Source organism: Sphaerodactylus townsendi, linkage group LG02, assembly GCF_021028975.2.
Source record: "Sphaerodactylus townsendi isolate TG3544 linkage group LG02, MPM_Stown_v2.3, whole genome shotgun sequence".
Taxonomy (NCBI): domain Eukaryota; kingdom Metazoa; phylum Chordata; class Lepidosauria; order Squamata; family Sphaerodactylidae; genus Sphaerodactylus; species Sphaerodactylus townsendi.
The window spans coordinates 116875484-117003187 of NC_059426.1; the positions used below are offsets into that span (position 1 = coordinate 116875484).

General features: G+C 42.2%; 6 protein-coding genes across 14 annotated transcripts in view; 2 read left to right on the forward strand and 4 right to left on the reverse strand.

Moving 5' to 3' along the window:
- Nucleotides 1–5888, reverse strand: part of PSMC3 (proteasome 26S subunit, ATPase 3) — a 9613-nt gene extending 3725 nt beyond the window's left edge. The window contains exons 1-7 of the mRNA XM_048484367.1: nt 5582–5888; nt 5311–5391; nt 4537–4662; nt 3767–3871; nt 3157–3219; nt 597–734; nt 290–433 (exon numbers count right to left, since the gene is read on the reverse strand). Of these exons, the coding sequence (XP_048340324.1) occupies nt 290–433; nt 597–734; nt 3157–3219; nt 3767–3871; nt 4537–4662; nt 5311–5391; nt 5582–5608 (684 nt within the window). The 5' untranslated portion in view covers nt 5609–5888. The remainder of the gene's footprint in view (nt 1–289; nt 434–596; nt 735–3156; nt 3220–3766; nt 3872–4536; nt 4663–5310; nt 5392–5581) is intronic.
- Nucleotides 5889–11975: 6087 nt separating this feature from the next.
- RAPSN (receptor associated protein of the synapse) lies at nt 11976–38492 on the reverse strand. 2 transcript variants are annotated; one of them, XM_048483210.1, is made up of 8 exons: nt 38006–38492; nt 26097–26435; nt 24133–24291; nt 23743–23841; nt 23505–23627; nt 21596–21649; nt 19941–20140; nt 11976–13079 (listed from the first exon to the last, which is right to left on the reverse strand). In XM_048483210.1, exons 1-8 carry the CDS (start codon nt 38219–38221, stop codon nt 13007–13009), a joined length of 1263 nt encoding a protein of 420 aa, XP_048339167.1. In that variant the 5' UTR covers nt 38222–38492; the 3' UTR covers nt 11976–13006. The 2 variants fall into 2 exon arrangements, with proteins under 2 accessions (XP_048339167.1, XP_048339168.1); XM_048483211.1 differs by having other exon boundaries at nt 19891–20140.
- Nucleotides 38493–43691: 5199 nt separating this feature from the next.
- On the reverse strand, nt 43692–94732 carry CELF1 (CUGBP Elav-like family member 1). 7 transcript variants are annotated; one of them, XM_048483916.1, is made up of 15 exons: nt 94581–94725; nt 91716–91860; nt 70495–70682; nt 69009–69091; nt 68707–68755; nt 66653–66787; nt 66417–66496; nt 65906–66067; nt 65318–65399; nt 59759–59887; nt 58011–58124; nt 57678–57863; nt 56572–56715; nt 51211–51379; nt 43692–46554 (listed from the first exon to the last, which is right to left on the reverse strand). In XM_048483916.1, exons 2-14 carry the CDS (start codon nt 91721–91723, stop codon nt 51252–51254), a joined length of 1488 nt encoding a protein of 495 aa, XP_048339873.1. In that variant the 5' UTR covers nt 91724–91860; nt 94581–94725; the 3' UTR covers nt 43692–46554; nt 51211–51251. The 7 variants fall into 7 exon arrangements, with proteins under 7 accessions (XP_048339873.1, XP_048339874.1, XP_048339868.1 ...); XM_048483917.1 differs by lacking the exon at nt 91716–91860 and having other exon boundaries at nt 94581–94732; XM_048483911.1 differs by lacking the exons at nt 91716–91860; nt 94581–94725 and adding an exon at nt 78493–78717 and having other exon boundaries at nt 43692–51111.
- Nucleotides 94733–94844: 112 nt separating this feature from the next.
- Nucleotides 94845–97803, forward strand: PTPMT1 (protein tyrosine phosphatase mitochondrial 1). 2 transcript variants are annotated; one of them, XM_048483919.1, is made up of 4 exons: nt 94849–95189; nt 96509–96589; nt 96869–97060; nt 97484–97803. In XM_048483919.1, exons 1-4 carry the CDS (start codon nt 95022–95024, stop codon nt 97601–97603), a joined length of 561 nt encoding a protein of 186 aa, XP_048339876.1. In that variant the 5' UTR covers nt 94849–95021; the 3' UTR covers nt 97604–97803. The 2 variants fall into 2 exon arrangements, with proteins under 2 accessions (XP_048339877.1, XP_048339876.1); XM_048483920.1 differs by lacking the exon at nt 96509–96589 and having other exon boundaries at nt 94845–95189.
- A 152-nt stretch (nt 97804–97955) lies between these two features.
- Nucleotides 97956–106599, reverse strand: KBTBD4 (kelch repeat and BTB domain containing 4). The gene is made up of 4 exons (XM_048483909.1): nt 106476–106599; nt 103458–104099; nt 99850–99956; nt 97956–99499 (listed from the first exon to the last, which is right to left on the reverse strand). The coding sequence occupies exons 1-4, from the start codon at nt 106492–106494 to the stop codon at nt 98639–98641; spliced, it is 1629 nt and encodes a 542-aa protein (XP_048339866.1). The 5' UTR covers nt 106495–106599; the 3' UTR covers nt 97956–98638.
- Nucleotides 106600–106691: 92 nt separating this feature from the next.
- On the forward strand, nt 106692–119185 carry NDUFS3 (NADH:ubiquinone oxidoreductase core subunit S3). The gene is made up of 7 exons (XM_048483918.1): nt 106692–106859; nt 109122–109187; nt 111350–111447; nt 111713–111862; nt 113998–114123; nt 116892–117011; nt 118929–119185. Exons 1-7 carry the CDS (start codon nt 106817–106819, stop codon nt 119094–119096), a joined length of 771 nt encoding a protein of 256 aa, XP_048339875.1. The 5' UTR covers nt 106692–106816; the 3' UTR covers nt 119097–119185.
- The last annotated feature ends 8519 nt before the right edge of the window (nt 119186–127704 follow it).

Below are 127704 nucleotides of genomic sequence, written 5' to 3' on the forward strand. Positions count from 1 at the left end.
TGTCCATCAGTGGCAAGTGCAATCACTGCGTGTGGTGCTCTCTCTGCTCTAGGTCCTGCCACAAGAGAAGGATACCTACCTACTACCTTTGCCACCTTTGGTAGCAGCTGGGGGAAAAACTTTCTTTTGGAATTAAAAATACGCAGATGGGAGTATTCAAGAATTTAGATTTTTACACAGAGTACTCAACTATGAAATAACTATGCACACCTCTACCCAACCTTGCCTTTCTTCTCTATAATTGAAGTGGAGGGCAGATCCTTTAGGGAGCTGATGGGAAACAAATTACCTTTGTCTGTGCAGCACATGCTCTTGCTAAGAGGGTCTTTCCTGTTCCTGGAGGTCCATACATGAGTACCCCCTTAGGAGGCTGGATACCAAGGTTTTCAAATTTCTCTTTGTGATTCATTGGCAGGACAATGGCTTCCACCAGCTGTTAAAATCAGAGAGAGAATTAAATCTGCCCTCAGTGCTTTCCCCTGAAGCACTGAATTCCCTGTCAGCAAAAAAACCAAAACAACCCACACCTCAAAGCCCATACTCCACTTCATATAAGGCTTAATATTCTTCGCATGCAGTGGCCTCTTGGTTCTCACCTCTTGGATCTGCTTATCTAATCCCCCGATGTCACTGTACTGTTCTGTGGGCCTCTCATCCACCTCCATGGCTTTCACCCTTGAGTCATACTCTGTGGGCAAGGTCTCTAGAATCAGGTAAGAGTCTTTGTTGACACCCTGTGAGTAAAAAGGCAAGATTTATCTTTCTTTATTCCTGTTAGCCAGGCCTTCTTTTGATATCCATATTTGTTATGGCAAGAACCCCTGCAACAATTTGTGATCTGCAAGGCACAACATACTGCGCAACAATGAAAGGATATGAGGGGGTGGGGTCAGAATCCAAGTTCCCAGTGGTTTGGGAGAAACAGAGCAGTGTAAATATGTAGAAATATTATTCCAGGATATTAAAAGGTTTTAGCAAACATTGGTGCCTTGTGTTCATTTTGGGTCCGGGGTTGGTATTTTGAATGATATTTTTGTTATTTAAAAGGCAAACAGTTACAAAATGGGGAAATCGACACAACAGTCACTGATTGCCATGAAAGGAATAGAGCATTCAACTAAACCAGTGGTGGCGAACCTATGGCACGGGTGCCAGAGGTGGCACTCAGAGCCCTCTCTGTGTGCACATGCAAACAGTTGCCTCCCCCCCAGACACACATCTAGGCTGGCCTGGGCCACTGGGCTCGGTTATTAGCATTAAACCTTAGACCTAGTTTTGGGGAAACAGTGTAGGTTATCCTGTTAAGTGCTGTTAAACCCCACTGATTTTCATGAGAAGAACTAAAGCGTGATCCTTTACCTGGGAGTAAGCTTGGTTGCTGGCAGCGGGGCTTGCTTCTGAGTAAACCATCCTAGGGTTGTGATTCAACCGTTCGAAGAGTTGCACGGTTGCTTCAAAGCAAAGCCACCAACTACCACCAAACTTACTCCCAAGTAACGCACGCCTCTGGGCCAACTGTTTTTTTCTAAACTAAAACCTCAGCATTCAGGTTAAATTGCCGTGTTGGCACTTTGCAATAAATAAGTGGGTTTTGGGGTTGTAGTTTGGGCACTCGGTCTCAAAAAGGTTCGCTATCACTGAACTAAACTATAAGAATTATTAGTGTAAGGCATGAACTTACTGATTTACCATTCTTACTGATTTACCATTTGAAGACTAAAAGAGTTCTATTACAGCAATCCTTCGACCAACACTAAGCAGCTATTTTGTGAAGTAAACTCAATGTATACATTTTTTTCAATATTTCAGTCAGAACGGAACAGTTATTGCAAGGTATTATTATTATTGTTGTTGTTGTTATTATTAAATTTAATAATCCACTCTTCGTGGCAAAGCAGGTTCAGATAACAATATAGATAAAATACAATTTATAAAAATCATAAAATTTTCTCATATAAAGATGATTAAACAAATCAGGTTAGTTGGTTCTGGTAGGTTTTCTGGGCTGTGTGGTTGTGGTCTGGTGGATCTTGTTCCTAAAGTTCCACCTGCATCTGTGGCTGGCATCTTCAGAGGTGTACCACAGGGGGAAGTCTGTTACACACTGTGTAACAGACTTCCCTCTGTGGTACGCCTCTGAAGATACCAGCCACAGATACAGGTGAAACATTAGGAACAAGATCCACCAGACCACAGTCAAACAGCCTGGAAAACCCACCAGAACCAGTTGAATCTGGCCATGAAAGCCTTCGACAAATCAGGTTAGGCTAATATACCACCACCCCCTGATTTGAAGATAGAAAAAGGGGGTGGCAAGAAGGAGGGAGGCAAGCTAGCTAGACATCTCAACTCAATTGCCATCCTCAACTCTAGCCGTGGTGAATAGCTCTGTCTCACAGGCCTTGCAGAACTGGGATAACGTGAAAGGCACTGGCCTCAGTTGAAAGAGCATTCTATCAGGCTGAGACCAAGGCCAAGAAAGCCCTGACCCTAACTTAAGACAGCAGGAGACGCCTCGGGCAAGGCACCTCCAGCAAGTGTTTACTGACAGAGCTAAGAGCTCTCTGGGGGACATATCAGGAGAATCAAGCTTTAAATATTAAAACTAGGACGGTGAAACAGATCTGGTATTCTACCTAGAGCCAATTCAGCTCATAGAGGTCTGGCTGCATATGGCCTCCCCACAATTTACTGGTAAGGACCTGCGTGACCACATTTTGGACCATTTGAGCTTCTGGATAAGGATCAAGAGCAGCTCTGCATACAGCAAGTTACAGCAATCAGTTCTGGAGGTGACCATTATGTGGAACACTGTAGCCAAGTCAGGGCAGCACAGATAAGGCACCAGTTGCCTGACCTGGGAAAGATGGGAAAATGCCAGTTGGGTCACATCCCTGTACAGCTTTCACACATCCCTTGGTTGAACTTACTAAGGATTTGATAAAACAGTTGATAGATGCTTGAGGAACATAAATGTTACTTGGGTACCAATAAGAATATTAAGGTGCCATGTGAAGGCTCTACCAGTTACCGTGTGGCACACCTTTCATGGGGAAACTGTCCCCAAAGGCATCTGATGACTTGTGTTATTTATTAGAAAACAAACCCAGTAAATACATGTGGCTGCTCAGCTGATGTACAATAGAAAGTGCTTACCACTAGATCTCCAGGCTTCAGTTTCTCAGCATCAACTAATCCAATCACAGGCAGAAAGTAGGTCTGTTGGAAAAAAACAAGGAAAAAAATGTAAAAACTGGACCTGCCTCATAAAGGCTCTTCACCTGCGTGTCATTTTGATCTAGGAGTATGATTCAAAATTGAGATTTTGCACCGGGCTCCATTTTCCCTAGCTACGCCTCTGGTCAGTTATAATAATCTCAAGGCAGCATGTACTCTGAAGAATTGCTGCTAGCTTGGAGTAGACAATGCTAAACCAGATAACCAAAGGTCTTTACTCATCACAAGGCAGAATCACTTATTTTCATGTGTATGACAGAGGGTTAAAACTAAAGTTTATTTGCTGCCATAAGATTTCTTCTGCTTACAGGAATGCCAGCTCATGTGCACATGAAACATTTTTTCACTGACTCTACCCTCCCACTTCAGACACACAAATCCAGTCAGAAGATTCTGAGGGTTTTCTTACCTCCCCCCAGGATGGCAGGGAATGGGGAGCAGCTGTGTAAGGAAAGGGGGAAAATTTCTGCGAGCAGAGCTCTACTTGCAGTACTTCCAACTCAATACTGTTTCTACAGGTTGCTCTCACCTGACGAGTAGAGGTTTTGATAACAGCACATTTGCCCTTCCTTTGAGAATCAAGGTCAATGTTTGCTCCATCTTCTTCTTGGTCATTGGGATCAACATCCAGCAGCTAGAAAAGTAAAGGAACTGTCAAAAGGTTCTTGATTTGATGCATATAGCATTTGCAGAGATTGCAAAGAAATTAAGAGAGTAGGTAAATAAAGATATCCATGGCACAGGAACAGCTAAATTATATGGTACATATGCCATATCAGACAGACAATATTGACATCCCAATAATTTCATGATTCCAAAAAGCTTCAAGTAAAATATATGACCAGATTATACATCTACTTGTATGTGTGTATGCATCAAGTACTGTCATTTGCAGCCAATTTATGGTGACCCCATAGATAGGATATTCAAGGCAAGAGACGTTTAGAGGTGCTTTGCCATTGCCCGACTTTGTGTGGGTTGAGAGAGTTCCAAGAGGACTGTGACTGGCCCAAGTTCACCCAAGCAGGCTTCATCTGGAAAAGTAGGAAATCAAACCTGGTTCTCCAGTTTGCAGTCTGCTGCTCTTACCACTACACCACGCTGGCTCATATAGCTCTCTTTAGGTTTAGCAAAGCTGTATCACACATCTTGCAGCTAGGCAACATATTTTTAGGATGTTGATTATCTCATTTTATATACACAGTTGCTGACCATTTGACACTATTTAACAACCACTAGTCCTTTTCACAAAGCCGTTAATGGTAATAGCTTAAATTTTACTTGCATTAAAAAACTCACCTCTATGACATTAGAAACAAGGTAAGGCAAGGTTTTATTCACTTTGATCTTCTCACTATTTTCTTTGATCTTATCTTTCATGGCTTGTAGCTCATGGGTCACTCTCAGCACCTCACTCTTCATGATCTGTAAAGAAGCCCACACCATAATTTAAGTAAAGACTTAACTGTTTGCTTTAATAATGTTAAAGGATGATCAAGTCAAGAAAAAAGGAAGCAGACCAACTGAGAAGAAAGCAGAGCAGCAAAACAATTTGTTTCTAAAGTAAATAAACTAACCTAGCCCCTAAAATATAAATAAAGGAATATACTAGGAAATATGGTTTACAAATTACAAATAAGCACACTTTTAAAAGTGTGGGCTTTTAAAAGTTCATTCAGAGTGCTTTTCAGAGAGTAAGGACGTTTGCAATCCTACTCTTATTTTGGGGGAGGCTGTGGCTCAGTAGCACAGTATCTGCTTTACATACATTCATGTGTACATATTAGATGTGAAACTCCACTTCAAATGAATGGCGGCATATAAAAAGCTAGACATGATCAAGTCTGAGAAGGGCATTAGATTGTCCCAAGAACTAGACTAGAAGCCGGATCAGGAGACAAGATACATGTATGTAGTCCGTGACAATAACATGTACATCCAGACTGAGGTTGTGGAAGCAACGAGAACCGGAAAGGCCTGTCGAGAGAACAGTACTTTACGACACAAAGCTTATAGGAAAGGAGAGATGTGAGATGACGGCATTCAGGCTATACCAGCCCTCCAACACTGCACCTTAATCTCACTGTCCAGCAGACGGGTGCGCTGCACGATCTCTTCCGTGGACATCTTCAACACCTCCTCGCCAATTCCATCCTATGGAGAAATAAACACACTGTCATGGCACAAGGCAGCGCCGAGTTCTTCTGAGTCCGCCTTCTAACCCACTGGGACCTTTATGCGGACCCATCATGCAGGATGCTGGTGGTGGTGGGATGCAGAAAACCTGTTACCAGGAAGGGCAGTTTAAACCCCACGGACCCCCCCGTTCCCCCCTTTTTCTTACCTCCGCCTCATCCCACACCGACGCCATTTTCCCCCTAGTAAAATAAGGAGGCTGCGTGTTCGAAGCAGCCGATTCCACACCCGCGAGAGACCTCTCTCCAGTCTGTGTTCTAGACGTCGCTCCGTACGAAGTTCTCCCTCGAACTTAGTCGCCACCTTTCTTTTCCGTTTTTCTCATCAGCCCGGTGAACAATGCAGAGTTGAAATTAGTGAGACGAAACTCACTCCTTTTTGTGTGTGTGCTGTGTAGAGTCATGTGACCATGGTAAAATACGCTGAATAATAGCCAGGGCTCGACGGTGAAGGTCCGACCGCCATCTTAGAGTGGGGCAACGGCGGAAAGCGCGGAAGGTTGACAAACCATAGAGATGAAATAACGAGACAGTCAGCGCCTCCTACAGCCTCCGGTTTAAGTTGCATTTTCGCTTTTACAGGGTTAGAGTGGCAAATATACGGCGTGTTTGCATGTAAGCGAAAGCAACAATGCGTTGTGGCGTTATAACTAGAGTTGGCTTTCCCGCAACCATGTGAAGTTCATTCTGTACTGGCATGGTTGTGACACACGGACTCTGTTAGCAATTAACAGTAGTTGCATATCGTTTAATTGTTCTCTTAAAATGCTTTCCATTTTACAGGTGATTTACATTTATAAAAATCTCAGATTCAAATTTTCTTCTGAGTGGCGCAAGATCATACTCTTCTGGGGCCGTGAGGCACATTGTCTCTAGGGTTTCTGGCTCCGGCTTGGGTAATAGCTGGAGATTTTGGCCGTACGACTTGAGGAGGGCAGGATTTGGGGAGGGATTTCAATGAGGTGTAACACCATAGCGGCCGCCTTTCAAAGGTGACATTTTCACTCTTGATGAGAATAGCGCGAGATCTCTAGTCATCCCCTGGAGGATGGCAACTGCAGATAGCCTCCTATGAGCTCTTGTTGACATTCTTAAAAGTCGAAGAACGACCAATATGGTATTCTGTTACGTTTAAGATTCTTTCTCTAAAACATGGAAGGCTCCCGAGACCCGTATTTTTAATAGCTGTTTGATCAATTAGCCAGGGTTGCTAACCTTCAAATTAAACCAGGGAATCTCCCAGAATTACAACTGATATCCTGACTACATAGATCAGTTTCCCTGGAGAAAATAGCTGCTCTGAAAGGTGGCCTGACCTTTTACCACTCACTTCCTTGCTCTGTTTCAAGCTGTTAAAAAAATTTCTGAGTCTTTTTGAAGCTTGCACCTTCTTTCCAGACTGCCAGGGAAGCTGTTAATCCCCATAACCTTCAAATGGGTCTTGCCTGGCCTCAGCATGGTATTCACCTTGCTCTTGCAAAAATATCAATGGCGTTACTTGGGAATGGACATTGGCAGTTGCGGAGCTACAAGGGGGTGGGAGGAGTGCGTGTTTGCACTGGGTGTGTGCCTGGAGTGTGCGGAACCACCTCCCCCTCGCCAGGCCTGGTTCCGCCCCACCAGCATAGCTCGTTTTCAGCTGGCTGGAAAAGGTAAGTGGGGGCCGCAGAGTTGGGGTGGGGTGAAAAACAAGGAGTGTGCCCTGCCCAGCTACAACCCTGCACATTGGCCTTATGTATAAATACATCTTGCACTCCTGTTTACTGCATGGGAGTGCTCTCAGGTCCCTATGATTATGCCGAAAGCTGCCTCCTTGGTCTTTCTGAATAGAGAACTGAGTGGGTCACCATTTTTTTCAACTGTACTCTGATCCCACACACTGGAGTTGTAGTCTCTAATGCATGTTATGGTGGCATAGAAATAAAAATGAAGAAAAAGCTAAAACCAAAGACAATGTAATTGCATAGGTCTAAAGCCAGAGTTGGAGGTACTGTCTAAATGTAAGGATGTGTCACTGGTGACCAAGATCAATTTAATTCATGCCGTAGCATTCACTATTACTATGTATGAGTGTGAAAGCTGAACAGTGAAGAAAACTGACAGGAAGAAAGTTGATTCCTTTGAAATGTGGTTTGGGAAGAGAATTTTATGGATACCATGGACCATCAATGAGAAAGCAGTGGGTTTTAGAGCAAATCAAGCCTGAAGTCCCCTTAGAAGCTAAAATGATTAAACTGAGGCTGTCATACTTTGATTACATTATGACAAGAGTCACTGGCAAAGACAATAATACTAGGAAAAGTTGAAGGCAGCAAGAAAAGAGGAGGACCCATCATGAGATGGATGGACTCAACAAAAGAAGCCATCCCATTAGTTTGCAAGACCTACTCAAAACTGTTAACAAAAGGACATTTGGGAGGTCATAATTCATAGGGTCTGCCATGAGTTGGAGGCAACTTGACAGCACTTAACACACATGCACAGCTGTAGTTAAACTTTTCTAATCTTTCATAATATCTGAAAATCGGGTTATTTACTTTGCAGATGTTGCCTGGATGGATCTCTAAAATCTAAATGGGTTACTTGCATAATTTTCAGTCAAATATGCATGCATCCCTGCTCCTTCCAAGCAGCAATGGAACCACTGAATGTATTTGTCAAAGTATCTGTAATAGTAATTAAAAATAGCGGGGCCTTAGCAACCCAGCGGAAGTGAAATGCAAGCTCCTGCCTTGCTTAGCAAAGAAGTTTCTCTGTAATGATACTCAATGAGGAAGTAGTATTAATGACTAGTATAGCCTATTTACCACAACTTTCTCTTCCTTTTAGGTATGAGATAGCCTGCTCAGAAAATGCAATAATCCCTGGTTTAAATTGCTAGTGCTTCCATTTTACAAAAAAAACATAATTTCATATTTCATAGAAATAAATTCAATTATTAAATGCAGAGAATACAAGTAGTATCCACTTCAAAAGGGTTACATACTCTACTGCTAGCAACTATGTGCCTATTGGGGAATTTACTGTCAGTGCAGTTACTTGCATATTGCTTTAGCATTTGTTTAAGATTTGTGATAGTTAAAAAAACAATTAAAATTTTAAAGATAATGGGAGATTTTCCTGAAGAGTGTTACTTTCCTGTTGTATAGTTAGCACAGACAATATGTTAAAGATCAGATACGAGTTATCAGTGTGTACATTATCATGTGTAAGCCTTTTAAACAGTGTCTTCATAAATTTCAACACACAAGATGGGAAATGGAATCCCCACCCATTTTGCACTTTAAAAATTGGAGGTGGCAGCAGGCAAGTAGCAGAGTATGTATTGCTGCAGTAAGAAAGCTTAGCTGAATGTGTAGAGCACACAGACACATTCAGATCCATTCAGACTCCTCTCACTTGCTCGGCCAGACTGGCAGGTGTTCAAGCATGCCTAGTAATGAAACATCTGTTGAAGAGCTGTAAAGCACAGATAAGAAGTTAGCCTGGTATGCTTCTCTAGGCATGGTTCAAGCCATTGATGTGGTATCATTCCAGTGTTCACTGATGAACAACAGGCCCTTGCCTTTAAAAATAGATTTAGGCAAGGATGTTATCCAGTTACGAACTTTTGTAAGCCTGTAAAAAAGTACCTAAGCCTATAAGAATGTGTAGAATCCAGAACAGTCTTTCCCCCACCCCTTCCTTTCTCAAACACCCTATCACAGCGCAAGCAGAAGTGCTACTCATGATTGAAGCGGTCCAGAGCAAGAACTGATCTCAATTTGGTGGCAAAGTTCCATTTCCTAGTCCCTATAAGAGGGATGGGTCCTTATTCTCAAAAACAGTTAAGGGTATGTAAACACTGTTGTATGGTGTGAATTTTTCAATATTATTCCTTCCCGTAGTGCAACTGCATCAGAACAATTAGAGCAGTGATGGCAAACCTTTTTGAGACCGAGTGCCCAAACTGCAACCCAAAACCCACTTATTTATCGCAAAGTGCCAATCCAGGAATTTAACTTGAATACTCAGGTTTCAGTTTAGAAAAAAACGGTTGACTGAGGTGTGCTTTACTCTGGAGTAAGCTTGGTGAAGCAACCATGCAACGCTTCGAATGGGTGAATCACGACTAGGAGGGTTTACTCAGAAGCAAGCCCCATAGCCAGCAACCGAGCTTACTCCCAGGTAAAGGATCGTGCCCAGGCCAGCCTAGATATGTGTGTGGGGGGGTGATTTTCCACACACCCCGCATGATGAACGCTGGGTGTGCGTGCCCACAGAGAGGGCTCTGAGTGCCACCTCTGGCACCCGTGCCATAGGTTCACCACCACTGAATTAGAGTATCATAGCTTTGGCAGGACCGTTGTCAAGGGGAAGGGTTAAAGTGTAGTATCAGCATAGTGCAGTGGTTGGATTAGCATTTGGGAGATCCAGGTTTGAATCCTTGCTCTACTATGTAAGCTTGCTAAGTGACCTTGGGGCCTTCACACACTCAGGCTGACCTGATTCCACAGGGCTGTTGTAAGGATAAAATGAAGAAGAGAAGAGAAAGTAAAGTGCTTTGATTGAAGAGAGTCAGAACTCTAGAGAATGCTTTACAACTATTTAAAATCACACTAATGCAAGTGCCCTAACTTGGATATTTTATTTTACTATATGTGTACACCATCCTATCCCAGCCAAGGTCAGCCTGGGATAACTAATCTCATTGGATCTCAGAAGCTAAGCAGGGTAGAGACTTGCAGGGAAATGGCACTTTACTCCAGTTGAGCCATTGAGTGCTCTTGACCATTCTTTCTGAAAGAAGCAATTTTGCTGGCTTGAGAGCTCTCACCTCCTCAGGTACTGGGGACTTTAAATTCGATAGCTGAACTAGAAAGGTCTTGATTTAGACCCACTAGTTCTGAGAAAACCTAGGATCAACAAGTCTGTGTGAGCCGTGAGCTTCCAGAAGTAGACTTCCCCTCCCTCCCTCCTTTTTTAAATAAAATAAAATATAAAATCTTTTTCCTATTCTATATTTGCATTTTTTGTTTTTTAACCTTCCTTTCCTTTTTCTGTAACTTTTAGTTGATTAAAAAAATGAAAAGAAGCTAAGCAGGGTTGACTCTGGCAAGTATTTGGGCAGGAAACCCCCCAGGAATGCCAAGGTCACTACAAAGAGGCAGGCAACAACAAACCAGTTTTGAATGTCTCTTGCCTTGAAAACCCCACCAGGGGTCACCATAAATCAGATGTGACTTGACAGCAAATAAATTCTTTTTAAAAAGAACTGCAGATAGAATGCATTTTACAGGTTCTATCTGCAAGGCTAAAAGAAAGTCAAGAAAGTAATAAAAAGTAAAAAGGTGTCTTTTAAAAAGTAGAAAGTCTGCCTTGTCAAAGTGAACTTCACATACATGCTACAGGGGTCAGTGCTATCAGTCACAGACCAGGAAAGGGATTTGGGCGTCTTAGTTGATAGTTCCATGGGAATGTCAACTCAATGCATGGCAGCTGTGAAAAAGGCAAACTCTATGCTGGGGATAATTAGGAAAGGAGTTGGTAATAAAACTGCAAAGATTGTCATGCCCTTATATAAAGCAGTGGTTCGACCGCACTTGGAGTACTGTGTTCAGTTCTGGTTGCCACATCTCAAAAAGGATATCAAAGAGATAGAAAAAGTGCAGAGAAGGGCAATGAGGATGATTGAAGGATTGGAGCACCATCCTTATGAGGAGAGGCTACAGCGTTTGGGACTCTTTAGTTTGGAGAGGAGACGTCTGAGGGGGGGATATGATTGAAGTCTATAAAATTATGCATGGGCTAGAAAATGTTGACAGAGAGAAATTTTTCTCTCTTACAATACTAGAACCAGGGGGCATTCATTGAAAATGCTGGGGGAAGAATAAGGACTAATAAAAGGAAACATTTCTTCACACAACATGTGATTGGTGTTTGGAATATGCTGCCACAGGAGATGGTGATGGCCGCTAACCTGGATAGCTTTAAAAGGGGCTTGGATAGATTTATGGAGGAGAAGTCGATCTATGGCTACCAATCTTGATCCTCCTTGATCTCAGATTGCAAATGCCTTAGCAGACCAGGTGCTTGGGAGCAGCAGCAGCAGAAGGCCATTGCTTTCACATCCTGCATGTGAGCTCCCAAAGGTACCTAGTGGGCCCCTGCGAGTAGCAGAGTGCTGGACTAGATGGACTCTGGTTTGATCCAGTAGGCTCTTTTTTATGTTCTTATGAACAGAAGGGAGCACAGCATTTGGCAAAAGAATTGTAAGGTGGGCATGTGAAAAAAGAATCTGAGGAATGGATTGCTAAAAGCGTCAAGACAAACAATACACATTTTTTTACAAAATATTCAGAGCAAAAAATCAGCCAGAGAAGCAGTTGGGCCTTTGAATAGCAATGGCAGTAGCAATACTGCTAGTTCTATGGTGAAATGCAAACAGAATGGTGTCAGCTTGGATTCATTCAAATACTATTTTATATCTGTGCAAGTTAACTTGTTCAAATATAACATACTGTTTCTCTGTTGTTTTTTTGGTAAGCTAATTTGAAGACATTGTGGACTAATTGGATTTTATTAATTCCAGTAGAAATTGTTTACAGAAAGTATAAATATACTGCTGACAATGCCATAAGCACATCGCTGTATCTACCTATATAACATCACATTACATGGCAAAGGAAGAAACACAAGAAGTCTTTCCCAAGGTCTGCCCTGCTTAAACTTCAGAGAGACTGTCCCTCTGCAATCCTATCCAGCTAATGAATGTTCTAAGGGAGCAGAACTGATAGAACAGCTGTCAAATCAAGTGAACTCCTTTCTCTGGGAAGGGTCCTCAAAAGACAACTACACATCGAAAGCACAGGCATACATGCAGAGACGTTCAGTGCCAAATGACAGATGGGCACAATGCGCACCTGAACATCCTGGGATAAGGGGAACTTACAAATGATAAGCTCGGCCAGCCTATTAAAGAACCCAATTTTATATCACGTATACCTTGCCAGTTTTCCAGAGCATGGGCAAGGAACTGCTGCTAAGAAGGAGACCACATGTCAAGGCTGAACAAGTATCCTACAGCAGAAAAAGATGGCTGCCTATCTACAACTACAAAAAGCAGTGCTGTGTCATCCTAGAAACAGCGCCATGCTGTCATGGTAATTGTGTTTTTCTATGAGGAATGAATTTTTTAAAAACAGGGTGTGTGAGGTGTGAGCACATATGAGAGTTGGCCCTGGTGGAAGCTACTAGAAGCAGCTGTTCACTAGAATGAGATAACTGAGATTGTGGGAGTCTCTGCTAAACAACCTCTTGAAGGGGGGGAAAAGGGGACACATGGGTTGTGGTAACTGGCTTTGAGGGAGGAGGTGCCAGAGAACTCCATGCTGACATCCACAACTTAGATGTGTGATAACACCAGATGGCAGGGCTAGGTCCACGTACTGCATCCATTCTGTAGGGAGAGCCTCCCCTTAAATGGTGGGTCCCCCTGTTTCTATGGTGTGTGCCAGAAATGCTCCGTTGGCCTGCTTTTTTGGCTCTTTGGTGCTTAACAAAACGAACTCTCTTCAATCTTGAATTTCCACAGATCACACAAATCCGGGTTTGACTGATGCACGGCGGCAATTAGGGCAACCACGGGTCCCGTTGGTTTGAAGACACCTGCAATGAACAAACAAGAGAGCATACCTGAAGTGGAAGTACAAGGAAGGATTGAATTTACACAGCTAGTTCTTATTGAGGGGGAAATATGGAATTCTCCCCCAGGGTATGTAGTGATGGCCACAGGCATGGGCAGCTTTAAAAGGGGATTAAGGGGCACAGAGGGCTGCAATTCACATTCTTGTGTGATGACATCACTTCTGGCACAGTGTGAAAGCACCAGCATAGCACCTGGGAAGCACTGTAGCATTAGCCTCCCTGGAACAATGCTGGCACTTCCACATCATGCTGGCCATTATTACACAGGGACACCGATTCCCTTCCCCACTTTGGCAAGCTTGTTTCCACCTGCCGAACAGGTGAATGTTGGCAGGCAGAAGGAAGCACTGGGAGACTGCCCACCATTGGTGCACACCTGGAAATCCTAGCTGTCAGTGGCTACTAGCCATAATGACTAAAGGGAAGCTCCATGTTGAGATGCAGTCAACCTCTGAATCCCAGGGCCAGAAGTCAACATCAGGGGAAGGTCTCGGCCTCTATATTCCCTGGTGTTGGCTCTTCTTATGTCTAATTCTGCCTGTAATCATGGATTTAACTTTTAAGATGTCTCAGCAATTGAATGCATACAGAAAATTATTCAAAAGGTATGTTTTTAAACATTCAGGATTATTACAATATTCAGGATTATTTATATATATAAATAATCAAAGTATGCAATAAAAGTTTTTTTCAATGTCAATTCCAAAATGGAGAGAACTCAAACAGTGGTAAATGCAATCTGTTGAAACAATGAAATGTTTTAGCACTTGACTATATATTTTATGAAATGTTTTAACAATTAGCTATCTAAATAATTGTTTTATGACTGCTGTTAAACTATGTATGTCAGCCACCCTGAGCCTAGCCTGGTCTGGGGAGCATGAGGTATTAAATCAAATAAAACAATAAAAAAAGGAAAACAAAAGATAAGGCAAATGGCAACCTGAGGACTGAGATTAAAATAGACCCTGAAATAATAGAATTGACACTCCTGCAATTCTATTACACCTGTAAGCAAACAGTAGTTATTTACTTCATAGGAATCTGAACAGGTTATTATGCATCAAACAGTTTGAAGAACTGAAAACTTTCCAAAAGGAAGAGCCAACTGTCTAATTTGGCAAGAGATCTTCCTGCTATGCAATCCAGACTGCAGCACAATATCAAAGGACAAGTTGCTCACAGAGCAAATAACTCTAGATTATACAAGCCAACAATACACCAGGACACAACAAACAGGACAAAACATCTTCAGAGGAAATCAGGTCAGGGGGGAACATGCAGTTTTAAAAAGCTGGACAGGTTTTGCTTATGCTCTGAATTGATTAGATAAATTCTCCCAAGGGAAATATTTAGGAATGTAGATCCATGCCAATGTAATATCCTGTCTCTCCTGCTAGCAGTTCCTGAAGCCACAGAAGGAAAACTGACATGTACAAGAGGGATTTTATTATTATCTCACTGAGCTACAACTGAAGTCTCAAAATAGACATCACAATATATAAAACATCCGACTCTCATTTCAAACTAATGAGTATCTTTGCTTTCATAATTGCTTTTCTATATTGGGACTGTAATGTCTGATTGAGATTTTTATTACAGCTGAAAAGCAAACAGATTGGAGCTGCTTCAAGAGATGGCAGGTATAGTTATGCAATGCACAGCTGTTAGAAATAGACAATTATCTGGGACCTGCAAGGAATTGCAGTGGGGAAAGAATAATTTGGAAATGCCACATCAGGCCCCCAACTCTCAGGAGCTTGGGCAACTGTCCCCACTCTGCCAGTGGCCTTTTTGTTTAACCGATACATGCTGCCCTGAGCATTCCATCTCTTCTGGATTATATTTAGTCCTCATCAGGGCTGTTTTTGAAGGCTTTTCCCTTTTTGGTTAATTCACAGAGGTACTGATGGCTCACTCAGGCTCCCTTACTGCAAATTAATGCTTGCCTCAACCTGGTTGGATGTTTGGACCCAGTTCCCCAGCCAGTGGTAGGATCCAAAAATCCCATGGTGGTGGGATTCAAACAGTGGCGTAGCGCCAATGGGGCTGAACGGGGCATTCCTGGGGCGTGGCCGGGCATTCCGGGGGCAGGGCATTCCTGGGAGGGGCTGTGGCAAGAATGCAGGGCACGCACACCCCAGGTGCAGTTCGCTTTAAGGAGTCTCCAAACAGCTAACAAACACCCCCCCTTTCCTCTCCCCACAACAAATACCTTGTGGGGCAGCAGGTGGGGCAGAGAAAGTGGGGAATCAAACTCACCTCTCCAGATTACAGCCCAGCCCCACAGCAAAAGTTAAGAAGCCAGGTGCTTCATGTCCCCCCCCCCCCCCGCCCCATCCTCCCCATCAAGGCCATTCACAATTGCAAACAAGATTTTAGGGATAGAAGTGCAGTTTGGATTTGCACAGTACCTTTAAGAAGTCTCCAAACAGCTAACAAACGCGCGCTCCCCTTTCCTCTCCCCACAACAGACACCTTGCAGGTGGGGCACAGATTGCCCCCAAAGCCGGCCTATGGACTTCTCCTGTGCTGGCGAGGCCGATCTACCCCTAAGAGGGAGAAGGCTTGAGACTGAGAGCAATGCTTAACGACTTAATGGAGAATAGGGCACTGCACTCTGGGTGAGAGGGAGGCGAGGCGGAGCTCCCCAGTCCTTATCCTGGGAACACAGTGGTATTTCTCCCCCGCCCTCTGGACACTCAGGGCCACCGTAGAGAGTGGGCGGGGCTATGTAAGGCTTCCTTAATTCTTGCAGCAGCTGGCTTCCTCAATTCTGGGCTTGCTGGGGCTTGCAAAATCAGTCTGTGTGGGGGGACATTTTGGCACCCCCCCACGTGACTGCAATGGATGCACCCGGATACATGGGGTACCTCTTGTCCCTAGGCAAATATGCCACTGCCTTTGAGCGGACCCAATTAGTAACCCCCTCTCAGCACACACAAATAATTAGTAACCCACTCTTGGGAACCTGTGAGAACCGGCTGGATCCCACCTCTGTCCCCAGCCCTGCGTTGCATGACTGAACAACCAACTCACTATCTCTCTGCATGAAATATACTGAAACCATTTCCCTAACTGTAAGGGTTCTTACCTTTCAGCAGATTAATGTTGCTGTTTAAATTCATGTGTTGGTGATGGGGGTGAAGAATAGCAGTTTGCATTAAGATAATTTTAGAGGGTAGCCGTATCGGTCTGCGGTAAAATACTTAAAATTCAAGCTCCTGATTCAGCACCTTTGTGATTTTTGGGGTGTGAGCTTTCAAGAGTCAAAGCTCCCTCAATAATCTGACAAAAACCTTGTCTCTAAGGGGATACTCTGCATTTTGCTTGCCAGATTATTCAGCCATTTTAAGACCTCTCCGCCATGCTGAATTAGGAGTTGCTGCAGCTCCCTGCCTTGTTTCAGTTTGCTGTTCTCATTTTCCAAATCTGACACAAGGGATGCTTTTTTTCCAATGAAAAAGAAACAGGCAGCATTTGTTACTCTGTGGTCCATTATACATTATCCACTTACCCCACGGCTGTTTGCTTGGGAGTGGGGTTTTCCTGCAGCTCTCTGCTTTCTCATAGATCACCCTGCTGTGACTCATCCAGAGCAGAGCTGATCTGCTGCCTTTTGGCTGCCTCAGGCTGCCTCTCATTCTCCCAAGCAACTCCCTATTTTTGTGCCTTTTTTAAAATGGAGGAACTACTGCCCAACCGCCACTCCCTTGATTCTGTTGCCTGCCATTTTCTTTTTCTGCGTTCTGTTGAACATTACCTTGTTACTTATTTTGAAAGCAAAATGTGGGTCATTTGTGGAAAGAAGAGAGCTGGGGGAACCGGGGGGGGGGGGGGGGGCTGCTGTTCCAAGAAGAAGCCAGCGTTCAATCAAATCAGCAAAGTTAGATTTGAAAAGACACTGCCTGTCTCAATCCTTGGGAAGGGAGTTCCACAGTTAGATGGCTTTTTCTTGGAAGAGCAGTTACCCACCCCCTTCCCCCAACTCTCCTCTTTCCACAAATGACCCACATTCTGCTCTCAGGCGCTGTTTTTCCAATCCCCAAAAGTCTCCTAGAAAAAGCCCTTTGATTGCTCTGGAACTCAGATGGGGGAAGGTGGGGAAGAGCAAGAAAATCTGAAGTGAGTGTAACACAGTGTCATCTCCTCTGTTTTTTCTTCAAAGCCACAGAAAAAAGTTGAGCTTTGCCTGCTCTTCAGAACTGGGGCTTTCTGGGATCTGTGGTGCCATGCGGGGGCATAGCAAGGTTCTAAAGTTAGAGAGAACGAGCACATTAAAAAAGGCACCATGGCACATATCCAGGGGCAGGGCGGGATATAAATTCAATTAAAAAAATAAGGAGTGGCACTGTTCTCCAAAGAGTTGAGTGGGGATGATCGCATGGCTGAGGGACACCTGTGGCCCATATGGGTGTGTGAGTATGCAACTGAGGCCCTGAATGCAATGGTTTTTCTGAGAGGACCTAATGGGGTGATGACACTCCTACCCCAGATTGTGGGTCTGAGGGTACATTGAGCTGCCTGCCAAATGGTATGAAGTTGAAGAGGAACCTCAGAAGCCAAACTGTCCGAGCTGATGGCTTTCCCGCCTAGAGCAAAGGGTCAGTGACATTGTGCTGAGCACCAGCCTAGCCTCCCTTCGCCCTTCTCACCAGTGGGGTGCCCTGTAGCATTGGGGGCCACCAACGTCTGCTCCAATGGGGCAGAAGGAGGTGCCTCTAAAAAGCCAGCCAGGCACTCAGCCTCCCTAAAAGCACCAGCAAGGCAGAGAAGGTCCTTCCTGCACTCAGTTGCAGGTTCCAAGTGGAGCTTACTGTGGGGCAGCTGGATTTCAGGCTCAGGCAGGTCCTACTCTGGCACTGTTGCTGCTGGTGTGATGGTGACACCGTCTCCCACACCCAGCCCTTTGGTCGCTCAATGCTTGCCCAGCACTGCAGCAAGAGGCCAAGCAGACAAGGCTCTCTGAGAGGAAGCCGGGGGGTGGGGGCAGCCTGTGGATGCATGAGTGGGCATGGGGAGGGGGCAGGGAGAGAGTGTGTGAAGAAGCAGCAGCAGCAGCAGCAGCAGCAGCAGCAGCAGCAGCAGCAGCAGCAGCAGCAGCAGCAGCAGCAGCAGCAGCAGCAGCCCTTTCCCTCCTAACAGGTTGCTCCTCTTGAACACACCCGCCCAGGCCCCCTTCAGTGTTCAATTGTGCTTTGGTGGGAAAGGCTTGTGTAAAGCCCCAGATGGTAACACAAGAAAGAATTGTTAGGCAGCCCCACTTTTGAAGGGCAAAAGCTCCAGACGCACCCTTCTGGCTGTAGTGGGGGAAAGTGCACATGGCAAGTGTAGCCACTGATCCCATGCCAGCTCCCCAGAGCCCCTCCCAAAATAAACTCTATGAAATCCATTATGGGTTCCTGGGTGCTTCTTTTTGAAAAGGTGCCACTTTTCAAAAATGACCTCTAGGGGAGCAGTTGCTTCCCTTGCGCCCCCATTAGCTACGACACTGGTGTGGGAGCAGGGAAAACCTGTGCACAACTGGAAATGTGCTCCAAAGGATATGTCTGCTCATGGTGGGGCAGACCACATGTACATAACAGGCTGATGTGTTTTTATAAGCTCACATTACTGAACCACTAACCTGCCCACAGAACTGTTTTCATTTCATAAATATTTGCTCTGTTTACTACATGCTAAAGTTAGCCATATCAGTTAAGGGTTGCCAAGATCACTTATCCATGAGCTCATCTGATATTTTCTTTCCAGTGCTGGCATCCAAACCCTCTTTGTATATGATCACACATCTATGCTACTGTCTTAGTTTTAATCCAGGCTTCTACAAAACATGGAGATGCGTCACCCACACGTGTCTCATTAGCTCTATTTGCAAGTTATAGTGGATGAGTGTACAATCTGTGTCCAGCAACACTTGATTTTTCTTTCAACATGCAGTGAGTGATTCTCACGTTACAGTCAACATATGTACAGCTGAACATGTGACTGAAACCTCACATTTACCCAGGTACTATTTCCTAGTTCCATCTGTAAAGATAACACATCTTGGGTTTTTTTAATAAGCAGATATACTCGCATAGAGGCAGGATGTACATGCATTCACTATAACATGTGAATAGGGCCTTTGTCTCAGTTCCCATCACTCCCTATCACGCACGTGAGATCATGTAACTTTGAATCTCAGACTGTGTCCACTCCAAATGTATTTGTAAGGAATTTTAGGCTTCAGAGCACGTATGATTATAAGTTTATGATCATTCTCAAGTATAAGCAAGCAGATATAACAGATTGCTTACCTGTAACTGATGTCCTTCAAGTGGCCATCTGTGTGGCCACACTCTGCATGTGCTCAAGGTACCATCAGTGTGATGCACAGAGCCCATGAAGAAGAATACCCATACAAGTAACTGAGAACCCATCATATAGACTGATACACAAAGGTACTGTAAGCCAGACAAGAATTTATGATCATGAAATATTCTTTGTAAGGGGCTAAGAAGTGGATTTGAAATCAATTTGAGGTAAGTAATCATAATTGCTATGTGGAAAATCTTAGAACTGCAGGTAGAAAACTTTCTGGAATGATTTGCAGGAGAAAAGAAACAAAGATTTTTAAATTACTAATATTGCTTCAGAACCTCCTCTGTGCCCTAGTCGGTTTCAATACTTTCTGTCTCCATTATCTTCCCAAAGGGGATATACTTTCTTCCTTTCCTTTTCAGACCTTTGCTTTACCTTGTTCCCTTAATGTATCAGTCTGTGTGTACAGTACCTTTGTGTATCAGTCTATATGATGGGATCTCAATCCCATCTGGTCCTTACTTCAAATGGAAGACATGGGAACAGGGCAATGCCTGGAGCTGATGGTTCTTGTCTCCAATGGATTCTCCACACATGCCGCAGTAAAGCTCCATTTCCTCAACGCATTCATGAAACTTCACCACATGGTTACGAAGCTCCCGCTGCTGTCCCTTTGTGCGATAGATCCCTTCACAGAGACAGTGAATCTTCAGCAGGCCAAGCTATGCAGAGAGGAAAGTCAAAGGAAGATTCAATAGAAAAGAAACTAACAGAAGACTATTCAGGTTCTCTCTAGATCCACAACAGTCTAGGATCCCAAAACCAAATTCCCACTTGTTCTAAAACTTGTTGGGCAACACTGAGCCACTAATGCCATTCAGCCTAACCTAGCTTTGAGGGTTGTTGTGAGGATAAAATGGAGGAGTGGGAAGCCATGCACCACTGTTGTGAGCTCACTGGAAGAGTAGTGCGTTTAAAAAATGACTAAATAAATAGATATTTCTCTGAAATTATCAAGATATAACAAATATATAACAAATTATGTACAAAGATAGGAATTTGAAAAATACAGTGCATTCCTAAAGCCCTGAAGTGGTGTCTTAAAAATAAGTTCAATGAGAAGGATACTAGTGATACCTATGATGGATTGTATGAATTTCTATTTCTTTTCCATGCTGAGTGAATCCTTTTGATGAGGATGAGAGTGAATTTCATAAAATGGGATTTACTATGCAACACTTCAGTCATGCAGGTCATCATAAATTGGAAGCGACTTGGTGGCACTTCACACACATACACAAGCGCACACACACACATTCATTCTCTTTACACACACACAAACAGATTTTTTTTAACAGAAAGCAACATTTTAGAGCACAATATACAAGAAAGGGAATCAGCCAAATCCCCCCGGGATGGAGAAAAAGCTAGCACAAGATTAGGGCAGAATTTTGTACAATTCTCCTTCTTGGGTCAGTTTCTTGCACCACCTGGAATACTGTTTACAAGTGTCACCCACTCCTTCAGCGGCAGCTGTTTGGGGGAAAGAGGAAGCAGCAAAGATTACTTTTGCAAACTTACTCCATTTGTAAAAGCTTTGGAGTAATTCAGCAACCCTGTGCTGACCAATGCCTCCCTGCTTCTACGCTATCCAAATGTGCTGCAGATCTATTACTGACTTAATAAGTTGCTGAATTTGTGCTTAGTAACTATTCCATGTGGGATTTCTCCTTGGATACTTGTTGGCCTCCTTTTTTCAAATTGTTTTGCTCTACCCCTCCTTCTTTCAGGTATTTCAGAATGATGCAGCAATCTGGAAGAATTTGTTCCATAGCTGCTGACTAATACCTGAATGATAAATTCAGGTACAACTTACACCATATGCTTTGGAATTTTTACATTCTGTAAGACCCGTGGAGAATTAGGATAGCAGTAATAAGGACTAAGTATGCTCCAGAAGGACAGCACATTGAAAGCAACTGAGCATTAGTTAAAAGAAGAAGTGGAAGACAGGAGACACACACCCCCCTTCAGGCCCCTCAGAACATCCCAAATGGTAGATTTTGGGAGGAATATGATTTTCAGATTGTTGCCTCCCCCTCCCCAACACCACTCTGCTTCCCTGTGAACTCTCATCTTACAGTCAGCACAAGGAGAATATACATGAGAGAAAGTACCTTGTTTCCCAGTCCTTCAGCCAGCTCATGGGCTTTTTCAATGCTTTCCAGTGCCTGGGGAAAATGAAGCACACCTCATATAATACCACTGCATATTACTGTGATAAAAAGACATACAAATCACTTCATGTCATTGCCGAGTGCTTTCATCTTCCATGCCAATTACACATCGGAACAAGAGGCTTCAGCTTTTGCCTGCAATGTGTATTAAAAATACTCAGCCTCCATTAGTTGTTTATTAGGATTGCTTCACATGATGCAGCTATCACGTGAAGGCTGATTGAAAAATGTGCCTGTTTGGTGGCTGCTCTGAATGTAATGCCATTTCACTAATACCAGCTCAATGTGTGGATCAGCCCCCGAGTTTGTGGACTGTAGACTGTGGCTCAGTAGTGGAGTACCTCCTTTGCATGCAGAAAGTTATGTGTTCAATCTATAGCATCACTACTTAAAGGCTGTTAGGTAGACGATGTCAATGCCAACTGTCTGCTTCTTGCGTGGGGATCTTACACTCATATTATCAAGAGTCTGGTGAGGTTTTCGCCAGAACTTTCTTTCTATGTTCCTGACATGTGTTCAATAAAAACCTTGAACCAATCAAGTGATTAACTGTCAGAATGGGGAATTTGACACTAACAAGCAGGCCCCGCCTGAAAACAAAACAGTCAGAGACAGATGGCAGTTTGAGGGAGGGAGGAAGCAGTCTTTGGAGTGAGGATCCCACATCCCACCCAGAAGAGAGGGCAGGATCAGGCCAGAACTGGCCAGATCATGATAGTAAAATCAATTGTTTATAGTTTTTTTCCCAGGAGGAAGAGGGATACTGTGAACATTCTACAATTTATTCTCTTTTTAATGTCCTACATGTATCTTCATGCGTAGAAAACCAGCCTCTGTTCAAGGGATTGCCTCAAGCAAATCTTTGGAAAGGGAGCACATAAATATTCTAAATTTAAAAAAATCTCAGGATTTTACAAAAGCAAATTTATTAACTATGTGTTCATGTAACTAAGCTGGGCATGAGTCACAGTCCCTCTTTACGTGTATACTGCAGTACACTGTAGCGTAATGCAGAAAGCCTAGAGTGTGTTCCTATACTGGAAAGAAATCTATATATTTTGCTATGACTAGCATAAAGTGTATTGATTAGAAAAAGAAAAGAAAAAGACACAACCATGTTTTATGTTGAATACATGAACCTGCCTCATACTAGTCTTGTTCACATGTGACAGTGAATGTATATAAACCCTGTATGTGTATGTATACACACACACTCACAAACATGCCTGTTTGAGAGAATCAGCCAATGTGTATTCATTTTACAATGCACCTGGGGACCAGTATCGGGATAAATGTAGGGTTTCAATCACATGTTCAGCTGTACATGTGTAGAATGTAATGTGAGAATTTCTCAACATATGTATGAAGAACAAGCAAATGTACATTGTGTGTGGTTTGTAGATGCATTCAATGTAAATTCTGAATGGGGCTCTAGAGTCAGAGCATTACTTTGTAAAGGTCAGTATTGTCTACTGTGACTGACAGAGGGTCTCCAGGCTGAGGTCTTTCACATCACCTACTACCTGATCCTTTGAACTGGAGACTGAAACTGAGAGCTTCTTCAGGCAAACCAGATACTCTACAATTGAGCCATTCTCAGGCAAATCAACGGATTACCTAAGGAAAGCACCTTCCTACCAATTATCTTTTCATGGCATAGATGTCTCAGGGCACTTTTTATTTTACATATTCTGGGGAATGAAAATCGGACCATAGGATCAGGCTGATAGAGGGAGGTTTTACTGTTGTTAAAAGGCTGCTATGGCAAAATTATTTTGGCTACGGAGACAGAATTCAAGTTGGAGAGCAGGATAGCCTACTGAATGTCTTTGAACACTGACTCACTAACCTTGTCTGGTTCTTTCTGAATCACCCAACACTTGGCCACCCCTAGCAGCACCTGAATCTGTCCCAGACGATTTCCAATCTCTGTCATGATACTCATTGAGGAATCATAGCGGGGGAAAGCTGTCTGTAATATTTAAAAAAAAAGTTGTCAGTTGATTTCCAAGTCTTATAATCATGTCTTCAGAGCACTTCAGGAATTTTAATCCCCTTTCATAATGTTGGTGCTTGAGTGTTCATACCTGTACATCCATACGGCTGCGATGGATATCAGCAAAGCAGAGCAGACACTGTGCCTGCAAAGGACGATCTCCATGCTGAAGAGCAATCTTCATCGTCTCCTAGCAAGGAAGACCTGCAGTCAGAATTAGAACCTTTCCCATCACACCCTAGACCCTGGCTGCTCCTGCTGGTTGTAGCAGAAAGAAAGCTCAACGTTCCTTGTTCTCAACTTCTGTTTGAACAAAGCACCCTAATTCCCCTGAATGCTCATATGGGCTGTTCTATCTAACAACCAACAGACTTACAGTGATAAGCATCAGCTGGAACGTATTTACGTGGGCTACAGGTACCCTTCTCTCTTGCTTTTATGCAGAGGCATAACCTCTGTCCATTTCCACCACCGCTTGTACCTCACAGCATTCCATAGCATCTGCCAAGTGTCCCAGCTTCCGATAGGCTACAGCCATGTAGTACTGGCTCATTGCACGATACTTGAGACTCCAGCCCTTTCCATAATCATTCACCAATTCAGCTGCCTTGCATGGAAAGAACAGGGCTTTCTCATAGTCCTTGAAAAGACAGGAGATAAAAGCAGAGAATGGGATAATGCAACAAAAATGCTTGTGTGGCTGCAAAAAGCTTGTCAAGGGAGTTGTGAGCATATAGCTATGACTGCAAGCAAATTGAATACTGGGTTCTGCCAGCAGAATCCCCCAATTGGCCCAGATTGTACACTGCTTGCATAGTGGACACAACTGTTGAGAATAAATGGGATTGTCTCAAAATTGAGTGCACAATCCTCACATTTAAATGACTGTGCATTTGCTTAAGTTTCCCCCAAAGTAGCAAAAAATTTCAAGTCTCAGGGAAAATGTGAAAGGTTGTTGAAGTTTACACTTAATGAGAGTGTTAAGAACCCTGAGTATGAATCTGTTGGGTTTTCTTAATGCAGGATATGTCTTCCTCAAAAATTCTGAGCAAACTATTTTTCTTCAAAGCAGGAAAGCAAGAGTCCTAGTACTTTGGGATTCATTCACAGAATTAATTGTGCTGCTAAGATTAACCAATACTTGTTTTGATAACCTTGCATCATTTAGAGGAAGGCATAGAACTATGAGCTTTCTACAGCTTATTTATTATTGACAATGATTATGATGGTGTCTTACAGTTATTCTGCCTTGTTTTCACTTTGTGAGCTGCCTTATATAGGTCTCTGGATGTACAAGTTCCTAGTTGAGGCCCTGAAAGGGCTGGCTACCAGAAAGCCATGAAAGGAGTCCTGGGCACAGTTGAGTTTTCCCGATAACGAAGTCAATGTCAATTAGGAACAGATTAAAAGATGTACTTTGTTGAAAGAATGATTAACTACAGAATTTACAGCCATAGTCATGACCACCAGTTAACTTGGCTCTAAAAAGTGATTAAACAAATTAATGGAACATTGATTGATCAATGGTTATTGACTACAGTCATGTATTGGAACCTCCCCATTCAGAAACACCAACCCATTCAGACAGCTGTGCGGGGCATGGGAGGGAATAGCAGATGCTTTGAACTCCACAGGCATTTGCGTGAGAAGTTGAACCGCAAGTCTTATTCAATATGCTTGCCTTAAGTTCTTATGGTAAGTACAGCATTCACTTGCTAAGAAACCTCTACCCATGTCTGACACATCTAATCACAGAAAACACCACCACGCAGCCAAGCCATTAAGTTGTAATTACAGTTATGTGATGAAAATAGCTGAGTAAATCAATTCCTGAAAATAAACATCCGATTTGGTTTCCGATGTGAGAGCAATGACTCATAACAAATATTTATCATGATTGTTCAATGTCCCTCTGAAAGGGACAACAAAACTATCCCCCACATTTAGCATCTGAAGTAGAACAGACATTAAGATAACATCCCTTCCACCCTGTATGCATCAAATTTTAGTTGCAGTTTTCACTGCAGGACACTAATGCATCTATCTCCAATGGGAGATAATGTCCATGCAGAAAAATGATACTTTATGGAGCTTCTCCCAGTTTTAACCAGAGAACTCTACCTTCAATGGTGCTATTTCACCATTTCCAGCTTCTGTAGTATGGACATATGGTATCCAACATCCACTGGCCCATACCAAGATTTTATAGGGATTTGGGAAGTTTATGCAGTTTGCATGATTGGCTTTGTAGACTCATTGTGAAGGTGTCCAGTCACTCAAGCTGAAAAGGTACAGTGCCAACACAGCAATACACTATTTGTATGGGACCTAAGACATTCGCTACAAACAATTAAAAGCACACAAACAAAACATTTCCCCCCCCCCCCACCCTACAGGGTTTCTACCTTATGAACTGCATCCTTTCTCCATCAGAGCATTGCCCACCTTGAGGTGTGTGTAGAAATTTCCTAAGCTGCAACAGACGCGACACTCAAGCATCTTGTCGTCATTGTTGTGTGCATAACGCAAGGCTTTTTCAAAACACTCCAGCGCCTTTTGGAAGATACTGAGGCCAAGGTAGGCATTTCCCATGCTGAGGCTGACCTGGCCATTCAGCTGCAGGCTCACTGTGGTGCCTTGCATGTTCAAGCAGGTCTTACAATAGGAGATGGTTTTTTGGAATTCACAGAGCTTCTCATTGCTCCGTGCCAGATTCAGGTAGCTCTCTGTAAGGTAGTCAGGATCTTCCAGCTCCCGGGCTGTGTCAATCTGTACAACTGCAAACTTTCAGAAGAGCACAGAACATCTATGAGACATTATCTCTGTTGCTAGAAAACACACTATGATGCATTCAAAGTCAAGCAAACCATATGCACCTGATATATTACAAGCCTTGGAGTAAGGATACAGAGGTTTTGAGCCTTAGGCTCCACTGGTAAAGAAAGCACAGACAACATTGTTATAGGCTGGACATAGAGAAGCTTTCTAATTCAAAAGTGGCTGGAAAAAACTTCCAAAATGGCTACAGTAAAATCACAAAAGATTGGGAAGTAACACCATATTGCATTCCCCCTCCTGAAAGACATACTATGCATATACTATGAGCCCTTCAGGGAAGGGCAGTCTATAAATTTAATAAAATGAAAATGAATATAGTATACACATTCAAACAGTTTGTGATTTATAGTCAGTTTCTCTTCTACTCAAGAGCTCCTCTCAGGGTATTGACTGGAAAGGACCTTTAGGAAAGATCCCCGAATGCCTGCTGTTAATCTTTCAGTGGCGACCATACTGCTCTCTGGTCTTCCAACAGCGTGACTGCAGATTTCCTATCAATCCAGCTACCGCTGCTGCCCTTTACATTCCCAAATGTATCTCCTCCGAGAATTCAACCACCATGACAGCAATTCATGCTTAATCATTTAGAGCAGGGGTAGGGAACCTGCGGCTCTCCAGATGTTCAGGAACTACAATTCCCATCAGCCGCTACCAGCATGGCCAATTGGACATGCTGACAGAGGCTTATGGGAATTGTAGTTCCTGAACATCTGGAGAGCCGCAGGTTCCCTACCCCTGATTTAGAGAGTAAGTTGTTTTGGATTTTCCCCTCTAAATGAAATGGCCTTTAATTAATTAAATAGCTGTCTTTCTTGTCAAACTACTATTAGAGGCTACAATTTGTAGATTTCAACCACCAAAGGGTTCTGGGTGCCTGCTTGGAGACGAAAAATGTCACTGGATTTGTTATGGTAGTGTTTGTTTGCTTTTAAAAAATATTTAATTGAGGGAATAAGTGATGATGGAAGTGGGAGGCTACAAGTGGCTGAAAAAACAGAAGAAGAGGAGGAGGAAAAGGAGTTTGAATTTATACCCCACTTTCTCTCCTATATGGAGACTCAAGGTGGCTTACAAGCTCCTCTCCCTTCCTCTCCTGGTGAGGTAGGTGGGGCTGAGAGAATTCTGAAGAACTGTGACTAGCCCAAGGTCACCCACCAGGATTGTAGGAGTGTGGGAACACATCAGGATTGTAGGAGTGTGGGAACACAGATTAGCCTCTGCCACTCAGGTGGAGGAGTGGGGAATCAAACCCTTTTTCTTCAGATTAGAATCCACCTGCTCTTAACCGCTACACCATGCTGGAGAAGGCTCTTCTAATGAGAAGTAGGGGAGTAGAAATGGATGGATGTTTTGGCAAGGGACACCACAGAGTAAAATCCCAAATAAAATATACAGAAAGCAAAACAAACCGCCCCCCGTGTAATGGCTTCTCTATTTTACCTCCTTACTGTGGGCTGCCTCATTTGCAAACAGGAAATTTTATCTCATAAAAAGTTGTCCCTGTGACTCATTCCCTTCTGCACATCATTAAGAAAGAGATTCTCTACAACTTGGAGGCTGGTCCCTGGAATCTCACTCTCCTTGTTCCTCATCCTGATCTTTTAGCCTGTGGGTCCTTTCTTCAAGCAGATGCAATACTGCTGTGTCCAAGCCAGTCAGAATTAAAATCCGTGCCAGATTTAAGGACACAGATGAGAGGGTGTTCTGAAAGTCAGAATTTGCCTAGCAAAGCAATTTCCGTTTATAAACTGTTTATTTCATAAGATTCTCCAAACTTAGTACAGACCTCTTTATTTAGACTCTGAAGTATTTAAGACAAGACACATCTCATTTTAGCATCTTGAAAAACATATATTATAGCTGAAGTAATTTTCCCTATATATTAATTCTTTTGCAGACTATCATCTTTCTTTTCTCAAGAGTTAATATAAGCTCATTTCAAGCCTGATGACTCATTCCATTTTTCTAAATTCTGAGCATGCAGCTTCAGCAACTGCCTTTAACACATGCGGCTGAATTAAGTGTTACAATTTTTGGGAGGGTTCTTTTCTACTTTAAATATGGCTATTTTTCCAGTCTCCACAGATCTGAAGCTCCTCTTGTTTCATTCAAGGACTTTAGTTCTTTCCCAGTCTGACTAGTACAGACTTTCTGCCTTATGGAATTGTATAGTCCATCTCTTGTTTTTTGAGACAGAGTATTTATTGAGGACATTTTTATTGGACTATATAAACAAGAAATCATTGTATATTATATAATACTATATTATATAATACTGCATTGGCATGTATGTTTAAGTGGTGAAAAATTGACATAGGCTGTAATGGTTAAGAGCAGGTGTACTCTAATCTGGGGAACTGGGTTTGATTGTTTGCTCTGCCTCTTGAGCTGTGGAGGCTTATCTGGTAAACTAGATTAGCTTGTGCACTCCAACACATGCCAGCTGGGTGACCTTGGGCTAGTCACAGTTCTTCTGAGCTCTCTCAGCCCCACCCACCTCACAGAGTGTTTGTTGTGAGGGGGGAAGGGAAAGGAGTTTGTAAGCCCCTTTGAGTCTCCTTACAGAAGGGAAAGGGGGGATATAAATCCAACTCCTCCTCCTCCTCTTCTTCTTCTAGCCATATGTTTTGTATAGGGTTGCTTTAAAATATGAGAGTCACACATCTCTAAAGTATCTTCACTGTTGAATCATTAAATATTATATAATATTAAAATTGTTGGAGGGTTCTGTATTGATCTGATCATTGTGAACATGTTAGCCTGGTTACATTTGGATTTTTTGTAGTTGAGATACTTTGTAACCCCACATTTTTGCTGCTATAGCATAGGTTTTCTGCCATATGAAATCATACAGCTTATCCCTTGTCTTATGAGACAGAATATTTATTTAGGATATTTTTATCTGATCTTTTTTTTAAAAGTGCCTGACGAACCTTCCTTGATATCTGCAACAGAGGGTTCCATTATTTACTCGAGTGGCCTTTTCATTGCTTGACAGCTCTTATTAGCACATATATTTGTTTCTGGACCCAATTAAGGTGCTGGTATTGACCTTTAAAAGCTTGTAAGGTTTGAGGCCAGCATACTGTAAGGACCATCTTCTCTCATATGAACCTATCAGTCCGTTCTGATCATATTTGGAAATCGTCAGTCTGGTGCCCTTGCTATCTGAGACTAGATGAATGGCAACCAAGATGAGCCTTCTTGGTTGTAGCATCACATTTTGGAACATCTTCCCCAGGGAGATTCACCTGTTTCCCTCTACTGTTGTTTTCTGCCAGCGGTTGAAGACTTTTTTGTTTGGTTTGATATTCCTGCAATAACTGTTATTGCTTTCCTTCCTGTTCTTGGTGTTATAGGCGTTTATATATTTTATTGAAGTACCCTCTCTATATTCTTTATTTTATATGTTTCAGTGTTGACACATTTTAATTGATGTTTGTTGGCCTTTTTCCGTGCCCCTGTTTAGTCACCCAACCTCCCCTTCAGTCATTTTCTCCTTCCCCTCCTCCTTCATTTTTGAAAGAAACTTTTATAATTATTTTCTCTATTGCACTAGTGATATAACTTAAGGGCACAGACACAAGCCATATCAATTGTATCATTGTCAATTTCATCCCAAAGGAGTGATGCCACATAAAGGCAAACATACAATGTGTCAGCAGTTAGGTCAAGTGAAATTGACAAGGGAAGTTGCTTCTGAGAGGATACTGACAAGAAAACATTGTTACTGTAGCAGTCCCTTTTCAGCTTCCTCCTGCAAAAGCAACTTACCTTGTCAATTTCACACACTCCTAACAGCTGACACACAGTATCTTTGCCTTAACCTTACACTCTTGCAAGGTGAAATTGACAAAGATGATACAATCAATCTGTATTGTGCCTGTCCCCTTACATTACATCACTAATGTGATAGAGAAAAAAATTAAAATTCTTTTAGAAAATGGAGGACAAGGAAGAGGAGCAAGTGACTGAAGGGAGGGCTGATCATGGATGACATCCCACCACCATTAGGAATAATTCAGCAGTGGTGTGTAGAATAAATACAACTGATGAGACAAGGGGAAAAAACAATGGGGGGAATGGAGGAGTGCAGAATGATTTCACAGAAGATGTTTCCAAAACACAAGTTTTGACCACAAGGAAATCTGGGGTAAGCTGTGCATGCGAAAAAGGCCTTAAAGAAATAAAAATAAATATTAATTTTTAAGACAAAAATGATCAACTTCTGTTCCTGGGTTTAAAAGTCAGACAGCTTTTTTATTAAGTCGGCTTCACACAGGAAGTCACACCATTTGAAAACCTACTCATAATTATGACTTACCATGAACAAACCACACATTGCCTCAATTTACAGGGCCTGAATTCAAAGGTAGCTTCACAAATGAAGCTGGTTTTAGAACTGAACACTCTTTTCTCATGACTACCACTTCAGACTGCATATGGAGAAACTGCATGCTTGAATATTTCCTTTTAAACACAAAGGCCCTGCATATAGAAAATCAGTAGGTCAAGGAGAAGACTGGGCTAGAATAACCTTTGGCTGCTCACCTGTAAGAGGTCCTTCCTCTAAGCGACGAAAGGACATCTTGTAGGTGATTCCCACCATCCTGTCGGGGGAGGCAGGAAATATTTTCTTTCCTCTTCCAGTTGGTGAGATCATCCCCTGGCTCCTCAGTTCAGGTTTCTCAAAGAGCATCTAACATACACTTACAGAACTAGTAGAAAGCATTAGAATGAGAAAAGGTATGCACATGCCAAGGGCAAAATTTGTGCAAAGGTTTACAGGAAGAAGACACATAAACACATATACAAGAACATAATAATGAGAAACAGGTTGCCTACATCATTATCTTTTGCTTACTAGGACAATGGAATGGGAGGGCCAAGATGTCATTACTCAGAGGAAGAGGACCTCTCATGGGTGAGTAGCCAAAGGTCATTTTCCCTCTGAGCTTTGAGAACATCTTGTGGGACCTCACTGAGCAGTGTCCCTCCTTTACTTGGATGGGCCATCATCTTGGAAGGATTCCATATGCTATAGAGCCATGCATCCAAATGCAGTATCTGATGAGCTGGACAGATTAATTTTGCAATGTCTAATGAAGGTTGAGTTCGTAGACCAACAGACCGCCCTGCAGGCCTCATCCACTTGAAGTGTTCTTTGCAAAGGCTGCATCTGCTACGGTTCCCCTGACAGAGTGGGCTGTGATGCCTGGAGGTTCCATGTTTTGCGCGTAATATACTTCAGTGATGCAGGACTTGAGGCATCTGCTAATCAGAGTGCTAGAGACTGCCCTGTCTAGGTTCAGTGGTGAAAAGGTGATAAAAATGGACATTGTCTTTCGGAAGGGCTCAGCACGAATAATATATGCTTTAAGAGCTTGTCTCACGTCTAAGCAGTTCCAGAGTACTTCGCTAGGGTGCTTTGCTTAGGAGCAAATGTGGGAAGATATATTTCTTGAGATCGATGGAATCTGGAGTTGGCCTTGGGATGGAAAGCTGGATCTGGTCGTAGGACGACCTTCTCCTTATGGAAGCTACATAGGTTTGGATTAGTGGACAGTGCTGAGAGCTCTGACATGTGTTGGGTTGATGTTATTGCCACTAGAAAGACTGTTTTCATCCTCAGGAACTTGAGGGGGATCTGGCTGATAAGCATAAATGGTGGTTTCATGAGACCGTTGAGAACCTTGTTTAATTTCCAGTTGGGAAATGGTGCAGTTGAGGTTTATCTTAAAACTTCGGCCCCCTGGAGGAATGTAGATATGAATTGATACTTTGTGGTCTTCCAGATGCAGGAACATTGTGGCCTGTCATCTAAAGGTAGAGGAGCAGAGGCCTAATTCAAACTCTCCTGCAGGAAACTTAGAATTGATGAGACTTGTGGAATCAGGGGGTCTACCTTTTTACTTCTGGCCCACCTGACAAAGGCTTTCCATGTCATGTTGTATATAAGGTTTGTGGACTGTTGTCTGGAGGATAGAATAGTCTGGACCACCTTTTCTGACAGTCCAGCAGTTAGAAGTGTGTCCCTTTCAGATCTTCTCTAGGGACTTGCCAAAGCGTTTGTCCCCATGGAAGGGAAAGGCTGCGGCAACTGTCTTGGTCTGATAGTCCACAGACCAAACATGTAGCCAAAGCAGGCAGCGGGTAGCTGTAGTAGAGGAGAAGTAAGAATGTCAAGGATGGCATCCACTGAAAAAGCTCTGGCTTTAAGGAGGTGAGAAGCCCCCTCCTGGAGAAGACAGCTGACCTCTGGCAACAGCTGGCATCTTGCGAGTCCAAACAATTGAAGCCCTGGACATGACCAAGGTGGTGGCAGAGGCTCTGATCACCATGGCAATGGCCTCATGTGTTCTTCTGGACATTGAATTGGCATGCCTGACCAGGGTGCCTTTGATGTGACCCTCACAATCTTCAGCTAGCAGACCTGCAGTCTGCAAGTTGGCCGCTGGGGTGTCAACCAGGGATACCTGTAGGATGACCTCTACATAACGAGGTTTTTGACAAAGTTGGGGAATTATCCAATAGTTATAGGCTTCTCCCATTCCGTCTTTAGTTAGGCCTCAAAGAGTGGGGAATGAGAAAAACCTGATTTGGTGTACCCTGAGAATTCCTCACCCCCCTTGTGGTTAGACCTAATATCAGGTTTGGGCTGTTCTTCACACTCACCCCCTCCCCGAGGGTCCTTCAAACATAAGGTAGTCATGCATTTTGATAATAGGAACTGATCATTGTCATCTCTGAAGAAGCTTGATCTCCTCAGGGTCCTTTTCACTCTCCTCCCTGGGTTCAGGAAGGCGGGCCCATTGAGTTCAAGTTTAGTCTCAGGTGAGTCTGGGAGCCCTCTATGGGGGCTAACGTATGGCCACTTTTTTGATGTCTTTGTTAACAAGGGTTCTCTTTTGTCCACTTGACCAGCACGTTTGGGGCTAATCCCCCAATGTGGAGAGGAGGAAGAGGCACAGCTGGAGTACGGGACTCCAATTCTGGAATCCCGTCTGATAAGGGATTTAACTTCCTCCCTTAAACTCTCTCTTACAAATGAGTAAAAATCAGGAGGAAAGGGGAGCAGGTTGTAACTACATTACCCACCTGGGTTTTGTCGGTGTCTACTTGAGAGGAGGTATAAGTGCCTCTGCAATTGACCTCCCAGTCATGGTGCCCAGACAGCTGCTGGAGTCCTCGGTGCCTCAGGAACAGCAGTCTTCTTGTGGGGCAGCCATTTTGTTTTTAATATTGGTTTTGGCATACCACAGTTGTGGCCACCACAGTTGTGACCGTGGCTAAGGCTGCCTGAGAAGATGGGCCCATCGGGTCTTTGCCTGCCTCACAGGCAGTAGAAGTCTCCTTGACATCCCCAGACATGAAGTCTGACTCACTCTTTCTCCTCTGCGTGCTGATTGGAGAGATAAGGTTACCAAGGAGCAGGAACTACAAAGTGTCGGTAGCCCTCCTCTTCTCCATCAATGGGAAACAGCTAGACCTCCAAACAATAGCAAGAGAGAAGGAGCGGGAAGGCTGAGGGACTTAAGAATGTGCAAAAGGGTAGAGATAGAATATTACAAAAGGCAAAGAACAATAGTGCAGGCAACCTAGCTAACTGCTTCTCCCAGAGGAAGAAAAAGAACTGAGGAGCCATGGGGCAATCCCAACAACAGGAAGTGGAAAGAAAATATTTCCTGTCTCTCTGATAGGATGGTGGGAATCACCCATAAGATGTCCTCGAAGCTCAGAGGGAAAACTGTTGTGCTATTCTTTTCCATGGAGTTTCCTATGACATGACACGGTCCACTGGTCCTTTTACATTTCCTGGCAAAGCTGCTTTCTCAAAACCAACTTCCCCTTGTCAAACTTAATTGTGCTTTACTTTCTCACAAATTGCAATTAGCATTTCAGCAGCTTTGAATCCTCTTATGGCTTATAATTAAGGCAATCTAGTGCTAAACTTAAAAAAACCCTGCTGAGCTGTTTTCTATGATGAATTAATAACTGCCAATATGAAGTAGGCCTATTTTGGGACGTGCAATTTTCCTTCCCATTTTCCATTTTAAGAATTAATTTTCACTTGTATCATTATTACATAGGAACCCCCCCTCCCCCCAATTTCATTTTGTTATATTACCTCTGAAATGAGTGCAAATGTCTTCTGGACCTGTTCCTCTCCCCTTAACAACACTTATAAGTCTGCTACGGCAGCACCAGGCTCTTGCTGGCCAACAAACAGGTGCACAGAAAGAAAAACTTCTTTTCCCTCCAGGCCTCAAATGTGGTTTCTGATGTAGCAGTACCACACCTACTGCACCATGGGTAATACAATCCACAGGATGCTCAATAATTGAAAGCACATACCCTGCAGACTATATTGCAGCAGGTGTGGCACATCAGATACACAGGAGGCACTGCTTGTTGGCTATCTGCCCGTTTGCCTGGCCTGAGGCTACCACAGTGGAAGCCTCAGTTGCCCAACAAGGGCTATTAGAGAGTTGGGGAAGGAGGGAAAAGGAAGAAGGTTAGGTTTCATTAATGCAACCAGCGAACAAAATTGTTCATTCTTCATTATTTCCCTGAAAAGTCCCAAATAAATAAATTGTTCTTTTCAGTTCATTTTTTTGTTTAGGAATGAATACACTTCCTGAGCTCTATGCACTACTGCTTTGTGTCAGCACAGAATTTAGCACTCAAAGCTTCTTAGGAATCCTGAAATTGAGATCATGCATATTCTTCCTTCAGGAATTTTCATAGTTTTGCCCCAGCTAAACTGACTGCTTTGTGTTGAAGTTCTTGAAAACTCAGCTGAATATATCCAGCCATTTTCAGAACTTCCATGCAGCTGGAGTGCTGTCTGGTTTCCGGGCTGTATGGCCGTGTTCTAGCAGCATTCTCTCCTGACGTTTCGCCTGCATCTGTGGCTGGCATCTTCAGAGGATCTGATGAAGATGCCAGCCACAGATGCAGGTGAAATGTCAGGAGAGAATGCTGCTAGGCCATACAGCCCGGAAACCACACAGCACTCCAGTGATTCCGGCTGTGAAACCCTTCGACAATACATCCATACAACTTTTTATGTCAAATCAAATCTGAATCTTCTGACCTTTAGGGGTCTAAGGGCACCCTTTTAACATTTCCATTCAATCCACAGCATACTTTTTGCACCCTGCATAGCTCACATGTTTTTTCCTATACCAGGAAGTTCTTATCTTTTCCACCCAGTTCACATAAAATAGGCATCAATCCTCTCAAATGAACTGAAATATGTGCAAGATCTTTAGCTGGTTAAACTGTGCTAAATAAACAATTTTAATTTGCAATCAGGAATGCTCCTAGCTGCTGTGTGTGGGTCCGAGGGATTAAGCTCCCCCTCTTCCAAGTACAGCTTGGCCTTCATTCTCACCTGATTTAGGTGGGAGTTCTACAGATGAAGGACATCATTCATGTGCTTGCCAGAGGCAAATGTGTTTTTGCGTATGTCTATGACAGGGGTCTGCAACCTGCGGCTCTCCAGATGTTCATGAACTACAATTCCCATCAGCCCCTGTCAGCATGGCCAGTTGGCCATGTTGGCAGGGGCTGATGGGAATTGTAGTTCATGAACATCTGGAGAGTTGCAGGTTGTAGACCCTGGGTCTATGAAAAATAGTTCTTCTAAACCTCTCTACTTTGCATTGATTAGACCTCACCTGGGGATATTCAATTCAAGAAGGATATTGACAAGCTGGAATGGGTCCAGAGGAGGGCAACAAAAATGGTAAAAAGTCTGGAGTCCATGTCCTATAAAGAACTGGGGATGTTTAGTCTGGAGAAGTGAAGGTTAAGGCGGGACATGATAGCTATGTTTAAATATTTGAAGGGATGCCATGTCAAAGAGGGAGAAAGCTTGTTTTCTGCTGCCTCAGAGACTAGGACACAGAGTAATGGATCCAAGGTGAAGGAAAAGAGATTCCACCTAAACATTAGGAAGAACTTCCTGGCCATCAGGGCTGTTTGACAGTGGAATTCACTGCCTCGGAAAGTGGTGGAGTCTCCTTCTTTGGAGGTTTTTAAACAAAGGCTGGATCAGCATATGTCGGGAGTGCTTTGATTGGGAGTTCCTGCATTGCAAGGGGTTGGACTTGATGGCCCTTGGGGTCTCTTCCAGCTCTATGATTCTATGAAACACCTTGATGTTTTATTGTTTGTTTCTCATCAGTCTGTTTGAATTTGTATACATGCCTATTTAGAGAGTGAACTCTTCAAACTAGGGTTAACATCTAGCTCACACATATCAATTCAGGCTCCAGTTTGAAAATAGCTTGGTATTTGGTGTCTGAACTCCAAGTAAAAATACACACACTTGCAACTGCTACTACTGAACTCTAAGAAGAAACACATTTTTCAGATATTTTACTGAGTGGACTCCACTAGTGGAAATGGATCTTTCCCACCTGTCAATAGGCAGACCCAGAGGCACGTTAGGTTCCAAGATATTAGCATCACTTACATTCAGTACTGCATTAATGAAAGTTGATTTCATACAGGTAACTAAGAGACTGGTGGAGAGCATGGAAGACCCTTGTTCAAATCTGACGTCACTGGATGGTCTAGCACCATGGTGGCAAACCTATGGCACTCCAGATGTTCATGGACTGCAATTCCCATCAGCCCCTGCCAGCATGGCCAATTGGGAATTGTAGTTCATGAACATCTGAAGTGCCATAGGTTCACCACCACTGGCCTAGCACAAGGCATTCTCTCTCAGCTTAAGGCTACTCCATCCACATATTAGCAAAATGGAGATACGTAATAGTCTATGGATTGTTGTAAGGACTGATGAAATAACAGATGTTAAACAACTTGCATAATTAGTTCTATGATAATACTAAGCAACCTAATGATGACCCACCATTGGGGTGTTTATTCCATCACTAACTGATGGTTGGCAATAAAGCATAAAAGTTGGTAAATAATAACCATACTAGAAACAGGCAATTGCTACATCACACTGCTCAGCCAAGGACAGCTGCACAAGCTAATGTCTCCCAACCTGTTTCAATAATGCACAGCAAAATTGAACAACCTGCATGGGAATAGGCTATGGCTAAGACCACACTTTCCCTGACAATCAATACTGCAAATGGGCAACATAAGAATGTCTAGGGATGATTTCTGAAGCATGAATCAATTTACAAACAAATTATTGGCTATATTTCATATCTGTATTTCTAAACAGCAGCTAGGGAAGGGAAGGCAGTATGGCATAGCCTGAACTCATCTGATCTCAAGAGCTAAGCAGAGTCATTATTTGGAAGGGAGATCTCAAAGGAAGATTCTGCAGAGGAAGGCAAAGGCAAACCACCTCTCTGCTTTTCACTTGCCTTGAAAGCCCTTTGATGGGTCGCCAGATGTCAGCTGTGATTTGACAGCATTTTATACACACAAATAGCAGCTCAGTATATGCAAAGCTCCACTTTTTCACCCTCACTCCCATCCTCTCTATAGCCAAAATAAGCACATTCAGTCTGAGATTACATTACCTTTAGCATATCTCTGTACCGGCCCATCTCAGAGTGAGCAGTGATGAGACATCCCAGAACTCGGAACCTGCCTGAAGCATCCGTGGTCTTTTCCAAAACTCTCAGCCAGACTTGCAGCGCCTTTTCTGTCTGGTTAGACTGGTACAGTTGGAGTCCTTTTTCTATTTGTTGCTTTGTCTGATCCTGACCCATTTCTCTAATGATCAAGACCTTCATATACCAACCTACCGGGACAGCAGACACGGGTGTGTCCGTCCAAAATACACAATAAAATCTGCGTTAAAACAGGAAAATTGATTGCATGGTTAGGAAGTTGAGCGATGGGAGTCTCCAAAACTCCAGATAGTAGGAATGTTATTTGGAGATGGCAAATAGGAACCACCAAGATCTTAGGTCAGCCATCCTAATCTACCAGGGTCACCATCTTGTCTGCTGCTGCCCCATCAGAGCTTTCAACAGCCTAAATCCATGAACAAAGGAGCGGAAGAGGAGTGGAAGGGCAGTTAAGAAAGAAAGAAAAAAATCCTAAGTGGCTGGAGTGAAATTCAATCGGAATGGCCACTCCCGTGTCCCTCCCCTCCACTGGTGACAGCTGTGCCCGCCAATCTTGATCACATGACTCTGCTGGAATGTTAGTCTTAGTAACTTCCAAGGTCAGAAAGTAAATCAGAGCCAGCCGTTGTCCTTTTGTGTATACTGCTTTTATAAATACACCAGATAGAGCATCGTCTATTGCTGTGACCATTATAAAATCTTTCTTATTTCCGTGGAACACTGAATACACCAACAGCACCCATGATGCACGAATGGATTCCAGTAAAACAAATGGAATTTAAGCAAAACAGGACCGAACTCTGCACATCTCTAGGATATCGAGTGCACATCTTAGAAGCCAGCTTAGTCTGGCTGAAAGATTTAACACTTAGAATAATTTTACACATGATTCAAAGGTGAGCTTGCTAAGTAGGCATGGAACAGGGAACTGCAGCCAATCAGTTCCCTGAGAAATTAACTTCTATGATATATAATTACATTACACCAGTGTGTCGTACTTTGATATATATTTTATGCTGATTTGTGGGGATCTTAAAACGTAATGTGTGAAGTGACCCTAAAACATCTATAGCATCAGCTGCTAAATGTGCCATTCGCCAAAGTAGGTTCTATATCGCAAAAGGACACGCAACAGTAGATGTGTCAGCCTTAAAGGAGCCTCAAGTCACTGATTTTGGCTGTTGTAAAGTGATATGATACTCCTCTGAAATTTGTTGTGCAAATTTATGCACAGAGATAAAACTTGTACTGTAGTTTAGACACTTGTCATTATATTTTGATATACCCAGGTCCACCTTCACAGACATGTTTTAAAAAGCAAAAACAGTACGGTCATGTTTTTTTGGCCAAATACACACGGGAGACCCCAATTTGTGTACCAACTACTCAAAGCATGCTTCAAGGAAAGATTCACTTGGAAGATAAATTTCACTTACATGATATATAATACTTTGATGATAACAACTATGTCTCTTTTCAGATTGAAGATTGGCACATTCATCAACAACTGATGGTGACTAATTAGCTGGCAAAAATACAGTAACAGAAGGAGCCAGCCATTAAAAAACATTATCCTGTATGGTAGTTCAGCTCAATCAATGAACTTCACACTCATGTTAAGGGGTTCTGCTCTGCTGAGGGCTTAGAACAGGGTTTCCAACTCTGGCACTTCAGATGTTCATGGACTACAATTCCCATCAGCCTCTGAATTGTAGTCCATGACCATTTGAAGCACCAGAGTTGGACACCCCAGGCTTAGAACTATGGGAACAGGGATTTACACATTTAAAGAATGCATTCCCTTCTTTTTAGAATAATCCCTCCAAGAGATGAAGTAAACAGCTTGTTTTATAGAGATGTAGTCTTTTAAATGGAGGAAAAAATGAAAGCCACACCATATCCTTATATTTCTGTGCCTATTTTTTGTCGATTATGTAGCCCCCCCCCCCCCCCTTGTTCATGTAGATTTCAAAACCCACTAGTTTAGAAAGACATCCTTTTGTGTAGGTCTGAAACACAGGGAAACAAAATGTTGGAATTATTGAACACCAGATTTTAAGTAGATTTTAAAAGCACTTTGGTTTGCCTGCTAATAGCTTGCATTCAGACGGAATCATAATTTTTTCTTTTGAATGTATGGCATCATTTCTAGATAGACACTAGGACTGGCAGATGGGACTGCTTCCACATCACTGAACAATCAGGCAGTCTCCTACAAAGAACTTAAGGTACAGCTTGTGAACTGCTACAGCTAATTCTGCAACTTGTTGGCTCAAAGCTGCTCCTCTTTTGTCAGCACTACCCAAACTCCACAGGGTCCACCTCTTCATGGGGTATCGTTATACAAATTATACATACATGTAAAAAAATGAATACTCAGTGAAATCTCAAAAGATATGCCCTGTAGGGCTAGGCAAGCCCCAGTACTGATGGTGGCAACCCAGACCATTTTGCTTGGTCTAAATCTCTCAAGCAACCAAGTAACTGGCAGAACTGTGAGATAAGGCAACAGACATGGCTACGGCCCATCACTGCCACTTAGTTCTGCTCAGCCACCAGCAAAGTCCAAGGTGATTTTCTGATGTGAAGGCAGTGCCACTGGGTCTTCACTTGCTCCAAGAATGCCTGGCCAAGTACAACCCCTGCTCCCCTCATCTTCACAAGCAGACATTGCATGTTTATCCCCCAGTGCTTGGGCTAAAAAGAGAGCCCTCTGTGAGCTACAACCAGAAGTGTTACAGGCTAGAGCAGGGGTAGGGAACCTGCGGCTCTCCAGATGTTCAGGAACTACAATTCCCATCAGCCCCTACCAGCATGGCCAATTGGCCATGCTGACAGAGGCTGATGGGAATTGTAGTTCCTGAACATCTGGAGAGCCACAGGTTCCCTACCCCTGGGCTAGAGGGAGGGAAGGGAGACCTCTGCGAGCTACAACAAGACAGAGCTGCAGAAACTATAGACTAATAAAATCCAAAACTGGAAAACAGGGAAGAACACACATTTGAAGGATGACAAATGAACAAATCTATTGAAAGCAAGAGGCAGGGCAGTTTTCCAATGTCAGGTGTTTTTTTAAAAAAATGTAAGCATAAGCTGGGATTCTGATACCCTTTACTTGTTTACTAATGATCATTATACTTTTAGTCAAATAAGTGTGTCATAAATGCACGGGTGCTAAATTCCAATTTTTTTTCAGCAGAATCAATCATATTAGGATGTTGTAGGTTTTCCAGGTTGTATGGCCATGTTCGCCTGCATCTGTGGCTGGCATCTTCAGAGGATCTGGTAGCAGTACAGCAAGTGGAACACATATACCTGTGAAAGACCCAGGGTGGGAGAAAGAATCATTTGCAATTGTTAAAAGTGTTAAAGGTACAGTTTGCAAGTATGATTTGCATGTGTTGTGGAATTCCCCCATTTAACACTTTTAACAATTGCAAATGGATCTTCCTCCCACCCTGGGTATTTCACAGATTTATATAATTCATACACTCGTCTTCTACCAGATCCTCTGAAGATGCCAGCCACAGATGGTGAAACATCAGGAGAAAATACTACTGGAACACGGCCCTACAACCCGGAAAACCCACAACATCCTAGTGATTCTGGCCCTGAAAGGCTTTGACAATACGTCAATCATATTATTAGGCCTGGTGCCCAGCTGAGGAAAAAAACCCATTCTCTCTCCCCACTGCAGAACAAAGGAAGAGAATTCAGTCAGTGCAGGTGCAGCAGTCAGATTTACAATGATTCTCACCTCGGTGCCCACAAAGAGGTGGAAAGACCACAGGTAAAACCACCACACACACAATATGACTGTTTCATGGTTACTTACATTTTCCTTGAAACATTGAGAAAGACACACTATTAGAAGACAACATAGAAATGAAGACTTCATGAAATGCTTCTCTGATTCACAGATGCCACTGATTTCTGTACCTGATCAGATGTTGTTATCCTCCAGAGAGCTAACAGTATGTGTGTGTATGAGAGAGAAGATATAATTCTATCTAACTCTGTTTTGAACAAAAAAAATTCTTATGTTCTTATGAATCGTAAGCCTGAGCAGGCCCAGCAGATGTGTGAATGTATCTACAGTTTACAGAGAATTGCTTAAAGATGCAAATACAACACAGGCCTCATTTATTACAAGATCGTGCGTTGATGCCTTTCTGCTACAAGCAATATGGATTTTGCTATTAATCTGCCAAGGGAATAATTATATTGTGTTACAATAATCTCTTGCAGATGAACAATTTTGTCATCCGGTTTTCTTCTCCACATTCCACTTGCTCGTCTTATGAGGACTGGATTTAAAAACAGTTGTTCATTTATCCACTCAGCTTTATGCACCACACAACAGGTGATACAAAACCCTGCTTTGAGCCCATCAGACAGCATTGAATGGAATGCAAGACTGAACATTAATGTACTGTATTGCATTCAATCTCAGTATCATTAAAATAACATGGCTTTAATTTTTTCTGGATCTATCAAAAGAGGTTAACTCATTAGAAGGATAAATTATTAATATCAAACAAAATATCATGCCGCTTAAATCTCAGCTGTAATCATAGTCCTTCGGTTGCCTTTTAAATACACTCTGATTAATATTCCACTGATCATTTTGTTCCATTTTGCTTCAAAATAAAACTCTCAGAACTTCACAAGTCATTTTTGTAAGGCAGCAGCTGTTCTAATATCCATGTCCAGTAAAATGAGAGCAGTATAGTAATTAGAACATCAGGTACAATAAATAATCAGTGGAATAAAATTGCAGGAGGGCTCTCAATTTGGCAAATTCATTCCGAAACAGAGTTGATCACCTGCAAGTGTAGAAGATTATTATAATGGATAGTTCTATTTATAATAAATACACTCTGATGGGTTTGGCATTTCTTATAAAGACTTCATAAAAATGTGGGTTATAGTTGGTAGCAGGATTTTGTATGCTACAGCAGAGAACTAGGCATATGTACATTATTTAAGGTCAAAACCAAAAGAGCAAGCGTCGTTGGTTACCACTGTGTTTACAGGCATTTTGAGACTACTGTGAAGGGTGATGAATAAATCAAAATAACAACAACAACAACAACAACAACAACAATCCTTGTGCATTACAGATCACGCAGAAGTATCTGCATGTTTCATTTACTTATAAATTCTATTCTAGCATTGGAGTCCTGTTTGAATACAGAACGCTACTGTATGGATCACCAGACTCAAGTAACTGGGCACTGCTTGCACATGTGTGAGCATGTACACATATGCACTTATCTTCACAGAAGTGACTTCTGTCTGAATGTATTAAATTACCCAATAAACCAATTTAATTGTGAAACTTCATGTGATACACAAGTATTCTGGTTAAGCTGTTGGTCATAACCCATCCCTAGATGGGTTATGAATTTAGAATAGAAAATAAAGGGCAAACCTTAAACAGACAGAAAGAGCATACAACAATATTAGTGTACTAGCAGGAAAAAATAATAAGTGATCCAGCGACAATGTATGATCAACACTGGGATTCTCCTTTTGGCTAGAGAGATTTCTTATCACTATTGCTAATTGGCCAAACCCGCTCCCCCATTTATTAGTGTGTGTATAAGGAAGAACAAAAATGACACAGAGATTCTTCTCAAACAGTTTAATAGCAAATAAACAAAGGGAGGTACCACACTTGGCATATACAAAATGACTTCTTGTCGGTGTGTCTGTGCAATTAAAACAGCTTTAAGTTCCCCAGTGGGACAAAAAGAAATCACACACAAAGGAAAAAAATTCCTTAATACATACTCGCTCGTTCCAAACTTGTAACAAAACTTTCATTTTTAAATCCACTACACAAATTCCGTGATCAGAAAAGCAACATATGCTTCTGTTATTTTAAACCATTAAAGTAAAATCCATAATTTTTCTACAGAGTACAACACAATTTCACACAAAAAAGACATTTTCGTTTGCAAATTAAACAAGAAAAAGGAACAATTCAAACAAGGTAAAGAAAAGCTTTGCTACAACAGAATCACGACTGAGTTGATTAAATCCTGTCACTGCAGAACAGACTCTACATTTGGTCATAGTGGCAATTTGTTTTCTTGTCACATTTGTGAATCACTTTACATTGTTTTCTAGTAGAAAAGGCAAAAAACTGTACAAAACCCCTAGTGTTAAATATGTTTGTACCAATAAAAAAGCCCACAGGTTTCCAAAATGTAAATTTTCTTTTTTTAAATTATTCACAAAAAGCAGCCAGAAATAAAAGGCAGCTGCTGCTTTACTGTCTCAAATCCATTAAAACCACCACAGAATAATTAAAACAACCAAAGTAAGAAAGGAAAGAAGAAAGAAAAGGAACATCCAATGTTTGGCATTTTGATTTTCTCCAGAGTTTTTTTTCCCCACAGGTTTCCCCGCAGCTCCTTATGGAACTGAATGCGCATTGTAAAGAAATGTATTGGCAAAATTATTCAATATATTGCAGGGCCTGGACGTCCCCTGCCATATGACATCCCTGTGCATTGCGACTTGAGCCTGAGAGCAACCATCTCACAGCTGTACCCCCAGATAATGCAGCCATAACCTTTTCAAGCAACTCATTCTCAAAAAGGTGATGATTACAAGACTGAGCTAACTATGCATATTCATCTCACAAGCATGGAGAAATTATTTTCACCAGCATAGGGCAGAGAATTGTGTCCAAACCAGTGGAACAAATTAGCCCTCCACCTGGCCTAGAGATAGGTCTCCCATACAGTCCTACTCACCAAAAAAATTCTTCATGCTCTTTCCTTCTGCCAAAGCTTCTTCCTAGTTCCTCACACTCCTTTGCCCTGTTGTGTGATGAGGCACCTACCACAGCATTTTCTTGCAAGTGCTGCAAAACCTCAGTACTAAGTCTCAGATTCTATAATAGGTTTATGTGCGCTAAGGCTAAAGCATGCTTCCCAGAGAAGGAAGATCTGCCCTATTTTTTCCTCATGTCAGAAAGAGGATGACCCCCCCCTGCATGACTCCTTACCCAACTTAAGAACAAAAATCAAACAAAAATATCTCCAGAGAGAGATTCCCCAGCTAAGGCCTGTGAGAAAAGGAGCTGGGGTTGGTACCCTGTTCAGGTAACAGCTAGTAGGCTGTTATATTGTGCTTGTCACTTGGGGAAAGAGCCAGCAGTTTTGTGCCTAGGCTTACAGATCCCTTCTATGGGATACACAGAACATGCTACTTGTGTGAAGACAGGAGAACCAATCAATCTTCCATCTCCTTAGATATGATGGTATTAAACCTCACACAGCAAGCCACCTATTAAACAAGAGGTACAAATTAAGGCTACCCCAAAAGAGCTTCAGCTCCAATGGATCTTAGAAGCAACATTACTGTGAACATCCCACCCCTCCAGCCAATCTTCTATCCCTGCCACCTCCATTACCACCAAAACAGTGCATGAAGCACCTACCCTGAGACCTTTCCATAGATGTGATGACACAGCAAGGTACAGCTACTGTGTAAAGCAGTCCAAATGCACAGGAGATGCCCTTACGTGACACATGACCACAAGTCTGGCATCCAAAAATGGATAGCTCTGAAACCTATTAAATTGCTCAGTTTTTGCACAAACTATAGAAAACAGAGGTGAAGGGTGTATATATTACGAGATTGTGAAGAACACAGCAGGAAACATGCAAAACGTTTAGAAGGGCATATTTGAGTTTGTAAAAAAACAAAACAAAAAAAAACAAAACCCAAAATCTCACAGTTTGCTGAGGAGATTGTAGTTACAAAAACTAAGCATGCTAAGGCTTAACAAAATACAACATCAACTTTGATTAAACTTTCACTGCAGACAGAGGCTGATAATCACACAGGAAGGAAAAAACAGTAAGTGCCAGGGCAAAAATGCAGCTACAATCAGGAGAAAGTGTAGTTCAAGTGTTTTCTGCTGAGGCTACTCAAGTCAAAGAATACATGCCGTCTCCTCAAGCACAAAAAGTAGATTCAGCAAAATGTGACTAGAAGCCTCCTGAAAGTTTTAAGTTGCATCTTTTTACTTTTTCCTTCAAAGATCTGTTTTAAAACTAAGCACACAGAAAAAACTAAGCCTAGAAGTGATTGGCTGTATGATCACAGAAATACAAATACTCCACGAGGTATGCTAGCAAGGCTGCTCTGAAGACAATTACAAAGAATCAGAATCACAAAATCAAGTGGTTATCTTACGAAGTTCTAGAAAAATAGAATTCTTTTATATTCAAATGCAAGTTTAAATATTCCCCTTCAGCAGTCTTTCTAGCAAAACCAATTTGGCAGCACAAAAAAAGGAAAGAAACAAAAAGAAAACAAACATAATAAAAATACACGTCAGCATCAAAAGTCAACACAAGGTCAAAAGGTGAGAGTTCAAGCATCAGAGAAGCTGAAGAGACAAGGATTTGGACGATGTACTTGAACGCCACATCGACATGCTTTAGGCACAACGATGAACAAACGGCAGGAATCTAGAAAAAAACAAACCAGAAAGAAGGAGACCCACTGAGTTACACAGAGCAGTACATCCAAACAGAGAGAGAGAAAGAACAGGAATGGGCACTGTACAATGAGACCTCTCGGGGAGGGGAATTGACAGGGAAGGGCAGCACATGCCAACAATGAACAAGTAAAAGTTGAAGTGCATTAAGACACCAAATAAATGTTACACTGTCAGATACCAAATGAAAGCAGCGGTCTGAGATTTCCTTGAGACACTGGCTATAGATTGGATTATGACTGGCACCCAGGTGGCTGTGCATTTGCTACTACCCCAATCTTGTGCTCCTGCTTGAGGAAGATACCACTGCAAATTCCTGCTGGTAAAACCACTCTCCATAAAATATGGACCCCACACTCACACCCATTCAGGGAGATTAAGAAACAGGAGACACAGAAGGATTCTTTGGGGAAAGGGGTTCAATTTTTGAGACACTTTCTTCTTTCCTGTTACAGGATGTGCTTCTGCAGCAGCAGGTCCAAAAATCCATCCTACATGTTTCAAGCTGTTATGTAGAAAATACAGATGCTGGTTGTTGATTTTTAGCATCAAGAAAAAGATCACATACAGGAACTGAAACGCCTATAAAATAGGAGGGAATTAAGACTTGATTGCAAGCTAAGACTTGCCCCAGCTTGAGCCCTTTTATACTATGAAACTTGAAAGAAAATGTTTTCAATTCTTTCAATAAATAAATCCTGCTCCCTGACTTTGAGAGAAAGAATTCTGGACTCTCAAAAACTGTACAGTCACTATTGTCAATATGAGCGGGAGGAATTTTGTCTGCAGAGATTTTCAGAGCTGGGACCACTTGCAAGTGTAAATTTACTCAGGATCGTCAGAAGGCATTAAACAGAGATTCTACAGACTAATTACAGTCAAAGGCATATTACACCATCCTGAACTAAACAGACGCTTGGTGTTACAGCTCATTAACTAAAAACAGTCTTCTATTTTTATGTGTAAATTCTTAAAGGATTTTGACCGATCTGTTCACAAGGACTAAGACATAATAGGGTAGATAATTTTAGCATCATCTTGGCTGAGTGAAAAAAGCAATATGTTTCATAAGAGAATATAGTGAGGCTTAACTGTGCAGGCTGAATATAGTCTTTAAGACTTTTTTTGTTCATAACATGTGAGACACCAAGCAGAAGAAGAAAAGTGGATTGTATCCTGCAGATCCTTGTAAATATGTGCATGACTACATAAAAACACACTTGGGTTAAAAAGAAAACTTTATATGGCTAACTCAATCATAGCTGTCCACATGGAATTAATTATTTATTTTCTATGAAAATAAGATAGCTCTTTGGGAAGAGATTCTTTCAGTATTTCTCCCATGAATGTCTGCCCCCAAATAACATATTTTACTTTAATGTCATCCTTTATTTGCTGCAGTTTCACACTCATATTAGCAAACACCATCAATTTCTTCAAAGGATTTAAAATATGTCTAAAATTTTCTTCAAAGTTAAATTCAGGACTTGAAAAAAATCAAGCAACTAAAATAGGTGCACTTTTAAATTTGATCTGTTTGTTGTACAGGCCAAAACACAGATGACTGATATAATTTGCCTCAGAGTACCAGCCAATAAGATAACATCCAGGCTGCCTGCCAAAGGATCTGTTCAATTCTGAAAAAGGGAAAGTAAGGGGTGGAGGGAGACACTGGGGTGGGGGGGGGGAGGACGAGTCATGGCATGACAAACTGGATCAAACTTACTCTGTGAAGAACTCTATTCCAAACACTTTTTTTTTTTTGCAAAGCATGCATAGCAAGATCAACTAAGCGAATGAAACTGAGAAGAAAGGCATATTTGGGTTCAAGTTTTCTAATTAAAGTAATTCAGAGAAGTACCACTGAAGGCACAAGGACTTGTCAATATATATCAAACTTCTGATTCTTCAGATCTATTATTTATTTGGCTTTTATCCCGCTCTTTTCCAACAAAGTCAGCCTCAGGGCGACTAATTTTGAAAGATTTGTTTTTGCATCAGTATCATTCAGGATGAGAACACGAATACAGATCACAATGCCTTACAGGAAAAATTACATACAAATACTATAATCTAAATTTAACCAGAGGCATTTGCCTCTATGGCCATGATGAATGCATCTAAACAGCACATGAAAATTATAGATATTACACAAAAGGATTACTGAGCAGATAGTTTATGGAAAAGCTATCATGGATGGACGAAAGAAAAGCAAAGGCAGGGATTCAGAAGTGGCAAGGGAAAGAGAAGATTCTGGAAGGAGTGACTATAAAGAAACTTGAGCACAGTTTTCCTCCTTCACTGGTTCACAGCATTAATTATTTTCCTATTTAGCAGTTTGTCCAGCTGCAAACAGGCCACTGAAAATCAGTAGTTTTATTTATGCACACTGTTGTACATATGTGTAAAACAATCATATTCAGGATTATGCAAATCCTGGCCTTTCCAGTGAAATAATTTAGATAATAAATATCTCCACCCTGGAGCAGTATAAAACTTCTATAAAAATAGAAACAACATTCTTGGTTATATCAGGTTGCAACTGGAGCAGCTGCTCCCAACCATGACCTTTTTTTTTCCTGAAACGAATATTATTTATAAAAAAAATCCCATGACAACTCTGGAAGTCTCAACACTCCAACAATTTTTTTCTCAGAATATCAGGACACACTTTTTCTAGTGCACAAAATTCAAATGTATACAGTTCATCTAAGCATATGCATATACTTCTGAATAGACCCAAATAATTAACACAAAAGGGTACCACATGCCAGCATAAATGGGAAATTTGGCAATCTGACCATTCAACCTCTGCCACCCCTATGTACACTTTATAATACTGACAGTTGAATTTTTACCATCAGTCCAACAAGGTTACAGAACAGTATTCACCAACAATACTTCCAGATTTACTAGAAAAAAAATAACTTGGACCTGAGATGGATGGCCTTATACCAGGGGACCCAGTCCCTGGTTATGCCCAGTCCTAGTAGCGAGCCACACAGTGCCTGACACATTTTAACAATGCATTTCAGGCTTGATGGGCCTTTAGGCTCCTCCTGATGGGAGTGGGCAGGAAGCCATTTTTAAAATCTGCTCTCTTCTCCTCACAGGCAAATCTTCTCAACATCTGATTCCCGAGAGTTACAGGATTGGTTGGTGCACTGTGAAAAAACACACTCACCAAATGCGAGCACATAGAAGAGAATAATTGAGGAAGAAGGAGCAAACTAAATCTATACAAAACACCGTAAACTTTCCCACTGAAAAGGGTGGATTTTTGTGGCTCCAGGGATAAGTGCGATAGTGACTTCCTACCATGGCTCAGGCCAGAATGTCAAAGTTCCCTTTAGTCCCAATTCATCATTGTGTACAAAAACACACACAAACACTTTAACACTTTGGCAAATCCACAAGTGTGTGGAATAGTAGGTGTGAATTAGAGGGGAAAGAATTTTGACTGAGTTGTGTATGTATTGGGCTGCAAACACTGTAAGAAAGGAAGGTCATCAAGATTCTGTGCGAACTCAGCATTCATGTGTAGCCCTTTCAGTTGTATATTAGCACCTATACTCAAAGGAGAACTGCAGATCAATAATGGTATATGAAAATAAATTAAACATTGACCTTTGGGACAATTAGATTTAGGACATCTCAGCTTTCAGATGCAGCAAGAAGAATGTCAGCAATCAGAGCAACAAGACTTCTAAAAGACATCTGCCAGTTCAGTTCTAAGGGGGTTGTAAATTGTGCTTTTGAATACTGATTCTACGATCATTTTGTATGTACAAGCTGTGAAACTCGGGTGGAAATAAAGTAGAAATTTGATTACAACATTCAAAATGTGAAGCAGTAAATGAATTAAAGCCAGGAGTTCCTCACTTACAAAGCTTTATGTCTCTGCATTAAACTCTCTTGAGTCAAGCCTAGTTTTCATCAAACAAGGCATAACAGTGAGAAATTGGCTATAAATTTTAATTTTCGCTGGATGGTAAACATCTGATAAAAGGACATCACTGGATCATTCTGTAAGCTACCACCATACCCACTGGCCTATACAAACATGACAGTATTATAGTTACTGCAGTTTTCCTTGAACATGTGAATATTTTTGCCCAACTACTTTTCTCCCTTTCCAGAGACTGTCAGAATGAACCCCTTCCATAAGGCATCGGGGAAACTAAGAGCCTGCAAAGACTCCGGTGGATGGAGAGGGAAGATGGCCTGTTTCCTAACCACCAAGTATTGTGGATCCCTCCTCAACCCATTTAATCAATGTTACTTGGGGACCTTTCTCTTTGTGTCAGAGTCATGCAGTGTCAGTTCAGAATGCATCTACTACCTTCCCTTCTGTACCCCCTGCCCCAGTGGCTGGCATTGGTCCTTCTCAACACACACTGGTTACAACACGGCAAACTTAAAAAGATCACCAATATGGCACCTAAACTCCAAAGTAAAACACTGGAAACAAAAGCACAAACTTGTCCTCCATCCGAAGAAGAATTCCCAGTAGAGGCTGTAGCTGAGTCTTCAGGAGAAGATACAATGCAACGTATCAGTTTCCATGACTGTAAAAATACAGCCCTAAGAGTTTGTGAATCACCAAGCGCACTCCTCCCCAACTTACCAGAAGATCCTTCTCACTCCAGTTCCAGAGGGGAGGGGTGCTCAGTATGGCTTGCTGTCATTCTTAGAGCGCTTGAGCTGTACTTTCAGTCGTTTCATGCCAATTTGAAATCCATTCATTGACTGGATGGCAGCCTGTGCAGAGACTGGATTGTCATAACTTACAAAGCCTGAGAAAAGGAAGGCAGTACATGAGAAAACATGTTGGAAAAAGCTATGACGATTGCAAACTGATAATCTGCTTACAAAATTCAGGTATGTAAAAAATGGGATTTTAAACAGTCATAAATGAGGCTAGTTTCCCTACAAGATGGCTCAAAGAGAAGAAGGATGCTGCTCTGACTTTCTCCCCTTGTTAAAATAAGGAAGTCCAAAAATAAATATAGGGGTCTGGCCCTATTCCCCAGAGTTAGGAGCATCAAGTCTGAAAAAAAAATGGCACTAAATTGGAAAGTTTGGCCTCCATTGCACATAAACAAAAGATCACTCACTCCCTCAACTGGTAGGCAGTCTGGTAAATCTACAACATTGGTGGAAGTATCTGAACTCCTTAAAACAAATGTTACAAGTAAAATTATTTTGCAATATTGAGGAACTATGAACATTCATTAGGAATAGCATTACATTCAGTAGAATTAAGGAAAGAAGTGCTGCAGCAATACTGAAATGAGCGACGCAGACAACCAGAAGTTGCAAGAGTAAATAAATGAATCCCTTGGGTGTCTACCAAATGCCTTCCTAATAAATAAATGGAGCATATTTGGCGCTACAGCAGGAGGGGGGAGACAAGGAAGTCCTGTTCACAGCTGCAGATCCTTTCAATTTGCAAAAGATGTTCAAAATGTCATTAAGACACATAGAATGTTCTTTACTCCTGTTATCTGAAGAAATGAGCTGCAACTCATGAAAGCTCATACCCTGCCAGAAATTTTATTTGTTTTTAAGGTGCTACTGACTCTTGCTCTTTTGTACCTTTACTCCTGTGTTGGCTAAACAGGATTGCACTTGGCTGTAACTGCTGTTCATTGAGTGGTCACCTGTGCAGCTAATACAGGTAATGTCCATGCAAAGAAGTGTGGAGAACTACCCTGGTATCACATATTTTCAGAAAGGAATGGTTCTGTCTTAGTGCCTTTAGCTCACTGACATGTCTGGCTGGTGTTTGTTTATTTAATTGGTTTGGTATGCCGCTCAAGACAGCTTCCAGCAAATATAAAATACAACATTAACAAATCTAAAATCACGAATCGAAGTTTAAACAATTAAAACCAGATCTAAAATCCTGATAGCAATTATGTTCATCAGAGTCACTCTACTGGAAGAAAAAAAAAGAGAAGGAAGGAAAGCAGGAGACCAAGCTGATGGAAACCATAGCTGCCTCAACCATAACCCTGGTGGAACAGCTCTGTCTTACAGGTTCTGTGGAACTACATGGAATCCCACAAGGCCAGGGCCCACTGGACAGAACGTTTCACTAGGTTGGCGCGAGTGCCGAGAAAGCCCTGGTCCTGGTCAAGGTCAGCTGGATATCTATCAGGCCAGGGATCACCAGAAGATTTTCATTTGCTGAACAGTGATCTTTGGGGGACATACCAGAAGAGATAGTCCCATAAATATGCTAACCCCTGACCATTTAGGGCTTTGAAAGTAAGAACCAGAACCTTGAACTTGATCCAGTATTCTACCTAGAGCCAATGCAGCTGGTGGATCACTGGTTGAACCTCCACGGGGTCCCTGTAAGTATGCTGCTGCATTCTCCATCAGTTGGAGCTTCTGAAGCAAGCCCAAGGGCAGCTCTGCATAGAGTGAGTTGCAACAGTCGAATCTAAAGGCGACCATTGTGTAGATCATGGGGCAGGTAAGGCACCAACTGTCTCACCTGTTGGAGATGATAAAATGTCGGGCGAGTTACAAGCATAACGTGAGCCTCCATAGTCAAGGAGGTATCAAAGTACATTTCCCAACTCTTGATAGTTGGTGCAGAATGTAGCTGAACTCCACCAAGAGTCAGTAGGGGTGGGTAGCGTGGTGGCCAAGTTTGCAGATGATACCAAATTATGTAGGGTGGTGAGAACCACAAAGGATTGCGAAGAGCTCCAAGCGGACCTTGATAAATTAAGTGAGTGGGCTCAGAATTGGCAAATGCAGTTCAATGTAGCAAAATGTAAAGTGATGCACATAGGGGCAAAAAATCCAAACTTCACATACACGCTACAGGGGTCAGTGCTATCAGTCACAGACCAGGAAAGGGATTTAGGCGTCTTAGTTGATAGTTCCATGGGAATGTCAACTCAATGCATGGCAGCTGTGAAAAAGGCAAACTCTATGCTGGGGATCATTAGAAAGAATTGATAATAAAACTGCAAAGATTGTCATGCCCTTATATAAAGCAGTGAATGCTGACGCTTGGAGTACTGTGTCCAGTTCTGGTCGCTGCATCTCAAAAGGATATTGAGGAGATAGAAAAAAGTGCAGAGAAGGGCAGCTGTGAGGATGATTGAGGGACTGCGGAGCACCTTCCTATGAGGAGGAAGCTGCAGCGTTTGCAGGACTCTTTTGAGGTTTAGGAGAGGAGAGCGGACTGAGGGGATATACGATTTGGAGAGTCTACAAGAAATTATGCATGGGGTAGAAAATGTTGACAGAGAGAAATTGTTCTCTCTTTCTCACAATACTAGAACCAGGGGGCATACATTGAAAATGCTGGGGGGAAGAATTAGGACTAATAAAAGGAAACACTTCTTCCACTGCTAGCGTGTGATTGGTGTTTGGAATATGCTGCCACAGGAGGTGGTGATGGCCACTAACCTGGATGAAAAGCTTTAAAAGGGCCCGGACTTAGACAGATTTATGGAGGAGAAGTGGGTTTATGGCTACCAATCTTGATCCTCTTTGATCTGAGAATTACCTGCAAATGCCTTACCAACAAGACCAGGTGATGGGAAGGGCAACAGCCATGAGAAGGCCATTGCGTTCACATCCTACATGTGAGCTCCCAAAGGCACCTGGTGGGCCACTGCGAGTAGCAGAGAGCTGGACTAGATGGACTTTGGTCTGATCCAGCTGGCTTGTTCTTATGTTCTTATGTTCTTAACTGCCATGTTATTGCTACTAGATAATTTTTATAGTGAGTAAGCAGGAGGGACAAGGGGCCACTGGTTTGAATGATTAGCCCATAAGTTGAGTGAGCACCAGTGAGAGGCGCCACTGAGGAACTGAAGGTTGAACTGGAGAAAATTGGTTCAGTAACCCTTTGAAGAACTATTTTGAGTCCCTCTTGTATTAGCAGAGACCTTTTGTCAACCTGAAAATGGAAACATGCTACAGTCACTATTGAATTCTGACGGATGCAAGACTTTGACTAGGTTTAGGACATGTTTGAGAACCTTCTCTATTGGGCAGTGGACTGTGTCCCAACCCTGATCAGTGGCCCATGGACTCAACTGTTCCCAAATGGGTGAATTTGAGAACCGTGGAAGGTTTTCCGGCACTGAGCAGCATGTCCTTGGAAGGTTCAGTGAATTATCTTGGTTACTGAATAAGCCATGCTGTTAAATGCAGACTGCCAAGATTCAGATGGAGGAAGGCTGTGCTCCTGTGGGAGAGGAATGTAACTGCTATGGGACATTGCCAGTAGTGCTGGGAACCGTGATTGTCTGGGCCTGAGGGGACCCATCAGGATAGCAAATGTGTGTTGTCTCATTTGGTAGAGGACCCTGGAAATTAGAGATAACAGAGGAGAGGAGACATATAGCAGATTGGAAGGTGTCTCTTAGGGAGTGTGATTCTCATGCAAACAGGGAGCACACGGATTTGCATTTCCTGTTCTAATGGCAAAAATGTCTATGGTGGGAGCTCCCCTAGAGTGGAAAATTATGCCTAGAAAAACCCAGTTGAGCTCCCATTCATTTGATGTAGTAGGATACAACTGAGGTCATCCCCTAGTCAGCTGCTGACCCCTGCTATATGAACGGCCTGAATGGAAGCCTTGCATGCAGCACCACCGATGAAGGCCATTAACCCTAGTAATCTTTGGATTAAGATGGCAGGTTGAAAATGTGTCTTTTGGCATTACTCAGGGAGGTAGGGACCAAGCCCACAGATTTTTCCACGGGCTTATTTGGATCTGGAGTGGTCAATTTCAGTCTCGGAACTGGTGGACCTGCGGTTGCTCAGATTCTTCTATCAATAAAGGAAAGTGGTGTAGTGCTCGGATATTTCTCCTGAGCACTGCCAGATAGAAGCTTCTTTCCAAAGGAGGAAAGCTCTGTCACGACTTGCCTTTGGAGTGAACTGGTGACAGACCAGAGGCGTAGCTAGACCAGAGTGCACCCAGTGCACTCTGGCTTTTGCACCCCTCCCCCCCCAGTGCTCTCCCCTCTGCGCACCCCACCCCACCCCACCCCACCCCACCCCACCCCACCCCACCCCACCCCACTTATTTTTAGGAAAGGAGCAGGCTGGAGAAGAAAGCCGGAAGCCTGCCTGCGTTGCCTGGGCCTGGTGGAAACTACATTTCCCAGGAGCCCCTGGGAATGTAGCTCCCATGAGGCCCAGAGAACGCTGAGCAGGCATTTTCGGCCTGTCTCCACCTGAAAGAAATGCAATGAGAATGGGATGGTGCACCTAGCCAGGGGTGGTCTTTCTGCAAGGATTTCCCCCCAATGTGATGACTAGAGAATGAATTAGCCAGGGTGTGTGGAGTACACCCTCCAGCCCCCTGGTGGCTTTGCCACTGTGACAGACAGAACAGCATGATATGTCGTGCTCTTTGCCAAGCCATAGTAGGCATTGTTCATGGTCATATGAGTGGGGGATTTTTTAACCTCAAGACCTGCATTTCTTTAATAATGCTTTTTGTGCCATTCTGTAGGCTACAGACTCTTCTTAGGTTGAGGAAGTAAATTGATCAGCAGTGATTGCTGGTGAAACAGTGGTAGCAAAAATAGAACTGAGGGAAGAGCATTCTGCCCACTTAAGCCATGCTGAAAAAGGTGGGAAGCAGTGTGGGCTTGAGGAACAGAGCACCCCTAGGCACTTTGAGCTTCAAAATCCTCTCAGCAGCAGACGTGCACATGTGCAGTACCCATGTGCACAAGAAAATGAACTTTCTAAGATGTTTATACATAAATGTTATTATGTCTATTATTACACTTTCATTCTCAAGGACAAGTCACTTTCAGGTTAATTCCTTCCAGGAAAAAAGAGGTAACATGTTTCTGTATGGTATTAAATTATTGTACCTCTTTCACTATTCAAGACTCTCATATTCAAGGTATTCCCTCCCTAACTAGTTGGTTTTTCTATAATCTCCCCTTCTTCAATAACAAACAAAACACACACACAACTTGACCCAACATACCAAAGCACTTGCTCAGATTGGTCTGCTTGTCAATGAAAACCTTGGCAGAGACAACATTTCCAAATGGCATGAACATCTGAAGCAGGTCTTGGTCCCCAAACTCCTGGGGGAGGTGGTAGATGAAAAGATTGGCTCCCTCTGGACCTTCAACACATTCATTTAGAAACAAGCTCAACAAAAACATAATTCCTTTGGCTTTCACCAATTCATAACATTGCCCATACTTGAATCTTAAAACAACTCTGTGCTGGATTCTAGAGACCACTAAGACTTACTCAATTCAAATTCTGCTAGAGAAAAGGCAGGCAATTTCCAGTCCTAACACAACACTAAACCACATGCCTTGATTGATATGAATCAAAATGTGGCTTTTCCTTGACTGCTTCTCCAATTATTTTCCAATGAAATCATCACTGGTTCATTATAACTGTTGCTAACTGGAGAATATGAGATACAGAAACAAAGCTTAATGTACTGGCAAAGGCAATACTGGTGTCTAAGTAGGAAAAAGTCGTATATGAAAATAAAGGTGAAAGGATGCGTGCAATATCAGTTCCTGTGCTTCAAATCACCTCAAGTCAATCAGTGCTGCATTCATCACCAGGTCTCGATGCTTAGTACATAAGTTTGTTTACGTTCTTTGTAATAGCAAATATCTGATAAAAACTAATAGAATTAACCGGTTCTGGTGGGTTTTCCGGGCTGTGTGGCCGTGGTCTGGTGGATCTTGTTCCTAACGTTTTGCCTGCATCTGTGGCTGGCAACTTCAGAGGTGTATCACAGAGGGAAGTCTGTTACACACTGTGTGTAACAATACATTAAGTCTTCAACAATACATTAATAGAATTAATCTAAGCTAAGAAGCTATAGCTACCTCAACCACAAAATTACTAAGTGGCCTTAGGTAAGCTGCTATTGCTCTCAACCTTAAGACCGCACCCCACCAAGGATAACACTGGCCTTGTCACAAGGGTTGTCACAAGGGTTATGAAGAATGTGCATGACATGCTTTACACACCTCTGTGAAAAATTGTGCTCAAGAAAATGCTCTGTGGACTGCACAATGTGTAAAGGATACCCACATACCACCACTACTTCCCACCTACCTTCCTTTTGACTTCCTGCTGCACCAATACTCTGCTGTGTTAACAGACTCTGGTTATAGAGTGTGGGCAATGCAGCAGCAGCATACTGCTGAATCCCAGAGTAGGCCTGAGATAGGGCCTCCATTGTGCTGCCTGTGCCATTTGAAAGGCCACTACTGCCCAGTCCACCATTTAAGGCTGCCATTCCTATGCATGAAAACAGAACAGGAATTAATACATAATTGACTTAAACAGTTTTTGCTGAAATCTTTGTTATTGAAGAGACATCTTGGAGAATCCCCCCAAAATGGCTCATGCTAAAAACATTTTCTCTTCCATTCATCTTAAACTAACCTGCTAAAGAGCCAACGTTGAGACCTGCAGTAGCCCCTGCTAGTGTTTGCAGTGCTCCAAGCGAAGCCATTGGGTTAACAGATGAACTGCTATTGGAACTGGGGGATGAACCTGCTATTAAAATGGAAGAGTTAAACACCACAAACAGCTTCCAACAGTAATGATACTCTTTAATAACCTTCAATGAAAGCAACAGGAATTCTTCCCACTCCTGCTGCTCCAAGTGGTTTGGACAACTATGCCAAGAATTCTTCTAACCTACATTACAGGACTGTTGTAATGATAAAATTGGGAGCACATATAACAACTAGAGCTCCTTGGAGGACAGGTGGGTTTAAAATAAAACAGAATATGTATATTTGGAATCTGTATTAACTCAGAATATTCTAATTACAATCTACTTCATTATATACTACTCAATTTGAGTTCATTGGTGCCAGTTATTTGTCTGAATGCCAGTGTGCAAGTAATAATTGCTTCTATATTTATGGATCAAAAGCAACTATTTTATATTGCAGGAGAATTGCTTCAAATGAATAAAAGGTTTTTCCTCACCAAGTTAGCAGTGGCATAAAAACAAAATTTCTTCTAATAATAAGAGTTTCCCCAACATGCAATTCCTATTGTAAGAGCCAAAGTGAGGAGAACTCTCTTGAGTTGACAGGATTCAACACCCTGTCTCATTAGGGTTTTACTCTTAGACACAAGGAAGTTGATTTGACAAGAATTTGTACCAGGCTACAGTATTCTTTTGACATTCACATTATCTACTCATATTTTCTCACTGAAGAAACATTCTTAATTATAATCCTAACAGGAATTTAGTTTGAAACAAGACCAGTCTGCTCCCATTTTAGTGACAAAGTGTAATTTAGCAGCCACAGAAAATGTCTGAATATATATTGTCTCCCCAACATAGCCTCCAATTATGTAAATCCCAACCATAGCCTCCAATTATGCAAATCAAGTGGGAAAGCAGGAAGAAGATTCTCAAAGGCTCAAAATATCATTACATATGGGAAAAAACATGAAAAACAATGTTCTTCTGCTGAAATCTAGCGTCACACTTTGGCATGTAAAAAAGACCTTTTGATGGCCCTAATTAAGTTTATTTATTTAAAACATTTTATGCCACTTTTCCAACCAATCAAGGCCTTGACGGCAGCAAGCATAAAAACATGAGAATCATTAAAAACATTTAAAATTTAAAAATAAATAATTTAATAATGGTGGAAGACACAGACAGAGGAAGACAGACAAATTTTCCTATGGAGGCAGTCCCTACGTTTTGGTTTTGTGACCAAGAAAGTCCCTTCTTGTGGTCCCACCTTCACCAGCCTTGGAGGGGGCAACCAAAGCAGGGCCCCCAAAAATGAACAAAGTGTATAGATAGGTTCATATGGGTTAAGGTGGTTCTTCAGGTATGTTGGTTTCTGCCCATACAGGGCTTTATTATTATTATTTATTATATTTCATAGACTGCCCAATCCCCGGAGGGCTCTGGGCGGTGTACAACAACAACACAATAATCAACAAAACCGAAGATTGGGGGTGGAGGGGGCAGATAAAGGTAGGATATCAGGTGAGTGGGAAGGAGAGAAGGAAGTTGGGAAATGGGAGAGGCTATGAGAGCTGCCAGGCAAAAGAAAGAGGAAAGGAGAGGAGAGGGGAAAATGAGATGCCCCCTGCAAGTTTTTGCAGGCCTTCTGCTTGTTCAGTACTATTATCCTGAAAAATGTCTCTTTTACCTGAACTGGTGAGTACACTGAGAGGACTGTTGGAAGAATTGAGTGCAGTGGTACCACTGGGCGTATTCTGAGCAGCAGTTGCTGCAGCTGCAAGTGCTGCTAGGTTCTGTAACTGCATCGCATTCAGTCCTGTAAGACATAATACAAATTGGACTGAAGTCTTAATACAAATTGGACTGAAATGTGAAATGGCTATTACGGAAGATTTCATATGTCTTCACAATATACCGGCAGAGGCAGCTAGGACCCCGGGGGAACCCTGGATTACAATTCCTGGTAGGAGGTTGAGACGAAGGCGGGATAGAAGGAGGAAGAGAGGGCGCCGGGCTGGTGTTTTTACTAAGCTGGGAAGGTGTAGTTTCAAGTCTGCACTTCCAAGCATTTTTCTTACTAATGCACGATCTCTTAGCAACAAAATGGATGAATTAAGGCTACAAATTGTGAAGAGCAGATTTGGCAAGAACAGCTGTGTTTTATTAATTACAGAAACCTGGCTTCACTCACACATTCCCGATTCAGCAGTTGAACTATCTGGTTTCACTTCTTTCCGGCAGGACAGAAGTAGTAAAGATTCTGGGAAGCATAAAGGAGGGGGTTTAAATCTCTATGTGAACAAAAGCTGGTGCACTAATGCAAGCATCACAGGGGTCACTGCTCAAGGGATTTGGAAAGTATGACTATTAGATGCAGACCCATATATCTGCCACGGGAGTTTAGTGTGGTTATCATCATTGCAGTATACATTCCACCTGATGCTAATGCTGCCATAGCTTTGAGCTCTCTGTATAACATTGTTGAAAACCAGCAGAAAAAGCATCCTGATGCTGTGCTCATTATAGGAGGAGACTTTAATCATACTAATTTAAAACAGTGCTCCCTAAACTCTACCAGCATGTCAGGTGCCCCACTAGAGGAGCCAATACATTGGATAAAGTGTATACCATCATCAAGGATGCCTTACAAGGTGATACAGTTACCACACTTGGAGTCAGTCAGACCATTTATCACTGTTTCTGGCACCAGCATATATTCCACTTGGGAGGTGAGGGTGTTGCCTGTAATAAAGACTGTAAAATCCTGGCCTGATGATGCCTCTAAACTACTTCAAGATTGTTTTTGAGACAACAAATTGGGATGTTTTCTACCACACCCAGATCTGGAGGAGTATACCACTGCTGTTCTGAGTTATATCACCCACTGCACAGACACTCTTACTGTGTATAAGCGCATCCGATTTACTCCAACCATAAAACCCTGGATGACAAAGGGAGGTTCAGCGACTTTTGCCTGACAGGAATATTGCTTTCAGAGCTGGTGATGAGGCAACGTAGAGTGCGGCGAGAGCCAGTCTCAAGAGAGGCATTACGACAAGCCAAGATGAGTTATAAGAGAAAAATTGAAGATTATTTTAATAATAACAACATGAGGCAGGTGTGGCAGGGAATTCAACAAATTACCAACCATAAACCAAACAATGACATTTCTGTGGATGGGGATTCTTCTCTGGCGGAGGAGCTAAATCACTTTGCCCGCTTTGAAACAGGTCTATCAGAAGGAGATGACACACAGCCACCAGGTGATTGCAGCTCACACCTCACTGTGGAGGAACATGAGGTGAGGCAAGTTTTGAGGGCTGTGAATCCAAGGAAGGCTGCTGGACCGGATGGTATTCCCGGTCGGGTGTTAAAGGAATGCGCTAACCAACTGGCTGGTGTTTTTACTGGGATCTTTAATCGATCTTTATCCCAGTCCACCATTCCATCTTGTTTGAAAGCTTCCACCATTGTTCCACTACCAAAGAGATTTCCTGCTGACAATCTTCAGGATTATAGACCAGTGGCACTCACCCCATCATCATGAAGTGTTTTGAAAAACTGGTCAATAGGCATAATAGTTCTCGCCTTTCAGATACATTTGATAAACATCAGTTAGCATATCGGACAAACAGATCTACGGAGGGCGCCATTGCCATTAGCCTCCACACAGCTTTGGCAGCATCTGGAACAGCAGGGGAATTATGTGCGAATGCTCTTTCTTGGGACTTTAGTTCCGCATTTAATACAATCTCGCCACAAAGACTGGTGACAAAACTTGTGGATCTTGGACTCTCACATTCAATCTGTTTGTGGATTAGGGACTTCTTGTCTGGGCGTTCCCAGAGGGTTAGACTGGGAAATCGGGTTTCCTCAGTTCTTACTCTAAATATGGGAACGCCACAGGGCTGTGTGTTGAGCCCTTTACTGTTCACCGCTTTATACATATGATTGTACTCCTGTCTATCATAGTAACACCATTATCAAATTTGCTGATGACACAACGGTGGTGGGGCTCATCTCTGGAGGGGATGAGTCTGCCTATCGGAATGAAGTGGACCGACTGCTCTCATGGTGCAGGGAAAATAACCTGGTTCTTAACACTAACAAGACAAAGGAGCTCATAGTGGACTATAGAAGGAATAGCTCAGAAATTCAGCCACTTGACTATAAATGGAGATCAAGTGGAAGCGGGTGGCTAGTTTTAAATTCCTGGGCGTTATGATTAAAGAGGATTTGACCTGGGGAGTACAGACTACCGCGGTGGTTAAGAGAAAGCCCAGCAAAGACTGTACTTTCTGAGACTTTTAAGGAAGCAACAACTAGATGGAAAACTTCTGGTGTGCTATAGAGAGTGTCCTAACCTACTGCATCTGTGTATGGTTCTCCAGTTGCACAGTGGCGAATAGGAAGGCGCTCCAAAGGGTGATCAATACTGCACAAAGGATTATCGGCTGCCCTCTCCCCTCCTTGGAAGAAATCTATAATGCCCGAAGTCTAAATAAAGCCCAAAATATTCTAAGGGACCCGTCTCATCCAGCACACTCTCTTTTTTAAACTGCTACCATCTGGCAGACGATACAGGGCCCTCAGAACTAGGACAAAGAGGCTTAGAGACAGCTTCTACTCTAGAGCTGTGGCTATGCTAAACTCCGCTGCTTCATATTGATGTATTTGGGGCTATGTAGGGATGGGTGGAGGATGATGATGTATGAGTCTGAAATTGCATGAGTCTGAAATTGTATGAGTCTGAAATTGTGTGCATCGAGGAATGCTGCTGTAAATTTCGTTGTGCGTGCACAATGACAATAAAATGCTTATGCTTATGCTTATAAATAATGTATAGCATATCTGTTCCTATACCACTATCCAGAGGTCCTCAGAAGTCTTTTTATATTTTCAGCATCATTCGATAATTACTTTATGTAGCAAGTGTTTATAGTTTGATCCCCACAAACCTGAGGCAAGAGCAAATATTTTCTAAAGCTTCTGCCATGATAGGTTATCAGAACCTATCTAAATATGGTGATTATGTTCCTGTAGTGCTCAACCACAGAAGTGTTTTAACCTGTCCCAAAGTTTACGGAATTTTACCCACCCATACTTAGACCAAACTACAACTGAAAATGTCAAAATTACATTTTACATCTGTAAAACTTCCACATATTCAGACTGACTGATAACAGGAAGACCCAGAATCCTTACTAGTTGGGAAAGGAGAAGCTGTGATGTACTACCATCAGCCTGATCCTTCCCTTCCCCCAGCCTCGTAAAGAAGAGCCTATTTTTAAACCTTGCTATTTATCTAGACTATTCTCATGCCTCTTCAGAATCCTGTTCAAAGCAGCTTACAATTAAAGACCACAGTGCAACCCACAAGCCATCAAAAACACAAGCAAAAAAGCTGTCCCTAAAACAAAGCAGACCTTTAAGAAACTGATAAGATAAGTCCCTAATTAAAAGCCTGGCCAAAAATATGCGTTTTAGCCTGAAACCTACAAGAAAGTAAAGTAGGTGTCTGGTGAGTCTCAAGGGGAAGGGCATTCTAAAAGGTGAGGTGCCACCTCAGAAGATACCCTGTCTCTAGCTGCTATCCACCTCACCTCTGAAGTTGTGTGTGTTTGGGGGGGGGGATGACAGAAAGCAGGGCAGATTTTAATCACTGGGCTGGAAAGTATGGGAAGAGACAGTCCCTAAGGTATCCTGGCACCGTCTACAGCAGGGGTAGGGAACCTGCGGCTCTCCAGATGTTCAGGAACTACAATTCCCATCAGCCCCTACCAGCATGGCCAATTGGCCATGCTGACAGAGGCTGATGGGAATTGTAGTTCCTGAACATCTGGAGAGCTGTAGGTTCCCTACCCCTGGTCTACAGCCTTAAAGGTAAGGATTGTACCCAAAAGTAGATCCATAGCCTCTCCAGATCATTCAGAACAGGATTGATATGATCCTTGTAACCATCCTGACAGTAACATGACTGTTGCAGTTTTGATAAAATGAAGTTTCCAAACTGTTTTCGAAGTACTGCATATCACAGAATCTAGAATAGATCACTGTAGCCAAATCATTTTTTCAATGAACAGCTGCAGCTGACAAAACATGCTAATGTCCCACAGAGGAAACTGGAGCCTCCAACCATAAGCCAGGATTTAGAAGCACCCAAAGTTACAACCTTGCTCCCCTCCCCACCCTGCCACACAGGTTGGCTCTGCAATCTTTGACCAATTTCAGCATTGACCTACACCACCTCAGCCTTGTTTGGATTGAGCTTCAGTTTATTGGTCCTCATCCATCCCATTACCTTATCCGGGCACCTATTCAAGACTTCCAAAGACCCACTTAGCTTAGCTGTTAAAGAGAAACAGAGCTGGGCATCATTCACATATTGGTGGCATCTCACTTCAAATCCCTGGATGACATCTCCCAGAGTTTTCATTTGGATATTAGACAGCATGAGAACAAGATGGAACCCTGAAGGATCCCACAACTTAAACCACATGGAACTGAGCAGCAGGTCTTGAGTTCCACCTTCTGGAATTGGCTGGTTAAGTAAGAGTAGAACCATTGAAGCATGATGACTCTACTCCCAGCCCAGCCAGACCATTTCTATGTAGCTTCTACCCACTGGAGAATCTTGCCCAAGGATGGGATATTAGGCACTATGCTGTCTTTGTATAGGCCATTCTGGGTCTAAGATGCCTTCTTCAAGAAGTGTCTCAAACACATCTCTTTCAAAGTGGTAGGAACCACACTATCCCACAGAGAGGTGTTTATTATGTCCTGGACCCACTAAACCAACCCAGCTTCTTCTTTTTTATAACGTGATGCCCTCCAGTAACCAATGGAAAGCCAATATTATGAAAATCTAATACTTTACAAGGACAGTGAGGGATAGTCTGTAAAATAAATACAAATCAGAGGTGCCTGAGAATAAGGGACACAATTTAAAGTTAACTAATTGCAACTTTCCCCCCTACATTTATCTATTTAAATCACCTTCTGAAAAGATCTGATGAAAATTGACTAAGTCCCCAAAAGAATAGCGAGGCACTACAGAGAGAGAAAGTAAAAAGTTAACTCTAGACTCCTGCCTTTAGGCAACTGAGATTAAGTATTACTAACATTAGTATATCACACCACACTCTTGATAGCTTTCTTTATTGATTACCATCATCATTTGTTACCGATCCTACTTTCAGATCTGTGTGTGTGTGTGTGGTAGTGATGGTGGTGGAGTAGGACTTACCTCCCATTGGGTGGAGGCTGCCCAGTGTGTTCAGATTTCCAGAGGAGGCGGCTGCTGTCTGCTGAAGGAGCTGTAAATAAAGCTAGACATTACACCAAAAACAGAACAAGAGTGAGAATGAGGGCTGGCTCCACTTATGGGAGAGACTGTACCACACCACAGCCAAGGTGCTGTTATAACAAGAAATCCTGATGACTACATCATGACACCATCCTACACACACATGTACACAGGTATTAAATATTGTAGTAGAAGGAAAACAGCTGGTTTGTCCATACAACTTCTAGGAGACATTTGAATTACATCAGATGTTGCATTGCTTAACTGTAGAAAAAATGCCCCATGCTACAGAAAACTGCTACATACACTGCAGTTCCTTTTCTCATTTATGCTAGAAACTGCAGAAATTCAGGGAGCACAGGCAAACTTTGAACATTTATAACTCATCAATACACCCAAACACTACTTTAGAAAAGGCCTGGAGTTTTCTAATGGAGCCTAAGCAGGAGGACACTTGTATGAGAAACCACAGCTGCGGGTAAAATAGTTAGGAAGATATTCTACTCAGCAACTGCCAAGAAAACTCACTGCTAAGTACTGGGGTCCAAGTGTGTTCAATCCAGCTAGGTTTCCCCAAACGGAGGCAGCACTGATTTGCTGCATCTGCTGCTGGAGCTGTTGTGCAATTCGTTTTTGTTCTTTGTCTTTCTGGGTATCCGCAAATTTCACTACGATGGGAGAAGAGCAGCCCTGAAATATCAATTCACAGACATTAAATTCTTATGGACCACCCACCAATTACAGAAACCCACCTCCTATACTTTTCAGAACTGGGATGCTCCTAATCAATCACCCAGCCTCCAGAGGACTCTCAATTCATTTTCACTAATTTGAACTTCATGTATCCTATCTATTTTCTCATTATCTATTTCTCATTTTCTCATGTGATTGTGAGACGGTGGTTGAAAACAAAGGATGACATCACAACACCTGGAAAACTAAGGAGGAACGACAGATGTCCAACACTGGCCTGCACAGAATCCAAAAGGCCTGTGAATGTCCAACATTCCACCCAGTCATTCAAAGTGATGTTTCTTACCTCCATGGTCTGCGCTTGGTGCATTGCTTTGATTGCTGTTTGTGCCATACCTCTCATTGTAAAAGTTACAAAAGCACAACCTGAAAAAAGATAACATGATCACATTTATGCACCAGGTCGGTCCCAGTAATGGAAGTTGGACAGGTGAGAGAGACTGCTGGTAGCAGAGATTCCCAGCTCCCAATTAGATGTCAGGTAAAGAGACAGAAATTCATAAACCTGCAGTCCATCCTCACCTCGACTTAAGCCGTCTGGACCCCGTAAAATTCTGCATTCTTCAATCTGTCCAAATGGGGAAAACATCACTCGGATATCATTTTCATTGCACTTCTTTGAGATCATCCCAATGAACAGTTTTCTATCTTCCACGGCTAAAAAAAGAAAGGAAAAAACCGTCTTAATGATGAAGGAACATCGACTAAGGAATTAAACAGATTAATTCAGAAACTTGTTTACCTGCCAGAGAATATTCCAAAATCAGACAAGTGATTATTTCAAATCAAAAACTCTAGGAAGTTTACTGTCACCAAGCACCATTTTTTTAAAGAAAAGTTACAAATAACAATTGTATTTTATAAATATAGATTGTTTTAATCAGTGTGGAGATTTGCTAATACATTCCTTCAAGACTTCTTGTATATGATGTTAAATGTCTGCTATGATCATTTTCATTACGTGACTTTAAATCTTCGTACACTTCTATAAACAATTTTACTGGAGTAACTGTTCATAAATATTATTACATATTAAAATCCTCACAATACAAGATGGCTAAGAAGCCTACCCTGCAAACACAACACGTTAATTTCCACTTGAAAAAACTGACAGCAGTCCAGTATCATAAATATTTCACTTCTGATTTAAAAGAAGGGGATGTTTACATCAGCAGAAGGGGGAATTGTCTGATAGGAAAAGTGTGAATGGTACATATCTTTGTATACGATAGGGATATACAGCAGGCAATTGACAGACATCCTGCTGCAAGGTTCACAGCATCAGCCTGCATTATTTCCCATTCCAAACCTGGGAAGGCACAAGAAAATGTGGCAAATATTTCCACTTTAGTTAGTAAGAAGGAGTCCTTCTAGCTGCTAGCTCTGCCTCATTCATGAAGGCTTGACTGTTTTTTGGTGAGAGTGGAGTTAAGAGGTCATGCCCTTATTGAATGAAGGTACAGGAGGATGCTGTTCCCTGCTTTAGGGAGAGACTGGTACATCTGGCTTCACCAGCAACCGATTAGCAGCTACCTGGTCATGAAGAACTTTCTATTTTATTTGATTTAATATCCCGTCTTCCCTGGCTTGAGGCTGGGCTCAGGGTGGCAGACACAAACATTTTAAAACAATGATAATATTACAATTAATAAATTGAAATCCTCCAGTATACCATAAATACAAAGACAGCGACTTAACCAGTCCATCAGTTCCACTGTCACTGTGAATCTAACACTTATGGGTGAGAGAGGAGGGGGTGTAAATTCCAGCCACGGCCCCAAAATGGATAATTTTCTTACTGGAATTCCTGTGAGCCACTTTCTTAAAAATGTATCAGTGACTCACAAATCCCTTTAGCATCCTCTCTCTTTGGCTTCCCAAGACCTGACATATGAACAGTATTATAATCTTTCCTCCTTCATCTCATTGCCTTGAGAACTGCAGATGAAATTGAGACAGGGTTTTTTTCAATATGAGGTTAAGGCAATTTAGTTCCACACCAGGGATAAAGATGGTGTTCTCCTTGAAACAAACTCTCCCCATTTGCTCAACATGGCTTCAACATGAGGGAGGGAGGGATCGAGATCAATGCCTTAGTGACAATGCTCATATCCTGAAAGCTGAGTTTTTTCTACAGCACAGGCAAGGGCCATGGAACTCCCTTCCCAAAAGAGGAATACCTTCATCCTCATTTAGCACAGATTATATTTTTCAAAGATCACAAATTAAAAGTTGCTTATATTAATCTGAAATACATGTCTATGCATAATTATTTTCTACCTGTAGGCTATATACTTTTTATATTTTGGCTGTTTGATTCTTTTTGAAGAAATATGCGATGTTTTAATATATGCTGTGCTGAAGATCATTTTTTGATGGAAGAACAGGATATGTGCCATGATAAGTAAGGTTCAAAAGAGCAGGGACTATTCAGAGGGTAAAAGGTACGTGGGATGCCTTGGTACCCACATAGATGAGGCGGAAAAATGAGATACTGTTTCTTAAGTGGGAAGTCTCCTTGTCCAAGCTTAACACACTAATCTTGATCAAAGAAAGCTTGTTCTGCACACACATACCATTATTCTTTTCACTGTCAGCTGGCTTCATTTGGATAGGATGGTGCATCTGTGACCAAAAGAAAGTGATTAGGATATATAAATGCTACCCACGTGTTCCTTCACAGAACCAGAATTTTGCAGCCATTGTTTTTTTTTTAATATTATATTAAAATATTAGATGGTAAACTAATGCATATGGAAATGGAAATATCAAGCCTGTTGAACCAAATGATTCCACATACCCATCTCAGAGCTGGAACCCTGAACGAATTGAAATGAAGACAGAACAGATCTGAAAGATAATGTGCTTGTTGTCTTACCCCTGGGAGAATCTTCATGTTATGAAGAGCATTCTGTGCTTCTAGTGCAGCTTTACGGGTATAAAATGTAACAAAACAGCACCCTATAAAGCAAACACATAAATTGCAAACTGAGGGCTTATTTTTAGAAGAGATTCACAACATAAAATGCTGCCTTCCTAATACTTGATAGCTAAAAGTTACTGCAGTCAAGCTATCCCTACGTTTTGAGACTTTTAAGGGAACAACTCCTAGCAGAACAAATGTTTTCAACACATTTTAGCATCACTCAGGAGTTAATTACGAAGAGAATATTTTACTTTGGCAGAGGTAACTGCTGAAGACCCAAAATAATCAGTTGCAGAACTTGAACTAGTCAGAAACCAATCATGCTGTTTAAACCCACAGAAAATAACTTATAATGTTAGAACTCAGAACACACATTTTAAAAGATGAGCTCCTTTACCACAGAATGTAAGCATCTAAGCATAATATTTAAACTCTTCATGAATGTGGCTTCATTCATTAACCTCAACCTGTCAGCGATTTATCCATCAAAAAGTGACAGTCTGAAGTGGCAAACCAAACTGTAGAGTCTTCAAGTAGACCACATTTTAAAAGGCTACTTTCTCATAAGAAGAATTTTTTTAAAACATGGAATGATATTTTTTAAAAAATTATAATCCTTTGCCTGAAAGGGAACACAGTTTATTCCACCAGCTCAGAACTGCTTAACACTACATTCTGCTACATCTATAGAGCAGATCTTAACTTCTAGAACATTTAATTTAACCAATAAGCAATATTCTGCAATTACCAGTTCATGTACCTCATTTGTAGCTTAACAGACACATTCAGCAGTATTAAAGGTAAGCTTCTCCCAAAGGTCTTTCACCTCCTGATCTGATCAAAAGCTATATAGGCTGAGAGGCCAAGAGCTCGCCCATTCCCCAGCAGCTTCCATTAGCTCTTTGGCAGCTTTGCTTCTCCTCCTTTGAGACTCCAGGCCAAAGTGAGCTAATTAGGACAAAAGGCTTGGGACTCTAGCAGATGTTTTACTGTTTTTCCCCCTACATTTTATTCAACACATGTCAAAATGGTAGAACACTATGTTAGTTATTCCAAGAATAAGGGCAAGGTCATAAATCAGGTTTTTAGGTGTACTCTTAAAAATGCACGAGGGCATTCAACAAAGACATATTTCAAAATATATAATACACAGGTATATGTCAACCTTGGCTGCAGCTCCTTGTTAAGTGTACATGTGGTAGCAAACTCCCCTTTGCTCTGTACAATGTGTTCAAAAGCCGTAAAAGTCACAAACTGCCTGTTTTCTTGATAGTGTTCCACATAAAATAACATGGAGGTGATCATGCAACTCATGTTATCTAGACCAAAGTGACAAAAGTCAAAGTTTGTGCGTACACAAGCAAACCTGTATCCATCTGAATATAAAAGTCGCAATATGCATTGGCAACAAAAATTTTAATTAGAAAATAGCTCTCACCTTTACTCTGAGGAGGGTTTTGGCTCCTGTCCCGCAGGACATTAATTTCATAGACGGCACCATACTGTTCAAATAGTTCCCGTAGATCCTTCTCAGACCAACTTCGAGGGACCTGACCCACAAACATCTTGATGGCATCAATGTCTGGTTGGTCAGGGTGATCCAGTGTGCCATTCATTTTCTTTGAGCTGTACAAGGCAAAGAGAAAAAAGCTGATACGTCTCCTCCTTGGCTATGCCTTGATAAATCATGCTTCCTGTGTATTAAAAGGATACTACAATTTCAAATGTTATCACAAAAACAATTTGTTTAAAAATCCATAGAGAAAAAACCAAAATAATTTTGTACATAAAGCCAGGGTGGTGATGGTATTTAACTTCCTCTAGATTTATTTCGCACTTTGTTCTTCCATAAAAGTTAATAATAATAATCACGTAGTGCAAAAGAGAAACTGGGTTATATGCGTGTGTGTGTACACACATGTATATTTATGTATATAAATATGTGTGTGTGTACATTCACAAACACACATACCCTTGCTCGAAAGTAAGCCCAGCTGCTTCTGTGTGTAGTCTTAAATCCTGTAATTCTGCAATTGTTCATTGTAAGTTCAAAGGCAGAAGGTTCTGAATAAATAGTGAATGAAAAATTCATGCTCATTTCCAAGTTCTTTACTCTACCAGATATTGCTAGGTAGAGTTATTGTTTAGCAAGTTCAGTTTGAGGTCCTAATTATAATCCAAAAGTTAAAGATATAAGTCAAATGGCTTGCCAGTGCTTTCCCCTTAAAACAGTAAAAACAACCCTATGTGGTCTCCCCAAAGGCTGTATTTTCTACCCTTCAGCAGAAACCCAGGATGAAGCAACATGAGTCCAACTTTTGTTAATGGTCCCTGTAAACTATATTTGCCAACCTTTAGTTTCTGTAACAGAGAATCAACAATGAAAAGAAAATCTGAAAGATTATTTTACTACAGCAAGGGAGTAATGCTGAAAGCACCCATTGTAATCCAGAAAGACAGGCTGGGATGGTTACTAGAGAGCCTTCATTTCACTCCAGAACATGGTATGTTATGCTCAGAGGACATGAAGACTGATCTTCAGATGTCAGCCTACTTTTGTTTTCTTTAATGTGTGGTAATTTTCAGGGCATAGTATGCTCCTATTGTTAGAAATTCCATAAATGTGTCTGAAAAGGAATTTTAAAGGAAAATTTGCCTTCAAATAATAACAAACCAGACACAATTAGGGTTAAACTGGATGTGGAGTTGGGAATTGTATAGTCAAACCTTCCAAGTGTTTTTCCCTTCTAAATAACAGTTTTGTACAACCCAATTTTGACGGTATTGCAGATCAGGCGAAAAAAGCATATATATTAAAACATTTACTTTGCATCTGCCCCAGTGACTCAAGGCTATTCACAAATTCCAATTTAAAACACACAATAACGATCAACTCCCAGATTATCCCCGTGATAAAAGAACTCCATGTGAACAGAAAACTAGCACAGCAGGGAGAAGGTTGGGCTAAAACTAGTTTCTTCCAATGTTTCTCATGGGGAAATATTTTTATACACGGAGAAACAATAGAAAAAGTCTTCCTTCACTTAAAGGGATACAGTCTACTCTACCATTGCAACACTAACATCCCAGTCTGCTACTTCCTTTCTGCTGTGCTATTTTCCAACCTGAAACAGTATAATGGAATTGATATTTACTCCACCGGGATAACCGTACAGAATGCCTACATGATTGTCCCAACGGAGCAAACAGCTTGATAGGAATCCATCATGTCAAGGAAACTTCATAGAAACCCCCCATGCCCTCTAAATCACAGTTCTGATCAAAATTCCACCCCCTACAGGTACTTGCAAAGGCCCAATCACAGAAGTCCCAGTGACTTGCCTAGTTTGACTCTAGACTTTCCTAATACAGGTTTTCTGCTAGGCTAGGCGAAAACAATAACACAATTTGTTTGCAGGCTACTAAATTTCATGGACACTACTTCAGAGCAGCGATCAGTGTGACTGTGCTACGTTTAACTCAAAAGAAAAAGATGGCCTCCCTCAGCCTTTCATTGACTGAGAAAATGCAGTATTTATTATTGTTGACAACTTCATGAGGCACTCTGAGAATGGAACCTTGGAAACTTACTGTGAGGGTTCCCTTTGCTCTGAGGTAAGGAAGGTATCTTGGAAACTTGGGTATTCCCTTTCTTCACCAATGCCAAGCACATAAAGGCTTGCTTTATGTCTAAGCGTTGTTCTTCTCATTTCTACAGCAAGTAGAATCTCATTAAGTCCACCACTACCATTCGCTCTTCAGATGGGCAAAATGCCCTCCTTACCTCGGAGCAAAAGAATGGGAATTCCAATAGCAGCATCCCTCTGTCTTTGGGTGGAAATTATGAGTCATCCACCATTTGATGCATAACTCAGTGTCCCAAAGCTGCATCGACTAAAGAAAAAGAAATTATCATGTAGTGTCTAATGAAGGTTGAAATGGATAACCACATGACCACTATGGATATCTCTTCAACTGAGGCACGACCGTCAAATGCTGCATTATCAGCTGACCTTCCTACTGGGTTAGAAGTTAAGCCCACAGGAATGGGAATGTTGCCGGATCTATATGCCTGAGAAATGCACTGCCTTATGTTGTAATTTATCACCTGTATTCTGTGAAACAAGGAATTGACCTTGGCAGTAAAGGCAGGATCAGACCGAAGTACCACATTGTCTTTGCTGAAGGCACATCCTTTTCTGGATGAAAGAGCCCCCAATTCTGCTACCCTTCAAGCTGAAGTTACTGCTGTTAAGAGCAAAGTTCTCATGCAAAGTCACTTAAGCAGAACCACTTTTAATGGGTCCAATAGAACTTTGTTGAGAACATGCCAAGGTTCTTGCACTGAAAGCTCTACTGAAGATGGAAGCCAGGGCCTGTGAAGCCATTCCAGAACCACAAAGCTAACTAGGGCTCATTCCTGGCAGATCTTCCTCCACAGGGAGGTCAAGGAATCTTCTTGCTCTGCCTGAGGATGGTGAAAAAAATCTGGAACAGAATCATGGCACTAGATGACAATAGGCCGGTGCGAAAGGTTCACACTCAGAACATCAAATCTATTCAGGTCTCCTTTTTGAAAGACCACTTGTCCTTGTCCATAGTTCATCTGCTCAACCAGTATGCTTGAGTACTGAAGGATCCCTGGATGTGCTCTGCTGAGTGATTGTAGATACAACTATTCCCAAGATTGAGTGCGCTTTGCTTTCTGATGCAGGACAGACAACCTGGATCCCCCTTGCTTATTGATATGTGCATTTGCTGATATACCAGTGGTCCTGACTAGGGCATGCTGGCTCATGATACTGAAAGTGCATGAGCACCATCCTCATAGCTCTGAGTTCCAGGATATTGATGCTCAGGTACTTCTCTTTGTCCTAGGCTGGCTGATCCTGGATGGGAGCCCCAGCCCTCCCAACTGATCAGACTGGCTACTGTGAAAATGTATACCATTTCCTTCTTTATATAAGATTGTGCCCAAGCTAGAAGGCTGGATTTGGTCCACCAGATCAAGCTTTGTCTGACTGAGATTGTTAGGGTCAGCCGGGATGTCTTTTCTTCTGTGTGATCACCACCTGATGTGGTCACAGGAACCCACTGGGGAGGCCTGGAATGTAAACAAGCCTATGGAACTGATCTTATGAATGAAAGCGTTAGACTGTGGGGTCAGGGGGATTAACCTTTCTGATTTGACCTTGCAGATGTTCTTTGCCAAGCTTAATAGCTTGTTAATGTTTTTTCTCTGGTAGAACATGCTATTTTGGTTGTCTATGATGATCCCATGATGCTCTAGACTCTGTGTTAGAAGGTTGCTTTTTATCTCTGTTCAAAAGATTCTCCAGCATCTGTATGACAGTGCAGCTTTCTCCTTTGTTGGTGAACAAATCAGGATATCATCCAGGTCTGGGTGGACTGCCTTCACTGCTTTCTGGCAAGGACCACTAGTGTCACCAGAGCCTTGGAAAACACTTGAGGAGCTGAAGCTGGTCCAAAACAAAGGGCTGTGATTTGGAAATGCTGGTCTTGGAAGGAGAATCTGAGAAATGTGTGATGACCCACATCAAGAGGAATGTGTAGGGATGCTTCCATGAGATAAATGGAAGTCATGAATGATCCTGGATTGAATGTTTTGATGCTGGACTATAGGGTCTTCATGAGGAAGTGTTTTTGAATCTCCTTGTTTCTCACAGGGAGGAACTCTTTCTACTTTTTTTCTAGCCTTTATCACCAAGAAATGTTGCATTGCCGATAGAGTCCTTATTTGTTTCTGCCTTTTGAGGGATCAGGGAGAGGTGAGGAACTGGTCCGGGGAAGATTACAAAACTCTATGGTAAAACCAAATAGGATGATTTGTTGCACCCAATGGTCCAGAAGTGATTGAAGTAATTGATCCTGGGAAAATTATAGTATTCTTCCACTGGACCTGGCCTGGCGTCAGTTTTCCTTGTATGATAGGCAAATTGATAGGGATAAAATTGAGAAGACCTGTTAAGACAGCAGATCCAGGTCTACATCATCCTCAGAGGTCTGTGATCCCCTGCAAAAGGAGCCTCAGCTGATTGGCCTCTGTGCTCTCCTCCGGTTTAGGCTAAACTGTGGAGGTGTGTGGTAGGGACAAGAGGAGGTTTGGTATAAAGGTCTTCTGTTACCCTTCCTTATATTTCTTGGTATGGCCTTTTTTTCCTGTCTCTGGTCTCCCAACACTATTTTGTCAAGGGTATCCCCAAACAGTCGGCCACCTTGGAAAGTATAAACCATCATTATGGCTTGGGAGTGGAGGTCTGCTTGACACACACAAAGCCACAGAGTACAATCCATGGTAGTAGCTGCAGCCATAGAGAATACTGAAAAAGCCACATTGTCCAGAGATGCATCTGCTAGGAAGGACACAGCCTTAAGGACAATATTTACACCTTCTGTTCTTACTGGGAATGAGTTGACTCAGTTTGCAAGTCCAGGCAATGGAAGTCCTGGAAACAAGAGCTGACATGGCTGCTGCCTTTCTGGCTAGGATCAATACTTTGTGGGCCTCCCTGAATGCAAAATCTGTTTTTCTGTATAAACAGGCCTTCACCATGACATCTCCTTGACTCTCCAACACCTCTGGGGCTGTTTATTGCTTGGGCTCCCTGCTGCAATGAGGACAGCAAACTCAGGCCTTCATCATCTTCAGAGAAACTCGTTGCTGCTTGCATTGTACCACTCTGTGGCATCCTCCATTAGTGGGGGGGGGGGGGACCAAAGCAATAAGGGAAGCACCACACACAGCAATAAGAAGGAAGGCAAGTTCTAGCCAGCATAGCAGAGAGCTTATGCAACATATGATGCAAAAAGGTGGGAGAAAGGAAAAAAGACAGAGCCAGGTTATCTGCAGAAGACACACTTAGCTGCTCTCTTTATGCAAGGCCAGGATAAAACTGATGCACAAGTTCCCACCTAGAGGACAGGAAGTGGAAAGTTTTAGTCCTGGGAAAACAGCTAAGCTTCCAAGATGCCCGACTGCTCAGAACAAAAAATATCGAGGATCTTAACTATATAATCTCCACATTATTTCACATCTCAAACACACACAATTTCATACAAGAACAAAACAGGATTCTTTCAAACAAAGGAATATAGAAAATCGTAACAGGATGATTAAAAAAAACTTTAAAGACTGAACAGAATTATTTATTTATTTGATTTAATATCCTGCTGTCTCCTGCTGAAACAGGCTTGGAGTGGCTTACAACATACTCATATTACACAATTTCCTAAAATACCATATAAAATAAATAATCTAATAAACAAGGTATAGGTGGCATTAAAAACTTAACTACGGGTAGAACAACTTACTCCCCCCCCCCCCATTTAATATCGTCACTTCAGCTTGAAACGTAAACATGAATATGCTAAATTTCAAAAGTTTAAATAAAGTCAGATTGAAATTTATTGTTAGTAAATTCAACCAATTCCCGGCACATTAACCCCTGAACTAAAAGAGAGCCTGCAGGGGTAAGGAGCCGGAAAATGCTGAATGGTTAAAGTCAGGTAGTAGAGATGTTTATGATAATATCCCTCCTTTCTTTTTGACTGTTTCACCAGCTACTGCTGTTTCTCCAAAGGTGTAATTTGGTCATAGTGATCCATGCTCTGATCACATCCAGGACCAGAACAGATTACAGTAATGTGCAGCAGTCCAGAATGCAGCAGCCAGATTATTTTTGAGGAGCTAAATACAGCAACTGTATCCCCCCATGTTGGAAAATCTACATGGACTATTCTGGTCTAGTTTTTAACTATAAGGCCGTGAACTGCTTAGGGCTGGAATACTAGGAAGAACCACCTTTTCATGTATTGTCCAGACCACCAGGTAATATCCTCTTATCAAGCCCTGCTTTCTGTGTCCCCACCTGCAGAGGTAAGGTGGGTAACAACCAGAAACAGTGCTTTTTTTTAGCAGTGAAACCCTGCCTTTGCAATGTCCACTCATCTGAGGCTTGCCTAAAGCCTACCTTATTTTCTTTTCCATCTTTCTTTAGCTATTTCATGGTCTGTTTGTAGCCTGAGGACTGAAATTCCACATACTTCCAATGATACAGTTAACATATATTAACAACACAGTTGGGGCAAATTATTGGTTCTGGAAGGGCATGAAGACTTCTGCCTTTCATAGCTTACAATAGGAATTAGTTGTACACACCACTTTTGCTGAACTACCAAAGTGGGGTTTGATTCCCCACTCTTCCACATGAGTGGCAGAGTTTTATTGTTTCCCCACTCCTACATTCCTGCTGGGTGACCTTGGGCTAGTCACAGTTCTTCAGAACTCTCTCAGCCCCACCTACCTCACAAAGTGGCATCTGTTGTGGGGAAAGGAAGGGAAAGGAGTTTGTAAACCCCTTTGAGTCTTCTTACAAGAGATAATCCAAAGCTCTTCTTCAATCAGTGGGCTGGATCCTATAGAAACTTCAAGTCAGGAGTTGGCAGAGGGGTTTTTTTCATACCATCTCCATTACATTATACTGAGACAGGTGGAGAAATCACTGAGCTAGTGCAAGAAGATACTTTGCTCAATTCCCAATCTTCTCTGTACCCCCTACTCCACATGGCACTGCATTCTGCTGATGAAGGTTCTCAAATTCTAACTATAAGATTTTACAGGTGCCCAGGGAAGAGAAGAGGGAAGATCCACATCTGCAATTCCTTCTGCAAACTTTTGTTATAGGGCCCAGTTCTGGTGTTTCGAATCATAACAATGACTTGACAGTTTCAAGAAACTTTGGAAAGCAGGTAGGAAGGCATGTTTCAGTCACTATTATAGATGTTGCAATAGTTTCACGTATTTATCAGAAAAGTTTATTTCTATGACACTAATACCTTAACTTAATAAAATATGTTCATGTGAAAGTTGCAGCATAGCTATATCCAGTTCCATTTAAATTTTGATAAGAATTTTTTATTCTGTCTGAGTTTTATCATAAATTTACACAAATTTGCATTTCTAGTATGCTAAAATTGTACCGACTGCAATGCTCAGACATATATATTGACAGCTTAGACTCTTGGACTGCAATAATGTGCCAGATTTCAAGCATAATCTGTACTGTATGTTAATGTTCTTAATGATAGTTAAAAAACTATATCCCTTAAAAAATAAAAAACAAATACACAGTAAATTAATATTATTAGAATCAAGACAGCCTGTTTTAAGCCGGTTCCATGTAGAATAAAATTAAAACCTGACAGAAAACTGAATCTGCTGTGCCTTATGAAGTACTTGTTCCTAGCACATCAACTCTAAGCATCTTTTGAAAGCATCATTTCAAGAACTTGGGTATTATTTTTGCTTTGTTTTTTGCTTTTCTCCCTTTCAATTACAAAACATAAAGAACAACATCCCCACAAACCATGATCAAAAGATCAAATTCAAGCCAATCAGCTATGAAGAAGTACTTACAGAGGGCTGACATTCAAGGAGCAATGATCCACCATCATTTCTGGGAGGAAATCCAACTTAAAAGCAGCCATTGCTTACCACAAACCACTAATGCTAAAGCACTGTTTTGTCAAACCAAACACTGCTAGAGATTTTTCTGTAGGTTTCAACTCACTGATCCACACACACATACAACACTCTCAAGCCACAAGGATACAAGCTTGGAGAGACCAGCGGTAGACACCACAAAAACAGGCTGGACTGGGAAAATAGAATGGGGACCAGGATTAAAAAGGGGATGTGACCATGTGAAGAGAGAGACCGCTCAGTACACAATGAAAATGCTGATGCACTGGGCTTGTTTTGTGCAATTTTCCCTAGCGAAGCAGTACTGAGTGCACTGTCAGATAAACAGAGTGTCAGATCCATGAAGATAGCTGTGTGCAACAGAGCAGAAGGAACACAAACTAGCTTCGGACTCTTAACCAAGTTCTGCATTCAAATTTGTCAGCATGAAGCAGTAAATACTACTACAGACAAAAAAATTCTAAGCTAAGAAACTGTTTACTATGTTCCTGGTTTGAGGAAAGCTGTTTTGTGCTAGAAGATGGGCATAACTGTACTTTGGCTTAAAATGTAAACAGCAAGTCTTAACAAGCTTGTTTCTGAGCAAACCTTCAACAAGACATTACTACAATCTAAGTACTGTGTCCTGTAACTCAAATCTGTAGTACACCACCACCAGAAGATATTTGCAAGCTTTACAAATCCATTTATGAACAAAACGTGAGTTCTGATCCTCTGAAGATGCCAGCCACAGATGCAGGTGAAACGTCAGGAGAACGTCAGGTTTCAACTCACAGGAGAAAATGCTACTAGAATACGGCCACACAGCCCGGAAACCACACAACACCTCAGTGTTTCCGGCCGTGAAAGCCTTTGACAATACAATAAAATGTGAGTTTTCAGAACTTTCAGGGATGCCAGAAAATACAGAAAAAAAGATGAAAAATACCAGTTTAAATAAAAACAGATAAGTAAACTCATGCATATTGATGAATCTAAGTAATCTTATTTTTCTGAACTCCAATTTTATTACATTAGCATGACAGAGCCGTTCTGCAACTCTGGTCAATAAATCTATCCCAGTGAACTTCTCCACATTTACTATTCTCTTTTCCACCAAAAGATCTAAACAGGATTCTAACTCCATCCACAACTGCTTCCTGGATCTTATTTTTAGTTCAGTGCTCCACAGGGTTCCTAGTGCCTGCCTTGTTCTGTTCTTCGTTCAAAAGGGGGGGAAAAGCACGGAGGGGGAGGAAGGCAGCATGATTATGCATGTCGGGCTGGCCTCTCTCCCTTGTTTTCCCAGTCCAGTCAGGCTGGGGAAGCAAGGAGAGGGAGGCAGCATGATCTTGTGTCTTGGGCTGAGTTAACTCAGCCCGACACCCCCCCTTGCTTCCCCAACTCAGCTGGCTCAGAGGGACAGCAACAGTCTCCCTATTTCTCCACCCACCTTCCCCCTGGCCAAAACACCAATTTTGCTCTATTCCACCAGGCCTGGCATCAGCCTCCCCATTCCCCCTCCCCCACAAGCACCAAGCTGCCCCCCCAAAATCACTGCTTGCTTGCCTGCCTGGTCATAGTCCTTCAGGGTTAGTTCTACTGTGGAAGCCCGCACTTCCACTGCCCCACTACTGGACCACACTTACATTTTTCTGTGGAAAACGGTTCATTGGTTACTCGCTGTGAAGGAGCCTTCTCCTGGAAGGTAAGGAGGACATCTTGATGGGTATTTTCCAACCCTGCCTCAGGGAAGCAGGAACTTGAAATTGTCACTTCCAGTGAAGGTTTGGACGCCCATCTTGTCTTCAGTAGACGACTGTCAAAGCAGTACTAGCACACACATGGTAACATTAACAGGAAGTAACATAATGGAACAAGTAACAAGAACTAAACAGTAACTCAGACCTCGAGTTCAGATCAACATAGGCTCAAGCGTGAAAAACTTTATCGGAGATCAACTGGACCCAGTGAAGGCCAAGATGTCCTACTTACCTTCCAGGAGAAGGCCCCTTCATGGTGAGTAACCAATGGACTGTTCTCCTGGAGGCAGAGGACATCTTGATGGGACCTCCCAGAACAGTGTTCCAATAGGGAGGGTTATGGTCAATCTCCGACCAATGTGTTCCAGCCCTCTTTTGCCGAAGTAGGAAAAAATACAGAAGAGCCTAAACCAGGGGTAGGGAACCTGCGGCTCTCCAGATGTTCAGGAACTACAATTCCCATCAGCCCCTACCAGCATGGCCAATTGGCCATGCTGACAGAGGCTGATGGGAATGGTAGTTCCTGAACATCTGGAGAGCCGCAGGTTCCCTACCCCTGGCCTAAACGAAGCGCTGTTCTCCCTGCTGAGGCAGGAAAAATACTGAAGACAAGATGGGCGTCCAAGCCTTCACAGGAAGTGACAAGTTTCAAGTTCCTGCCTCCCTGAGAAAGGATTGGAAAACACCCATCAAGATGTCCTCTGCCTCCAGGAGAAGTGTATAGTCAGTGCTCAGGTATCCTGTGCTGCACAAAGAGATACAATTTTATTCCATCAAAACACAAACCATAAGAGGCAGCCTAATTGCAAACATCTTCAGTAGATCAATAATTTTTGGTATCAAGCTCTTGAACTATCCCATACTAACCTCAGTATGAACTCATGCCTATCCAACACACTGATCCCTATTTAATACTCATTCACTTGTCTTCCTACTAGCCTTTTCTTCCATTTTCATTCTCTATTTTGAGTAGCTTTCTTCCACGCCAATTCAAACCTTAGCTTGAAATATTATTTTAAATGTTTCTGTCCTGCCTTTCCAACTGCCCAAGGTGAAATACAGTTTCCTATACAGTCGCAGCTGCCAAAGTAATATTAATTTGTCAGAGCACCAAATAATTAGCGGGGTGGCCACCAGAACGATGTGTTTACAGTATAAAGAACAAGAAAAACAGGTTGATTTCATGAATAGGGGGAGTACAGGAAAGGGGTTTTGCCCCCTCCCACAATTTCTTCCACCTCTCAAAGTTCCTACTAATGGTCCTGAGAGCTCCTCCGGAACAATAAGCAATACAGCAGAGGAAAGGCCCCTTCCGCACATGCAGAATAGTGCACTTTCAATCCACTTTGCAGCTGGATTTTACTGAGTGGAATAGAAAAATCCACTTTCACACAATTGTGAAAGTGGATTGAAAGTGCATTATTCTGCATGTGCGCAAGGAGCCAAAGGACTGCAGCAAGGAGAAGGAATTAGAAGAAATTACAGTCCTTCATTCATATGAGTTTTTGCTGCTTGCGAAGCTTGACCTCTTCAGGCAAAAATCTATGGCAGTGATTTCTACCAATTTCCTATTCATGCTGAACCCTCCCACAGCCCATGCTGCACCACATTTTTATTTTGAAGACCGCCAGACTCACAGTAGCAACGCTTGGGAGGGAGAAGAAACAAGGAGTTGCAGAAGTAAGGTTGTGGTGGTAAAAAAATATCTTCTATGAACTAATGTTTTGAAAAGGCTTGGATCCAAGGTACTGCAGTCATGTTATCTTTGCCTTCAGTACTGAGGCACTCAATGATTTTCAGCTCTATGTAGAAAATGGGTATACATTTTTAACCAGCATAAACTCTTTTATGCATTTTTCTCAAACAGTAATTTGCTTTGGTGGTTTATGCAAGCAGGGTCAGTATTTATACAAGTTGTTAGGAGCTGTGTAAGCTCCAGCAACATAAATTCTCTCCGCTGCAGGGTTGCCACTAAAACTTTACTTTCCATTTCTCTGGCTTGCCCTGCCCACTGTTCAAAAATAACTCAAAGTTTAAAAATTCATAAGGTTACATTAAAGTTAACAAAGGTTTTATTAAATGGTTTAAAACTACACAAGTACTGACAAGCAAAAATATTTGTTAGGATAAGAGCTGCAATAAGAACTTCTTTAAATGTTGATTATTTGAACATATGTTTTGAAACTGCACTAATTACACAGATAGAACTTCCATGCATGTAAACTCTACACAACAAATGACCACTTTTTGCTCATGTTTTGAAACTGCACTATAAATACATATATAAAATAAATTCCAATGAATGGCTTAACTGAAGCCACAACATGAAACTGATGTGTGAAACTGCAATTAAAAATCAAATTAGAGATCAGAGAACAAGTATCACTACAATACAGTTCAGCTGTCACTACAATTTTTTCTTTCAAAAACTCAGTTTCTGATCCATTGTTTCTCCTTTCATTTTGGTTTCTTTTTTCCCCAGTCTTTTCATTTTAGTACTTTCAAGATGTTTCATTTCTTCTTCAAGTTTCTTCTTGTTGCTTATGGCATTTAAACTCCAAGTACTCTGTGTCTTGTGCATGAGCATGCCTGACCTACTGTATAACACTCCTATCAATTACAGCAGATACAAGTCCTCCAGAAGTCATGACAGCATCATAAACCCAGGACCGACAAACAACAGTTTCTTTATGCAAATGTTCTATTAACATTGACTCATTAGTTGAAAATTCGCTTTCAGCTGAAACATTAATGTGGGACATAGCAAGATACATCTTGACAACATTCCACAAGTCTGAGAAATTTTTGCTGGCCATCAAAATACCACTGTAAGATGTATCCAATCCAATTTTATCATCTTATTTTACTAGAGATTTAAAGGGCCGGGGGGAGAGGGGAATGGAAACACTCAGAAAAAAGGAACCTAACCCAATTTTTTCTGAGGCCCCTTTTAACATTTTTCTTACAGAAAAAAACTGGAAATTTAGAGGAGTGCTGAGAAAAGATCCCCTGAAATATTTTCTCCTTTAGAATAAGTGAAATACTTTTAAAGTGATGGGCATACTGTAGCTCTTTTACACAGCATTTATATACAAGATGCATTTCTGCTGCACCTCTACATGAGGGCAGCATGCAGGGCTTTCATCGCTCTTGTGGTCCATCTTTTCACCTCTTCCTCAAACCATCATGACACATTTACCCACTGAATGGCTGTCAAGTAGCTCATTGCCCTTCCTTATTGGAGGGGGGAAATCAGAAGGAGCTAGGGCAGGAATCTGATCCAAAACCTAAGAGGAAAACTGAAAGTTTCACTGAGAACAGAGTTCTGTCTAACCAGCAGCTACAGAAGGAAGACGAATCATCTAACTGGAACTAAATCAAGCTGTGCAGATATTATTGACTCTTTGTATGACCCTTCCTTCTGCGAAATAATACATGTGATGGACAGGCTAGGTCCCACCTCCACCTTAGAGCAACCAATAAGAGCTGATGGAACGTTGGGGAGTCATTTGGAAAACAGCAGATCAGTTGGCAGCTGGGGAGTTGAGAGGGAAAAAGGAAGGTGTCTGAGTGAAACTGTGGAGAGGAGCTGAATATAGTAGGCTGAAAACAATCAATTTGTAATCAAGGGATCCAGAAAAGGACCACCGTTCCAAAGCTAAATAGAAGCAAAACGCGACTTCTACCTCACTTTCTTCAGTGTTTGTGTTTGTCTGTCTGGGGGTTAAGTGCTATCAAGTCACTTCTGATTCATGCCAATCTTATGAACCACCGCCCTCAAAGAAGTCCTACCATTTAGCAGCCTTGCTCAGGTCTCACAAGATGAGGCCCATGGCTTCCTTTATAGAGTCCATCGATTTCCCACTTCCTTCAGCTTTTCCATACATTATTGTCTCTTCCTGTGACTCTTGTCTTCTCATAATGCACGATAGCCTCAGTTTAGTCATTTCAGTTTTGAGGGAGAATCCAGGCTTGATTTGATATAGAACCCATTTATTTGTCTTTTTGGCAGTCTCCCGTATCCATGTTTTCTTTTAAGTCCTGTTTATTCTACTTTTCAGATAGCAAAACCTCAGGAATATGTCCTTAGTCCTATACTCTAACCACTATACAAGGCTAGCTCACCTACTAACTACTGTATTACTATTCCAGACGTTTCAGTGCTGCCACAGACAGGGTAGTCAAGTCAATAAATGAATAAACAAACTAAAGAGGGAGTTGGGTCGAAACACAGAGGGAAACAGCTCTGGTTGCAATACAAAAAATGTAAGTGGAAGCCAAGTTACTCTGATACACAGAAAAAAAAACTACTACAGAAAACAAAGAAGGGAAGTCAACAGAGCCTGATTCACCCTCTGTGGATGAAGCAGATAATTCAACAGCTTTAACAAGAAATAGTTCAAAGAAACTATTCCATTACCATGACCTTAATGTCCACTTATGACGTAAAATAGAATATTTCATAAAAGATGTTGTGGGTTTTCTGGGTTGTGTGGCCGTGTTCCAGTAGTATTTTCTCTTGATGTTTCACCTGCATCTGTGGCTGGCATCTTCTACCAGATCCTCTGAAGATGCCAGCTACAGATGCAGGTGAAACATCAGGAGAAAATACTACTGGAACACGGCCATACAACCTGGAAAACCCACAACATCCTAGTGATTCCAGCTGTGAAATACATATGTCATGTCGACAATACATATGTCATGTAAAATAGAACATGTGAAGTTGCACAAAGTTATCTGCAGCAAAGTACAGGAAATATGCTCCATTTAAGAAAATTTCCAATATATAAAACTGGACAGATCCAAATGTTATGAATGATAAATGTAAGGAAAGAAAAAACTACATTTCTCTAAACTTCAAGTTTTGATTAAGCTGCTTACATAATTTTGTACTATTTCTCAGTCAAAGTTCTCACCAGATACTTGCAGAAAGTTTAACAATTGCAAGTATGAAATCCTGAGTTCATGTAATCTTTGACAGTTAATCCAATTAATGGCACAAGACAAAACCTGAGAAAAACTGCGAACAGTAGCCTTGTCAGCCTATACAAGCAAGAAGACAACTTTAGCACTGATACCGAGTTTTATTTATTTATTTATTATTATATTTGTAAACCGCCCCATCCCCTAAGGGCTCTTAGTTAATAAAACAACTTGATTCAAAAATACACCTACAACTACTGAGTAAAAGTACAGCAACAGTAAAATGAAGTTTCAAAGGAGTAATGTGTATGTGAAGGGGTCACCTCCTGGGCCTGCCTGCACAGACACTGCTACAGCAAGCACTGTGCTGTTCCCCCGGAGGAAGAAATACAGTGACATTATGGAATGAGGATATCTATGCTGTATAGCTCAGATTCAAAAAAGCCAACAAATAGCAAGGCAGGAAGATGGATATGAAGAGACATATAAAGACAGAGAGAAAAGTTGGCAGAAACATCTCTGGAAAACATGTTTTGAGGAAATGCTCCAAACATGAGCTCCAGGAGAAGATGGCCTGCACAAGAGAAAGAGAGCCTGCCTATTCTTGCTTTTTAAGTTATCTGATCACCTCATCAAACAATAGTACAGACCATAATTTAAACAAGTACCTTCCAGAGAGAAGGTGGGGTTGGAATGACATGTGCCTGAAGAGAAGTTATCAGTTAACTCAGCTACTGCTTGAGAAAGTAATGCAGACATCTGCAGGATAGAGCAGTCTAAGAAAAATCCAGCAATATTTATAATCCTGCAATACTTATAATCCTATCATGCCTCAAAGTAGTCTGTGTGAAATGTATGCATATGGAAGACACCAGATTCCAAACACTTTAATGTCTGCAGGGATGTTAAGCACTGTCAAGTGTCACATTTTATACAGAACAAAGATCCCTTCATGAACCTACTAATCATCCTTCTGACAGACACAGATTAGATTACTCCTATCTTTGCACATACAGCTATGCACAACAGCAGGCAAGAAGTGATCAAGTCTTTCTAAACTATAGAATGATTCAATCGAGGCTAAAAAGGGAAAGAGTATTTCCAGCTAACTTGGGTGTGTATTTTCCAGTGCACAGTTGTGAAAGACAAAATACCGCAGAAAGAGAAAATTAGCGATTCTCAAAATTATAAAAGTGATCCTACTTCTACATATACCATACAAGCAGGGGGACACCTCATTTTCCCTCCCTCGCTATTTTTCCTTTTCCTCTCTTAAAAGCCCACACAGCTTCTTCCCTTTTCCAGCCTCCTCTTCTTGCTATTCAACAGACAAACTATATTTATCTGATCCCCCATTTTCACCTTTTCCTACTAGGACCCCTGCAAAACTCTGGCTAAGTTGTACAGTGCTGGGTCAGGCACAATGGTGCAGTTTTGGATGAGCTAGGTCCAGTTGTGTGGCACAGTTGAATGCTGGGGAACCAGCAAGAACTTTCAGGGGAGATATTAGTTTACCCTGTATCACTCTCTTCATACTATTTTCTTTTTCCTGCTTCCTGGTAGCCCGCAGATACATAGCTTTCCCTGTTTTCTTCTCTCCCTCCCATCAACCAACCTACTCTTTATCTGCTCTCCATTTTCAGCTGTATTTATTTACTTCTTTTATACCCTAACTTTTTCCACAATGGTGACCCAAAGCAGCTTACATCATCTTCTTCATTTTATCCTCACAACAATCCTGTTACCTAGGTTAGGCTGAGGTGGTGTGACCGGCCCAAACTCACATTGAGCTGCTAAAGTAGAGTGGGAGTTTGAATCTTCCAGAGCCTAATCTGAAACTCTCACCACTATACTGGGTTTTGTGAGATGGCTGCTGTGGAACTATAGAAAGCAGCTGGTCCTAGGTGAGCATGTAAGATATGTAATAGCAAGCTGCTTGGTGGTTGTTGCAAGACCTAGTCCCAACAAGTCCTCGCCTTAAAGGCCAAATAGCCCTGGGAAAGGTCCCTGCCTCTTACCAACAGGGGAAAAAAAGACTGAAGCCAGATAGCACAGTTGTGGGTGTCCTGGCCACTGGGAGAATTTATTTCATAAAGCTAGAATTTGCGTGTATTAACCCCTGCCCATGCATTTTTAATTCTTACTTGTTAGATTTCAGGTTTTAAACTGTAGTCAGGTGTTTTTATAATCGTTGTTTTATTTATATTGTTTTCAGTTCCACAAGGTAAAAGGGTGGCTAATAAATATATATATATATATATTTGCAGCTTGGGGCTTTTTTCAGGTTTGTAGAAAGATCTGCTTTGTCTATCCATGGTCCCAAACACTGGATAGTGGCCACAGACGGGACCATGTTGAGAATTAGATATATTGATAGCACTTAATTTTTTTTATATAAATTACATGGCACTATACAGCAAATCCAAATATACCACCAAACTTTCTAAAGCCTCCTCTTCTAGTTTACTGGGTTTTTTTCTTCTTCACTTCTTACTTTGCAACCCATCAGCAAGAGAATTAAAACCCACGTTTTGGCCCTGATTCACAGTCTGAGAAACCATGTTCTACATTCTTAAAAAGCAATCGCTTGTCTACTGAAATGAAAGGTAGCATTCTTTGATAATCCTCTCAGGCAGAATAATGTCATATTCCTCCCCTGAAACTAACATCAATCTTTGCAGCAGTATCTGAATGGAAAATACAAACAGCAAAAATGAAGAGGTCCCTCAGACCTCTGGAAATGCAGAGTTATTTAGCTGTTTCCTAGTTGTGAAAAGATGAATCCGGGCCAGTGGGTGGGAACTTATGAACCAACTATATACACTCTCGTTTCAATATGGCTCCTTACATGAAGAGTAAGAGAGAAACTTGTACAGGACATTCACCCACAATTGACACTGATGTTTTGACTGACCATAATGAGCTTTAGACCAAATCTGTTTTCCAGCCCTGGCCTAAAGTGACACTCAAATGCAGGATTTCAGAATGTGGCATAATGACTAAGAGAAGCAATGAGACAAGAGCTCTTCTATAGATAGCTATGAAAAGCCCCTGAACTGGCATGCCTATTTCTGTTATGTTCCTCCTACTAAATACTATGTCAATGATACAGTCTTTTGGATGCTACATTTGGATGCCTTCCTATCACTGAAAATCCAGGTAACAAATATGGCCAGGATGGTACTTTTTCATCTTTACTGAGCCTAGCAGTTGATCTGTCCTACTTGGACCAAGCCACAGTAACCATGCAGCAATCCCCTCCAGAATGGATTACTGAAACTTGCTCTACACAGGGCTGTCCTTAAGGTTATCTCGGAAATTACAACTGGTCCACGAGCCCTTCGGGGGTGAGGCGGCTTATAAATCTCCTAAATAAATAAATGAATGAATGAATGAATGAATGAATGAATGAATGAATGAATGAATGAATGAATGAATGAATGAATGAATGAATGAATGCAGCTGTTTGGGTCCTTACTGGGACCCTACGAAAAGCACACATTTGAGCAGCTGCAATGACTCCAGATTGAGTCTTGAATCAAGTTTAAGGTGTTGGTACTTACCTTTAAAGCCCTAAACAAACTGGGACCTTTGTACCTAAGTGAAAATGTTTCTCAATATACCCCCAAAGAACATTGTGCTCAGCTGGAAATAATCTTCTATTGATCCTTGGCTTAAGAGAAATCCAGTTGTCCTCGGCCAAGGCCTATCAGTGTTGGTGGAACTCTGTCTAGCGAGACCTGAACTCTGTGGAATTTGGTTCAGTTTCACAGGGATTGTAAGATGGAGATGTTCCACCAGACCTGTGGCTGAAGGCAGCAATGGCATACACAACCACTGGCCTCCCTCTCACTTCCTACAGCCCCTGCTGATCTTGTTGTATCTTCCCTTAAACTCCCCTTACCAACTTCCATTTGGTCTCCACTTTATTATTTTATTCCCACAAGTATCATCGCTTATCAAGGTTTGTTATTACCCTTTATGGTAACATTGTATAATATTGGTTTCTAATCAACTTTTGAGAGAAAACTTAAGAGCACCATCTGTTTCAGTCAAGTTTTTCTAAGGTTTTAATAACAGAAATGAAGATTTTATGCTTTTATAAATTTACTGTGTGAATGATTTTATATCACTGTATCGAAACTTTTAAAGCCATCCTGAGCCTGGCTCTAATTAGGAAAGGGCAGGGTATAAATCTAATAAAATAATAAATCAAAATAAAATAAAATATTGACTGTCTTGTTTCTTCTTCTAAGGTTGCAAGTCTAAACACATACTGTAAATACAGATAATTTCAACTGAACAGGATAACAAAGACTCAGGAGTGCCTGTTATTGCTATCAAAGTACTCTGATACATGTCAAATAATTCTTACTTGGCAGTCATCTAGTAAGTTGTAAGCATATACTCAAGCCACATGCATTCTCAGCACTAAGCAAAAAGCTTCAACTAACTTTATTATAACTCACACAGAGACAAACATAGAAACTGTTGTACTTTTCTATACTTGATCATACCTTATCATGCTACTTAGGCCTATTCTGAACTAGATCCTTGTTTACTTCTGGGGCAAGAAACTAATACAGAAGTTCCAGAATAGTTCCTAGTTGCAGAAGTTTAGTTGTTCTGTATCAAACACATTTTGTGCAGCATACACATTTTGCCAATTAAACCTAACCAACATATATTTTGCCTTTTTATAATGACAAATTGGAAAATATAATGAAAATATTTATACTCTGAATTTAAGCTGTTACACATCATAAATGAGAATCTATTGATGCTAATTCAAAGCCAATTCAGAACCAGATAACAGAGGAATGGGTGGGTGTCTTTGCTTAGAGCAGCAGTGGCATAGTGGTTAAGAGCAGGTGTACTCTAATCAGGAGGAACCGGGTTTGATTCCCTGCCCTGCAGCCTGAGCTGTGGAGGCTTATCTGGGGAATTCAGATTAGCCTGTACACTCCAACACACGCCAGCTGGGTAACCTTGGGCTAGTCACAGTTCTTCTGAGCTCTCTCAGCCCCACCTACCTCACAGGGTGTTTGTTGTGAGGGGGGAAGGGAAAGGAGTCTGTAAGCCCCTTTGAATCTCCTATAGGAGAGAAAGGGGGGGATATAAATTCAACTCTTCTTCTTATTCAGATTCCCATGGAATAAGTTCCTCCATCACTAAGCCCAACTCATATAAAGGCAACTCATATGAATGTCTATGTGATTAGAAATGGAAGCGTCTGATGAGGGGTGGAAACATATCTAACTGAAACAACTGAAATAATGCTAGGCAAATCTGAATGTATTATGACATGGATTGTAAAGAAACTCAGACCCCCTAATTAACACACCCATATACTCCCTTCAAAGGATTATAAAAACTGTAACAGAGCCAATTGGGAGCAGAGCATGGGACAGTCAATTCCAGTAAAGCAAGAGCAGCAGTCTTATTATTCCATAAATGCCTCAATATAATTGTACAGGAATCTAGAATTGCACATGACATAACATACAGTATAATGGACGTCTTAATAGACTTAGAGCAGTATCATCTGGTAACTGTACGAAACAAAAAATAACTCTGGATTCTTCCACTCTCTAAATGCACTGATTTTATTATTTGGTGCAACCAAAATAATTCATGGTGGTAACCTTAAGGAAATTATGGATCCCCTAACCGGCCACAGCTCTGTTCACATAGACATCTTTATAGGGTCAGAGAAGCAGTGTTTTCTTCCATAAGGATTTGGGTGTACATAATTTCTGGAGACTGATGAATCAATTTTTAAAAAACATTTCTCTTCTAAACCTGGCAAAATTGTTTTTGATCATCTTATTTCTTTGTAAGTACACCTATAATAATTTAATCTTCACTGTGTCTTTCTCCTCAATGTGGATCCACAGGTGCTTAATGTCACTCTTCTCTCCTCCATTTTATCTTCACAACAACCCTGTGAGATAAGTTAGGCTGAAATTGTGTGACTGGTTACTAAATAACCTTCCTCAGCAGAGTGAAGGTTTAAACTTGAACTTCCAAAATCTTAGTCGGACACTAATCATTACAATATACTGGCAACATATTAACCATTACAACATCATATCAACAAAAGAAGATCATCTGTTGTGTTAGAAAAACTACACATATTTGATCTTAAAACTTCCAAGACTGTCCGAATGTATTACGGGTTCACAAAAAACATTTCTGATTCTAAAATCAACATTTTATCATCAGTTTTTAGTTATTTTATTTTCCTCCTGTACATAGCCAGATCAGTGCCAGTGTGATACAGTACTGGAAATTTGGGTTTGGATACAGCGCACCTAAATTCAACTATCTGTTTAGCTAAGAGACCAATGGGGGTAACCCAGGAATAATAATTCAAAGGGTTCTAAGAGGACAGCATTAACACTGATATATATACTGCTTCAGCAATGTGATTTAAAACTGCAATATAAAATTACACAAAATCACAGAACACTGCAATCTGCTCCAAACCTGTCCATTCCAGGAGCCAACCAGGTGTAGTGGTTAAAAAGTCTGGAGAAGAGAAGCTTAACAGGTTACATGATTGTCATGTTGCAATATTTGAAGGGATGTCATGTTGAAGATGAAGAAAGCTTGGTTTCTGCTGTTCCAGAGTCTAGGACACAGAATAATGGATTCAAACTACAAAAAAAGAGATTTCACCTAAACACTAGGAAGAGCTTTCTGACACCTTCTTTGGAGGTTTGTAAACAGAGGCTGGATGGCCATCTGTCAGGAGTGCTTTGATTGGGTATTCCTGCATGGCAGGAGGTTGGACTGGATGGCCATTGTGTCTCTTCCAACTCTAAGGCTGCAAGTCAGAATAGGATCTGGGAATCCCAAGTTCAAATGTCATGCCACCAAGGAAGCCTGGTGGGTGACCTTAGGTGGTTCACACACTACATTCTCAGCCAAATCTACATCATAGGGCTGTTGTGAGGATAAAATGAAGGAGAACCATGTCAGCCACTGTGGGTTCCCAGTGAAGAGAAAGCTGGAGTATAGATGAATCATATAATTAACCAAATAGTAAATATCATTTCAAGTGACATCTCTTATGCTAATAAGAGAAAGTCTACATTGGCTAAATACTTAGTACATTTTCAAGCATTCATTATCTCCTCACTCTTTATTCTTCCCCTTTCTAGCCCTCCTATTCTATCTCTTCCATTTCTCCCCCGTCCACACCACTACCATATCATATATATAGTGCTACAATTCTCCCCCTGCCCTTGTTTCGAAAAATATGATATTCTTGAGAGGGGGAAAAACATTACATGGATCAACCAGCATCTTCAATACTTCTGTGCTCAAAGGAGAGCCATAATGCTCACCAGGTTTAATGTTATGCCTTCTGCCTTGTTACATGGCAGATTTAATAAGCAAGAAAAGGCTAATAGATTGTGCCCGTGTAATGATGGCTCAGTTGAATCTCTGGCCCACCAATTACTACACTGTTTCAGATTCAAGGAAATCAGATCCAAGTATGTGAATCTTACTCCTTTACATTTACCCGATCTCCCCGATTTAATTAGATTACACTACTTGTTGGACAATCCTGATCCTTCTCTCTGTATGATAGTGGCAGACTTTCTCCTGGAAATTACTAAACACCAGTAGATTTCCTTCGACCTAACATTTACTGTATTGTATTTGCTTTTTAATCCTTTTTTTATTATTGTTGTACTGTTGTCTATGCCAATAAAGGCTTGCTAAAAAAAATATTTCTGTGGCCTGAGAAGACTAAGAACAGGCAGGAGCTACCATGTCTAGATAAGAGGAAAGGGAAGTGACTTGGAGGCAAAGAACAGATCGTTGGCTCTCCCCACCCAACTTAGCAGCAGAACGTTTGCAATATTCTGTTTCGCTATCATGAAACAGCAAGACAAAACCAGAACATTAGGAACAGTTGATAATGATGAAGGAATAGTTCTAGAAGCATTTGAAAGCAGTCCAAAGCCTTGACAAACTGAAACAAAAGTGTATGTCAAACTACACATGAAAACAATGGTCTGTTATTAGCAATGTGTTTCCTTCTTCACCAAGAGATACTGGTCTAGTGTGTTCCTGGCTAGGAGAACAATACGCTTACAAGGAAACAGCAATTATATAAAACGTTTTCTTGGATATCAACAACCTAAGAACAAGACTACGCCTTTATTGAAAGAATCCGCACTGAAGTTACCTGATCACAAACAGCAAAAAAGGGCACTTTATTTGAGCATTATACTATCCCCAAATACTCACTTTGCATTCTATAATTTGGCAAACCTTATTTTTTTTGGATGTCTTTCTGTACCGTGCAATACAATGTGTTATTTTTCCTCCGTCTTTTAATTTTGTAAAAAATCTCTTTCCTTTCGTTTATGCTCTGCTTTCTTCCCCGGTGGGGTCTCAAAGCAGTTTACATCATTGCCCTTTCCTCCAGTTTTTCATCATAACAACCCTGTGAGGTTGGCTAGTCTGAGTGGGACGGGTCCAAGGTCACCTGGCAACTTTACACTGCAGAAGCAGCGCTCCCAACCCAGCAGGCTACCGCTTGTCACACTAACTGCGACTGAAACAAGAGCCCCAGAAAAGTTCGGCTCCTCCGTTATCAACCAAAGAAGCTTTCACAAGTCAGAGAATCGTGCCGTAAAAGGTATCACGTGGCCAGTAGGCTCCTGGGGATTCCGACCCTCCTCCCCTTTCTCCCACTTAGGCTCCATTACAGCGCTGGGAATAACATCCCCTCCCCGCCCTCGCCCCGCGCGACTTGGAGCCATTTTACAAGGCACGGGCCAGAGTTAATTTCGGGGCCGATTCTGGAGCTCGGCCTGCGCGAACTCTCTAACGGAAGAGACTCGGCGTCCGCCCGTCAACAGACTGAGCGGCCAGGACGAGCCCCGCCCCCTGGGATGGCGACAACGCTCTCCTGCGCTGTCCCCAAACGAGTGGCCAACGTCGCCCGCCCCGAACAAGCCCCCCGTGCCCTCCTCTTCCCAGCAGTCCAAGAGGAGCCAGACGGGAGAGAGAAAATAGCCTGAGCCACGCGACGGGCTTCCCTGGCGCTCGCTTGCACACTCATGCCCCTCTCTTTCCCCGCAGCCCCCGGTCCGGGACAGTCACCAGTTGCCCAGGAGAATCTCCTCCTCGGCCTCAGGCCGCCCAACCCCACCCAAGTGGCGCGCGGAGTGCGGTCAGCACCCTCCTCTCCCCGCTCCTTCGGGCCACCGGGCAAGGGAACGGACAGCGGTCCAGATCCCATGGAGGGAGGCCCAGTTACGAGAGAGTCCTCCTCCCAGGGCAGCAGACACCTCCTCAACGAGCGCCAGCGAGACTGCCGGGTGCACTTACCGTCGGCTCCCTCCCTGCCCTGCCCGGGCTCCTGGCGGCCACCGCCCTCGCCTGCCCCGGGGGATCCGCCCGCACCCCGCTTCGCTCCCTCCGCCTCAGGCCGGTTTCGCAAGATGGCTGCGCTTCCGGGAGAGACCATCGCAGGGCGACTGAGAGAGGCGAGCCAACGGAGAAAGGCGCGCGCTGGAGTCGCAGACCCCCCTCCCCCGCCCTTCTCCCCCGAATGAGCGCGTCCGCCGCCCCTCTCGGCTCTGCCCTCCTGGCCAGAGCGCTGGAAAACGGCGCTGCCGGCAGGGCTCCCCCTCGAGCCGCCCTCCAGAACCAGACTTTCAACTTCCTGATCGCCCCTCCGGCCTCCCCCTTTCTTCGCCGCGGAATGGATTCCTCCAGCCGTTTCTTCCACAAACCTCCGCACAGCCGCGAGGCTTCGGGCCCGAGATAATGATCCCGGCCGCGCTGAGTCCCGGCTTGGCGCGGCTCCTCTTCTACCCGACGCTTCTCTACACGCTGGTGCGGGAGCAGTTGCCCGGGTCGCGACGGCCGTGGTTCAGCCGCATCGACCGCGCTGTGGTCCTGGGAGCGCTGCCTTTGCGGGGAAGATGCCGCCAGGTAACGGGTGTCTCCCGGAGGACCCCGCCCCCGGTCGAGCCTGCGGGTGCTTTTTCACTTCAGTGCCGGCTGATGTCGCGGGAAAATCGAACAGGGAGTTGCTGGGAGTCCATCATCTCCCTTGTGCCTCTGATACGCAGATTTTCGATTGGCGAAAGTTTTTCTGGTGGGGACGTAAAGTGACGGGAGAAAGTTCATCGGTTTAACTTATGTAGCAAACAGTTACTTCGGCACTCCCGCGTCGTAAAAACGTTGGCGACCCTGGAGTGATTTTGTGAATGAAGTCCCAGCCCCAAAGTCACCTTGTGGCTGGCAAAAGAGCTGGTGATGCCTGCTTACTAAGGAAAGAGGAAAAGTATTCAACTGAACCCGACAAAAGATTTCAAACTATGAATCCCAGAGCACTTTAAAAAGGTGCTCTATAATAACTGTACCTGCTTCGGGTATCCTATTTTTCATTATTATGCATAGTAGTTTGAGTCGGAAGAAACAAATTCCAGGACTAAGCTTTCTTCCACTCTGATTCAAATAGCGCACTGTCTGTCCTTGGTACAAAATATACCACGGTGGAGTGATCCACAGTACTACTATGGGCAGTGGTGGGATTCAAATAATTTAACAACTGGTTGTTTACAAGCACCATTTTAACAACCGGTTCTGCCGACGTGGTGCGAACCTGCTGAATCCCACCACTGACTATGGGAATAAATGAACTGATTAAACAACTTGTAACTTGACATACATGCATTCAGGATATTCTTTAATTTGAAGCTACAATACTAGTGATTTTGGAAATGCAACTATGCTAAATATGCGCAACATCCCTTTTTATGATGAAAAATACATAAGGCTTGTAAAAGGGTTACGTAGAGAACCTTGAAATTAAAAATCCCAGGGGAGCTAGTTTTTTATACCCCACTTTTTTTTCCTTTAAGGAGTCTCAAAGCAGCTTACAATCATGTTCCCTTCCCTCTCCACAAAAGACACTGTGTGAGGTACATGGGGCTGAGACAGCTCTGAGAGAACTATGATTAGCCCAACAGGCTTCATGTGGATGAGTAGGGAAACAAACCAGTTCACCAGATTACAGTCCACCATTCATGTGGAGGAGCAGGGGATCAGACCCAGTTCTCCAGATTAAAGTCTGCTTCTCTTAATCACTATATCACGCTGGTGCTTTCCCTACCTTCCCAATTTTTCTGCACCCTCCTTCTGCTAGTCCAGTGAAAGTTTATAGTTTGAATATAACAAATGGGTCTTTGGGGGAGGAGGGCTCAGTAGACAAACATAGGATGTTGTTTTGATTCTTCTTCCTGCAGCTGGTAGAAGAGGAGAATGTGCGAGGTGTGGTCACAATGAATGAAGAATATGAGACTCGCTTTCTGTGCTGCTCTCCCCAGGTGAGTCTTCATTCTGTTGCGAGAAGAGGTGCCTGGTAGAAAGCTGAAGGGAAAATTTAAACTTAAGCACAGATTCCCAGGCAAGTGTGCGTCATTCCAGCCTGAAGTGTGATTTTATTCTTTTCCCTATTGTCTGCCTGAAGTTATCCTTTCAACTTGCCTGTATTTTAAATCAGTGAATCTTGGTTGCATATTCCTTCACCTACCCATTAAAATGATGGCTTTCTCCTCTAAGACTGTACAGATGATTTGCTGTGTGTTTGTTTTTGCTACCTGCAGGAGTGGAAGGCAATGGGTGTAGAATGCCTGCGCCTTAGCACTGTGGACCTGATTGGAGTACCCTCATTGGAAAACTTGCAGAAAGGTGTACAGTTTGTACTGAAGCATCGTGAATGTGGAAACAGTGTTTACGTGCACTGCAAAGCTGGCCGCAGTCGTAGTGCCACTATGGTTGCGGCATATTTAATTCAGGTAAGAATGGGTTCTTTGGTTAATGTCTAGAGAGCATAAATTGCTGTTTTCAAGAATGGGATGATATAGAAATCTTCATGGGAAAGTTATTCTGCTCCCATCATTAGTGATTAGGGGACGCTTGCTGTGGCCCTTGAGAAAATCAGAACAGCTAACAGATGGAATCCCTCCTTGCAAGAGTGAGAGAGAAATTAAGTAAAGCAGTTGTTCTCACTGAGAACTACACCTAGATAAGACCAAAGCAGATCTCAGTTGAGAGATTGTCATAACTAGCAGGAAGCAATGGGATCCATGGAGAGGAGGAAGAACTATGTATCAACTTCCTTTTATAATTAGTAGTTTTCCCTCTGTGTCACTTAACCAATGTTAATTTCCATCTCAGTAGAGAATTTCTTTCTATTTACATGTTTTCTAATTTTTTAGCTGCACCAGTGGACTCCTCAAGAAGCAATAGACACCATTGCTAAGATTCGGCCTCATATCATCATCCACCAGAAACAGGTACAATTACTAGAGAACTTTTATAGGAACATAACTGTTTGAACTCCTGCAGAAGGAAGACAAGAACCACCAAAGGCAGAGGATGGACTGGCAGGTGGACAGGAATGCTCACTGCCAGGAGAGCAAAAGCCACCAGAATATACACAAGATCCCTCTTGGAATTCATCTGATTTGTAACATTCTGTTGATTATAAACAGGAATGGCTTCTCTACCAATAAATAATCTTCCCACTGCCTAAGAACATGAGCATCCAGTAACTCTTGCCCTTAATGTTGATTGTGTTTTACCGCTCTTTCTCTGGGGTTAACAGCCCTTCCTTGTTACATAACAGATTTGTGTGATTGCTCTTGTCAGTACTTCCTTCACAAATACAGGGATAAAACCACACTGTTGTCCCAGTAGAGACCTTTATTAAGAATTTCACCTAAGAGACTGACAGCATCCACAAGTAGTTTTGACACTATTCCTCTCTATAACATGCTCTTTTGCATAAGCCATAGTAAGAGGATGAGACCTCTAGTAGCCAGGCAGGAGACTTCAGCTGGCATGTTGGCATCAAGGAAAGCTTTACTTTTTCTGCTGGGAGGTAATATACTGAGGAATAGTGGTCTCATTTACTCTCAGTAGAACTAAGTCAACAGCAGTGTTAAGTAGCTCTAGCTAAACAGCTGTCTTCCACAGCCCAAGTGAGCCCTTCACAAGAAACCACTTATCTGGCAGTTACAGCTGAGGGACTTTATACATCTGTAGGACCTGAAACACAAAACTCTAGATTGTAGAAAGAGTTCATCTATATTGTAGAGGGCTTGCTGGTGATAAAGGGTGTACATCTAAGAAGCCTCTTAACTATGTGGCTTTCAGACACAAGAAGCTTAACATCAGGGGATCACAGTGATAGCAATACTTCAGTTAGGACCCAGACTGTGGCAAATTAAGCTTGGCAGCAGCAGCTGATAAAAGAAGAACTCTTCTAAAGTACCGTGATCTGCCTTGGGAAGCAGGAGCTAGGTTATCTAGGTATCTCTGAGCTGCTTCATGGAATGTCTCCATTGATCGGGCCTGGAGATATTCTTCCCTCAGGCAAGCACAAACTGCAAATTGGTAAGTAGCACTTTGAGACCACAGGTATCAGTTACCACAGAAGTGGCTGGATTGAGTTTGAAGGTGTTGGCATCCCCTTTCTTGTAGCGATCTCGGAAGATATAGATGTTACCATTACAACTAGCAATTTTCCAAAGGGTGGGTTCTGAACTCCAGGCATCTGGCAGACAGAGTCGGGTAAAGCTATCCAGGAGAGGGTTATAACACATCAGTGAGTCCCCCTCTGCTACTATGAACACCAAGTCCTTGTGCACAGCAGCATGCATGAGCCCCGCAAAGGGTAACACATATGGCTTCACATAACATTTCTCTGTGTTGGTGTCATAGCACTGGATAAGCCGAGAGGGCTTGGTAAAGAAGTCAAGGTCATTCTCTTCCCCACCCAACAAATAAATAATGCCATTGAGATTTACACCTGCAGCTCCAGAAACTGCTACTTCAAGCTGACTAGTCTCTGTCCATACATTGTCTCTTACTCTGTAATATATGACAGCATTAGAGAGAATGTCCTGCAGTGTCTTTCCACCCAGCGAATAGATTACATCCTTACTGGGAACAGAGACCATTGTATGTTGAAGCCTGTCTCGGGGCAGGGGAGCACACCATTCCCAGTCTACCGTCGTGTTGTTGCATTTCCACATGCGTCGGGGGATGGAGCCTCCAACAACGTAGAGATCACTGCCATGCTTGCAGGCTGCAGTGATTTGGTGGCACAAGCTGTTCTGACCTCTAACACTGATGGAGTCATCATCTCCACAGTGCAGAGATACAGCAAGTGAGTGTGTACGTGACGACTCCTTCCCAATCAAGTAGATGTGAACATTTTCTCCAATTTCCTAAGGAATAAAAGGTATCTTCATCAGCTTCAGATCTGTCTTTTGCAAAGAAATTCAACAAGCAAATCATTACTTTCAGAAAATAAACTTTGACACCTTCATTGCAGAGGGAACACCTGCGAACTGCAAAAATGTACCTACACAGGTAGGAAACTCAGCTGACTCAAGACTATTCAGACCTCACCAACCCTATTCAGACCAATTGCCACTGACTAGATGATTCTAACATCCATGAAAAGCTTCCCAAGTTTTCAGTTGTGGCAATACATCTCTTCTGTTCAGCATAGTGATCACAGTTAAGCATGTGTATGAGAGACAGAAATAACAGTGAACTGTACTTAACCATGTACCTTTAAACTTGATCGCAGTATCTCTGAGAAACCTGAACGTTCTTCTTTATTGAAGTTGATCCAGGTTTCAATGGCAGCAGTTGGATTCTGGGAACATGGAACCCCATCTGAATATTTGCAAAGACAAGAAGTTGTCAGATAACTTAGGTAGGGCTAGCACTCCCTTCAGATATATCACGTTATTTCTTAAGTATCAGGTGCTCTTGCATGTTACTGTTCCTCTTGTAGAGGTGACCTGTGACTTCATCACTAGCCATAGGAGCAGACCCCAATTTCTCTCCCTGCAGTTAGGGAGAGCAGACATTAGGAAGATGTTCCTTGTGCCTTAGTCCTGGAGAGGGGTTTATACTTCGTAGAGATTTACTAAGGACACAGAGCACAGTTGCAATAACCTTTCACTGTGTGGCGTAGTGGTTAGAACGTCAAACTAGGATCTAAGAAACCAGATTCGAATCCCAATTCTGCCATGAAGCTTGCTATGTGATCTTGGGCCAGTGATATACTCTTAGCCTAATCTCCATCACAAGGCTCTTGTGAAGGTAGAAGGAAGGAAAGGAGAATGAGGTAAGCCACCTTGGGTTCCCACCAGGAAGAAAGGTGAGGCATACATGAAATAAATAAGTATCCAACACACATTCCAAAGATTTAAGGGCCCTTCCTAAGAAGGACAAGTGATTTCCATCAATTCTGATTTCCTCCTGCAGAACCCTACTTTGGTGAAAAATACTATGCCCTCACATGCTCATTAAGTCTTTGGAATGTGTGGTTGAATACTGGATGGAGTCTCCAATAGTTTAAGAGACTCATCTGCCTTGGCTAGTTGTGAACGTCTTCAGCATATTTTCAGAGACAATTCAAATAATTGGACTACTAAAAAAATTAATCAAGCGTACCAAATCTTAATATTTTTCAAGCTGCTCATGAATTGTAGAAGCTATTGTGAAAATAATGACAGAAGTCCAAGATGGATAGATGTACTACTGGATACCATTTAAACATTCATCTTCCTGGCACTCAGGACTGCGGGCCTTTACTTCTGCGGGAGTGTGCACTGTGTGAGGCTGATCCCATTACTAATAATAAGACCAACCATTGCAGTCAAAATTAATGGGAATTTCAGTTCAGAAACTGTGTTGGTGGGCCAGGCAACACACACTAAATGCAGCTCAGTATTTTAAAATGCGTGCCCTGAAGCTTTCTTATTTTTCACTGGGTTTAGCCAAACTTCAAATGCTGGTACTGACTGTGGCTCAAATAGAAATCCTTCCTTCTATGTTCATCATGTGTCTATTTCAGATTTTCAAAGTCTGTCTCAATAAAATTTGTAACACAGTAGGTACAAAACCTAAGAATGTACCGGTAATTAAAACCCCAAAACATTGATCTATGTGCTGTTTGGTGGTGGACAGTGCCATCAAGTCACAATCAACTTAAGATGACCCCATAGGGCCGTGGTGGCGAACCTTTGGCACTCCAGATGTTATGGACTACAATTCCCATCAACCCCTTCCAGCATGGCCAATTGGCCATGCTGGCAGGGGCTGATGGGAATTGTAGTCCAAAACATCTGGAGTGCCAAAGGTTCGCCACCACTGCCATAGGGTTTTCAAGGCAAGAGATGTTCAAAGGTGGTTTGCCATTGCTTGCCTCTATGGAGATTCTAACCAGAGTCAACTCTCTTAGATCCTGAGATCTGACAATACTGGGCTAGCAAACCATCCAATTTGATTAAAACTTTCTAATTTACATTATTTAGACCTGTATTAAGACCATTTGCTTAGTGAATTCCATGTAACAAACAATTGGGCTGGAACATATCCTGCCTCTCTGATCTGGAACATATCTTGCCACTCCATTAAGAGCAAAAAGTAATTTTCAGGAACTTGGTTCCCCCAACTCCATTCAGGACAAAGGAAAAGCAGCCAGGCATTTCTTTTGTATTCTGCCCGGCCTTCAATGGGGCCTCTGGCTCGGAGGCAAATTTATGTCCCTGTTAGCTTATCTGAACTGGCCTCTCACCACTTCTTGCTCCCCCTGAAACAATTATTTTGATGCTGACAGTGCCTCAGTTATAAGAAGGTTTAAGACACATGCCATGTAAATGCTCCCTCAGCCAGCTAATACTCTCTAATGGGGCTCAACAGATGGCAGCCTGAGTAATTAAAATAATGTCCATTTGAAATTCTCAGCCAGGATACAGTACAGAGAAATCAGATGGAGGCCTGAGTTCCTGTGTCACATAGAGACGGGGGGCCCCCTCTCTAAGTTGTCCCTGCCCTGAGACTAATAAAAATACTAAGAAAGAGAAACATTATGACCAAAGGCTGATGAGCTTCGTCCTCCTTGTAATTTAAAACTGGGGCATAAGAATCTATCCCAGCCAAGCCACAACACTGCATTTCTGGCACATTTCTATAGGGTTAGCTAAGTATAGGAAAGTTTCCAATGTTTCCTACAGGTATTGTTAAAATACTGAAATCTATCAGTCATATGGATCTGTTTCCCTAATAGCAGCACATTCTGTCAGGTCAAAGAGCTATCGTTTAATAATCTAAATTCCTAGTTATGGCCTGCTGAATGGAACTCCCCAAAGCTGCACTATAGAACCAAAGTATCCTGAAGAAGAGCACAGAGTGGCTCTTGAGGTCTAAGGAACAGAAAGGAATTCAAAGCCTCAGGTGGTAAGAATAGGTTAGAAGCCAATATATTAAATTTCCTATGGTAGAAAGCTGTAGCTCTTCTAACTAGGGTTGAAGGAGTCATAGGGCACCTGAAAGATGATTTGAACTGTGATCTGAACTGAATTATACCATGGCATTTAGTCAATCAATTATTACTTCCTATGTGGTGTATAGTGGCTTTCATTTAAATCCTAGTGACACATCTTGTTACTCACCGACTGCTGCTTTAGAATAGCATTATGAATCAAATCAATTATCTCATATTTCACACGTGCAAATATAATTTACATAAATATGGCACGTAAATTCTTTCTCACTGATTGCAGCCAACTAGAATAAGTGCAAACTCTAAGAGAAATACTGGAATACTGGGGTGGATCCACTGGCAAACTTTGCAAGAGTTACTAGCCCCCTCTCTCCCCTCCCCAGAAGCTTGCTGCTTATAAAGGTAGCTGAGGAGATAGTTTTGCCTAATGTCCCTCCTCACGGCAGTACCTTCTACTTTCATTCTCAGAGAGGATTTCTGGTACAAATAACAGGCTACTGGGGAGAAACTAATCCAACTAATTCAGCACATTTACCTGCTCAATCCATCCATTAACCTTAAGAATCCAAAATAATAAATTTGTACTTTAAGTCCCTCCAAAAATAAAGGTTTTCCATAGGAGCATTTTGTTTTTAACTGTACAGATCCATCATTTACAACTAATTTAACTGTTCAGATCCATCATTTACAACTAATTTTACATAATTTCACTAATTAATGAGATCAAAAATCTTGCTCTACCTTTAATTGAAAATATAACGTCTGACTACTCCACACTATTTCTAAAGTACCTAGACTGATGAAATCTCTGCTTACCCTTTCACATGAGAACTTTATCTCATGTTTCCCTCATGGCTGCTGTCAGTAACTGCTCTACCAACCTGTGAGAATATCTGTCAAGAGACGGATAGGAAGATGTAGAAACTCCTCTGTTTCCTGAAGCTGTGATAAGTATGACTTGGCACAATGTTTGGCAGCAGTGTAGAGCTTCACATCACTGTGCTGATCAGCCAGCCACATAATCTGCAGACAGTTCCTCACGTGTACTGTTCGAGCCAAAAAACGGGAACATTCCTCAAAAAGTGCAGTTAGCTGGTACATATCTGCTACCTCATAAGTCTCTTGCAAATCTTCTGTCCGTAGCTTTACAGCTCCATGATAAATATAGTCCACCAGCAGCTGAAATACGCTCTCACTAATATCTTGTAACTCAATCACCCGGTTATGTGCCTCCTTCAGATTGGAAGTGAACATAGAACGAAAGAAGCAACTCTGAGCTGAGAGGACTAGTCGATGCAGTTGGAATTCTTTGCCTTCTACAGAGATAGTGACATCTGCAAAAAGTTCATCCTCTAGGCATAGCTTCATAATTCCCTGGGCAACTCTGCATGAGTGAGAACGGTCAGTGAAAGTGTAATTCAAAAAGTAGTTTTCCTCTGCAGAGGAACTTCCTGTTTCTTCTGTTGATGAACCTCCAGCCTCCTCTGAAGAGTCCATGTTGTTGCCAAGATGTGATTTCCAATCTGAAAAACAACAGTCATTGGAATTTCTTTGTCATAGACTTATCTGACAACTAAGGATAACAAGTAAGAAGTTCACATGGTTGAATCTGAATTGGCATGGACCACAGCAGCATAACATCTGTATCTTATGTGCATCCCAGTGCATACTACTGGGCTCCTGTCAATCTCTTGCAACAAATCATCACAGAATCAAATACTTCAGCGTGAGACATACTGTGTCTTATTTATAAAGCTTCAGAAATTGCTGGACTTCATGGAGTATGGAGGATACTAGACAAACATTCTACTTTAGTTCAATAGAACACTGCCCTAAAGACAGCATTTCTTAATTGAAGTGTTTTGTATGTCCTGTATGTGTTCAAAATGCCAGGAGCTGTGAAATAAAAAAATACTGGTTTGATTCAAAATACTGGTTTGATTCAAATTTCCAGAAATTTTAGATCATCAAGGTTGCTGTGTGTTTTATTTTTTATTTAATGTGCAGTTTTACAGGTATGTTGCTGAAGACCTTTCTCTTCATCCAGGCATTCGGTTAGCCTCCATGGAAACTTCCTCCACAGCTGCTACTTTGAGCAGGTGGGGTTATTTTGATGTGATTTTTATTGCTCTTATAATTGTTATATTTTATGTATGATGTTTTATTGTGCTTTTTATTGTTTTTCAATTTTTGTACAGTCTCTAGTATGAGGCAGGATATAAATATGAATAAAAATGCTAGGCAAAAAGAAAGAGGAGGCTGAATGGGTAACTGAACTGTTATGATTGGGTGGTAGCTGTACGCTAAGGGGAAGAGTTGATTGGTATGCAGAGTTTGTTCAGTGTCTATGGGGAAAGAAAATAATGGAATAAGATGCTGTGGAGAATGAGAGAAATATTTATTCTGTGTGGAAGTAATTAGCCTAATTGGTAAGTGAGGAAAATAAGCCTCTGTGGCTAGGTCTATTTAAAGTAAAGGTAAAGTTTCTCCTTCAGTTGTGTCTGACCCTGGGGCACCACTGCGAGCAGTGATTTCATAGGCAAGCCTCTTTTGTGGGGTAGTTTGCCACTGCTTTCCCCGGCTATTCTTTACCCCCGAGCTATGTGCTAGGTACTCATTTACCGACCAAGGAATGGATGGATGGCTGAGTTGACCATGAGCCAGCTGCCAGAATATCTGACCCACAGGGGGCTCAAACTCCTGACCGTGTGAGTGGCAGTGCAAGCACTTAACCACTATGCCACGCGGCTCCTAGGTCTACTTAAGGAACTTCAAATAAAGAACAACTGTACCTATCTGAAGCCATTATGCTTATTAACCATTCAGAAGCTGTTATGCTATTTTAAATGTGAATAAACACCATTTATGTTTAAAGGGAAAATGCTTTGTTTAGAGTGAAGAATCCCCTTTCACATCAGAGCTATCCTGATCTTTGGGCCCAATTAAGAATTGGATCCTTTAATGGTAGCAAAAATGTGTGGGAAATGCTAAGGAAGGCAAAAAGAAGCATAGCACATGTCACCTCAGAACACTACAGAGGGTCACCCTGTAAGGAGTCTCAAAAAGAACAAAATGTTACAGTAGCAAATATGTGAAAAAGGAAGAGCTGCTTCACGCTTTACAGCCACAATCCAGTGAGGTTAACAATGCAATCCTACAAATACCAAACTGGGAATAAATTCCATTGGATAGATCTGAACAAGATTTTGAGATGGGTTATGACTGCATTCATTAGTCCATTCATCAGTAACGACCTGGTGCTTTACACACAAATCATTATAGAATGTATACAAGCTGTGTTGACGTTCACAACTTCAGGGAGGGGTGTGTGTGTGGTTGGCTGGGCGACCTGTCATGTGTTTATACAACAGCTCTAAAAAATACGTTCATCCTCCATAGTGCATAGAATGGTTTCAAACAGTGGACGATTGAGAAAGAAAAGTGACATCACTGAGTATCGCGATGATAAAAAAATACAGGCTAAGCGATCGAGCATTGTTTTAAAAAGCTACCAGGTACAAACAATCCGGGGACGGTACTTGGAAATATGTGAGTGCGACAGGTTGGGGGCTGCGTCTTCTCTCTGTTTGTGCGGCGGACCCGGCGCTCCCAGACACCAGGACGAAAAGAAACGTCGCTCGCCTTTCAGTCAGGCGCGCCTAAACTCACTAACGCCAACTGGATGAAGCCAGCCTCTTTGCACAGCCTCTGCCCAGAACCACTCGGCGCGCGGCTTGAGATGCCCGCCTTGAAGGCATGTGGGAAACCACGCAGCGCCATTCAGAGCCGCTCCTCCCAGCGGGGGATGGGTAAAAAAACCCCTTCCCGCCCCCTAAAGGAGCCCGGGGGACGGACGGACGGAGAGAAGCATCCCGGCCTCAGTGGGCGGCAGCTCTTACTTGCGGCTCCTCCCTTCATCCCTCCAGCTCGGAACTCCACACCGAGAACGGCTCGAGGAGACACCAGATAAGACCGCGCTTCCCTTCCCACTCCGGTCTGTGTTCCCGGAAACTGCCCTGACGTTTCCTCTGTGCGCGTGCGCACTCCTCATTTCCGGACCATTTCGGTACTTCGCACGCGAGGATTGGCTTAGTTTAGTGGGCGCGGACGAAGCGGTCGTGTAATGATAGTGGTTTATCGAGCCAATGGGAGAACCCTCAATGGCGCGCATGCGCCTTAAAGAATTCAGCTGTGTCCTTGTGAGGTTCGGAGCTCGAGTTTGGTGCCCTGATTTAGGAGAATGCTGGCGGCGGCGCTGGGGCTGGCCCGCAGTGGGGTGAGAGGTGAGTGGTCTTGCTGATGGTCTGTTTCTGTTAAGTGAAGTAGTCTGTCCGTTGAGATGTGGTTGTATCAGTTGTGGCTACTTGGGGGTCTTCTTCAAAGGTCATGTTGTTTTTTTTCTTCCTCAGGGACTATGGGAATTGTAGTTCTATGAGGGAGGACAAAGGTTTCTAACGGAATTCTTAACACCTCAACAAGCTACAGTTCCCAAGATTCTTTGGGAGCAGCTCCAGATCTCTAGAAAACGAATGTAAAAGGATATGGTTATGTTCTTAATTCTGTTGGTAGCGACAATTGACATGTTAGCCTTGCGCTTCCGTTTTAGCATTTTTCTGTCCCCCAGGGGTCTCCAGATTTTCTGCACCTAGTTCTTTTTTAGGCTACTGATCCTAAGTAAATGCTCAAAACGCAGTGTGGCAAACTGGTTCCTCCGTAAACATTAGATGATGAGGTTTTTTAAAACATGCTTTTCGAAAGCACCTATTTGTTTCAATTTAGAATCAATATCTATTTCCATATAATTCCCTGTGACTGCTCACAAGATTTTTACGGTAATTTCTATTTCCGCATGAAAACCAATGTGAAAATCATGAGTGCAGGCACAGATAATTATTATTTGAGAAGAAGTCTCAAAAACTATTTTGTGGTGACCATCTGTGAAGTGAAGCCCTGAATCAGAATATGTATTGCAAAGGGGCCTTTGTATACTAGTATTGAGGTTGCTTAGTGACAATAATTGTGGGGTGGGAAGAGACTTTGTGACTGAAGATCATCTTGTATTCCTTGTTGGCCACTTGAATACTGCTGTGGTATTGTTGGGCCAGAATCCCTATCTAGCCCTGCTTAGTTACGTTTAAGAAGACTGGTAGAGAAAACCAAAAATCAGGCTTTAGACAGAAGAATATGTTTACAGTGTAGAATTAAATTTCACACACAGGGTGATCTCTCTAAGAGAGAGTCACACCCCAACCAGACAAAGGCCTTAATTTTTTATAGATACAAAGAATACATACATCATATTTCATAATCATACCCGTGTACATACCCTGTATAATCATTTTTTCTCCCAGATATGCATTCATTTCTTTACCTTAACATCAAGTTGGCTTGTCTGATTCTTGTTACACAAAAGCTGGAAAGTTCTGTCCTTCTCTGCCCTAGAGTACATGTCCTTTCCCATAGGTAAAGGGGGCAATAAACTGAATTCTATATTTCTGGTTTTTAATTGAGATAGACGGTTCCCAACATTCCTATGGGTGGGGTTTTCCCAGAGAAATACCTCTTCAGGGTGTAAAGATTTCACATACATCTTATTCACTTTAAAAGGTTAAAAATGATTATGACAATTATCATATATGATTCTAGTAGAATACATGTTATATATATACTTTTCATACATTTCACTATCAGTTCAGTGTTCATTAAAATATAGAAAAACACATTTTCAGTTATCTGATCAGATTCAGATTTTAGATTTCTATGTTTATTCTCGTAGGCCATCTTATCTAGCTGAGTATGCCTTAAAGGCTATAAGATGTGCCTTTTGCCACGTCTCTGGCCCTGTACCATGATGTTATAAATGTCTTAATGATATAATCTTCCTTGCATTTACTGCTGACCAGGTGGCCTTTAGAGAGAAAGAATCATCTTAATTTTAATTATATTAATCCCTTATTATTCAATATAAAATACAATTTTAGGCCTATTCTCCTGTTCCACAGCATGGTCGAAATAGATCTATGTGACATGCCTATTCAACCTAGAATTGTTCTAGTTGTAATCACAGTACAGTCCTACTCATGTTTATTCAGCAGTACCATTTTGCTCAATGGGTCTTGTTTTTCAAGGATCACATCAAGTTGTTATGCAAGTGGTATCTTTCTGTTGTAGCTTTTTGTTAGAAAATGACTGAACAGTGGTACCTCTAAAATCGGTGCCTTCCACAATCGTCGATTTCAGAAATCGACGATTGCCAGGCGCCCATTTCCACCCTCTAAAATAGTTGGCCACCTCGATTTTCGGCGGCCGCCTCGAGTACGGAAATGCCGTTGCGCGTGTGTGAACGGTGTTCGCACATGCGCAAACGGCATACCTCAAAATATGCCGTTTTCGCAAGTCGCCGATAATCTCCGGACAGATTATCGGTGATTTACGAGGTGCCACTGTATTTTTTGTGGTATTATTGTAGTGGAGATGAGAATCTTTTTCAGGTGATATATATGACTATAAAGTACAACTAATGTCATAACTCTTTTTAAACATAGTTTCTGGACGCCCAGCATTGTTGTTGCAAGCTCGATTTGAAGGGAAATCTACAGCTGAGACTCAGCGTAAGTCTGGCATATTCACCTTTTATAAGGCAGAAATCACAGCCTTGCTAAGTTTTAGGTAACATGTTACTAGAACTTGGACTTCATCAGTCCTCAGAGTCTGATATTTAGAAGGGTATGTGCAAGATACTCCATTTCATTGATAACTCTTAAGCATATGAGAACTGAGGTTAGTCCAAAATATGTCCCCATACCCTGACACTGCTGATCCAGCCACCTGGATCCATGCCATGGTAACATAGACTGGAACTAATTTAATGTGCTCTACCCAGGTTTTCCTTTGAACTCAACTCAGAGATTTCAGGTGCCGTAGAGCTCTGCAGCTCTTTTATTATTAGGAGCAATGTGGAGCATTCATGTTACTTCCATTCTGCAGTCACCTCACTGGCAGACTCATCAGTTACTGGGCTCAATTCAAGATATTGGCTGTCACAATCAAAGCCCTTCATGGCCTTGGTCCCTCATTTCTGCAGGACCTCTCTCTCCCTGTGCTCCACCATAAAAGCTTCACTTATCTGGGCCTTATGCAGGTACCAGCCTGCAAATGGGCAAATTGAATCAACAGCTGCCTGGGCACATGCATTTTCTTTTGCAGCCCACACCTTACAGAAGACCATCTTAATGAGGTTAGGAAGGTTCCTACCATCCTGGCTTGTTGAAAACTATGCAAAACTGAGTTATTCAGGAAAGCTTTTTTATACAAGTAATTAGGGTGTACCATAATGAACTGGTTCAGAAAGATTCTTTCATAAAGGGATAGTATCTGTGGACAACTGTTACTGTAGGTTTGCTCCAACTATGTAATTTTTCCATCATTTAACATGTCTTGATTAAATGTTTGTGCGTTGCTTCAGCTCTGTTTCAGATTTCTGTTTGTTTTCAGAGTTCTGCTACCTGCATTGTTCATTGGATGTCCCATTCTGCTGATTGTGTTGACTTATACTGTGTAATCTGCCTTTAGTCTCAGTGAGAAAACTAGACTATAAATAATTTAAATATAAAAATTTAGCAGTTCCCTGAGTTTGAGACTGTAGTTATCATCTGTGACACAGGCAGTCTGTGAAAAAGTTACCCTAAGCCGGGTAACACACCTTATCAGTAACACACCGAAACCAGGGTTCTTGATCCAGACACTCTCAAACAGCTGAGATTTTAAAATTTTATTAAAAGGAAGGAAAAGAAATAAAAAAATCAGTTCCCTCTCAGCTCCAGACAGTTCCAAATATTATTTATATCTATATCTATATACATATAATTATGGTAGAGAAATATATATATATATACATATATACATATATACATATATACATATATATATATATATATATATATATATATATATATATACATATATACATATATATATATATATATATATATATATATATATATATATATATATATATATATATATATATATATATATATATATATATATATATATATAGAGAGAGAGAGAGAGAGAGAGAGAGAGAGAGAATTGGCTCATCTAGATCATTTGATCAGTAATTAACCAATTGGGTGTCGAACAGAGTCAATGAGGGAGATGACCCCCACCTGCGCATTCTTGGCAATTAAGACCTATCTGTCCGGTTTAGAATGTGGCCTTGTAAAAGCCAATTCCGTTATCTAAAGAATAACACCATTTAAAGACATTCATCCTGGATAGCTTTGGGGCAGCCTGAGCTTGGGCAAAACACCCTCTTGGTGTTTTTAGTTTAGTTTGTAATATCTTTGAAAATCTATTGTTTGAATGCTTCCTGTTTTATCAAATTGTTTTTATCTTGTTGCTGCCCAGCTTGGGCCTTGGGATGCCTGGGAGAAAGGTGGGCGCATATATATTTTAAATAAATAAATATATGGCAAGCAGAACTTTATAACTTCTCTGATTCCCTAGAGGATTAGTCAGGTTAAATTCTGCCTTCACTGGGTCAGCTATTAGAGGCAATCAGCTGTACATATAATTGTAGGCTGTCTATGGAAACTTACCACTTGGTAAAAGGATCATCTGCATTTATCTGAAGTTTGCTTTTCCTGACCGTGTTAATTAATCTTGAGCTAATCTGTGTCTCATGGCTATTGGAATGGTATTGAGCTTACTGTGGCTGATAAAGGTCTTTCTGTAGTTGATCATATTATAAAATTGGTAACTTTCTTTTTAGCTACTGTTAGACCGAAGGATGAAGTGACACAAAAGCAGCTGCATGCCTTTGGAGAATATGTGGCTGAGATCTTGCCCAAGTATGTTCAGCAAGCCCAAGTAGGTACCATTGTTTCTTGGAATTGTGGGAGTGGGATTCTGCTCCTTATGAAGATATGTGCAAGGAAGAACTAGAAAGCTTTAAGATAGTTGAAAGCTCCTTGGTTTGTCATTCTGCAGTCTAAACCTTTTATAATCTTGAACATGTTGATTTGGAAATAGTTCTGTTGATTTGTATAGGACTTGCTTCCAAGTTAATGTACATAACATTGCACTTTTTGTTGCAGTGAAGCCATTTAACATCTTACTATTTTTTCTCTGCCAGGTAACATGTTTCAACGAGCTGGAAATTTTAATTCATCCAGATGGGATCATTCCAGTTCTGACCTTTCTGAAAGACCACACAAATGCCCAGTTCAAGTCCTTGGCTGATCTAACAGCAGTTGACGTTCTAACTCGATCAAATCGCTTTGAGGTAAAAGCTGCTACAAAGACGATTCTGAGATGCTAAATATTTGTAGGGAAAAATGGAGCCTCACTTGGCTACAGGGAACTCTGGGATTACCATCCAGGTAGCTAGCCTTTTCATTGGTGACAGCCATGACTTCATGCTAACTGGCCACTGCAGTTACAACTTCGGATGACCATATCCCTTAGCTGTTACAATTGACATACATGATGGAGATAGTAGTATGATGGGCATGCTTTATGCAGCTTAATGTAATGCAGTGGTTGTTTAAACATTAAAAACCCTGTGAGGTTAGTGACACTTGTCTTGAGGAAATGACACTTGCCTTGAGGAAGTACTTTAACAAAGTTACCTAGGAAATCAGCTTTCCGTTTTTTCCCCAAAAGGTGTTTTGAGAAGCTAAAACAGTTTTTCTTAATGTGCCTGGATAGTCATTAATCAGAGCTTATGCAGTCTGTATTCTGCTTCCTTGAGACTCTTAATAAATCAGAATAAGTCTCCTGTAAGCTGGGGCTCCATGCAGTGGTGTAGTGCCAGTGGGGTGAAGGGGGCAATGGCTCGGATGGCGCTGGGGCGGAGGTCTTGCGAGGGCACATGCCAGTTGCAGGGGTGGAGGCAATGCTGCTGCAGGGGCGCAGAGTACAAGCGTGCCCTGGGCTCAGTTTTCCCTCGCTCCACCCCTGGCTCCATGAGATATCATGTGAAGCTTCTGAATGAGCCGGAACTCAAGCCTTTATGTGTGGCACTGTTAGCTTTCTTTGGGCTGATCAGGCCAGTTTTCCCATCTTGCTCTGTCTTTATCCTCCCATTCCAGCTAATCCTAATTTGGTTTCAGTTGTTATCAGCTCTCCAAGGGCAATAAGCATGCTAGGCTGCGGGAGGGAGTTTGTGGGGAGGGAAGGAGGGATCCTTTCTTTTTTCTGGATACCTAATGATGTCCCATGCAGAATTCCCAGCCTCATCCTTTTGCTACCTCTGTAATAGGCACAAATCCATGAAATTTGCTGTAAGAGGAAACAAGTGGAGACCCACAAATACTTGCACCTAGTTCTCTTATTTTCTGCCTTTCCTGAAAGCCACTGTAACCTTTCCCTATTTCCTGTTTTATACTCTCCTTCCTACCCACCAGCCAACCTAGCTGCACTCCCTTCAGCTTTCCCTCCCTGAGCAGCCTCTCCCTGGGAAAACTCTGCATAGCAATTCTGGACAAGTTGCACATGCTCAACCTCACCTACCTCACAGGTCAAATAACAGGTTGGTGGGAGAGAGAGAAGAAAGCAGGAAATGTGGGGAGGCTGTTGGTGCTTTCAGGGGAGGGGAGGAATGGGGGAGGAGCCTTGCAGGCTTGTGAGTCCTTCCTGTGTTATATTCTAATGCAAACATTATTCGAACTTTTATCTTTAAACTACCATTGTCCCTGAAGTTTCACACCAGAAATAGGTTGAGCTCCCCACAATAAACTGTTTTCTTGGTATCAGTTACAGGTTGCTCTTTTTTACAATTTTTCTTCTATTTTTGAGTGATAGTCCTCCATTTTCCCCCGTCCTGTTAAGCCATCAAATCAGACTTTGAAGTTTGTACATTTCTCATCTTGAAAGAAGGCATGACAGAAATTCAAGGGACACATTTAGATAATTATTTTGGAATGGTGCTAGAAGAGCTTTCCTGCTGCTGGTTTCTACATTATAAAAGATGTGTTGAGAGGAGGCATGTTATTGGTAAGAAAGGAAGCTTACTGTTGATGGTTATGACACAGTTTGAAACTGTTTCTGCTATTAAGTCCCCCGTCACCTTTTTAAAAGGAGCTCCAACCCAAAGAAGTGTTTCTGTGGATGGAAGGATTTTTTCCCATGGACTTTATTGCTTCTCCCCTCCATCCCAAATTCCTCTCAGTCCTGTTCTTAGGGGTCCCTGCCTCCCAGGAGTAGCATTGGGGGGCATATTTTTTCACAGCAGTTAGGGCAAGGCAAGTAAGTTGAGCTCTGCAGGCAGAAACCCTTCTGCCAACAGAAGGATACTGTATCTTTTAGTATCTTTTAAAAAATGTCTGTACCATGATCACGGTGGAAAACACATTACAATTTTGACCTGTAATAGAATATTTTAGTATGTAACATCACTGCTTCTCAACCTTCTCTCAGCTGGTTTACAATCTCCTATCTCTGCGTTTCAACTCCCGGATTCGTGTAAAAACGTACACTGATGAACTGACACCCGTAGATTCGGCAGTCCCAGTACATCAAGCAGCAAATTGGTATGAAAGAGAGGTGAGCACTAAGGGCAGTGATATTTAGGAAGGGGGGATGGAGTTGGTTTTTATTCCAGGGAGTGGGGGATCACATCATTGCAGTTGAGGCTATGAAAAGTACTGTGGCTTAGAGCTGGTAGTAACATTTGCGGGTGTGTCTGTATTTAAAGCACAATCCATTTTATCTATTCCGGTCAATAACTGCAATTAATAAATTGATAATATTTTTAATTAAACTAAAGCGACCCCAAACAATGTGCAAGTTTTTGAGTTCCCCAGAATTCTCCCTCTGGTGACATGTTAATTTTTTTTAAAGGTAGGGGGAGAAAAAGAGATGTTTCTAACCATGGTTTTAGATGTCTTTTCTCACCAGCATCCCTGTCCTGAAGCTGGCAGGCAAGTGGTGCCTTTAATATGGGTGCCTTTAGTATCAGATTGCATCCTAGTTTCTCTGAGCAAGAAAAAAATGGCCTCTCTCCATTGAAATGACAGTGAAAGACTAGCAGTTTTCCTTGTATCTGACACCGAACAAGATTTACAGACCCTTTGCAGGGTGAGAGTAAAGGAATTACTTGATAGTCATCATATTGACTGTTTCAGAGACAAATTTAAGGTAATGCACAAGCTGTAAAGTTAAAGCCCAACTGGGTAGTTTTACCTCATGTTGTGGGTAGATTTCCAAATGCAGTTTCTTGCTAGTGCTTTCCCTTACTCTTGACACATTCCTCTCTGCTCAGGAATTTATCCCCAACACAGAGTTAAAACTTTGGTTTTATTTGATTTTATGCCTTGTGCATCACCTTAAATTTATCTCCAAAATTGTTGATATAATGACTTGCACACTGTTTTCTGTCATTTTGGTTAGTCCTAACAAATGTGGATTGTAATTTGATTTTTGGATTTGGATTTTGGATTTAGCAGTTGTTGTTTGTATAGCAGTCCCTTATTTACTGAGCATGTTTTCTTCTCATAGATTCCTAGGAATTCTCACTTCTCCATTAGTGTACTTGCTGGCAGTATATCTGATAAATAATTTGTGTGTTTGGTGTATGGGTTAGTTTCCCAGAATACTGTATGTGTATTTGAAATATATCCGATATTAATATAAATTGAAGCAATTACGTTGGAATGGGAGGTTTCTTCATCATAAGTGATTTGAGATAAAAGAAAGAAGAGAGACATTCTGAAGACTAAAAGCAGATGTGTCAAAATCTCAGCCCCTGGGTTACATGTTCAAAGATGCACACTCCATACTCCGTTCAAAAGCCTAGTTTTCCAAACTAGCTGAGGGATACTAGGCATGATAGCTTGACTTGAAATGGCTTGAATCAAGTTCTTCTGTTGAACACACAAAATTCATCAGATATTTGTCTATCCCTGTTGTATGCCCTGTTTCCTCGGCTATAAACCTTATCTTTCTAAAAGGAACGGGAAAGGGGTTATCTGGTAGAGAGCATTTATTCTGTAAACTGATGTTTCCTGCAAATTACTCTTCCTAGAGTTCCCTGTCAGGGCTTTCTGCCATGGAAGTGTAATTTCTTAGTCCCTGGAACTGAAATTGAGATTGCTGTAACTGACTTAAGCTACTTTGCTCTATATACAGGTGAGAAAGATTTTGACATAGGTCCAACCTTAGTGTAGAGGAACAAGGACATTGTTTGGAGGAACAAGGAAAATACACTGCCAGGAACTTCCTTGTTCCAAATGAGTTTCTTTTGGTGGTTATTCTGTTGGTTTTAGCCATTGCTCAGTTTTGTGGTAAGGTAGTGGTTGGTTTCTGCTGGAGATAGCCCATTTGGATTAAATAGAGAAATGGTAGGGCAGTGGTGGCGAACCTTTGGCACTCCAGATGTTATGGACTACAATTCCCATCAGCCCCTGCCAGCATGGCAAATTGGCCATGCTGGCAGGGGCTGATGGGAATTGTAGTCCATAACATCTGGAGTACCAAAGGTTCGCCACCACGGTGGTAGGGAGATGAGGGGTACTTGACAGATAACCTGATGGAAAGAGCTTGGAGGGGGATATCTTTCACCAAAACAGGCAGAAGGTTTAAAAAGTGGAATTATTTTTTGTTCTTGGGTTAAATACTTTACTCAGGTGCTGTGACCTGCAGGAACTCAAACTCCTACAGAAAGGGCAGGAAGGAGCTTGAAGATGGGTTTTCTCCCTCTAAAGTCTTGTATTGTGGCTTAGCTAGACTCATGTTCTTTTCTATTCCCTTAAATCTGTGTCTGCGAGGCCAGACATCTCTTACCTGTACACATGCTCTAGTTTAATCTTAAGTAATAGTTTGTTTAATGTATAAGATAGCACACTGATTCAAATCCTACTCACACACCAATGACTACTCTTACATGCTAAGGATATGCAGCATGGAGGGAAGCTAAAGTGACTGGAAGCTCTGCCCTTTGTAGTTGCTCAGAAGCAGCCTTACCAGGGCATGTGGTTACATGATGGACTGGGTTTTATATCTTGACATGGTGTACATTAGAGGAACATACTTTTACACACAGGCAAACATGGAACACAGATCCAGGGCAGGTCTGTGATAGGGACTACTTCAGGATCGACATTCAGCCATGTGATCAAGGCATTCTACAAAATATCTGGCGTTTGTTGAGTCACCTCACTGCCTTGCTTATTAGTTGCCTCTTTTCTTCCCACCTAGCAAATGGTGCTTGATATATCATATTGGTGATATCAGAGGCCATATTGTAAAAATCAACCTAACTAGCTATTCACTCATTAAAGATGTTTTAACCTTTCTGATTCCCACACCTCTAGATTTGGGATATGTTTGGAGTATTCTTTGCTAACCACCCAGACCTGAGACGAATTCTTACAGACTACGGTTTTGAGGGCCATCCTTTCCGAAAAGACTTCCCACTTTCTGGATATGTGGAGGTAGGAAAACTTGTAAAAGGTGAACAGGTTTATGTAGTCCTTCTATTGAATTTACTCAAAAGAAAAAAATAACATAAAAATAATATTAGTTACATACAGAAATAATATTATTGTATAATATTTTGGGGTGGGTCATCTTTTGTTCAGGATCATCTTCCCTTTGGGTGAATCCAGTAGATTTGCATATACTCCATTTCCCATTAGCCAGGTGGTATAGAGCAGCGTGGTGTACTGGTTAAGAGCAGGTGGACTCTAATCTGGAGAACCGAGTTTGAATTCTTCACTCCTCCACATGAGCTGCAGAGTCTTATCTGGTGATCTGGATTTGTTCCCCCACTCCTCCACATGAAGCCTACTGAGTGACCTTGGGCTAGTCATAGTCCTCTCCAAACTCTCTCTGTCCCATCTATGTCACAAGGTGTCTGTTATGGGGAGAAGAAGGGAAGGAGTTTGGAAGTTGCTTTGAGATTCCTTACAGGAGATAAAGGCATCGTATAAATCTAGACTCCTCTTCTCCTGTAACATGATTGTAACATGAATGATTGAATTCATTGCATGCATTTTCCAGAGCTTCTTTGGTAACTTTCCTGTGAGATTTAAGGTTTATGTGAATTATGTACTTTTGACCTGCATGTCCCATACAGCATGGCCTATGGTTCTAAGCAAGATGGTGTAGGTTGGCTGTCATGTGGAGTTCAACAGTAATTTCATTGTATCTTCTATAATTGCCATCAGATCCAGTACTGTGCTAGAGACAGACTCTGGTTATCCTTGTTTGTTACTGGGTATGTTCAGGTGGTACTGATAACAAAAGTAAATTTTGCTCCCTATTCAGACATGAAGCCATTTCCACAGTGAAGAAAACAGTTGGATGCAAAGAATAGCCAGTGACTGTAGTCCTCTTTCCTGGAATGGGAGAAAGAGGCTGGGAAGTGCACCACAGAATTATCTCTGCTCTGCAGTGCCACTTGAAAAGTTGGAGGGAGAAGCCTTGCAGTTCTATGATGAGAAAAGAATATTACAATAAAAGAAGACTACTGCTGAGTCAGGTCTATCTTGGCCATCTTCCTGTCTCTCCGAGTAGCCAATCAGAGGCTCAAGAAGACCACAGGGGCACTGTGGCAATATCAAGCTAGGATTCCCCAAGGGTCTTCAGCTAAATTTGTGCCAACACAGCCACCATTAGGGATGTGCATTTGGCTTTGTGGAACCAAAAAAACTGGATCTGAAAAAGCCCAAAATATTCAGTTTTCTGGGATTGCTGGCTACTGCTAAAAGGCATCTACAGGGGCAAAAAAAGGCTCCCATTGAAGCTTGCGGGGAATCTTTCCAGAGCTCTGGGAGCGTTTTTTTTAAAGGCAAAGGCACCAATTTTTCAGCCTAACTGCTGGTGACCAAGTTGGACAAAGAGTGTGTCCAGTTTTATGGGCCCCCATATTTTTTTCCATTTGATATAATATTTACCTCTTATAAGGTTCATCAACAATTGTGCTGACAATTTGATGTCTCTACCTTAAACACACACACACAGAACTCAGAAAGACTCCCATAGAATATAATGGAGCTGAACATTTTGAGTGTTCCTGAAAAAAGCTGAAAAAACACATGCAGTATGAGGACTCAGTATTTTTTTAGGAATCCTGAAAATCTTGGGATCTAATATACCAAAATCTGAAAAATACTGATTTTATTGTACGCACATCCCTAGTCACCTCCTCCACTCCATGGTAAAACACTGAACTATACCCGGGTGGGCCTAATGAAGAAAGAACTGATATGTAGAGTGAGCATAGGCCCAGGGACTATTTTCAGAAAAATGGGTATTTATCAAGAAAAACCTGCAGGCTTGCACAACTAATTTTAAAATGCTCAGTACATTTTTGCAGCAAACACAAATCTTGTTTCCCTTTGCTTCAGGTGAGATATGATGATGAGGTGAAACGGGTGGTGGCAGAGCCTGTAGAGCTGGCTCAGGAGTTCCGTAAGTTTGATCTGAACAGTCCCTGGGAGACTTTCCCTGCCTATCGTCAGGCTCCTGAAACCCTGAAGATCGAAGCGGGAGAGAAGAAAGGAGAAGTCAAATAGCAGCAGGAAAGCTGGGAACACTCCCATGTTGCTGCCTTCTTCTTTGATCGATTAAAATATTTATATCTAATAAAAAACCCTTGATGTAAGGCTTTTTGATTGTCTGACTGATTTTTAAGCATGCATAAAGTGAATCGGAAGTGATTTTTTTTCAGAGCAAGCCCCCAGAGGACTGGCTTTGAAGAGGAGCTTCAGGATTCAAAGGAATGTATGTTCACAGGAAAGGAACAGTGAAGGTAACAAAGAAATGAGTAAAGGAAAATGAACCACATGAGACTGACTTGTCTTCTTGTTAGGAAATAAAAAATACCTCCAGGTAAAATATACAGAAAGGAGGTCTTCCATGTTCTGGGAAATGTAACTACTTACAGGGATGAACTCTAAATAGGTCAAAGGCTGCTGCAGGCACGAAATCATACTTTTTCAGTTCTAGTGAGAGGTTTCATCTTGGAATTATTGGACACTGAGTGGCTGGAAAGCTATGGTTCTGTGTATGTGTTAAGCAAAATTTCCTAGCTTTGCAGTGCATCCTCTGAAACAATTGGCTGTTAGGATTGTGGCTGTGGTTTATACATCCAAATAGCTATAGGAAGACAGGCAACCCCCTGTTGCAGAGTTTGCACGGGTAGTATTAGGCCTTCAATGCTTCTGTTGGAAAACACTGGAAGTTTTGCCCTTTACATGTTGCAAGAGACTTTCCCCATTTGCAAATTTGTTTTTGCCATATGCTGAATTGAATGGGATCATTAAGAACTTCTTTTTCTTTTTTATTTCAATTAATGCTGTGATCAAGAAGGCAGCTGCTTAAATGTGGATCACAGTGAGTAGCTGTGGATTTGGCTTTCTAATCGCCCATCTGTGGTGAATGAATGACACTGAATTGATAACTGAAACAACACAGTTCCTGGGCTATAGCACCAAGGCTAGGGTGGGATGAAAAGAGCTGAACTTAAAGTGTGCTACAAGCAATGGATTTCATTTGACAATATTTCTCGTCCTGCAGGCTTTAGCCCATGGCAATGGAGTCCAGGTTTTTAATTCTGACTATTATTTAATTTGCATTATTAAGCCTTCTAGCAAACACTACTGAAATTTTCTTTGCCACACCAGCAGTTCTTTGCCGAATTGCTGAGAACCATTACGTTACTCCAAAGTTGGGCGCAGTGTTTGGGAGCAGTTTGGTTGGACAGATGGGAAGGTAATCGGGCCACAATGTCATTTCAGTTTTATGTTTGAGGCAGTGGGTAGGCTTATACACATACAACCCTACCTCACAGGGTGCCAGATCACTGGTCTTTCTATAGCAGAACTGTGTGACTGACAAACATCTTTTGCATTCCTGCTTCCTGTGGTTACACTGGAGATGTCAAGGGCTGAACAGAGGAAATTCCACATGCAAAGCATGTTCTGTGCTTCCTGCCTGAGGATCATGGATAAATATCTGAATGAACATTTCCCTTTAATAGGTAGAGTGGAGCCCTTGTTTTTGTGAGAGGTTCCTTGCAGTGAACTTGCATGTACATAAATCATGTCTTCCTATGTATTTACTTCATTGATAACTCTGACTTTCAGCTTACACTGTTCTCCATTTTATCTTTGCAAGAGCTTGTGGGGCAGGTTTGACTGAGAGAGTAACTGGCCAAACGTCATCCAGCAAAATTCTTTAGCCAAGTGGATCTTCAAACTTGCGTCTACTGGGATCCTTGTGCAACATTCTCACCCAGGGGCCTCAGTAATTTGAATTCATGAGCATCTTTGGAGATCTGATACAGGGTGGTGCCTGCAGCCACAGACTGGCTGCTGCAGGAGGTGGAGCCAATCACAAAGTATCAGTGAGGCTGTACTTCTCAGGTCTTCAACATCTTTGGTAGATGTCTAACAGTATGCCTTTTAAAATGAATTTACAGTTACTAAAGCTGACTGTGATTCCCTTCGGTAGAGATTACGTGCAAAGCACAGACAATAATATAGTTGGACTATAGCATGCTTTTTGTAAAATTTTGAGAGCAAATCACTGTGGTGCGCTAAGTTCTCTACCCATCGATAAGCTATTCGGGCAGCCCGTGTGCCAACTGGAAATGATTCAGGCAAACCAGCAAATGATGTGGCCCAAACAAGAAGAGGGTCCTATAATAAAAAGCGAAGTCAAGAGAAGATAGTTGAGCAGGCAAGAGCTCCTTGCTGGTGGGAGGGAAAAGAGCTGGCAAGTTTTCATTCTTGCTCTCAGTGCAGTTTGTCCAAAGGCAGCAGGAGATGTGGTGGTATGTGCTAGAGTTGGCATCTCTGGTTGGGAAATTCCTGGGGATTTTTTGGGAGGACCCTGGGAGGCTGGAGTTTGGGAAGGGGAGGGACCACAACAGGTATGATGCCACACAGTCCATCCTCCATTTTCTCCAGGTGATCAGATCTCTGTCATCTTGAGATCAGTTGAAATTCTGGGAGATCTCTAGGCCACACTGTTGCCAGACTGACCTAGAACAGGGGGCTTGTTTTTGAACAGTGCTATACCAGTGCTATATCCATCATTATTGATATGGTGGCCAACTAATCAATGGGTTAAGGGCTGTTGTTCAGTCATAAATCTAAACTTATTCCTACAAGATCAATGGTGAACCAGGTAAAAGAAAAGCCCTGTCTTCCTTCAGATTAATGCAGCCTGGATGTTTTGGAGCCTGCTTAGATCTGTCAGCTCCACCCTCTCGATGCATTTAATAAATTGCTCTTGATTTCCATGGTAAAGGGAAAAATAATGAAACACAGCAGATTGGATCCTCCTCCCTGAGGCCTTCAGATGGCATCAATTGACCTCATTTTTCCCTCTTTTGTTAAGGCAGACTAGTTTATGGGTGTGCATTTTCAGTTGAAATCCTAGGCTATTAAGAGGTTGTTCCTCCTTTAAGAAACATAGGGCTGGCTAGAACTGGCTCCCTTCTGGGGAAAAAAATCAGGAATAAAATGCCAAAAAAAAGAAAAGAAAAGAAGCCTGCCTAATGCTGCAAATAAATGGGACTTGGGCTGGCAGAGCACTTAGAGAAGCTGTGCCTCCAAAGTTTACATGTTATGGTGGAAAATATCCGTTAGGAAATGGGAATTCAACTGCAATAGGACTGAGATTGAAGGGGGTGGGAACGGTTTCAGTAGTGGCTTCTGGGATTGAAAGGAGAAGGAAAAGAAGATAACAGTAAACAACATTTAATTTACCAAAAGTGGGTGTCCAGAGCAGGGGTGAGGACAGAGTTCCTGGCATGGACCGGATGCTGCAGCTGCATTTTGGAATCTGTCTGTGGGCAGTTTTGATGCCTGCTGTGTCTGCTAGATCTCATCGTCAGACAGGTAAGGTGGAAAGCACACCTGCACTGGAGAAACGCTTACTTTACCATTTTTTTTTTGTTTAAAACATTTATATCCCCCTTTTAAAAAGCTCCCCTCCCTAAGAAGGCTGGCAAAGGAATGTTTGAAATCAACTTAATTAAAACACTGAAAGAATACAGAGCCAATGCAGAATTACTCAGAAGCCTGTGGCACCTTAGAGAGTTAAAAAAATTATTGGAAGGTAAGGCATCGAACAATATTTGCATTTGGAAAAGTTGACTATTTCTCCCCCACCCAAAGCTCTGTGACAATTGCAACAGTTGTTGCTTTCCCAGCATGATTTAAAAATGCTATACCTGTGGCATTGTTTCACTTAATAACACAAACCTCTGATTGGGTTTGGGGGCAGGCATCATCCTTAGGAGAAGGAGCTGAACCCTTATCACAGGCATTTGGAATTAGCACCAGCCTCAAAAGGCTTTCCACGGCTGTTTCGCACAGATTTCCACAGAAAGGCAGTGACTTATCTCCAGTGTAATATCTAAAATAAACATCTATTCATTCAGGACACTCTTTTCTAGAACTATTACTATTTTAGCACCATCTGGGGATTTTCCAGCAGTTTTTGGACAGAACTGGTGAGAAACCTGGCAAAGGATTTGAGAAACGCTTTCATTTCTAAAATGCTCTGTTTGGTTTTGTTTTCATGCATTGTTTCTCACTTTTGTTCTACGTCTTCTCTCTGCTCTGTTAGCAATATATTAACTTAAAAAAACTTTTGTTCTTCATTTCCGAGATCTAGTCTGCGACTTTTTTAAAAAAGTGAATCTCGGAGGTAATTGGGTTCATTCTAAGAAGTAGGTTTTTGCCTATAGAGCAGGCGCATAAGTGAATTGATAGGGTTTGGAATGTGAGGTATGAAATGGATTCAGGAGGAGCCCCTGTGCCTTAAAAGTAGCATAAAAATGAGGCTTTCTACAACTGGGGCTTTTCTTATAGTGATACATTCTCTTGCAGCTCTTGGAAAGCTCAGGATCACCTTTCAGTGCCAGCCCTTGGCCGCCCTAATTGTTAAAGGAAGTCATGGAAATCCTGTAGATAGCTCTTATAAAGTGGCTTTCAGGAGCAAAACTATTTTTCATCAAGAGTTTGAAGGCTTCCTGGAATTTGTATCAAGGAAAAAAGAAATGCAGCTCCCGTCCAAGTTTAGTCCAAAAGCACAGACATCTGGCTTTGATCAAAGAGCCTGAGACTGGGGTAGAGACATCCTTCCTTATATGTAAAAGGCATAGGCTCACTCTCTTAGCTACTGACCTGAACTTTTTATTTGCTTCCAAAGAGAAAATTACTCTGAAATACAAAGCTGACAGTTGCTTACAATATGGCCAATATGGAAATAACACGTCATATTTCTGTTTATTCCATGGACCTGTGTGTTCAATTTATTAGCCCCAAAGATGAACTTCAGAAAATACTTTTCTTCAAAAATGAGCACAAGTGCAAGGGAATGGAGTTAACAAACCAATTTCCAAGGGAGCGAACAGGTAGAATGAGTATACCTAAACTTTGATCCAAATTAGTTTTATCTAGTGTTTGGATTGCCTCAGTGTAATATAAAAACTCAGCAAGAACATTAATCACAAAAGAAGAAAAGTTGGTTTTTATACCTTGCTTTTATCTACCATGAGGAGAAGCAGCTTAAAATTGCCCCCCTCCCAAACAGGCTCCTTGTGAAGAAGGCAGAGATGTGCGGCCTATAGGGACAAGGGGTCACCCATCTCCCTGGGCGCATATCTTTTGGTCATGTTGGCTGGGGGGGAGGGGAGAGAAGGGAGCAATGAGAAGGGACAGGAAATCATGGTAGACCTGGGAGAAAAGCTCAGGAGTCACAGCAAGTCTGGTGGTTGCTATTTTGTGGGGTGGGAGCAGGGAACTAGTGGTCTGGCAGCAGAGGCTGGGAGCTGCTGGGTTGGGTGCGGGGGAGAAAGGAATCTTCCACAGGAGACACCGCTTGTATTTTTTGATTAAAAATTGCCCAAATCTGAGGATACTTAAATCCAGGGATTGGAGCCATGAACAGACAAGATAGATCTTTCTACAATGCCCCAGATTTGTAGAAAAATCTGAAATCTTAAAAAAAAAATATATAGGAGGCTAAAACCTCCCAAATGATAAAACAATCACCTTTAGCTATTAAAAACAGATGTCCTCAGTGGCCACTGCAAGTCAGCCACAGCATTCCAGGCTTGGTTTTTGTCAACAAAAGGCAGGGAAAGCTCAGGGTCTTTTCCAGAGCTTTTTGGCCTTCGAGGGAGAACTCATCAGGACCAGGATTGGCAGCAACCAATGGGTGTCTTGACTTCACCTGATAGGCATGATTGATGTAGGCCTGGCTGTTTGCTGCTGGTCAACAGCAGCCACCCTATGAAAGCCAGTGTGGTATAGCTGCTAAAGCTTCAGAGAAGGACTCGGGAGATCCAAGTTCAAATCACCAGTCTGCCATGGAAGATCACTAGATGACTTTGGTCCAGACGCATACTTCCAGGGTAATTGTGAGTTTAAAAAGGAGAAGTATAATACCCTGGTATGGAGAAATGCAGGGTAATAAATAATAAATATAGCTGAAAATGGCAGCAGATAATAGATAGGATTGTGAATGGCTGAGAAGGAGAGAATAAAGCAAAGGAAAGGGAAGAGGATATGGGGTTGCCAGGATGGAAAAAGACAATACTGAGGTAAGGGGGATAGAGGTGGAAGTGAGATGCACCCCCACAAGTCCTTGAGGATTCCCTAATGCAGTTGGTCTTGATCCACCAGCCAGCACCACAAAACAATGCCATAATTTCCCAACATACAGGCTGTTGGGAAGGAGGCAGGAAAACTGAAGACATTGAGAAAGATAGGTTGGCTGTTGTGTGAGAAGGGGAAAAGGAAGCAGGTAAACAGGACAGGCTTTTACGGAAGAGAAAGAGGAAATAGTGTGTATGTGTGTGAGGGGTGGAGAATGAGATCCTTCCTGTAAGTCTTTACAGGATCCAGCTTGTCAAAAAAAATAATGACCAGTGTTGTAAAGCCTCTGTGTGGATTTATGACATGACTACATTTGAAATACTGTGTACAGTTCTGGTTACCATATCATGAAAAGGATCTTAAGGAGTGCAGTGGTTTGTAAAGTATGTATGTAGTCGTGCCCGCGGGGTTGTTGTAGGAACGAGACGAGACGCGGAGATATCATCTGGTGGAGAGAGCCAGCAGCGGGAGCACGGGGTCTGTGATCCTGGCAACTCTGCCGCATGCTAGTTTCTGGCACCTTTTATTAGGGTTACAGTGGGGGCGTGTGAAGGGGTGGATCCGGGAGAGCGGGAGACCGGGAGACCGGGAGATCATCATGTGATGCATGATCTCATCGGGCTGCTACGCGCGGGAGGAAGCAGTTCATGTCTGGGTCTAATCCACACCTAAGGCAAAGGCTCCTTTGTCCCTTTGTCTGGGACACCTGGTGGTTGTGGGCCAGGTAGTTCATGGACTGTGACTCACCGGGGTGGGGGATGGGGAGCCGGAGTGCGACCAGAAGGTCAGATAGCCGGCATGCCAGCGCTCTGCCTACGGGTGCTGCTGGGTCAGCTGCTCATCCCTACATCTCCTTTACGTTTTGGAAGGAGGTCGAACGGTGGGGATAATTTAAGGACGCTTTACCTCCGGCCGCTTGCCCAGCTGGTCGAGCTGCTTGTGCAGCATGAGAAATTGGTTGCGACGTAAGGGGAAGTCAAAGGGTTTCTTACACACATTACAGGCAATAGTAGATACATCTTGAGCAAGGCAAGATCCGACGATAAGGCATACAATCAAGCAAATGCAGAATTGAATAATAGTACAGCATCTTGCAGCTCACGCACTTTCATATGAACTAATAATAATAAGCAATTAAAAGCGGCAAGATTGTTCAAGGCTGCTTGGCGAAGTTCCTGTTGCTTGGAGGCCAGGGCACCCAGAGCAGTTGATGTAGAGTCGATGGACTTCGCAAGAAGCCGCTAGCCAAAGGCCGATAGTCCCAATGTTATAGAAAGTAAACCGGGACTCCCCACAAGGGAAAGCCCGAGGAAAACATACTCTGCCTCGAGGGGCCGCCATGTCGCCCAGCAAAGCGGGACCCAAGGGGAAAAGGAGGAGCGACGGCGGCAATTCTGGGTCTGCGGAGCCTGGGGCAGGACGAAGGTGAGGCAGTGGCAGAGAGTCCCTGGCAGACAGATAGGCGGGATGCAAACAACAGCAAATAGTGTAATTTCTAAATCAAGGCATGCAACAACTTCAACAGTCAAGTTGGGTCGCAGTATTCAATCATCATACATGAAGATAATAAACATTGATAAACAGCACATAAGCTTAGGTGAATATATGGGACGGGAGGCCCGGCTGCATAATTGTCCACGTACGGGTTCTCGCTGTTTGTCCATCAAAGCCAGCAGAGCAATGGTGGTAAAAGTCCATGGCTGCCTGAGATGAGGGAAACTGCCGACAGTCTGTAGCATTACAAGCTCGGGTGGACTCCCACGAGCAAGGCTGTGGAGAAGGCATGTCTGATAAACAAAATCAAGTGGCTGAAGCAGCAGAGTTCCAAGGGTTAACTATCAGAATGTGGTGTGTTCCTGGCTGTAGCTGCACCCTCAGCCAGGGGCAGCAGAGAAAGGGAGTGGCGCACTATAGATGAGGAGCAGCTAATATCATCAGCATCAACCTCTGAGCCATAGCTGGCCCAGGTTGTCGTTCCCCCCTGAGGGGGAAGGGCCCACGAGCGGGGCCACATCTCCATGGAAGAGTGGATGTGCTGGCTCCAGAGAGCATCTTTCCCATCTCGGCTCAGGCTGGGGCAATCGAGCCTCAACAGGGTTGCTGGGTCGGATCTTCCAGGGAGATCCGCCCGCCTCCGGGATGGGGTTGGTTTCCATCTGATGTGACTCCATGGGTTGGCCGGCATGGCGAAGCTGATTCCTGTATGGAAGAGAAAAAAACAAGCAACGCTTTTCCCAGGGGTTCAAGCGCTAAGGAGTTAGTTCTATGGATGACAATGGAAAGTCTGAAGCCCTGGGAGTGGGTGGGGGCGAAGCAATTTTAATGGATAGCACTTCTGAGATGGTCTGCTGGATGAGACCTAGATGGGGGGGCTATATTCCCCTTTCTTTCGCTTGTTTGGCTCCAACGCATCACTCTTGTAAATATCTACATGCTAAAAGATACAGCACACAGGAATTGCTGGAGGGCTTGGGGAAGGGAGTGGAAAAAGGGTTACACCTAGGTG

Coding starts and splice junctions, on each gene's coding strand:
- RAPSN (XM_048483210.1), bottom strand. CDS start 38,221: ATGAAGGTCTTGATCATTAGAGAAATGGGTCAGGATCAGACAAAGCAA. Junction 21,650..23,504: donor TTCAGAAAGAACCAGACAAG/GTTAGTGAGTCA, acceptor CATTTTCCCCAG/GCACTGGAAAGCATTGAAAA. Junction 20,141..21,595: donor CTGAAGGACTGGGAAACAAG/GTACTTTCTCTC, acceptor CTCTCTGCATAG/CTTGGCCTGCTGAAGATTCA.
- CELF1 (XM_048483911.1), bottom strand. CDS start 78,563: ATGGCTGCTTTTAAGTTGGATTTCCTCCCAGAAATGATGGTGGATCAT. Junction 69,092..70,494: donor AAACCCTCCTCAGAGTAAAG/GTGAGAGCTATT, acceptor TTTGCTTTATAG/GGTGCTGTTTTGTTACATTT. Junction 51,380..56,571: donor CAATCTGAGCAAGTGCTTTG/GTATGTTGGGTC, acceptor TCCTTTTCTCAG/GCTTTGTAAGTTATGACAAT.
- PTPMT1 (XM_048483919.1), top strand. CDS start 95,022: ATGATCCCGGCCGCGCTGAGTCCCGGCTTGGCGCGGCTCCTCTTCTAC. Junction 96,590..96,868: donor TTCTGTGCTGCTCTCCCCAG/GTGAGTCTTCAT, acceptor TGCTACCTGCAG/GAGTGGAAGGCAATGGGTGT. Junction 97,061..97,483: donor TTGCGGCATATTTAATTCAG/GTAAGAATGGGT, acceptor CTAATTTTTTAG/CTGCACCAGTGGACTCCTCA.
- KBTBD4 (XM_048483909.1), bottom strand. Junction 99,957..103,457: donor CTTGACAGATATTCTCACAG/GTTGGTAGAGCA, acceptor GCAAATATTCAG/ATGGGGTTCCATGTTCCCAG. Junction 99,500..99,849: donor TACTGCGATCAAGTTTAAAG/GTACATGGTTAA, acceptor TTTATTCCTTAG/GAAATTGGAGAAAATGTTCA.
- NDUFS3 (XM_048483918.1), top strand. CDS start 106,817: ATGCTGGCGGCGGCGCTGGGGCTGGCCCGCAGTGGGGTGAGAG. Junction 106,860..109,121: donor GGCCCGCAGTGGGGTGAGAG/GTGAGTGGTCTT, acceptor TTTTAAACATAG/TTTCTGGACGCCCAGCATTG. Junction 117,012..118,928: donor CACTTTCTGGATATGTGGAG/GTAGGAAAACTT, acceptor CCTTTGCTTCAG/GTGAGATATGATGATGAGGT.